Source organism: Scaptodrosophila lebanonensis, unplaced genomic scaffold (assembly GCF_003285725.1).
Source record: "Scaptodrosophila lebanonensis strain 11010-0011.00,11010-0021.00 unplaced genomic scaffold, SlebRS2 tig00000110-arrow-arrow-pilon, whole genome shotgun sequence".
Lineage (NCBI taxonomy): Eukaryota > Metazoa > Arthropoda > Insecta > Diptera > Drosophilidae > Scaptodrosophila > Scaptodrosophila lebanonensis.
The window spans coordinates 2583096-2727274 of NW_022060573.1; the positions used below are offsets into that span (position 1 = coordinate 2583096).

The 144179-nt window shown below is 40.2% G+C and overlaps 2 protein-coding genes and 1 long non-coding RNA gene across 8 annotated transcripts; 2 read left to right on the forward strand and 1 right to left on the reverse strand.

Moving 5' to 3' along the window:
* Positions 1–851: 851 nt before the first annotated feature.
* LOC115628188 (pantothenate kinase 3) lies at positions 852–72401 on the forward strand. Of its 5 annotated transcripts, none has more exons than XM_030524176.1 (8): positions 22746–23016; positions 38242–38420; positions 70510–70802; positions 70865–70990; positions 71053–71229; positions 71287–71422; positions 71482–71820; positions 72368–72401. In XM_030524176.1, the coding sequence occupies exons 1-7, from the start codon at positions 22833–22835 to the stop codon at positions 71779–71781; spliced, it is 1395 nt and encodes a 464-aa protein (XP_030380036.1). In that variant the 5' UTR covers positions 22746–22832; the 3' UTR covers positions 71782–71820; positions 72368–72401. The 5 variants fall into 5 exon arrangements, with proteins under 5 accessions (XP_030380040.1, XP_030380036.1, XP_030380035.1 ...); XM_030524175.1 differs by lacking the exon at positions 72368–72401 and adding an exon at positions 71957–72246; XM_030524174.1 differs by lacking the exon at positions 72368–72401 and adding an exon at positions 71977–72246 and having other exon boundaries at positions 22747–23016.
* Positions 72296–73816, reverse strand: LOC115628189 (F-box/WD repeat-containing protein 4). Its single transcript, XM_030524181.1, has 3 exons — positions 73489–73816; positions 72826–73425; positions 72296–72760 (listed from the first exon to the last, which is right to left on the reverse strand). Exons 1-3 carry the CDS (start codon positions 73677–73679, stop codon positions 72313–72315), a joined length of 1239 nt encoding a protein of 412 aa, XP_030380041.1. The 5' UTR covers positions 73680–73816; the 3' UTR covers positions 72296–72312.
* Positions 73817–83692: 9876 nt separating this feature from the next.
* Positions 83693–85115, forward strand: LOC115628157. Of its 2 annotated transcripts, XR_003995767.1 has the most exons (4): positions 83693–83825; positions 84402–84516; positions 84568–84757; positions 84816–85115. It is a non-coding gene; the product is annotated as an uncharacterized LOC115628157 (long non-coding RNA). The 2 variants fall into 2 exon arrangements; XR_003995766.1 differs by lacking the exon at positions 83693–83825 and having other exon boundaries at positions 84131–84516.
* Positions 85116–144179: the final 59064 nt, after the last annotated feature.

Consider the following 144179-nt stretch of genomic DNA (forward strand, 5'->3'; position numbering starts at 1 on the left):
GATCTTGCAAACGTGATTGACGTTCATCGGCATTTTTATATGCTCTTTTTTCGCTTATCTTTTTTGATTTTTTTACCAATAGATTTTACAAATTTTATTTATGTATTTACAAATGAAATGTACAAACAAATGAAATGACAAACAGAGTAAGAAGAGACTGTCAAACAAATTAAAATGAGCAGAAAAAGGCTAGAAAACGATGGTTGATAATAATCGCCACGAAACTTCACAGGATTACCCACTGAACTATTTTGAATATTGGTACAAAATGTGATCAAAATCGGTTGAGCGGTTTCGGAGTCTATAGGCAACATTCATACAAACATATGTATGTATGTACTTCCATTTGTATAAAATACATACATATGTACAAAAGTAGCTATATGACACCTGCACTTTTTTGGAACTGCACATATTCACCTTTGTAATGTGCTTACTCAATTGCCTATTGATTTGATATTAGAATCGTAGCCTTGATAATATTACTATGGGTCTGTTGATGCCGTAGTTAGAGATGAGCAATATTTATATATCTATTCACTTGTCACGGTGTCCAGGATCATCCGTTTAAAATAGGGACATATTTTATGTATTAGTTACAGTACAATGTAATTAAATGTCTAATTAGGGAATGAAAAGTCGTTGTCCGTAAAGAAAATGCAATCAGTGATAATAGACGGTGATTTTAAACATTCTTTGTGAAGTTTTGCCATCGCTATGAATTGTGGCATTTGTATACTCGTGACAAATCTTTGCACTAAATATCGCACATCGCTACTCAAAAGGGCACTTAAATATAATAAAATATTATTGTTTATGCCTAAGTGCGCTCCGTTTGTTAGGTGATGCTCTGATTAAATTTTGTACTGTTTGTGACAACTTCAAAACTGAATTTAACTGTGTTACAACTACACCATTACCACAATTTAGCAAGACAATATAATATAACTACAGGTTTAAAACTTACGCTTTGAAACGAAGTCACCTCACAATGCCGGATGATAAACTAATCAGTAACCAGTTAGCAAAAGGTGAGTAATTCAACAAACAAATAAAGCAATTAAATATAAAGAAGTAGAAGAATTACCTGGAAAGGAGTATGTCGAAGTATTGGGTTGCACAATTACAATTATTTTTAAACGTTTTTACATTGACATTGGTCGTCTGAGTTTAAATATATGTATGTACATATGTATGTACATACATAAGCAGGTCTGGACTTTGCAATTTTCTTTCATTTATTTTGTGTATATATGTATGTACATATATGTATTTATTTTTTGCAAGAGCTGAGACAGGAAATCCGCCTTGACATTGTTGTCGATTTACCAGCATTAAAAATTGCAAGCGATATAATAAAAACAGGGTACTTTAATTATTTCAAAATAAAACAAGTTGAGAAGCTAAAGTCGGGTATTCCGACTTTGAAATACTCTGTACATATGTGTAGTATAATTATGCGTATCTATGCGTGTATGTGTGTGCCTGTGCAGAGCAATAACAACAACAACAGCTGCGGTCACTGCTTGGTCATATATACATATATGGGTATAACTTTCTGTTAAATCGGCCTATCATTATAAATCTCGACACATTATCAGTAACGGGAGGTATTTTCCGAATTTCAATAAAAAATTCCAAGAATTAAAGGAGTTATGGATTGCATGGGAGAGGGGGGAGGGAATGAAATTCCAAAATACGCATTTTCTGCGTTACACATAAGGCATCTTGGACTAAAATTTTGTGTCCCTAGGTCTCATAGCCTCCGAGATATAGGGGATTACACGAATTGAAAATCGGGAAAACCCGCATAGGGGGGAAGTGAGGGGCAAATCAAAAAAATAAAACAAACTCGTATAGAGTACACACATAAGGCATCTTTGTGCAAAATGTTGTCTCTCTAGCTCTTATAGTCTCTGAGATCCAGGTGTTCATACGGACGGACAGACAGACAGGGCTAGATTGACTCGTCTTGTCACGCTGATGATGAATATATATACTTTGTGTAATATACTCTTGTACATTTCATATACAGAGTTTTGCTGCCCTTCCTTGCTAGTTTTGTAAAGAATATTAAAAATAATAATAATACAACAACAAAAAAGTCAAAAATCTGAAGTCGAGTGTCCCGACTTTGAAATACTCTGTAAATATGTTTAGAATAATTATAGAAATTTTAAAAATTAAGAAAATTAAAAAAAAAAATAGAACAAACTTGCGCAGCATACACACATAAGGCATCTTTGTGCATAATTTTGGTGTCTGTAGCTTTTATAGTCTCTGAGATCCGGGTGTTTATACGGACAGATAGACAGGGCTAGATCGACTCGTCTTCTCATGGTGATCAAGACTATCAGGGGTGCTACAGAAAACTCCGGTGGTTTCGGCTACAGTTGTTTTTCAAAACTCCCAAAAAATACGTCGGTGCCACAGAACTTCCAAGCCAGCTCTCAGCAATAGCTGACTGTCGACGCTCACATTTGACTGACTAATTCTGTAAAAATCCTGTAACGCACTCAGCTGAAAGCAACAGCTGACTGTCAACGATTACATTTGACTGACTAATTTTGTATAAATTCTGTATCGTACTATCTATATATGTATATAAAACAGTTTGTCCTAACTGACTGACTGACTGATTGGTGATCAACGCACAGCCCAAACGGTAAAAGCTAGGAAGCTGAAATTTGGACTCAAGTATCCTTTCATAGTGTAGGCTGGCGATAAGTAGGGATTTTGAAAAATTCGCTCCATAGGGGGGAAAACGAGCTCCAAAGTTTGTTTGAAAAATCTTCAGTTTTCCACCAATCAACTTTGAATTTGATTTTTATAATCTACTAGCAGGTCTTGCCCGTCTTTGCTGGGCTAAGTAAAATGTGCTTATAATTATAAGTTTATTTACTATATAATATTTTTCTTTCGACGCTCTCTAAAGTATTTTAAAGAGTTTATTTTCCAAATAGCAAATATAGTACAATAGGTACTATGTAATGTTATACGTACCTACATACATATGTATATATCAGCGTTACGCACCGGGCGGACTGCCAGTCCTGACTTAACTGTGTGCTTCCTCAGCACGTTGTATGTACGCACGGTCGAGTTATCCCCGAAAAGTCCGACGCGGGACATTTAACTTTGATTTATAAATCGGGACGTCCCGCCAAAATTGGAGCGTTCGGCAACGCTGATATGTACATACATTTAAATTTTTCATGCAGGCGTTATCCGCCTATATACATACATACTTATATGTATATATATTAAATTTTTTAATTCAACACTAATTTGTGTCTTCAATTCCAAATATGATTGTTGTGAATGTAAAAGGTGTGTTTCTGCTTTTGTAAATCGCATGAATACACTCACAAAATAGGCTTAACGGTAAATGACTCCTAGATTTGATCAGAATACATTTGTAGCGGTGTTAGCTAACACTAAAACGGTAAGTCGCTGTAAATATGCGATCAGCTGAGATGCTAGAGATGGGCATGTGCCGGATGCTCTATGTGCTAGGGCATCAAAACTATCGATAGTTAAATCCGTCGATACAATCAATAATTCCATCGAAGTTTGAATGCAATTAACAGACATAACAGACATAACATCTATAATAATTTATTGAGATCAATTAGAACAAATCATATACAAACATACATATGTACATCTGCCCGCAACGCGGTTTCTGCTTTACTATCGCTTACGCAGTCGATGCCTAGCGACGGTAACTGTAAACTTTTGGCATTTTGCCTTTGAAATTAACAGGCGTAAATGATCAAAACGAAAGAAGAAGCGCGAGCCAATGACTTGCAGTTGTTGTTTTTCGTTTTAAAAATTTGATTTAAAACCATAGAACATTATTTATTACAATGAAACAACAGTGCTCGATTGTCCAATGTACACATACATACGAATGTACATACATGCTATATATGTACGTACACAGGCATACATACATACATATGTATGTACATATGCATGCATGTTTCTCTTTACTTTTTCAACCGTACGTAGAGAGCCGCACACATCGACACGAACTGTTGCTTGCTCTGTGTCTGAGTGTGTGTATATGATGTCCCCAACTATTTGATATTTGCGTTCTTTGTAATTTGTTGTTGCTGCATAAAGTTACTAATGAAAACCCTAATGCCAAATGTACTAAACAAAGAAAAAATTACTTTTAAAAATGTTAAATAATTTTTAATTAATTAACATTTCTTGATCTGTCAGTGCAAGACGAATGAACATACATACATACATAGATTTGTACATATATATGTGTGTACATTCACACATTAGTGTCTCACATTTTGCTTTGGCTATTTCAATCGTTTGCACGCAACTGTGTGTGTGTGTGTGTGTGTGTATGTGATGTATACTTTGTAGTCCCCAACTATTTGATATTTTGTATTGTTTGTTCTGCCTGCATTTGTAAAATGCATATTTTGAAAATCCTTGAACGCAAAGTTGTAGATTTAGTTACGTAGATTACAGTCCCCAAATTTGAAATCGATTTGAAAAAATTTATAACACAAACTTTTGATTTGAAAAGGTGAATAAATATTAAAACCCCAATAATTCAAGCTCCACCACAAATTTTGATAATCCGAGTATACAGTTTTGTTTGTATTCTTTTATCTATATATATAAAACAGTTTGTCCTGACTGACTGACTGACTGATTGGTGATCAACGCACAGCCCAAACGGTAAAAGCTAGGAAGCTGAAATTTGGGCTCAAGTATCCTGTCATAGTGTAGGTGTGCACTAAGAAGGGATTTTGGAAAATTCGAGCTCCAAAGGGGGGAAAACTAACAACTAACTAAACAAAGTTTGTTTGCTTATTCTGCATTTTTTTCCCGATCACCTTTAATTGTGTGTTGTTTTTATAACCTATAAAAGAATACAAGAAAAACTGCATACTCTGTTTTTTGAAATTAGCTTTGGAGCTTTATTTACAAATATATCTACAAATTGGCATTCAACGATTTTTGAAATATATAAATATGTTTTTAACTTACCATATAACAACAATAAATAACAAAGAACGCAAAATATCAAACAGTTACGGACATAAACACACTTACACAGTGACACACTCAAAGACACAAACAGAGATGGGCAAAGTCAGTGCTTTTTATTGTTCGTGGGACATCGCTGCACTGCATGGACACGAGTGTCGTGTTTCATATTCCAATTTCGTGGGTGTTCGTGTTGACACAATAAAGCACGAAAAGACACGAACGTGAAAGTGCGATAGAAACAAAAACAACACGACCAAAATATAATTTAAAATTAGGATATACTCTAATTATTATTCCAGCTTCTTGCACAAAGTCTATCTTAAAACGTTGTGTTATGTATGTACATACATATGTATATGTATTTTATTGTTCAAAAAATCATGGGATTTGGGTGGAAAGCGCATATCTACAAAATAAAAATGTTAATGTTAGCCACATTTGCATAAAATAAATTAATATTTTCCTTAAAAGTAAAATATGTATTATGTACATATATATATCGGCACTTAAAATTGGACTACCATATACACATGTATCATAATTTAAATATCGACTTTCTCCTAATTATTCGATTTCGTTTTTTTTTAATGTCAATTAAGTGCTCGTGCTGTGACTGGTTGAAAAAAGTCGACACATGCCCATCTCTAGCATCTCAGCTATTCGCATATTCACAAGAGTGTTTATGCGCACACGTGCGGTAGTGCGAATCGGCAGGACGATTGTGGTCCCGACGAGTTAAGCTAAAGGACGCTTATTGTCCTTCTGTTGATCAAGGCGGGATCCTAGTAGTCCGGCTTGATGTTTGGGTGGACACTCGAGGCCCGTTTAATTAAAGGCACTTGTGGCCCTGCTGCTTCAAGGGACCCTCGTGGTCCAGTAGGTGCGCATAACACTGGTTGTCCTGGTTGCGCTTGAGTGAAACGACGCACAGTGGGGCCTTTGGACTTTTTTCGTTGCAAAAATCATATCTTCTGAACGGCTGAAGCAATTTTCGTCATTCAAATTTTGTTTGAAAGAAAAATTCTTAAGCTTTGAAAGCGCAAGTCATAGCGCATTGTGCTGTGATTTCTAGGAGCTGCGCAATGTGTGCTCAAAGTTGGATTTTGTTGCCAGTGCAATATTTGCCTAATCAAACTAATAAAAAACATTTAATGATACAATTATTTTCAGTTATGTTATATTTTTAGTTTTTAACAAATTAAAAATTGAACAAAAAATTGTTTAAATATTACAAATTTTTTTTTAATATAAAAATATTGAAAATTTTTTTTACATAAAAAAAAAGAAAATAAAATATTTTGTTAATATTTTATGATTACATTAATTTTTATTATAAAATACTGACAGCTGCAATTATTTACATATTTATTTATATAGTCCTTGTTCCTCGACTCTTGGGCTTCCTCTGACATTTCTCCAATTGGTCATGAAGTGTTACTTGCACTGACTGTTCCGTCACTATTGTGGGCTGAGGTACTGCCTCTTTCTTAGCCGATCCTATTTGTTTGTACCCAGGAAGAACATCAACATTATGCCGAATTAGGGAATGTCGCAATATTAAATATTTTTCCTTTGACAATCCCAAATCCATAAACAATGCCAAAGCCTCATCGGCACTGAACTGCTTTGGCAGTAAGTTTGGCGGAGTAGGAATGCTTTCCTTGATCCTTTTAAGTCGCACTGGGCTTGCGTCAGCAACCGCTTTTGTGATTTGCGATTTTATTTTTTCCTGATCCTTGGTGTATTTCATGGACAGCGCCTCCGACAAGTGATCCGTAGCTATGGCTTCTGTGACATCAACAAGCTTTCTTTTTCTTGTAAAATCCGAGCATTCTTCAATGAATTTCGTTGGTCTTCCTCTGGCTCGTCCAGTTGATGTAGAGGGTACATCGTCCATTGATGTATCCAAGTACGTAGTCGTTGATAGCCAGATTTCATATTTTAAATCAAATTTCTGCTTGCTATATCCTACGCTTATCCATTTCTGTTTGATTTTAGAATAAATTAATTTAAGCTTATTTCTCAACATTTTTTGCTGATCTGCACTTTCCAGAGCATCATACAGCTCTTTCAGAACAGCTTCTTCAAATTCCTTCTCATCATTGGAATTCCTAAATAGATGAAATAATGTTGCATTTTGCACAGCCATGTTAAAGAAAAATCACTTTTAAGGTATTTAAACGTAAATTATATTGAAAAATACTATTCACTGCTAGTTAGACACAACTGATTGCTTTTTAAGTCAAAATTCGACTATTACGCTGCACCAAAAATATTGGCAATATATACCATTTCTAAACGCATACCTAAGATAATAAACTAAAACCTCTTTTTGCCTGTTCAAATGCTTTAAAGCAAAGAAATTACAATTCATGAAAGGGTCAAAAAGATTGCAAGACCTTCACCTGATATTGTAAATTACACTACCTATAATAAATGTTATGCATAATTTTGGTTGCACAATATTAAATGTGGATCAAATAGAACCGCTTAGGTATATTTTTGTATCCATAATGCTAAATACAATGTTCCTAATAGCCGTTACAGCGAATCTACCTGCAATGCATTCTTCTTCTTATACCCGCGGCAGCGCCTTTTTCGCTGATTTTTTTCCGAAGTTGCGGCACTCTTTTTGCTCTGGTGCACACCGGCGGATCCGGGCGGATGAAAGTTTTATTGCGTTAGGTAAAAGAATATTTAAGGAACATATTTTGAAAATATGGGCGAGGTACTTTTGGGTACTTTTTTTATTTTCCATCAAAGTTGAAAAACACCCTAAAAAGAGGTAGTTTAAAAAATAACGTTTTCTAGATAACTACAAATACGAAAGACATAGTTTTTATTAAATAATGCATAAAATTAATTCATCTAGCAATACAAATCAAAACATCAATGATTCGTTTCATAACTTAGCTAATATTATACCTGAAAGATGAAGTATTTGCATCAAATTGAATTAATTGTTGCGAGCTTAAAAAAGGGTCGACTTTGAGTGCACATATGTCCTAATCTATAATTCCGATTTTTTTGAGAGTAAGATTTTCGTAATCTTTGCAAAAAAAACTATTAGACACGTTTATTCATTACTCCCAAAGCGTTCATGAAAATTTTGATTTTCGCAAGCTGTTTCGGCCTAAGGCACCACTGTGCGACGCAGGACGTTTGTAGTGACCAAGGATACCGGATGGCAATCCTTGGGAGCATGTAGTCAACGTGGTAGTCGGCGTGATAAAGATCAGCGGTTCCTGACCCAAAGTAACAGGCCGTTCGTTGATAATTTGCATACTGATTTTATTCTTACAAATCAGGGCTTACTTAGCCATGCTTAAAACTAGCTTATAACTATTTACATTTACTATTTCTATGTGTTGGCGGTTTTACAATAATGATGCCCAAGCATATATTTTGAGCTTAAGTATGCTGGTGTCAGCCCAATTTGGCTCATAAACTATGACCTGATTGTTGGTCTTATGCTGAGGTAGCAGAATAATATGTGTCTTATTCTTGCTTATTATTGCGCTTATGTTGGCTGGCCAGTGTCAATGCACCTGTAATTCGTGTGCGCTTGCAGACTATGGTGCCAATATTATCTATGCTAAAACAATATGGATGTACAGGTTTATGTGTACTTATACGGGTGCGCCATCTTTTATGTCGGTATGCAAACATTGAATATCCTTGAAAATAAACAACCGATTTTCAAGTATGAGATATTTTTATTTAATTTGGTTCTGTACAATTTCTTGAACTGAGGTTTTCAACACTGGTCTACTCAAGTCAATCGGTTCACTAATGACAAAGTTTTTCAATATCTACATACCGACATAAAAGATGGCGCACCCTGTATGTATGATATGTGTTGCCAAGCTGTTTTATTGATTGTCTGTTTGCGTCGCGTTAATGAGATATCATATACTCATTCAGGTCGCAGCAATGAGATTTACCGTTTTAGTGTTAAACTGTTTCGTCCGCTACCAACGCTACAAATGTATTCTGAAAAGTTCAGGAGTCCTTTAGGGTTAAGCTTATTCTGTGAATGTATTCTTGCGATTAACGAAAGCAGAAACACGCGTTTAACACTCACGTACATGTACACTTACGTGTTTGTGTGTGTCTCTGTATGTATTGCCTTTGCAATACAGTTGCAAATAAAAGACGACTTAACTAAAAAGGAGTTGGTACGGACGACACGTCGCGCTTTTATTGTTTCCAGATTTAGACTAAAGAATACAATTTTAAATTATAATAAGTTAAGCTTGCAGCGTCGCCGTCGCTGCCGCTGCTGCAGAGTCGCCGACGCCGCTCCCAAAACGCTGGGTCAGCAATTGCCAATAGTCAGTGGTTAACTACACGCCCTCTCGAAGACCGACCGCCCTCGTTCGTGTTTAAATTTTCCAACATCTTCGAGATCTTCAGGGAGTTTCGACGTTTGCTTATCAGCATATGGAGCCCGTAGATTCCAGCTCCCGTAGCGCAAGCCAACAGCAGTATGCCGAGGAAAATCGCCAATGTATTTCCGACTGGAACACTGTCGCGGCGTAGTCGTCGAGGTGATTACCGCGCTACGATCGTTTATGATTCAAGGTGACTCGGCTGTGTTTGGCAATGGGCCGGACCTCCTGCATGGAGGCCTTGTGCGCAGCTACTGCCCTTGGACCGCTTGCAGAATGCGGCAGTCGCTATGTGGGAGCAGTTCGCCACGGCCTGCATCTGTCCATCGCAATCAGCCACCAGATTGTAGTGGCGTTGAAGTACAGAACCATTATGGGCGACTGGGAAAATGGTTATCTTCTGCATTGCTTGTTTATTATAGGGAACTCGATTATAAAACTTATCACATTATTCTTACGTTCTGTTATAGGGGTCCCTGTGATTTGGTCAGTGAGAATATTTATGAGATCAGAGTGATATATTATTGTTGTGTTTATTACATTTATCTTTTCCAAGGTCAAAGTAAACATAAGGTTTCCTATGTATTTCAAATAGGTAGCCGGTATCGGCCTGCTTATCCTTAGAGAAATTAAGAATTCTGTTCACAGTGTCGGTCAGTTGGTTAATCTTTCCTTGCATGTTAGAATTTATAGAAATTTGTCTATTACTTGCAGTTACCAGCTGCATCTGCGTTCGTTCTGTTTTCCTAAAGTTGTCCGTGTCCGGCGTGCCCGGTACCTCCTTAAGAGCTGTTTCCAAGAAGTCAAGGCTTCTTACACTGCGATGGTGTACATCGAGAGCAGACAACATGTCCAGTGTCAATCTCCAGCAATCTCCTCACGTAAGACTGCGGAAACATTCTCGTCAGCTTCATTGTCTCTTCAGTCATTGTCCTATAGTCCGTGAGGTTGGTTGTGTGACGTAAGTATCCGTAACTGTCCCAAAGTATGATGTCCCCGTCCATTATCGGTATATAGTCCGCGTGCAAGTAGTCCGTCACCCGTGCCGTTGTCATAATAATAAACGTAATCCTAAAATGTAAAAATTACTATTACTAAAAGAGTAATGCAAAAAATCAGAAGTAATGAAACAAATTCAACGGAGGTTGTCCTTGTGGACCACCCTCCCCTCAATGAGTACCGTTGTCCTCAAGTCCGCTTCAACCCTTTTTTCAACACACAAAGACGATAACTTGTTGCTTAGTCTGTCTGTTGTCTCGCTCCCGATTAGCTCTGGCGTTCTGCTGGATTTGAGCCCTTTCTATCCTACCCTTAACCTCACTGGTGCATTCGGGCGGAGAGTTAAGTAAGATGTCTTTAGGCTTTCTCTCAACCACTGAGTGAATGGATCTGTTACATTCAATAGTAGCCTGCAGGACGAGGTCGACGGTGTCAACTATACTATACCCCTTTGGAGCTTTAAGCACCTGGCAATTTCCAGAAGAGTGCTGTGAAAGCGCTCTACCTGACCATTAGACGTAATGTGTAAGGGAGGCGCATTCACTACGCTTACGCCGTAATTTTTCAATAGTAGAGACCTAATGGTCTCTGACTTGAATGCGAGCTCATTGTCGCAATACACCTGTTTAGCCGAAGGGAAAACATTCATTAAGACCAGCAGAGGTGGTCTCGTGTCTTCTATCGTTCGAGACGCGATATGCTGGACCACCGCAAACTTCGAGAATTTGTCAACGCAAGTAAGAAAATAACTTTTGGCCATGGAGAAGATGTCAATGTGTAACATCTCCAGTTCGTGAGGGAAGTGGCGTCTGGCCAAGTTCCTGTTTTTTCGGGTATCTCTCGTACTTAGCTTTTGTGCAAATTCTACAAGTGAGTACTACCACATTGGCCAATTTCGTCATTTTAGGAAAATAGTATTCCGTCATGACCTGCTTCACGATTCGTGTTCCTTAAAAATGATTACTCTTCTTCTATTGAACACGTCGGCCACGAAATTTTTGCAGAACCAAAACTTCGTAGTTGGAAAGGCCCTTACCAGCTCATGCTGAAAACTAGCCAAGACTAAGAGAGTACAGTGAAACGCATTAGCCACGTTTAGGTTAATTATGGCCTTTATTGTTTCAATGAGGGCGACCCTATCGGTAAAGTTTATCAAATGGCGAGTTTTTTCGCGAAAAGTATAAAATTCCTCTTTAGAGGAAAGTGTGTGTGTGTTGACTCTATGGTATTAGTCAAGGACAATTCACTGTGAATCGTAGCCGCGTCTTCTGGTTCTGGCTCCTCACAAACTCCCTGCAGGGTGTTCACGTTTTGACCGACGGCGCGTCAGCCACATGATTCTCCTTGCCCCTATCTCGTTAATGCGCGCTTTCCAGCGCTTTATTTTCGCATTCGGATTACTCTCGGATACCGAGAATGTGAGAGACTGGTGGTCAGTATAAATATTGATATCCCTAACCCCGTAAAGGAAGTGCCGCAATTTACCCAACGCGCATACGATGGCAAGCAACTCCCGCTCGTTGGTAGCGTACTTCGCTTCCCTATCTTTAAAGGACCGGGAAATCATAGTTATAGGACGGCCATTTTGCGACAAGACAGCACCTATGCCGTAGGCTGCAGCGTCTGTGGTCAAGTCAAATGGTTTTTTATAGTCCTATGGAACGCGTTGTGCTGAGCATCGTTAAACTTCACCGGCACCTTTCTAGATCTATACTTGCTAATAGATCCGTTTTTCCCCTTAAGGATGTCAGAGATTGGTTTCACTATCGCTGCGAAATCCTCGATAAAGCAGCGGTAATAGCTTTCCAATCCCAAAAAAGGACTTACTTTAAATACGCATGTTCGCGCTCAAAAGGCTTTTTAACACTCAGTCAACATGTCTGACATGATCCGACTCATTTTCCGAAAATGCTCGCTACATTCTCCAAGCCAAAGGGAGGCCGACAAAACTCGTACTTTCCACCATTAATCGAAAAGGCCGTCTTATCACGATCATGCTCTGCCAGAGTAATCTGGTGATAACCTGATTTCAGCTCCAGCGTCGTGAAGTATTTGGCTTTACCCAGATTGGCCAGTATCATTGCGATACTTGGCATTGGGTACTTGTCAGCAACAGTTTTGAGGTTGAGCTTCTTAAAGTCTATTACTAGACGCTTATTCCTATTGCCCAACTCATCTGTTCCCTTTATTGTTCCCCGGATTGTTGTACAGAGATTTCGACTTTCTGATTATGCCATTTTTAAGTAGTTGATTGACTTCAGAAAAGACAAAATCCTCAACACCCCCAGGATAGGGGTATAGCTTTGAGTAGACCACATTTTAATCGATCGTAGTGCCGTCGGCAGATCCGCACGGTACGCCGCAAACAGCACGTCGGTCAGGCTGCTTTTCAATACCTGCTGCCAGATTATCGTCATAGGACATATGACCCTTCTTCGTGAGGAACGTGACCTTTTTTTCAACTTCATCATAGTACTGCAAAATGGACATGCCACCCTGCCTAAACGTACCCATTTCCTGTTAAATCACATGGATAGGCCGCTTGTCGTTGTTGCCAGTCGAACAACTACAATAGAATGATTTTAAATCAATATGGAATTTTTGCTTGCCTGTATGTGCAGTACAATGTTGAGCCATGCAGAAACAACAATTACAGATACGGGCAGAGCATAGGCAGAGATCACACTTATGGCTATCACTTCTTTTACAATTGTAGTTCAATTATAACTTAACATTCAGCACTAACCAGATGTATTCATTAAATTTAAGTAAAAAATTTAAAGGGAGTAATGAATAATAGTGGGTAAAAAAAAAGTGCTCGTCCTTTCACTGACATGGGAGAATCTGGTTACCAGGTTTTGTTATTCTAGCTCTTCTACTTTCTGTCATCCTTGCGTTCATAAGGACAGATGGACATAGTTATATCGACCTTCTGGATCCTACCCTCCTTCTGTATGTTACATAAATTTGTATTAAGCAAAATTTTCTTTAATAAATTATTCCTTCTTTGGGATTCGAGCTAACGTAAAGAGTGTTCTTCGGCACCTGAGCCAATCTTATATTTACAAAATCCTTCGTCAGCTAACTGCTTCCATCAACACCATTTGCAATGCAAAACCTTCACTTAAGATTACTCAATTACCTCTATTTCTCTCCCTCTATTTTTATTTTTAGAAACGAGGTTCTTAGAAATCACGAATCGAGTTTTAGCGCAACTTTGATGCCACAGTTCCGATGCTTTGGATTGATGGATTTCGACTCCTATATGCTGCTCCCAATTGTGCAAAAACGCATCGAAAATTTTGGCAGGTCATACTTTCAAATCAATACTTTTGTTGTCAGCCGCTGTAATATTTTAGAAAGTGTCTATCGATAGACTTATTAGAAATGTTATATTACAGTCTATACGTCGTAAAGAATAGTTTAAAATGTAAGAGATGGAAGGCAGAACATCCTATTAGAAATGTAAAAGTATAACGCAACGTAAAAACTGACTGCAACACTTCAACCAGTGTTCTTAGTGGGTTGGCCCACTTCATTTATTTGTTTAATATAGAAATTAAATTTGTTTTAAATCGTATTTTAATTTTTTTGGAATATAAGAGTTGGGCCCGCTTGACTATAGCAATCCATTCCTGTTTTAGCTTTGTTTATGGAGTTGGTTTTTGATGTATACCATTTGAACTCAAAAACTATCCTCTACTGTACCGAAAGTTAACACTCGGTTGAATTATGTCAATTGTAGATGAACAGAAACCCATTGATCAGTATCACACACAATAAGATTTTTGCTAAACAATACGAGCAATGACTGTTCTCTTTTATTAACGTCCATCATTACACTTCTTCTTTGACGGGCAATGAGAGATCTGATACTGTTAAATGTACATGAAATGTACATGAGTATATTAGGTTTGCGGGTGGCAAAATGTGTGTCTGTGTGTCTGTCCATATGAACTACTGGATCTCAAAGACTAAAAGAGATAGAAAAACATAATTTTGCACAAAAATGCCTTATGTGTGTACGCAAATTTGTTTATTTTTTATAGACCCCCTATTGGGGAAGCGCTGTTCGTATAATCATTTATGTATGTCTCTGAGACTAGAGGAGCTAGAGACACAAAATTAGTCCAAGATGTATTGCGGAATTTCCCTCCCAGACCCTCTCCACCGCTGAAAGTGATTTTCCAAACCTCGTAATTTTTGGAATTTTTGACTCAAATTTGGCGAATACCTCCAGTTAGTGATTTGCATCCGTATGCTATGATTCATCATGATTAGTCAATTTGAAAAGAAGTTATAGCTATGTATGTGTGTAATATCTTCCTTTGTTGGTATACTTGGCACAAACAATCCATATACAATTATCTACTTTTGTTTCAAATTTCTTCCAAATCGATTTATTCTAATAAAAGTTATTAGCGAAACAATTTCACTACAGCACTAAGCCCACAAACTGCAGCACAGTGGTTCCGCCCATTGGCCAAAATTCAAAAAGTGCATGCGAAAAAAATTGACAAACAGTAAAAAAAACTGTGTAAAATGTCCAAATTTTTCCAGTGTAAACCGGTTTTTTCTAGAATCCTAACGGGACTTTCTAAAAATAGCATTGAAGATGTGAACACGTGTTCATATTTAAAGCGCAGGTGCATGCTGGGAGAGTTTTTCATAACAAGAGCGAACTTTAAAGTGCCCAGTTTATTAATTACGTTTCCGAATTTAAGTTAGTTTTAATGGATTTCAAAGTTAAAGATATTTATTTTAAATTCGTAATTTAAGAAAAATGTCTTGTGTTTAAATTTCATGATTTAGTAGACCCTACACAACGCACAAACCTTGAAAAAAAAGACGGCGTTAGTATATTGTTGTGATTATGCACACCTCTGCAAGTTTATGCAGCTAACCTAAACGGTTTTATTATCTGGACACAAATACACAGAATAAGATTGAAATGGGGGAATCGGGGGGGAACATAACTAAAAGTTTAAGGAAATATAATAAAGACGTTGTGCGTCTTTTCAAGGTTTGTGCGTTGTGTGTGTTTACGTTTTTCGTGTTTTTGTGTACTTATTAAGTTAAAATTATAGTTTCTAATGCTTTTTTTACAATTTGGTTTTAAGAGGCGACTCTTATCAGTGTGTCTTTACACGATTACACATTTTCTCTCGTTGATGCACAAAAATGGGTACCAATGTAGAAAAATTACAGAAGGCGATCGACCATGTGCAAAGCAATATTGAAGATATCGGCTATGTACCCGAGATGAGCGAGCTGACGAAGTGTATCGGATACATATGTAAAAAAAATGGCAGCATTTTGGATTCAGTATAAACGTAAGAAAGCAAGCATACTTCAAAAAAACTCTAATTGGCTAAATGCAAAGGAAAATATTACAATAAAACGCATGGAGAGTATACCTCAAAGAATGGGTAAAAGTGCAAAGCGTGGACGTACCTCAGTAAAATTGATATATGTGCAACTGGTTTTTTTAAGTTTCTTAGGAACTCCTTTTTACTTTTATTTTTTTTATATAGGTAATAGATATTGATATATATATATATACTTATAGTTTTAGTTTTTTTAGTACTCTTTTTTTTAGTTGTTATACGGCCTATTGCAACCGCCAGGACATGGATTAGCCAACTTTTGAAGGACGATTATGTCAATTTTTGGCCATTCCTAGACAATGGCCCCTCTTACATTTTTTAAAGGGTAAATTGTATTCCACACCTAAGAACTTTGCCTTATAGGAGGCCCTAAAGGTCCTCAATTGGATTTAAAACTGGAATTTTTGCAGGACAATACATTAAGGGGATATTTTTTGTCTAGAAAAACATCATGCTATACCGTGCAACATATATTGGGGCGTTATTCTGCTGAAATTTCAAATCCTCTCTGTGGTTTATGAACCTTGGCGTCATATTGGAGACCCATTTCCTTTCTCCAATTTTTTTGCAAATGTAGCCCAGTTATATGCATTGTTAATACTGCCCTAATTTGGGCGCAGCTCATTACTTTGGTGGTTGCCAAAGCTCGAATACGCCGGTAATTGCGGTCACAAACTTTGGGAACTGCCCTTTTCCGGTGGTTTTGAGGATATTTTCGAGGATATTTTAAAACGTTTGAGACGGTATTCTGATGCTTGTTTATTGCTTTAGCAATAACACAGACTTTTATTCCATAATCAGCCATAGTTTTAGTAATTTATTATTTTAAATTTTAAATAATTATTAATTTGAAGTTTGCCAAAACACAACGATACGGCTTTTAATAAACCTCCAATAAACGTTCTTAACAATTCAATTTTTTTTCTGGAGATATTAAGTGTGGTTCAGACTTAAAATGCAAAAGGATAAAATGCACATTTATGAATTTGCTATGAAATGCATGACCTGGGATTCTTTTAAATGCTAACGGTACTTGAGATTAAGAGCTGATAAGAAACGAATGTATGAGAAAGCAACACAAAGTAAAGGAGAAAAAAATTGTATACACAAAACATTAAAACATCTATTAAAATAACGGTAATATCAAAAACAAATTTTGCACATATATTAATTTTACTGATGTACGAAAGGTGATTTTAGTGAGTCTTCCAATAGAACAAAGCGACGAAGAACTGCAGAGCTGTCAAAAAGCGACGAATCTGCTGCTTCTGTTTTACGGTTGTTAAAAGTTGCTAAAAGCGAATGCATCCAGCTACCCCGATAAAATCAGTGTGAGTGAATCACAAGCTGAAGTCGAGCTGCAGAGCTCGGCTCCGCGGATTATAAAACTTCAGCTTGATGTTCTTGACAACATTGCAGGTGATTTCGGTGAAAACCTAGTTCTAATTGGAAATGGGGATTTGACGGAAGCTCCGGACATTCAGAATATAAGCAGAAAGTCGTCAATAATGATAAAAATGATTCCATTCTTTTTGTGCCAGTGCAACTTTTAACAATAGCAGATGATCCTAAGCACCGAATTTCGAAGAATCCGCGACCTTCACCGACCTCTAAAATTTCAATTTAAAAAAGTGCTCAGTTAGCTGTAAATGAAGAGAAATATTGTTTGCAGTTAACTATGGGGGAATGTCAAAATCTGTAGTTCTCTTTATAAAACATCATCTTCTTAGTGCAACATATGTGAAGCAAAGCCAACAGAGATTAACAATTTTGAAAAATGCTTGACAAAGAGTTTGGATTATCGCCACTACATTCATATATTCGATTTTTTGAATATTTTTTGCATGTCTCATACAGACTAGATCTAAAAAGTTGGCGAATTAATACCGCAGAAGGCAAAGAAGCCCTGTTGCACAGGAAAGCCAAAATACAAAAAGATTTTCGTATAAAAATTGGTTTTTTGGTGGACAAACCCAGAAGTGGCACTTCAAATGATGGCAATACGGCCGGAGTATTTTTCAATAACCCGAAAAAGACAGCTGAAATAACAGGAATTGATGAAAATGTTATAACTCGGTGTGCAACATTGCTACAATGTATGGCATCTGGTTACAAGATAAATGTAGACAAATTTGGCGTTTTTGCACTTGACACTGCTAATGAACTTATACATTTATATCCCTGGTACTATCTACCACCCTCACTACACAATGTTTTGGTTCATACTCCGGATATTATAAATTATGCACTTTTGCCAATCGGGGAGTTATCTGAAGAAGCTGCAGAGTCAAAAAATAAGGACATTATACTGTTCAGAAGCCAGCACACTCGAAAGATCTTACGCATTGCAACAAATACGGATTTGATAAATTGATTGCTTCTAAGCTCAGATCCATTTCTTTCTGGCCAAAGAAAATATACAAAAAAAACATTATTATTAAAATCAGCATATGATATATTAGATGAAATAAATATATAATAACATGTCATTATATTTTTTTAAGTTTTTGTGTTTTTTTTTTTTATATACAAGTATATTAATATATTCATCAAATTATTAACTTTATGGGCGTACTGAGAAGAAACCACGCCCCTTTTCCTCAAAATATTAATTCTAATGTTATTAAAATAAAATAAAAAAGTTTAACAACGAAAATTACAATGTTCTTTAAATTTGGCCAAAACGTTCCGGTAGGAGCTATAGGATATAGATGCCCGATATGGCCAATTTTTCATTTTAAGTTCAAAATATTTTTCCAGAATTTTGGTAAAAGTTTCATAACGAAGTATTTATGACCGCCTTCCTATGTAAGCGGAACCACTGTGTACAGCATCAAGTTCGCTCTTCCTCCTTTTGCTTCTGCTAGGAACGCATACAACCCAGTGTCGGAAGTTTGTCTGGGTACAGGATATTCCGTAAATTGGCCAAAGTGTAGAGATTTAAACGAACCGATAGAGTTTCGGTTTTAATTTAATTGGAACAGATTTATGTGAGACCTCTAATATATATTTTTCATTTTTTTTCACACAGCCAAACGCATGGATATAAATGGGCAAAATTTGCGCAATCCCGATTGATAATATAAACAGTTTTAGCATAGCTTAATTAATTAATGACATTTTTTTAAACAAGTGGTGAAGCTAAAGTCGGATCTCCCGACTTTGAAATACTCTGCAACGAGTACTACCCTTCCGGTCATACTCGAATATTTACCCATAGCCGGTATGATTGGGCTTCTCTACTTGTTTTTTTATTGACTTTTTCTAGTCCTTCCACACCTTTAAATTAATATGCGTTAATTACAGAAATATGAATTGCTGTATGTGGATGATTTTCTTACTCGTCGCCATTTTTCTTACACGGAGAGCCATTTGCATTTAAATTAGCTATAAGCGCCTCCCAAGATGCGGCGACAGCCACCCTATCCCCGCGCGTATATCCTTTCGTAATATCGGGGTGTGCTTCCATAAACTGCACTAAGATTGAGTCTTGTTCAGGCGATCTGTATTTCCCCTGCAAAAAAATAGCATTTGTAATTGAATTCAGAAATTACAAAAATGTACTTACATGTTTCGGTGCTCCGTATTGTATATTTTAAATGACAGTCTTATTACCAATCACAATTTAGTTAGCAAACAAACATGCCCACTCGACGGCGTACACTTTTCTAATATTTTGTTTAATTAAAAGACATTTATATGGTACTTATTCGAAACAAGAATTGAGAATCGCGTCAAATATATATTTTATATTTGAGTTTCGGTTGACCCACAAAATAAGACTTAATTCAGCAAAATGTGATGTTCGAAAAATGTAATTTTATATTATGGCCAAGTTGGCATCTCTATAGTTCGATTGTTTTGAAAGCTGTGTGTCACTGCTAGTGTTTCAAGTATACATTTAGTAATTTGCTAATTTAATAATATTTACATAGCATATGCAAAATATTTTTAGAAAAACTATAAGGTTTATATTCCAATGATTATTTTTATTTGGAAAAATGTCTTTGTTAGTGTTTATAATCAAAATTCCTGGCAAAACAGACGAGATTTGAAAACTCTGTGGCACCGAGATTTGGTTTTCGGGCGAAATTGGGGAGAAAGAGATTTTTGTGGCACCCCTAATAGGGTATAAGATAAAGGTGATTATATGAACGGTGTTTCCGAAAATTTCCTATTAGGGGGGAAGTAGGGGGTGTATCAAAAAAATAACATAAACAAAAGTTGCCGGTTTCACTGTGTATATACGTCCATATGTGGACATTTCCAAAGAAATGTCAACCGCAGCCAAAAAACTTAAAGTCTATAAAAGTATGATATCTTAACGTATATTTTATCTATCAAATTTAATTAATGTATTCCAATTTTTCATTATTCATAACACATTTAGAAAAATTCAAATGCAAAGTCGAACAACTGCAAAGGTTCTGTTTTGAACATTTATGTTGCACGATTTGTTTTACTTACAAACACAGTTTTTTACTTGTATTGCAAATAATATTTAAAAAATGTTGTCGAAAAATAATCAGCGCTTCGCTCTTGGTACATTTTTATTTGGTACATTTTTATTTGGTACATTTTTATTTGGTACATTTTATTTTTATAAAAAAAAAAAAATTGCGAAATCTTTTTTTACTGACATTATTAAACAAATTCGATGTATAGGGAGCCATTGAGCATTGAGTATAAAAACAATTAGCGAAATCGGTTCAGCTGCTCTAGAGATTTGCGCTTAGTAACACATTCAGTGATTCATTATACTCTGTACATGAAATGTACATAAGTATATTAGGTTTGCGGGTGCTGAAAAATGTAACAGGCAGAAGGAGGCGTGGCAAACCCCACAAAGTATATATATATTCTTGATCAGCATGACGAGACGAGTCGATCTAGCCCTGTCTGTCTGTCTGTCCGTCCGTATGAACACCTGGATCTCAGAGACTATAAGAGATAGAGACACCAAATTTTGCACAAAGATGCATTATGTGTGTATTCTATACGAGTTTGTTTTATTTTTTTTTTTAATTCCCCCCCCCCCCCCCCCACTTCCCCCCCTATGGGGATTTTCCCGATTTTCCATTCGTATAATCGCCTATATCTCGGAGACTATAAGACCTAGAAACATCAATACGCAATTCGTTTAAGTTTAATTCCCGTAATGCTTGGAATTTCGAACTTAAACTTGGCAAATACCTTCAGTTAGTTATTATGTATCCGTACGCCAAGTTTTACCATGATAGACCGATTTAACAAGAAGTTATAGCAATGAATATATTTGCTGCTGCAGCGCTGCTCAAGCGCTGCCCGCGGCTGTTGTTGATGTTGCTGTTTGGTTGACTGTGCAATTATACATCATTTACGTGAGTTCGAATACCGAGAAAGGTAAAATCGATCAAAAATTTGTTGTTTGTCATTTTCTTAATTTTTTTTATTTTCTCTAATTATTGTAAACATTTGTACAGAGTTTTTCAAAGTCGGGACACCCGACTTTAGCTTTTTTTACTTGTTTTTATATTATAGAAGATAGATAAAAACAAAATTTAATGTTGCACTATGGTTCAAATAACAATAACAAATATATATCTTTGTTTTAAATTTCATCTAAACAATTTCACTCCAGTACTACAACAAAAAACTGCAGCATCAAGTTCGCCCTTCTTTTTTTCAGCTACGGGCGCATTTAACTCAGTGCAGGAAGTTTGGCTGGGTACAGGCTCAATTATAGCGTTTTCAATCAAGACCCAAAATGACCATCAATTTCAACTATTATATTAGAATCAAACAAATTCGAGTGTTTTTTAATCTTTTTAGAGTTCGATTACAACTTGGCATGTGCTTTTTAATATAATTGGCGGCGGCTTTTGTTTTTTCCGATATCAACATATTATTATATTCATCTAAGATTCTTATATTCATTTTCTGCATTGTATACTGCTTAAGTACGTCTTCTGCTTATTTGTTGTTGCTCCAAATGTCAAAAATTTCTGCGTGCCCAAACACTAGTTTTGCTTCAATGAACGCAATTTTTTCTTGAAAAGGTGCAAAATCGTGCAAAAAGTGTTATTATCACTATAAAATATAATCTTCAGCGACAAATTTGGAGGTTTCAGTTTTCCTCAGCAATTGTCAGCTTGGTAGTTCTACTCCATAAAACACATAAAAATGCATAAGAAAAACTCGAAAAAAGACTCACACAACAACAAAGAAACTCAACAACAAACGCTATTGTACGCTATTGTTGATAACAATAAAATGATATCAATTATTTTTCTTCCAACCCTCGTACTCATTTACCAACAAAAATATATACATAATATTTGTGGAATTTATTTAGATTTAAATAGTCTAAGGGGACTTTATTCCATACTCAAAGGATTTTTTTTTATAAAATATATAAATTTAAAATAATCTGGATTATACGACTATTGCACAGAAAAGTTGAACTTTGTGATTCCGCAAGCGTCACTATTTCAATACATTTGTTTTCTATTTCGTATTTTGTACCTTTGTATTAAGGTTCATCTGGCTTAGCAACGTCTACTCATTAATATAAAAAAAAAAAAACAAATATGTAAGTATATTTGTATGCATGAACGTCAAAACAGCTCTGATATTTATGATGTTGTTGGCTCCGTAAATTTTAGCGAAGTGTCGTTGAAATTTGATTCAAACGCGTCTCACGCCTGTTTTCGAACGGTCACTAGTCCCAATTGACAGCTGCTGACCACTTGTTGCTTTCATTTTTAAACACAGCTCGAATGTTTTATAATATGATGACGAAGCTTTTACATAATCGATGTACTTTAAAATTATGAAAATTAGCCTATAACTAAATGTAAGCTAAGTCGCCCAATTTCAATGTAGATCTTTCAAACTTGTGCTAATCGATAATGTTTAAATAATGGATATACAGAATTAAATTGAATGTGTCAACTCGTGATACTAAGTGTTGGTTTAGCTTTTAATCACTTAATCTACATAGGAATAAGAGCTTGCAGGCCTGCTTGGCTTCTACAATTACCAAAAATTTTTTATGACAAACAAAAAGTCATTTGTCGGTGGTCCAAAAGCCGCGACTATTATTAAGAGCACAGAAACTTTCATATACGGCTCGAGCCATAAATCAACGGTTATGAAGTCTTCAAATGATAAACCAAATATCTCTAAATACGACGAATCACCTCTAAGACCAACTATTCAGACTGACGCATTAATGAGTAAGTGCCGAAAATTTATTTTATACATGATTTTATGATTTTGTGGTTTTCTTTGAAATAAAAAGAAGATATATGTATCGTCTACATGTAAAACAAAAACATATAAACTGATATTTGCTATTATAAGCATAGTGTTCCTCTTGTCGTGTTTATATACATATGTGTATACATACATATATGCATATATGTGTATGAAAATGTTTACATCAGCATTGTTTCCAATTTAAGGGGTCGACCTTATAAGATAATTTCCAGTTCTGATAACCTATCCGTTTGAAGTGTAGATAAGAGGTTTGTAAATAGAAACTATGATGCAGACGTTAGTAGGAAATATAATTTTCATTCTTATTATAAAGACTAACCGAAACCCTCAAATACAAGAACAAACAAGTAAAAAGCAAAAGTCGGGTGTCCCGACTTTGAAATACTCTGTACATATGCTTAAAATAATTATAGAAATTAAAAAAATTAAGAAATTAAAATACACAATTTCTGCGTATTCACATAATTCATTCCTAGGTCTTCTAGTCTCCGAGATATAGGCGATTATACGAATGGAAAATCGGGAAGTGGGGGGGGGGGGGGGGGGGGAATAAAAAAAATAAAACAAACTCGTATAGCGTACACACATAAGGCACCTTTGTGCAAAATTTGGTGTCTCTATCTCTTCTAGTCTCTGAGATCCAGGTGTTCCTACGGACTGACAGACAGACAGACAGGGCTAGATCGACTCGTCTTGTCATGCTGATCAAGAATATATATACTTTGTGGGGTCTGACACGCCTCCTTCTGCCTGTTACATTTTTCAGCTCCCGCAAACCTAATATACTTCTGTACATTCATGTACAGAGTATAAAAAGTGGAAAAGCTAAGGCCTAGTGTAGATGTAAATGTATGCTGTTAAAACTGTAAATAAACACGTCTTCTATGTATGTATTAAATAAATTTATATACCCTATACCCGTAAGGTAAAAAGGGTATATTAGGTTTCTGCAAAGTATGTAACATGCAGAAGGAAGCATCTCCGACCCCATAAAGTATATATATTCTTGATCAGCATGACGACAGATTTGATTTTCCCTCCCCTCTTCTCGCTAGAGAATTTTTCTTTTTTCTTCTTATTTTTGTTTCAGCTAACGGCGCATATAACTCAGTGACGGAAGTTTGCCTGGATACAGGGTACTCCACTCTCGGGCTTGCTCGACTGGAGCGTTCTCTCTTGTTTTTAATTGAATTAATTATTTCAATTTTTTTAAATAATTTAATTTTTTTAATTTTCCTTTTTGTGGAGAAAGGAAGCTAGAGTCGTGCGAACTCAACTCTTAATTACCCTGTGCCCACTCCCTTAAAAAAATAAAATTAACACTAAAATTTAGGTGGAGTAGCTAAATCGGGTGTCCCGACTTTACATATGTTTAGAATAATTATAGAAATACGAACGCCGTTACGAAAAACCCCCATTATCGGGGGAGTGGGTGGGTAAATCAAAAAATAAAACATATTCATATAGCGTACATACATAAGATATCTTTGTGCAAAATTTGGTGCCTCTATCTCGGACGGACAGACAGACAGATGCCTCCTTTAGCCTGTTATATTTTTCACTTCCCGAAAACCTAACTTATTCATTTAGGGTATTTAAGAGTCTCGAGAAATATATAGAAATACTTTTTACGCACATTCTGCAACAACAATAAACACCAATACACCATACTACAAAATAAAAAACAAGAAAAGAATGCTAAAGTCGACAAGGCTCAACTCTTCAATACCCTGACCAGCCAAAAAAAAAAAAAAAAATTAAATGAAAAAATTTTTAAAAAATTAAAAAAAAATTTAATTAATTTAATTAAATATAAAATATTCAATACATGCATACTTACTTTTACACATACATCAGAATCGGGTCTATGCGTGTTTGTGTACTTGTACATACATATGTATGTGTGCATTACATAATTATGTCAAAACAGCAACAACAACAGCTGCGGGCAGAGCTTGGGTAGAGAATATATTTATGGCTATAACTTCCTTCATAATTGCATCGGAAAAAATTTACAAACTTTATCTGCCTAGGGCTTAGGGGAACCAGGATACCAAGTTTGGTAATTCTAGCTCTTGTACCTTCTGAAATCCTTTCATTCGTACAGACGGACAGATGGATATGGCTATATTGACTCGTCTTGTCACACTGATATATACACATCCATATACATATACAACAATATACATATATACCTTTTAGGAAGTTTTTCTACCTATTCCAGGGACTGTTCCAAGAATTTTTTAGCTTTGTTGCAATTCAGGATTTTCATTAGACTTCTTTCAAAACCACCCTAAATCAAAAAAGGAGTAGAATAGGGGTTAAAAGTAGAGATGAAATATGAAACAGTTAAAGATTTAGATAATGAAAAATTCCGCAGGATGAAAGGGCTAAAAGGAGCAATGTTCAATAAGATAGTGGAAATTCTAAGGAAAGCGAACAAAAAGAAGAAAGCTAGAGGAGGATGGAAAAATAAGCTAAGTGAGGATAATATGCACCTAATGGTATTGGAATATCTCCGTGAATATCGGACTTATTTTCATATTGGGCAAAGTTATGGAGGGGGTCTGCCACGCCTCCTTCTGTGTGTTACTTGCATTCACACTAAACTACTATACTCTTTTACCATTTGGGTACAGGGTATAAAAAACTCCTATATGTAATTCGAGCAGGTCTTGCCCGTCTTTGCTGGCTCCGTATTTGTGTTACAATTATACGCTAATCATTACTATATGATATTTCTCTTCCGACTCTCTCTAAAGTTTCTAAAGAGTTCATTTCCCAAATAGCAGAAAGTACAACAAGTACTATGTATATGTATATTTATGTATATAGTATGATAGGGATAAATCAAGGCAATTAATCTCTAGAAATAAAAGCTGTACAATTTGGCAAAGTTATTTGGTCAACTTATGCAACTGCACAACATTTAAATGAGCATATACACATATGTATATACATACATACATATATCATAATTATTTCTTCAACTCTTTAATGTAAAGTTGCAAAAATACAGCGAAGAAAAAATACATAAACCAAGTTTAAAGTTAATCGGATTTCCAATTTTCTAAAACCACTTCTTGGTGCTCACCCACACTTTGACAGCTTTTTAATGCTTACCATTTGGGCTGTGCGTTTATTGCACATACTTACACATCCATATACATCTATATACAGGGTGCGCCATCTTTTATGACGGTATGTAAACATTGAATATCTTTGAAAAGTAACAACCGATTTTTTATTTATTTGGTTCTGTACAATTTCTTCAGACTAATTTTTGAAAACAACATCAATCAAGTGGCCGCCTTTATTGGACACAGCAAAATGTGCCCATTTTGCTGCGTTTTCCATCACTTTTTCTAGCATCTCAGGTGGTATAGCGAAGATTTCTGCACGAATATTTGCCTTGAGCTCGTCAATGGTTTGAGACTTGCTGGCGTAAACTATGCTTTTCAAATATCCCCACAAAAAGAAGTCCGGAGGCGTCAAATCTGGAGATCTGGGTGGTCAATCAATACCGCCTTTTTTTGATACCAGCCGTCCAAGGAATTTTCGTTGTAAAAACTTAATTGTTTTATTTGCAGTATGGCATGGCGCACCGTCTTGTTGAAACCAGTAACCGTTCAGACCTTTTTCACGCATTTGCGGGCAGACATAATGAGCCAACATCCACCGATATCGATTCACATCAACTGTTTCGCCTTCTTTGAAGAAAAATGGCCCAATGATGGTTTTGGCGCAGACCCCGGCCCAAACAGTCACTTTTTGATCATGCAATGGTGTTTCATGAATCTCGTGTGGATTTTCCGTTCCCCAAATGCGGCAATTTTGCTTGTTAACGCCGCTAGACAGTGTGAAATGGGCCTCGTCAGTAATCAAAATTTGCTTCCAAATATCATGTTCAGTGTAAACCATTCGAGCAACTGTTTGGCCGTATTCCAAGCGACGTGGACAGTCTGTCGGCAAAATTCTTTGAGTTAATTGCACTTTATACGGAAAGAAATGCAAATCGTCCTTTAAAATGCGCCGCAAAGTGGTTCCACTGACGTTAAAATGCTGAGCACGGTGGCGATACGACACATTTGGGTCCTGGGCAACACTCTCTCTTACTATTTCAATCAGTTCATTGTAACGTCTTGGTCGTTGATGAACAACATGTTCAACATGTTCACACGATCTCCCACTGTCCCGTGCTCAACAAAATTTGAAAACAAACGACGAATAGTGTTGTCAGATGGTGCCTGTTTGTCGCGATATTTTCGACGATATGCACGTTGAGTTAACACAACTGAACGACTATTTTCAATGTAAAGCGTCACTATTTCAGCGCGTTCTTTCGGAGTTAAGCGATTCATGATTAAAATTGTGCTGAACTGAGGTATTTAACACTGGTCTACTCAAGTCAATCGGTTCACTAATGACAAAGTTATTCAATATTTACATACCGACATAAAAGATGGCGCACCCTGCATATAAAACAGTTTGTCCTAAATGACTGACTGATTGGTGATCAACACACAGCCCAAACGGTAAAAGCTAGAAAGCTGAAATTTGGACTCAAGTATCCTTTCATAGTATAATCTGGCGATAAGAAGGGATTTTGGAAAATTTGAGCTTCAAAGGGGGGAAATCGAGCTCCAAAGTTTGTATGAAAAATCTACAATTTACATCTGATTAACTTCAAACTTAGTTTGTAAAAAATTCCAAGAAAAATTGCATACTTGGTTTTTGAAATTTTTCTTGGGGCCTGAAATATGGGAGTTTTCCTGTAAAAAAAATGTTGGGGCACAAAAGGAAACCGCGTCAACAGCCCACAGCCCAAACGGTAAAAGCTAGGAAGCTAAAATTTGGGCTCAAGTATCATATCATAGTGTAGGTGCGCACTAAGAAGGGATTTTGGAAAATTCGAGCTCCAATGGGGGAAAACTAGCTTCATATTAGTCATAAGCAACATCCTAGTCATAAGCAACACCCTAATAAGCAACATGTGTATATCATAATGCAAGACGTGACATAGAATGAACTAGACATAAGCAAAAGCGTAAAATAAAGATCAGTCGATTTGTGAAACGCAAAAGGTGCGCATGTGTCTCGCTGGCTACAAACTTTCAGAAGTGGGATAGAGACCGAGCCTACAACTCTAACGGAAAATTTTTTTGCCAAAATTTAAATCGACAAAACAATGGAGCAAATCTATGCCAATAAATACTCAGCAGTGCAACTAGTAGAATGGCTCAACCAATTGGGACTATGCGCTAGTGGGACCAAGGCCAGTTTAGCAGCTCGACTTAGTGAAGTCCCAATTGAAGTGCGGGGAACTGGGCCTACGGTAGACATTATTCAAAAGCAAGCAGCTACAGAAACCGAAGAAAACTCAAATAGCCAAAACTTGCAAGGAAAAAACCACAGTGCCAATGACGACAGCGACGAATTGCACAACGACGTCGACAGTGGCGCCAACGACGAAACCGGTAGCGACGCCAATAACGGAACAGTGACAGTCGATCGCGCAGTTGAAAATTTTTTGCAAATGACGAACAATGAAGGATTGACGATTTTAGGCGAAGCAGAAGCTGAAAGCAAAAAATTGAAAGACCTACAACAACAACTACAGCTGCTGATGTTAGAAAACGATGCGTTGAGAAAAACGGAGATAGAAAGACGAAATGTTGCATCGGCCAGCGTGAATGTCGTTGCCGCAGTTGAAAATTCTTTGCGAACGACGAACAATGAAGGATCGACGATTTCTCGCGAAGCAGAAGCTGAAACCAATAAATTGAAAGACAAACAACAACAACTACAGCTACTGTTAGAAAACGATGCGTTGAGAAAAACGGAGACAGATAGACGGAATGTTGCATCGGCCAGCCTGAATGTATCTGCCGACAGCAATGTATCAAGCAACATCCCCATAAATTTGTTGCCAACATTTGAAGCAAATCAGCTGCGAACACATGGGTGACTCAGGTGAAGTCGATCTCGAGCATTTATCAATTAAATTACGATATGCTCCGCATGCTGCTACTCGGGGACTCGGGGAGCCCAATAAGTTTCTTTCTTTAATGAAAAGTTTAGCCTATAGTGAAACAATGTATGAAACAATGAAAAATGTAATTTTGATTTGAAAAAACTAATTAGATGTAACTATGAATTGAATAACAATGAATGTTATGTTGGTTTATATTACACCAAACTTCAAATTTAAAAAAAATTAAAATGTTCTGTATTAGTTAATAACAATATTGAGTTTGAAATATGTTTAGTACCAAATGAGTCGATGGGCTTTGAGGCTGTGTTGGGTAGGAATTTTCTGAATACATTTCAATTTAAGCTTATTTCTGAATTAATGCAAATTTATGTTTCAGCCATGGCATAGTCGAAGAAAACGGCAACACAAGAAGACAAATAGACAATAACGATCATAAGAGTTTAGAAAATGATAGAAAAATGAGTGTTCGTTTAAAAAATGAGTGCGAAATAACTGATATAAAAAAGAATGACTGTAAACTAGAAAAGAGAGCAACAAATAGGGCGGTAGATAGAACTAGCAGAACAAAAGGGTGTGCAAAGGGACAGGCAAAAATTGAACATGAAAAACCGAAAGAGTTGGAAAACGAGTGTTTAGTAGAGGAAGAAATACGAAAATGCTTTAGTGTATTGCCAATAGAATATCCAAAAGAGGATGAGTGGAGTAACTTGAAAATAGGAGAAGGCTGTGGTCAACACCTTGAAACGCTATTAAAGAAAATGTTCGGAAAATATTATACTAATGCGAAAAGACCAAAAGTACCTCAAATCTTTTTAGCAAGTTGGACCTAAAGAATGGATTTTTCCATGTTTTTATGGGTGAGGAATCGAGAAAATATACTTCGTTTACGACACCTATGGGACAGTTCGAATGGCTTAGGATGCCATTCGGCCTTAAAAATGCACCAGCAGTATTTCAAAGGTTTGTGAACAAAATTTTTTCGGATATGATTCGGACGGATAAATTATTGATTTATATGGACGATATATTAATAGCAACAGAGGACAGCGAAACTCATATGGAAGTTTTAAAGGAAGTACTCAAGCGATTAGTAGTAAATAAGTTAGAGCTAAGATTGGACAAGTGCGAATTTTTACAAAGGGAAGTAAAGTACTTAGTGACAGGAAATGAAATTAGGCCAGATGATAAGGGAATGCAAGCAGTAGAAGAATTTCCAATTCCCCAGAAGATAAAGGATGTTCAATGTTTTTTGGGGCTGTTCTCTTATTGTAGGCGGTTCGTATAAAATTTTTCAACAAAGGCCAAACCACTTAGCGATTAAGTTAAAAAAGATAAGGAATTCAAGTTTGGATTAGCGGAGTTAGAATGTTTTGAGTCGTTAAAAAATAGCTTGTTAGAATCACCAGTACTAGCATTGTATAGCCCGAAGGACGAGACAGAGCTTCATTGCGATGCCAGCGCTTTAGGGTTTGGGGCAATTCTAATGCAAAGGAAAGCGGATAAGAAGTTACATCCGATTTTTTATTTTTCAAAAAGGACAAGGGAAGTAGAATCAAGATATGAAAGCTTCAAGCTAGAAATGCTGGCGATAATGTACGCGGTACAACGGTTACGAATTTATTTGCAAGGGATGCATTTTAAGTTGGTAACCGATTGCAATTCACTTAATCTTGCATTTAGCAAAAAAGCCTTAAGCCCTGCAATAGATAGGTGGGGATACTGGAATTGCAAACTTACGATTTTACACCGGAACACAGACCGGGAATCCGAATGCAACATGTCGACGCTCTTAGCAGAAATACACAATAGATATTGACGTTAGATACAAATACATTAGAAGAAAACTTAATTATTTGTCAGAATAGAGATACCAAGCTAAAGAAGTTCAAAGAAGAGTTAGAAGAAAATGAGCACACACGATATGAAATGAGAAATGGAGTCATATATAGGAAAAAAGATAATGGGGTTCTCTTGTTTATGGTTCCAGGGGAAATTGAAAATCATGTAGATAGATAGATAACTGTTTGAAATGTATTGCATATTCTGGGAAAAATGGAAAGCAGGAAGGGATGCTACATAATATTCCAAAAGAGACTGCCCCTTTTGAAGTAATACATGTAGATCAGTATGGGCCCGTTGACAAAGGTAGAGCGAATAAACACATATTTGTTGTAATAGATGCGTTTACGAAGTTTGTCAGGCTGTTTCCAACAAAAACTACAAAAACAACAGATGTCATAAAGTCCCTCAAAGAATATTTTCGATCGTATAGCAGACGAAAATGTATAGTATCAGACAGAGGCAGTTGTTTCACTTCTAATGATTTTAAATGTTTTTTAAAAGAAAATGAAGGCACATAAAAATAGCAACAGGTTCACCCCAAGCCGGTGGGCAAGTATAACGAATAAACAGAATATTAGGACCAATGATAGCTTAACTAGTAGATTCAGAGGAAGGCGTGTATTGGGATACAGTATTGGAGACAGTTGAATATACGATAAATAATACGAATCAAAGATCGGTAAATCAATATCCAAGTAAATTACTGTTTGGAGTTTCACAAAGAGGAAAACAGATAGACGTACTAAGCGAAAAATTGAGAAAAATTAATGATAGGGTTGAATATACAGATATAGAAGCAATACGGGATAACGCAATAATTAATCAAAAGAAAGCACAGGACTACAACAAGAAAAGGGTAGACGCATAAAGACAAGATGCTTATAAATACGAAGAGGGAGATTTAGTGATGATTAAGAATTTTGACACCCATATAAGAACATGTAAAAAACTAATACCCAGATTCAAAGGACCATACAAGATCACGAGAGCATTAAGAAATGATAGATATGTGCTAGAAGATGTTGATGGTTTCCAACAAACAAGAATCCCTTATAAAGGAGTATATGGCTAGGTAACAGCAAAACGAAAGAAAACGAAAAGGCTGGAGAAGTTCAGGAGCACTCCAGTCAGGATAGGTCGAATTGTAGTAAGCAGAGTAGAGTATAAGCAACATGTACATATTAGTCTTAAGCAACATCCTAGTCATAAGCGCCACCCTAATTATAAGCAACATGTATATATCATAATGCAAGACATGACATAGAATGAACTAGACAAAAAAGCGTAAAATAAAGATCAGTCGATTTGTGAAACGCAAAAGGTGCGCATGTGTCTCGCTGGCTACAAAAGTTTATTTGAAAAATCCTCATTTTTCAACCGATTTTTCAAAATTTGATTTTTATAATCTATAAAAGAATACAAACAAAACTGCATACTCGGATTTTCAAAATTTGTGGTAAAGCTGGAATTATTGTGGGTTTTAATATTTATTCACCTTTTCAAATGAAAAGTTTGTGTTATAAATTTTTTTCGATCGATTTCAAATTTGGGGACTGTAATCTACGTAACTAAATCTACAACCTTGCGTTCAAGGATTTTCAAAACATGCATTTTACAAATGCATATATATAAATAAACTTATAAATTTAAGCACATTTTACTTAGCCCACCAAAGACGGGCAAGACCTGCTAGTATGTTCATAAATACATACAATTTTTTTCGTGCACCAATAAAGCCCCAATGTATATATGTACATATGTACGTACATATGCAAGTATGTACCTTCATTATCATAATTATTTCTTCTACTCTTTAATGAAAAGTTAAAAAAATACAACCAACATTAAAATTAAGTGATTTCTAATTTTCCAAAACCACTTCTGTCCAAATTTCAGCTTCTTAACGCATACCATTTGGGCTATGCGTTGATTGCACATACTTACATACACACATACTATATATACATGAACATAAACATACAAACAATTTTTTTTCGTGATCCAATAAAGCCCCAATGAAAAAAATGGGTTGAAAAGGCAGATATATCATACAAACTATTTGATATATGTACATACATATATGTATGTACATACATACATATATAAAAATGTATCTACATAAAAATACATACATACTTGTATATACATATGCATAAATATAAATATTCTGGCATTGAGAGCTAGTAGTTTCTAGAATTAAACACTGTAAAATATATACAAGTATATGGTAGTCCAATTTTAAGGACCGATGTTTGTACATAATATTACTTTTTCGTAAAATATTAATTTATTTTATGCAATTGTTGCTAACATTAACATTGTTATTTTTGAATATACTATTTCCATCCAAATGCTTTTTTCAACAATAAAATACGTATAAATATATACATAACACAATGTTTTAAGATAGACTTTGTGCAAAAAATTGGAATAAATATTAGAGTATTTCTTAGCTTGCAACGATGCTCTGCCGCGGGTATGCTCGCCGGCCAAAGTGTGCTGTAATTTCTATTGGGCACCCCAAAGGAAAGAGTCTGTCAGGCTGTTCCAACAGCGGATTAGTCCTCTGTATTTATTAGATGCTTTCCGTGACGCAATACAAGTGCCACTTCTCGTTGGCTGCCAAAACTTAACTAAAACTCCATTTTCTAAGAACACTTAACTATAATTACAAATACATCTACATACTACACTAAACCTATTGCCATCCTGCTCCTTTGTGGCGACACCCTGTGTATACCTGGGCGTCGTTACAAACTTTAAATTATATTTTGGTCGTGTTGTTTTTGTTTCTATCGCACTTTCACGTTCGTGTCTTTTGGGAATTGGAACATGAAACACGGCAATCGCGTCCACGCAGTGCAGCGATGTGCCCCGAACAATAAAAAGCACCGACTTTGCCCATCTCTGTTTGTGTCTGTGAGTGTGTCACTGTGTAAGTGTGTCCGTAACGGTTTGATATTTTGCGTTCTTTGTTATTTATTGTTGTTGTTATATGGCAAGTGAGTAAAAAACATATTTCTATATTTCAAAATCGTTTAACGCCAATTTGTAGATTTAGTTTTGTTGATTACGAATACCAAATTTGAAAACGATCGGACAACATTTTTAACACAAGCCGAGTATGCAATTTTATTTGTATTCTCTTAAAGATCACAAAAATAAAAGTTGAAGATCATCGGTGAAAAACTGAAGATTTTTCAAACAAACTTTGGAGTTCGTTTTCCGCCCTTTGGAGCTCGAATTTTCCAAAATCTCTTCTTATCGCCAGCCTACACTATGAAAGGATACTTGAGTCCAAATTTCAGTTTTCTAGCTTTTACCGTTTGGGCTGTGGGCTGTTGACGCGGTTTCTTTTTATACCCTAAGAAAGCCCCAGAAATTCAGTCTCCAAGGAAAAATTTACAAAAACGTGTATGCACGAATTTTCCAAATCCTGGGCTGTGCGTTGATCACCAATCAATCAGTCAGTCTGTCAGGACCAGTGCTATCATTTTAGCTTTTTTCCCGCTAGATCTGGCTTTTTATACTCTGTACATGAAATGTACAGAAGTATATTAGGTTTGCGGGAGCTGAAAAATGTAACAGGCAGAAGGAGGCGTGGCAGACCCCACAAAGTATATATATTCTTGATCAGCGTGACAAGACGAGTCGTTCTAGCCCTGTCTGTCTGTCTGTCAGTCCGTATGAACACCTGGATCTCAGAGACTATAAGAGATAGAGACACCAAATTTTGCACAAAGATGCCTTTGTGTGTATTCTATACGAGTTTGTTTTATTTTTTTTTGATTTTCTCCCTCACTTCCCCCCTATAGGGGTTTTCCCGATTTTCCATTCGTATAATCACCTATATCTCGGAAACTATAAGACCTAGGAACACCAAATTTTAGTCCCAGATGCCTTATGTGAATACGCAAAAAGTGTATATTTGGGAATTTCCCTCCCTCCCCCCTCTCCCTCGCAAATCGTAACTCCCGTAATTCTTGGAATTTCGAACTAATTTTGCAAATACTCCCAGTTAGTTATTTTGTGTCCGTGTGCCAAGTTTCACTATGATAGACCGATTTAACAAGAAGTTATAGCCATAAATATATAAGCGCTGCCCGCTGTTGTTGATGCTGGTGCTTTGGTTGACTGCACACATGTTTACACAGACACGAATAGATGCGCATAGGCATACATACACTCACACAGACGCAATTGCTATGTAAATGTGCAATTATACACCATTTACGTGAGTTCGAATACCGAGAAAGGTAAAATCGATCAAATTTTTTTTTATAATTTTCTTAATTTTTTTATTTTCTATAATTATTGTAAACATATGTACAGAGTATTTCAAAGTCAGGAGACCCGACTTTAGCGTTTTTACTTGTTTTTTAATGTTAGAGCAGGAAAAATTCGAAAATAGCGGGTTGCGGGAATTCTAGCTTGAAAAAAATTAATTTAGCCTTTTTCTAGCTTTACTTTATATTTCACCATACATTTTTTCCTTATCTTTGTCAACACTTAAAATCATGAATGTTTTTAAGGCCGGCGTGTTTTGTAGCTTATTTTGCATTGGATTTAGCTTTTTTAGGCTTTATTTTTTTGCCAATCTAGCTGTTTTTGCTCAAAAAATTATGACAGCACTGGTCAGGACCAACTGTTTCACATATATAGAGATGTGACTTTTTTGCACATACTATATATTGTGGAAGGAGAATGCAAACACAAGGTACAATTACAGAGAGACGTCTGATTTATTCACGGATTCGAAAAAGACGGACTCGAGCAAATTGCTTAAGCCACAAAGCTACAGATTAACTTTTCTCTCTTAATCGGATTTAAATCAACCTTGTTCAACTAAGGAGTTATCGTAATGAAACTTTGGAGGGATTTATTAAATTTGCAAAATTCGAAAGAAAACGCGGGAAAAACACGAATTACGGGGAAGTTGAGGGATGTATCAGAAAAAATAAACAAGTTTGATCTGCTTAGGGCTCAGGGGAACCTGAATACCATTTGGTTATTCTAGCTGTTATACTTACTGAGATCCTTAACAGGTAGACGGAAGGACAGACGGACATGGCTATATCTACTTGTCTCATACTGCTCAAAAATATATATATTTTATGGGGTCTGCCACTGTGTGTTACATACATTCATACTAGTATATCCTTTGGCTACAGGGTATACAAATTAGGAAATTCAAAAAAGTGAAATAATTTAAATGGTGCAAAACTGCAGATTGACGTAGGAATTGTGCCTATGTGATTCTATGTATAATCACGCATAGGCGTGTCTATAAGTGTCTGTGTATGCCAAATTGGAGTCAAAAATTCCAAGTTATGGTTCACTAAATGCCTTGTAGAGGGGAGGGAGGGAAATTCCAAAATGCACATGTCTTGTCATGCTGATGAAGAATATACATATATATTTTTTGTAGGGTCTGCCACTCCTCCTTCTGCTTGTTACATTTTTCACCTCGCGCAAACCTAATATAGTCTTGTACATTTTATGTACAGAGTATAGCAATTAAAATGAGCAAAAAATTAACAAAAAAATGTCTATATATCCTCTTAACCGGACACTCCCCTTGGCCGGACAAAAGATGGTCGACAGTGAGTATCCGGCCAAGAGAGGTTTCACTGTAATTCTTTTTCCTTGAACTAAAATGGTTTGTCTTTTTTCAAAAGATCATATAGTGGCTAGACTTAAACTGAGAAATCTTTAATAAATCGCCTGAAGTACGAGCACAACCCCAGAAAGTTCTGGACTGTTTGCACCTTATCTGGAATTGGAAAATTTTGAATCTTGTCTAGCCCTTTGCCTTCTGCTTTTATGCCTTCACTTGATATGCGAAAGCCTTAATTTTTTATACTCGATTGCATTATAATTAAATGTTCCTTCATATTTGTGCTTGCTACCATGATATCGTCCATATAGGCAATAACCTTACTTTCTCTAATTAAAGCATCAACAAGAAAGGAAGGAAAGTCAAATAAATACCCTGTACCCACACCAATACAAAAAAAATAATAATGTACGAGTATACAAGTATAAATAAGATTTGCACTTAGCATACTTTTTTTATATCCATAAAATTTCAGCTATACTTGGCGTGTATTAAAAAAGGTTTACCGTGCATGCGCATTCGTGTTTTTAAAACCCAATTTCGTAATCGTGTTGCGTTTGGCCGAGAAAAGCCGACCTATGCTCACCTCTGGCATCAGCGTGTGCAGTTGCGTGCGTACGGTGACTTAACGTTTTATTGATAACCGATGATATTTGCTAACGACGGTACTCATAAATTCAGAAGAACTGTGAGAGTCATTTAGGGTCATGTGCTAGAAACACCGCTATAAATATGTACATAGTTGTAAAACCAGCTAAAAAAAAAAAAATAGAAACCGACAGTTGACGATACAGCTTTCAATTACATCAGAAACCGCAGTTCTACTTCCATTAAAAATCCTGGAGTCCCCCAAAACCACAAGAAACGGGCGACTCTTAAAAATCAAGACCTACCTATCATGTAGGGATTGCCAATTGCGTGTGTTTTCTACAATCAGGATCATGCAGCCATGTGCCCAATATGCCAATAGTAGAACACCAATGTACCTTTTGGTTCATGCACACCTGTTACCGTGCATAGTTCTATTTGGCATCAAAAATATTTCTTTAAAAATCATAACCATCTAGGTAGCCATAAATAAGCAGTAGGCAAATCAACTGCTGACGATTGCGTGTATATTTTTAATGCAGCGGTGGGCACGAAGTTTGCGAAGTCACATCTATCCCAACATCTTCGCTTTTTACTGCATACGTGCTCATACACAGACACGCATAGAATCAGATAGACACAATTCCTATGTTAATGGGCAGTTATACGCATACATATGTATGTACAGAGAATTTTTATGTCGGAAAACCCGAGTTAGCTTCTCCACTGATTTTGTTTAAAATTTATCACTTTGCTTTATTTGTCACTGAGTAAATCTAAAAAATTACTATGTAAAATTTACTAAAATTCGTATTTCGAAGCTTCCAAAATTCTATATCAATCCTATGCTTCCCAGAGAATCATACATTAATGCCTTGTATAAACCTGCTAAAGCTAATTTAAATTATTTAAATGTTTACCTTAGATCATTAAAAAAATTGCATCGATTTTAAGTATGTATGTCCTTAACAAGTGGACCGACATATTAAATAATAAAGGACCATTATCTCGTCGTCGAATCTTAATAGGTAAAATATTCCTTTTTAGGCTCCATTTTAAATAAGATTCATCATATTGTGGACGAAATACTATAAAACGCCCTGACTTTGCAATTACCGGTTTTTTACTTTTTTATTTCAGCAATGCCATGGTTTGGCATGGATATCGGGGGTACGCTTACAAAATTGGTATATTTTGAGCCGAAAGATATAACCCCTGATGAACAAGACCGTGAGGCTGGAATCTTACGAAATATTCGTCGGTATTTAACAAAAAATTCGGCGTATGGAAAAACTGGGCATCGTGACACACATTTGCAGGCAAGTTTGTATAATATAATAAAAAGGCATTGATGAGGTGAAAACATATTGGTAAATGTAAAAAAGCAGCTCACAAAATTTCTGATATATATGATGTGTCGAAGAAAAAGAAAGCGTGTAAAGATCACATAGCTTTACATATCAATTTTATCGAACGAATTAATTCAATTTACCAGTTTATTGGATAAGAAAATGGTAACCACTGTCAGAACAATGCAAAATGAATGAATGAATGAGTGAGCACGCACTATACATGACTGAAGAAGAAATATATACATGACAAGTGAAGAAAAATATTCTAGCAGGCAACGTATAAGCAAGTGAGAAAAAGGCAGCAGGTACCAACATAAAAATGTGTCGCCATATTTAATATTTGTATGAATACTATACTGGTATACGAGGTACGAGGGCAGTGCGAAATGTTTCTATGCTGACAAATATACACCTGCTAACGGATCTCTCCGCACTATTTTTACATGACGTGTTCCACACTGAAGTATGTATATTGCGCACTGGGTTTGGTGCAATGCGCCGAAGTGTATCTAAACACTTCTTCAGATCCATCGGATTGTACAGTGCAACTCCACGCCAGTCAAAAGTCGAAACTAATGCCCTAATACCCTACCAACCTCAATTTAGTATTCTGAATACTAAAACCCGTAGTAGCGAAACTTAAACCCATACCGCCTAAGTAAACCCAAACAATATAAGCAGGACTCGGTGAGCCCTCACCATTTTGCCTGATAGCACTATCCGTGCTAACCAGGTGTCTACTTTAGTCACGTCATACGACAATCGTTGACGTACTGTGATGATATTCTAAACCCCGCCAACACACAGGGGGCTGATAAGGATACAGTTGTTAATTGACAGCTTAAAAAAATAATGTCCTAAGTCAACACTTCTCCCAGAGATGCCAATGTATGGGATGGCGCATTATCCTGTTGAAACACGATTTCGATCGAGAGTGAGCAAACGCGGCACCCAACGAGGCGAGAGATTAGTCATATCAAGTTAGTTGTTCAAAACATAGCAAACGCGGTCTGTAGACATCTTAGTGATCTCAGCTGTCTCTCTTATTATGATTTGTCGGTCGTCCACATCCATTTGTATGATTTTTACACTTTTTAGCGCCCCGAATGTTTCTAATCTTTTGAGCTAGTGCGTCCACGTTTAAATTAGCTGCACATAGAGAGCTTTCTCTTGTGTTCTATAAGACGCGTTTTTTTCTCCTCCGCATTTTTATTTATTTTTGGTTGTTCTTTTTGAACTTAAATTTATAATTGTTGCATACAAATCTTGTTTTTTGTGCTTGGCGTGATAACTTATGCAGAGTTAAGTATCAAATCTATAATTTTATATTTTTGTCATCTGTTGCTGTGTTTGTTGTTAGTGCATCTTTATTTTGCTTTTCTGCCTGCTGTCCTGTTTCAATAGATTTGTGTGCGTGTGTTTCAGTGCATTTTTTCTTTTGCATCCTGCTATCACAAGTTTGTGTTAGAGCTTTGTCGTAGCGTCGCTCAGCAGTACGGTTCTTTTTATTTCTACCGTTTTGTTGTTTGTGCATTGCGCTCGCGCACTCTAATTTTTCGTTTACTTATTTCTAACCCTAGAAAACTTGTTGTGGCTAATACAAGGTGTGTTCCAAAGTAAACAGGACTTTAAAAAAAAAAAAAACAACAAAATCAATTTATTTTATTCAAAATAGTCTCCTTCTGCTTCAAAACAGCTTTTTGCACGATCCAAAAGCATGTCGAACGAGTGGTCCTCAAGACCACTTTGAAAACGTTGAAACCACTCGTGCACTCTGCTACGGGATAGGCAATCATCGCCATAAACTTGTTCCATCAATTGAAACGTTTTGGTAAAAGTTTTACCAATTTTAAAATTTAATGTTTTGGCTCTTTGTTCGAAGCTCATTTTCGCACCGATAACACAAACATACTGACACTTAAAACGCAATAACTTCACTTCCAATCGATGAAATGTTATGAAATTCTCACTGGATAATCGATAAAGATAGCAGATTCTAACGCACTAGTCCACATATAGACAGCGCCACCAGGGGCCGCTAGATTCAAAAAGTCCTGTTTACTTTGGAACGCACCTTGTATGTCATGCTACAAGAAGTCTTGCGCATATATAGATACTCTGGATTGTGACCAATTGCAGTTCATAAGCTGCTGGTTGTGTGACAATATGATGCACGTGTGCTGGTCTCAGTGGGAGGGACCATGATAAGATCATCGCCAAGCCCAAATAAGGCTGTGGCGGTGTAAAATGGTCTTGTCCTAAGTGCATTGATATTCAATTTGAATTCTCGCGGATGTACAATAACGGGAGAAATCATTTTGCAAAGCTGTACAAGTTAATTAAGCAGTTGGCGAGTGATTTTTACTCATGAGCTAAGTTGCTTGCTTTGACTCTCCACCTAAAAGGAGGTTTTGAGAATCAATTTTTAAATGTCCCTTCCGTTGCGCCCTCTTTGTAGCCTCAATAGCTTGCTCCTCTCCCATCAAAACATTGATTGCTCTCCAATGCTGTCTCTGTGACCCTCTCCAGCTATTTTATTTGATACTTCCCCTTTACCCTCGCCGATTACCGTTTTAGCGACCCCTATTTTTGTGCCACCGGCACGCAGCGAAGCAGCAGCGGCGACTCATAAACCATCTGAGCCTGTTTCTCGCGTTCAAAGGAATCAATGCGAAATGCCCTCTGATGTAATGGTCAATACTGCTTTAACCTTCCCTTGCAGTCGTAGCGACTCGGAAGCAAGTATTTATTTTAAGGCTGTCTGCTGATACTAGCTATGAGTCTATCGCAGCTTACATCACTAGAAAATCTTCTGCTAGCTTTTCCATTTCGAAATTTAATTGTACCCCGAGATATTGCTTCTTTCAAGATAAGTGTTCCGTTTGAAGCTTTTCAAACTATTTGTGACCCAAAATGTTGGCCACCGCATATGATAGTTCATGAGTTCAAAAAGAATAAACGCACTTTACAATTTCGGTGTCCCTACCAATTAGTTCTTCAATACCGCCTACTAACAATTGTCCAAAAAACTAGAATTTTTCCTAAATCTCTTTGTTTAAACTTACTGCTTTATGTAGGAATCGCTTTTCGTTTGAATTTGACATAATTGCATTGTCTGAGACGTGATTAAATCCTACCAAATCCGACATTGAAATTTGTCGAATAGCTTTATAAAATATAGATGTGATAGACCTGTTCGCCGTGGGGGTGGTGTACTGATTGCAGTTAAAACCATCCAGTCGGAAATTGTCCACGTTAATATACCGGAAAGACCTAGAATTTATTTTCAACAGCTTCTCGAGCGCTATATATCACTTGCTCCTATATTCCTCCTTCTTCTGATATTCATTTCTTATTACTTGTATCAGAGAAGTATGTTCCCGCCTGCATGATAATGACTTGATTGTTATGATGGGTGATTTTAATTTACCAAGCATTTCTTGGTCATTCTTTAATAGTTGCCCTCACCTTATTCCTTCGTCACAGCATGACTTTTTAGATTGGCTTCTTGAACTCTCTTAAGTTCAAATTAATCCACCTTCATAGATATCTCGATTTGGTGTTTGTTAATGATGTCACTAATGTTGTTGTTTCTAGATATTCTTCTTTAACACTTGAAGATATATATCATCCTACTCTAGAAATTTGTCTTCCCTTTTCTAGATCTAGTGCATGGTCTTCTGAGTGTAACATGCCTCGCAAATGCTTTCGAAAATGTGATTTTATTATGCTTAATGCCTAATTTTCTTCTTTTAAAATCCAGTGTTACACAAATTATCTTGAGTGTTGCAAGCTTCATTCTCTCATGGGCCTGACAAAATTCCTAGTTGTGTGCTCAAAGAGTGTAGTACTTCCCTTTGCAAACCGTTGCTTAAGCTTTTTAATCTGTCCCTTGAGAACGGAATCTTTCCTGCTTCTTGAAAAGAATCGTTTAAAAAGGGCTGTAAGTCTGTAAGTGCTGTAAGTCAGACATTTCCAACTGTAGAGGCATTGCTAAACTGTCTGCCATTCCTAATTTATTTGAAAAAATAATTATTTCTTCTTTACAGCATTATTGCAAGTCTGTAATCTTCCCTGCTCAGCATGGATTTTTTTAAAATCGGAGTGACAATATACCATTGCAACGTATATCTACAGTTGAAAATCTGGGAGTTCTTTTAGCTCCCAAATCCACTATCGTTAACAAAAGTTAAGGGTGTTCTTGGTTGAATTAAACGATGGTCCAGAGAATTTAACGACCCCTACACCATCAAGCTACTTTACAGTTCTCTAGTACGGCCAGTGCTAGAATACTGCACATGTGTTTGGTGTCCTCAGTATAAATTGCATCAGGATCGCATTGAGTCGGCCCAAAAACAATTTCTACTTTTTGTTCTTCGTGGTCTTAACTGGGATTCTAACCTTCGATTACCTTCCTACTCCAGTAGACTTTTTATTAAACCTGGATTTTCTGATGGTCAGAAAATATAATGCACAGCTCGGCAATTCAATGATCATTTTAGAGGAAGATTCAAAATGGTTCGTTAGTGGCACAAAGCTATTTGTTGCTGCATGTGGTTTGAATTCTTTTTCTAAATGGGCGGCAAATACATTTGCCTTCTTTTCGTTGCTATGAGCCCACTTTCCTCTTTGTTTACGTAATGGTGATTCACTCCCGATTGGTAAACATACGCCTGATTTAGCTTTCCACAGTGGGAAGCGCTTGCTGTTTGGGGAGAGTTGTTCCATGACACTACAGACACTAGTGCTTCGACTGAGGTATCTATGTCATCTTTACAGTTAATGTTTGGGCAGCCATCAATATGGGAACTTACATACTTCCTGTATTTATAATTCATTTTGTTTTTCTAGAATTTAGAAAGTGTGAGCGCTCCAATCAAGTATGGTTGCTTCTTTGGATCTGTGGGCTAATATGTAGGCCAGCCCGAGATATATAGTTGTTTTCCTTTCTGCTTGATGAGTCGGGATCCCCAATGTGTTGGCTTTGTAGTCACCAGCTGTTATAAAGCGGTCACCTAGTAGGTTGAAGAAATTTACAAATTCTTGTTCAAAAACGGAGAAGCGGCGGGCAGAATACTGCGGCTCGGCGTAAGTAGTTGCGGACTGTAGATAAGTTGTAGCGATGATGGCAATGGATAGTGCCTGATGCGACGCTTTATCAGGATGCCAGTACCTCCATGAGCCATACCATCGGGATGATTGGTCGTATAGAATTTGTAGCCATTGAGGTGAAAATAATTTTTGTTTGTTAGGTGAGTCTCTGATATAAGCATGGCGTCAATGTCATGTTGATTGAGGAACTGCAAGAGCTCGCATTTCTGCAGTGAAATGCCATTCGTATTCCAGAATCATATTTTTGTGTAACCATTAAAGTATATTTCAGTTCGATTAGTAATTCCAGAAGGGATTTTGATTACGCATAATTTTCTGCATAGCTTGTTGTATTGGTACCATTGTATTTGTTAGAGTTGCCTGAATTGATTCAATTGCATTAGGCAATTGGGATGGATTTGCAGTGGTATGTTGGGCAGTAATTTCCGGCCCCTGTTGTGATGCGTGGCGATACATTATTCCTGCAGTGGTTTGTTTAGAGGCTGAGGCGTACGACTCGTTGGTGTAACTTAACGCCTTATCAAAAGATACTGCTGGGGTGGTAGTTGATGGTAGGTTTTTGTGTGTCCATATTGCTGGCAGTTTGTGCATTGGACAGGTCCATTTCGTTTGTGCGGTTTCTCAACGGTAATTATACGGTGCAGTAGATATTGCAGCTTGTAATTTGGGTGAACTTCGTTTTTACTTATAGGCATACAGTCAGGTGTCAGTTCTATTTTTAACATTGGTTAGGGGGAATTTTATTTCTGTTTATTATGTTCATGGCCATTTTGACCTCAAAACCCTTATCTTTATTTAAGTCCATCTTTTATCTCGCTCACTGGAACTGTTGGCTCGATTCCACTTGTAATCCCTTGCTACTTTTAAGTTGGTAGGTGTAGTAGTTCATCTTTTCACCGTCGAGGTATTTGGCCACTGATCGATAGTTATATTCGTCATTGACTTGTATTTTATTTTTATTTATTCTACCCCTTTTTATAGACGTAACATAGAATTTGTTCAATTTTATTAGTGAGTTTTTAAACTAATTCTGTACAATTTGCCTGACGCACATAAATAGGAGCCGGATTTAGTTGCTTGGCCTTAGCTGTTTCGGCGTTATCTTCTTCAGGTAAACTGAGAATCGCGAATCTATTGTTTTTCAGCACCTCAGTCGGCACAGTGTTTTTAGCTGTTTTTGTTATTTTGGATGCGTTGTTTTTCTTAGTCGCGTGTGGGCTTAGTTTTCGTTTAATTTGCACATAGTGATCAAGCCCAGTTTGAATTAACGCTCCGTTAGCGCTTTGTGTATTTTTCGGCTGGGAGATGGGGAGGTCGCAGTGAGTTGACAATACCGAGCGCTGAGAGGCTGCTGTTGTTGTCGTTGTCGAAGTCAAATTCACAGTTGTAAGCGGGGGCATTGTACTGGTCGTTGTTGTTATCAGTAATTCGTTGGTAAGACAGTAGGGGTCTAGAGAAGGGCACTGAGCACTCCATGACCCACTTTGCGATGTGCTGGGCATATTATCGCTGTGATGTGAGCATATTATCGCAGGGGAGAGAGAGCGTTCGCTTTCCGCATTAGCTTGTAGTAATGCCGTTGTTGTTGGTAGCGTTACATCGGGTGCGCATATAGAAAAGTACGCGTTGTTACGAAGTGACGAAAGTCGACGTTCGTCTTGTTATTGTTGCTGCCGAGCACGATTTTGGCTCATTTTTTCTTTGTTGTTTGCAGAGCTTGTGCTCTTACTCGTTGGTAACTATTTTGTCACTAGATGAAATTAGTTTTTCTTAAATTTAATCATAATATATGATCAATTTACATGGGGCACGCGAGAATAGGTGCCTGGAGCGTCTTTCCGCGAATTAATTTGGTTAATTTGGCGTTAGTTGCACTATATTTTAAACACACGGCGGATTGATATAAAAATACGTCCGTCATCTACGGCGTTCGAAATTGAATACCATCATTTGGCAATAAAATTTCTTAGGAATGACAAAGTGGTTTTTAAATTCAGTATTCTCGTCCGCACATTTTTTTACCCTGTACATTAAATGAACAAGGGTATATGAGGTTTGTTCGAAGTAAAAAATATAACGGGCAGAAGGAGCCGAGGCGGACAAAGTAAATCTTAAGTCTTGTGTGTGAGTATTTGTGCAATACAAAGCTAAGCTAAAATAGTAAGTGCGGTGCTTGTGGGTGGCCAGACATTGGAACAGCGGGACGTGGGCGAGCGGCAGAAACATGTAAACATGGGACGCCAGACCGCCAAACATTCTACACTGGTGACGACAGCTCTGGTGGGGGCTCCAATAGCAGCCCACTTGACGGAGGAGCAGGCAGAAAGAGTTATGTTTCTCAAGGCGGAGTTGGTCTGTTTTGAGAGCGTCGCAGGTGTCTCGTAGGCAGCGATGCATGCGGTGAAGGAAGAGCGGTCCATTAAGCAGCGATATTACCCGCCGAACCCCGCAATGGAGGCGTTAATCAACCAGGAAGTCGATGACCTGTTAGCAAAGTGCTACATCGAGCGGTCCGAGAGCGCTTACACCCCACCTATCGTTCGAGTACGCAAAAATAAGGGCGTCTGGCAGATGTGCATCGACTATCGGCTTTCTGTCACGAGACGGCCGCCGCCGTAAGCACAAACATAATAGCGGCAATTGCAACTGCTGCTGTAAAAATGGTGCTACTCCATCTACACCGCCTACTCCCACAGTCCACCAAAGTTAGGAGAGCGAGGGGGAATAAAACGCCAATCTATGCCATCAGCGACACAAAACTGATGAACTGCTTCCATATGAAAATCTCTTAGTACGAGATGCTTCAATTCCACTAATTCATTTTTTGCGCCGACAAAATTGGTAGTTTTTTCAGACCAAATTTGGTTCGGCTTGCCACGAGTCGATGTGAAACGCTTCAGAGTGCTGAGAAATGTAGCTGTCGACAAATCTTTCACCAGCTCTAAATGCACCGCTTTACTTGTGCACGGCTATATAGCACTTGATAGGAGGCCCGGTGCGTACATCTGATTTGTAGAAGAAAGATCCACAATAATCGACTCTAGTGACTGTGCCGAACGGCCTCGAGACGCTCTCTCGAAAGATCTGCCATAATATTCTCAACAAGCCTTGGCCGGGCCCTGAAGCATTTCACACACTTGCCAACTGCCTTTTATACCGTTCGTAGACCGCCGATTGGCCAATACTGAAGGCGAATTTTGGCAAGAAGAGAACGAGGACCGGCATGCAAGTTCATTTCATGTGAATGAGCGCGAATGCGGGGTGATTGGATGACGGCGAGGCAGAATGATAGGATGCCGAGCATCATATCCAAGCGACGAATTTCCAAGCCATCCACCAATACGAAGCACTCCACTGCTGTCAACAAACGGACCGAGAGAAACGATAGAGCTGGATTTTTTGACCATGGCGTTCGACTGCAACTCCTTAACGTCGTCATATAGATCAGCCAACTGCACAATACGAAGCACGATCTGGGTGCCATGATGCACGTCCGATACAGTAAGGCCAGGGTGTCTTACGCGATTTATAAATTTGTAAATGTAGTCAAAAGTTCGCTGCATTGAACCAAAAGAGTTTGTGTGCTTGTGTACTTTTCCGCAATTCAAGTGCCTGCCTTTCGTGGAGGCAGGAAACTGGCCAGTCGGCGTGATCAGCCAACAAATATGAAGGGCCATGCAACCAGAGCTCAGATTGGGCTAGGGCTTCAGGAATCGCGCCTCTCGACAGAATATCCGCTGGATTAAGTGCTGTAGGAACATAATGCCACTCCATATTGACAGTCAACTCCTGTATGGCTGCTACGCGATTTGCCACGAATACGTTGAACCGGTAAGGTTCATCTCTGATCCAGGAAAGAGCCACGGAGGAATCGCACCGACAATAAAACTTGCCAACGAAAATGCCTGTGTGCAGGATCTCATGCATGAGCTGAGCTAGCAGCTTAGCACCACTCAATTCGAGCTTTGGCACAGACAGCGTCTTTAACGGCGCAACTCGAGATTTTGAGCATAGAAGATTACTTGCAGAAGCTTGCCCTCTGGAGACAGCGTACACGCTGGCATTGAGAGCAAATCTGGGAAACGAGAGTCGACGAAAGTTTTGAAAGCAGTTGCTTAGCTCAATCCTAGTTGTGTTGCGTTCAAAAGGCAAGCTCTCATTCCAAGACAGTTGGTCCTTGCAGAGCTGTTGAAGAAATATCTTGCATTTAGTAATGAATGGCCCAAGAAGTCCAAGCGGATCATAGAAACGGGCTATAGTAGACAACACGGAGCGTCTGCAAGGCTTCAGAATTGCTTCTGAAGGTGCTAAAGAAAACATCAATTGATCGGATGCAGCAATTTATTGCTGCCGTCATCAAATGTGAGATATTTTTCCTTGTTTTCTTCATCTACTTCCTTGAGGACTTCTGGATGGCTAGAGCAGCATTTTCGCAGCTTAAAGTTGCCAAAAAGCAGAATACCGGCTCCAGAAATAAAATCGTCCACATAAAACTCTTGTTGCAAATCAGCTGAGGTAACAGGGAATGAGTCCTGATCATCGAGAGCAAGCTGGTGCATTGCACGAATGGATAAGAAAGATGCCGCCATATGTGACGGTATCTAATTTGAAAATTTCCCCGTCCTTCTGAGGGGAATCTCTCCACAATATACATTGAAAATACCTGTCTGGAATGTCTACTCGAACAAAAATGTCTCCTGTGAGAGCCACCATGACCGAAATCTAAGCAAAATATGAAATAGCTTTGGCTGTATAGTTGGTCCTGCCATCATCACATCATTTAGGGAATATCCAGTAGACGTTTCAGCTAAGCCATTGAAAAGTTTTGTTGTTGTGTCCTTCTTAACGACGCGGTGATGCGGAAGAAAGTACTTGCACAAGGCAGCGGGACCGACCCAAGACATATGCTTCAAATTAGCATACTCGCTGATGAACGCGGAATATTGTTTTTTAAGATGCGGATGTCGCATAAACTTGTGCTCGAGTCTGAGAAATCGACGATAAGCACGGCTATACGATTCTCCCAGTTGATCAGCATTGTGCTTTAAAGGCAACCGAAGAACAGAGTATTCACTAGAAGGTAACCGAGGAAAGTTTTTAACAAAGTGCTCCTCGCACACTATATCTTCTTTGCGGCTTCTTCACAGCTTTCAGTTTCCCAAAATCGGCGAACTACTTCATCCAGCCGTACATCAATGTAAACGTCGTCCTCCTCCAATTGCTGCGCAAAGCGTGAAGTGACGAGATGCAGTTGAGAACCTGAATCCAATAAAGTTCGACAAGGAACGAGTGAGCTTCAGCAATTCTTAACAAGAACGATAACTGTAGCCAGGAGCACAACATTCGATTGGAGAACCTGGGCAGCAAGAGAGGTAGACGTTTGATGCTGAATTGTAGAATTGGCATCATAAGCCGGCGAAGCGAGACAGTGGCCACCGCTGGAAGACCGAGTTTGATGCCCCTTTTTTAGGCAGTTGTGGCAAAGAGCGAGCTTTTTTACTTCCTTGTGGCACAGAGGAGACAAATTTCCAAATCTACTGCATGAGTAAATTCCATGCCCAATTGCATCGCAAAACAGACAGCTATCTTGGTTAGTTCGGGCAGCAACGAAAGCCTTTCTACAGTGGTTAGTAGTTGGTTAGGTTTTCCCACCTGACTGCTCTACGTATTGGTCTTCTATTGCCATGGCGTGCTGTAAGTTTTCCAATCTTCTTCATCGCTTTTCCAAATAGTCATAAAACTCCGAGGCAGACGGTATCTGGTCCACTGATGTTGCCTCTTCCTAACTGGTCACCTTACCCGAAAATTCACGAAGTTTTGCAGCGTACGACGAATCTACCCTCTTGAGCCCAAGAATCCCCTTTATGTGTGTCTGGAAAACAAGACGTTTGTTACTAAAGCGCTTATATAAAATATCCAGGGCCACACGATAATTGGCACTATAGAATTCGAGCGATCTCAATGCTTCTAGAGCTGGGCCTAGCAGGCATGACCGTAATTGCTGAATTGGACATTGCAATGAAGTCCATATATCCACCAGAAAATGCAGGAAGCTTTATTTCTGGCAGACGGGACCTATTGCCATGCTTACGGTTTGGCTTACAGATTCTTCCAGACGGCCAAGCGTAGAATGTTCTCACGCACGCGAAAACGCAGATACTTTGCGCTTCAAAAAGGGCATCCCACACACCCCAACTTGCGCTTCATCCACCATTTTGACAAGCGCTAAAACAGCGCTAAACCGTTATGTCTTTGCGCGGGCACTAACGACAACGAACGGTAAACCAAAAGCAATTGTTTTTGCTCGGCCGTTAACGAACGAAACACGAAATTCGATCTCGCCGGGGCCTCCAAATGTTGAGCGACCAATATTTTTTGGTAGCTGTATTGACTCTATAATCAAGACTTGCTTTCCAACAAATAAAACAAGTTGACTTTCAACAACAACGTTATAGTGTTTATTGTAAATACTGGCCTAAGCACTGGCAACTACTATTATGGCTGTGGCTCAGACCAATTGTCTTGCTTCGCCAAAACAACAACGAAATCCGAGATCGAATTAATCGTGTACAAAGAGACAATTACAATTACAATTACAGACTGGACTTTGACGAACGCACGCGCTACCATTTCAGGCTGCCTTTCCAGATCAGTCGCTGCAATGAGAGCGAGAGCGTTGCAAATTTCAATGTTAATTGGAGTAAGAGAGTGCTGCACAAGCAGCCGAATTACATGATATTATGTTACAGTTGTTTTATGCAAACAATAATGTGTTATGAGTTTACGTTACATGTTAGCAAATGTTAATTCTATTTAGATGACTGTGCTGCCGCTGCGCCGAACAGCATCGAATAGCCAAAAACGGTGCCGAAGCTGTACCATATGGTACGGTGTTTAGAAGGTATATTTTAAGTGGCTCTGCGGAATCTTTTCTCCAAATAATCAATTGGAAGTCACGTTGTGCTTCCATGACTTCGACCTGCCGATACCTTTTGGTAATGTCAGCGGACAAAGCAATCGGTCGAATTCGGAACCGTAACAAAGTTGAATATAAGTATGGTTGGATAGTTGGTCCAACTGTGAGTATGTCCTTTAACGACACTTGGGACGACGTTTTGCTCGACGTGTCGAAGACAACTCGCAACTTTGTTGAGGTGCTTTGCCGTCTTAGCACGTACTGATACGGAATAAAATAGTGCGGCTCTCTCGGATCCGTGTTTTTGATTGCGTTCATATGTCCCATAGATATATATTCAGTCATGAAACTTATGTACACGGCTTGTACGTCTGGCTGCTTGGACAATCTCTTATCTAAGGCTAAAAAGCGCCTTTTAGCTGTTTCGTAGGAGCTCCCAAGTGACTGCGGACTGGACTTAAACGGTAACGCAACACTAAGACGGCCCGAGGGCAAGTGAGTGATCGCAAATGACTTCTCGCAACGTATTTGTTCTGGAGTTTATAGGTGTGAATCAGTCAATGTTGGGACTTCTTCCAACTCCCAGAACTTGCGAACTAATGCATCTAAGGAACTTTGTTCATTATCGAGCGGAAAACTCTGATTCAAACTAATTAGTGAAGCAGAACAAAGTGCAGATGAGTCAGCAGACCGACAACGCCCAGCTTCCAGTCATCAAGTCAAAATTGCTACTACGAGACGCAATTGACGTCGGCACAATGTTTTTTTTTTTCTCTTTTTTAAGTTGCAAAGTTTTGGGTAGCTCCTCTGTCATAAAATTAATTTGGGACCTTGAGTCGAGAAAAGCCCTAGCAAATTGGTAGGGGCCCGATTACACGATCATTACACGGACCACTGCCGTAGCCAATATGACTTGGTCAGAAACGCTCGTGGCGTCATTAACAGCCGAAGTTTGAGCTGGCGTTTCAGCTTGCGCCACAAATTATTGGCTTGGGATTGGATTGAGACGGTAGTTGGCTATAGTCGAGGCTCTCTTCCCACTTTGAACGAGTATTGGGATCAACTTTACTCATGACCAAATGTATGAGCATGATGTTAGAAATTTGTTTGTCATTGCCTAAGGATAGCAGTGATTCGTAGCTAGCGCGAACGTTATCAATCAACGAACGCAAAGAACTAGCAGACGTGCTTTGCATTTTCGGAAGGTCAAATGCTATCAAATACGATAAGACAGCTGCCGTAAACGCGCTTCAAAGCTGCCAGTGCCTTTGGATAGTTTTCCTCGGTAACTTGATAAGCCTTGACCGTTCCTAGTGCTTATTTCTCTAAGCATGTCAGCAAATTATTAAACTTTTCAATATTTGAAAGTGATGCGTCATTGTCCACTAGATTTTCAAACAACCCAATGAAGTTCTTATAGTCCAAATAGCTACGACCAAACCGTGGCAACTTCATTGAGGGCAACTGTTTGCTATGCGAGGATGCAAATATTGTTGAATTCACTACGCTGTCCCTATGAGGCCTTTGCTCATCAAAAGCGCTTTATTTGAGACGCAGAGAATCTCCAAGTCTGCCCTTGACACTAAGGCCGGATCAATTCTGTCTAATTCTTCCTGCAGGTCAAAGGCTTTATCAATGTACCGAGACAAAATTTCCAATCGGCACTCAACTTAAAAAGGCTCAATGCAGCCAGAAGTTATCTGGATAGAACTTTTTATTCGTTCGATATCGCGAACGACATTGGCATGTGGTTGAAACAAGCAGTCAAATTTATTTGAGACAGAGTCGTCTAATGCCCTGCTTCGGTTTTGCTTGCTTTTTTGCCAGGCATATTTACAAAATAAAGGTATGCAAAAGGCTGTAATAAAGTATTTCAATTGTACAGTGGTACTAAATTGCTAGCCTTTACTGTTCTGCTAAACGAAAGTGTGTTTATATTGTTGTTTACGTGTACACTGCAGCTGGCGCGCACAAACAAATAGCGTACCAAACGCTAAAGTTACCAAACAGCGAACTGTCCAGCTGATTTCTACCAACGCCGGCTGCGCAATCGACGACGAATGCAAGCTACACGATAGCAGCGGCCAATAGTGCACCAACGATATGGGCACCGAAGCAAAGAGAGAGCGGGAGAGAATCAACGATATGCGGACGAGCCGATGCTGTTGCAGTGTGACAGCAGCACAACAACAATATCGAGACGAACAAATTAGCAGAACGACAAGGCAAACCAAAACTGCCAAAATCAGTGCACGCAAACGCAGTCTCGCTTGTTGCTTGTATACAACTGTAATTTTCCTACTGCACTTGTACCGAAGTATATACCTGTGTACAGCGGCCGCTAGCAACGGCTTGCCCAGTGCAGCAAGAAAACAAGTACAGATGAAATTAAGCAACGGCAGCTTAGCGCAGTGCAGTGACCTTTTACATACACTGATTTGGCGCGACAAATTTCCAACCAACGACCAACGTTTGGTTATGTGATTATGTATCTGATATGTACGAGTATGTACATATATATGCATAAGAAAGAAAGAAATAAATGCAATTGTCTGCGCGAATAAGTATGTATGTTTGTGTTTACTTTATTTATTTTATAAAGCTCCAATAGCTGTGCGTTAGTAATTTTGTATTTATTTAATTGAGATGCCGAATGCCAAATAAATCACGGCAAATAAAGTGGCTATTTGCTAAATTGACAAATGAGTATGTATTTATTTTTCGCACTCGTTACCTGATGTAAACTTCTCTGAAAATTGTGGCAATTCATCGATTGGACATGTAACCCAAACGTCCAATTGTCCAGGAGGATACCGTCAAACAGATCGAAGATCGGAGGCTCAAGTTGTTAAAGTTGTTAGTCGCAAAGTCGAACGTAGGAGTAGGACAAGATTTTTTTATTCTCAACAAAGTGTTGTTCACAAAGCTGTTGCTCAGGTGAGAGAAGTTTCGAACTATTGGGCAAGTCCGCAATGGAACAAAACTTTTGTAATGTTGAGTCGATTCAAAGCTGGCTGGTAAATCTTTTGTAGACTGAAAAGTGTCGATATGTTATCGAAAAATATTAGGCAGTCATTATCGTACACCCGCTTTAGAATGGCTTTGCTGTAATTGTCCGTAATTTGGAAGGCGCGAACTGTGCCTAAAGCGTCACCAGCCAAACATGATATTAATAATTGAACTTTTCAATATTATGCAGTGTGTCATCATTGTAAAAAAAAGTTTCGAAAAGACTCATGAAATTTTTAAATTCAGAATGCTTGCCGCTAAAAGTTGGAAGAGCGACCGCTGGAAATCGACACCTTGGCTTTTTTGAAGTAGACGGTGCAGCCGTACTTGAGCGGTCGATGCTTTGCCTTCTAATTTTTTCTTCAATAACATAAGCAGGCATACAAAAAATGCAGCAGCTTAAGCGCGAACAGCAGCAATATATTAGCTGTATGTTATGTATGTGAATATGTCTATATATTTAAGAAGGGAAACTAGGAATTTGATGGGAAACAATAAGAGCAAGTAACAAACGGATCTGCCGACGGTTGACTGAGATTGACGTGAGGGAGTGCCGTATGTAAAAGTGGATAAGTATTGAATATTTATGTATATAACAAAAATGATTAACAATAAATTAGGCACTTTTAAAAATTGCCCTTAGCAGCGCTTTCAAGCTTTAGCACTGTACCTGGTCGGAATTGCCAACATTTTGCATTAAAATAAAAAATTTTGTTTTGAATTTTGGAAAAAAAGTTTGAATAGCGTAATAGAGCATAAAAATATGTATCCAAGTCGCATAGTGAATAATTTTCCTTCTAGCCCTGGAAGTTTGCAACAGCCCTCAAAGTCAGCTGTTTTTAAGTCAAAGCATTCCTGTTTTGTTGTCATACTAAGTGCTATTTTGATGCCCAATAAATACTGTTGAAACAGTTTAGTTATTAGATCCTTGTCATGGAAAAAATAGCCAAAGGTATGTTGAATATTAAATATTAACCAAATTTTATGTTTTCATATACATACAAGGTGTGTTCCAAAGTAAACAGGACTTTTTGAACCTAGTGCCCCCTGGTGGCGCTATCTATATGTCGACTGGTGCGTTAGAATCTGCTGTCTTTATCGATTGTCCAGTGAGAATTTCATGACATTTCATCGATTGGAAGTGAAGTTATTGCGTTTTAAGTGTCAGTATGTTTGTGTTATCGGTGCGAAAATGAGCTTCGAACAAAGAGCCAAAACATTAAATTTTAAAATTGGTAAAACTTTTAACAAAACGTTTCAATTGATGGAACAAGTTTATGGCGATGATTGCCTATCCCGTAGCAGAGTGCACGAGTGGTTTCAACGTTTTCAAAGTGGTCTTGAGGACATAAATGACGATCAACATGTGGACCAATCAATATTCGTGATCACCGAAAATTCCATCGAAACTGTGCGTGAATTCATCAAAAATCAGCCGAAATCATCATTGAAATTTATGGAAATGGAATTGAACATCTCCAAAACATCGATTTATCGCATTTTGACCGAACATTTGGGCTTACGAAAGGTGTGTGCACGGTTTGTTCCGCACAAATTGACTGACGACCAAAAATTGCTCAGAATCGATCGACGCTTGTGACCTATTATTTGACCAAAAATCACATTTTAACCATTAACCACTCGCCGTATTCACCTGATATGGCACCGTGCGATTTCTACCTTTTCGGAAAAATACATTTGCCCATGAAAGAAAAGCGTTATGCAGACGTAGAGGCCATTCAAAAGGCTTGCATCGGCATACTGGCGGCCATACCGGCCAACGAGCTAAAACACTCGTTGGACATGCTTTTGGATCGTGGAAAAAGCTGTATTAAAGCAGAGAGAGACTATTTTGAATAAAATAAATTGATTTTGCCGAAAAAACCATTTGTTCTGTTTTTTTTTTTAAAAGTCCTGTTTACTTTGGAAAACACATATGGCTATAACTTTCTTTCTGCGCACTATGAGACGTGTGAGCTTCAGTTTTTGTCACCAAAAATGAATGCAAATGTGTACAAAACTGTAATCCAAAAGGCACTTCCACATTTTTCAAATATTTTTGGACCGATTTCATCCATTCCATGTATCAATAAGACAACGCTCCCATTCATACCGCAAGGACCAAAATGTTTAGTTGCCCGAGTGGCCGCCATATTCACCTGACTTAATCATAATCGAAAACGTTTGGAGATTGTTGTCTCGAAAAGTATACGAAGGCGGGAGACAATTTAACAACACTGAGAGCCTAATTGACGCCATAAAAAAATCCTGGGCTACTATATCGATTACAGTCCTAGAAGTTATTGCAACCAAAGGTGGAAGTACTAAATACTAATATACTCGTAATTAGTTTATTTTTATGATTTAATTTACCAAAGCCATGAAAATGCGTTTATTATTTGTTTTTTAAATTTTTAAGTTACTGAACCTATTCAATTGAGCCAAAAAAAATAGGCATTTAATATTATGTTTTTGAAAAAGTTAAATAAAAAAAAGAAAACAATTTCCTTTTAGCCCAAACTTTGCTGTTTTATTAATAATAAACTATTCTTTCTACAAAGTTTTATTTGATCAAAATCGATTCGGTTGAAAAGATATAACTATTTGAACTTTTGAGAATCGTTGAACCTATTCAGTTGAGCGGCAGTGTATATTTATGATTATTTGTGCTTTAACTTACAAATAATACAACAAATTGAATGAAAACCAATCATTGCAAAACTCATGCCAAACTTTAAATATTGTCAATTTGAATGAATTCTTTTGTGCTCGCTCCACAGATAGGTCACAATTGATATGATTTTGTGTTTGGTAAAACGAAAGAGATCATGCGTAAGAAGCACTACGATTTAACCACATAACATTTCCAAAACCATCTAGGAGTTGTAGGGGTATTATAGGAATTCCGAATAAGGATTTCCTTGCACTTTCAACATTAGCTACAAAATAAAAGTGGCCGAAAGGTCGCAAAAGTAAATATTCAACTTTATTTTGGCATTATTACTTTTTCTCGCACAAAGTTGCAGAAAGTATGTTTTCACTCCACAATAGACGGGCACTTTATTAACAAATACGAACAAATTTTGTTTCTATATAAACTTCCTATATATCCAGGCCTTCCATTTCCATTATCAACATTTACATATTATTATAGCCAAAGGGTGAAAAGCTATACTAGTTTTGTGCGCATGTATGTAACACACAGAAGGAGGCGTGGCAGACCCCACAAAGTATATATATTATTGATCAGGATGACAAGACAAGTCGATATAGCCATGTCCATCTGTCCGTCTGTCTGTATGAGCGCAACGATCTCAGGAAGTACAAGAGCTAGAATAACCAATCTTGGTATCGAGGTTCCCCTAAGCCCTAGGCAGGTCAAGTTTATTTTTTTATTCTGATACACCACCCCACTCCCCCGAAATTAGTGTTTTTGTTTATGAATTCCGTAATTCTTGGAATTTTGAAATCAATTTTGGTAGGTACATCCAGTTAGTACTAATGTGTCCGTGTGCCAAATTTCATCATGATAGGTCAATTCTGAAGAAAGTTATAGCCATAAGTAAAATCGCTGCTCATGCGCTGCCTGCAGCTCTGTCGGCAGCGCTGCCCGCAGCTGTTGTTGTTGCTGATTTGGTTCAACTTTGTGCTGCATATATACACGCATATAAACACGCATAGGTACGTGATGTAAATGTATGCTGTTAAAACTGAACATAAACATGTATTCTAATTTAATTTAATTAATTCATTCATTCATTCTTTTTTTAATAATTTAATTTTTTTTAATTTTTTTTTTTTTTTAATTTTTCTTTTTTGTGGAGAGTACAGGCTATTTTACTGTCGGGCTTGCCCGACTGTAGCGTTCTATCTTGTTTATTCTAAACATATGTATAGAGTATTTCAAAGTCAGGACTTTAGTGTCTATACATGTTTATAATTATACTTGGAACTTCAATTATTGGGGTTTTAATATTTCTTCACTATTTTCCGATAGATTTGAAATTTGGGGTCCAACAACATAACAGATCTACAACTTTTCAAAATATACAAGACTAGCAGGTCTTGCCCGTCTTTGCTGGGCTAAGTAAAATGTGCTTATAAAAAAGTTTTTTAAAAAGTTCATTTCCAAATAGCAAATATAGTACAATAAGTACTATGTATGGTTACATACATACATATGTACATATTTTCGTAACTCACCGGGCGGACTGCCAGTCCTGACTTAACTGTGTGCTTCCTCAGCGAGTTAACCCCGAAAAGTCCGACGCGGGACATTTAATTTTGATTTATAAATCGGGACGTCTCGCCAAAATTGGAGCGTTCGGCAACGCTGATATATACATACATTTAAATTTTTCATGCAGCCATATACATACATACATATATAAGTATGTAAAAGGTGTGTTTCTGCTTTTGTAAATCTCATGATTACACTCACAAAATAGGCTTAACGGTAAATGACTCTTAGATTTGTTCAGAATACATTTGTAGCGTTGTTAGCTAACACTAAATCGGCAAGTCGCTGTAAATATGCGATCAGCTGAGATGCTAGAGATGGGCATGTGTCCGATGCTCTATGTGCTAGAGCATCAAAACTATCGATAGTTGAATCCGTCGATACAATCAATAATTCCATCGAAGTTTGAATGCAATTACCAGAAAATTTAAATAATAACATCTTATAATTTATTGAGATCTATTAGAACAAATCATATACAAACATACCCGCAACGCGAAGCAGAATATGCGTAGGTCCGCTTTCGGTTTCTGCTTTACTATCGCTTACGCAGTCGTTGCCTAGTGACGGTAACTGTAAACTTTTGGCATTTTGCCTTTGAAATTAACAGGCGTAAATGATTGTTTGTTGTTGTTTTTCGTTTTAAAAATTTGATTTGAAACCATAGAGCATTATATATTACAATCACCAACAGTGCTCGATTATCCAAAGTATACATACATACATATATACAAACATACATACATATATACATAGTAGTGTACATGTACATAGATGTGTACATATGTCTCACATTTTGCTTTGGCTATTTCACTCGTTTGCACGCAACTACACGAACAGCTGCTTGTATGTGTGTGTGTGTGTATGTATACTTAGTTGTCCCCAACTGTTTGATATTTTGTATTGTTTGTTCTGCCTGCATTTGTAAAATGCATATTTTGAAAATCCTTGAACGCAAAGTTGTAGATTTAGTTACGTAGATTACAGTTCCCAATCGATCGGAAAAAATTCATAACACAAACCTTTCATTTGAAAAGGTGAATAAATATTAAAACCCCAATAATTCAAGCTCCAGTACAAATTTTTCATACAAACGTTGGAGCCTGTTTTCCCCCTTTGGAGCTCGAATTTTTCATAATCCCTTCTTAGTGGGCATCTACACTATGAAAAGATACTTCAGTCCAAATTTGAGCTTCCTAGCTGTTACCGTTTGGGCTGTACGTTGATCACCAATCAGTCAATCAGGACAAATTGTTTTATATACAGTGACGAACAAAATTATTGGCACAGTTGGCATGTCTGACTTTCGCACAGTGTTTCTCCATGAAATATGGTGATATTTAAATAAAACAAATTTTATTCATATACATTGATCAATTTCCTTTGTATATAGAGATAAGTTTTTCGCTTTGCAAATCCAGCAACAACAAATAACATATCGATGTCACCATCGATACTACCTATAACTTCTTATACTCTGTACATGAAATGTACAGAAGTATATTAAGTTTGCGTGAGCTGAAAAATTTAACAGGCAGAAGGAGGTGTGACAGACCCCACAAAGTATATATATTCTTGATCAGCATGACGAGACGAGTCGATCTAGCCCTGTCTGTCTGTCTGTCCGTCCGTATGAACACCTGGATCTCAGAGACTTTAAGAGATAGAGACACCAAATTTTGCACAAAGATGCGTTATGTGTGTATTCTATACGAGTTTGTTTTATTTTTTTGATTTTCCCCCCACTTCCCCCCTATGGGGATTTTCCCGATTTTCCTTTCGTATAATCGCCTATATCTCGGAGACTGTAAGACCTAGGAACACCAAATTTTAGTCCAAGATGCCTTATGTGAATACGCAGAAAATGTATATTTTGGAATTTGCCTCCCTCCCCCCTCTCCCATGCAAACCGCGATTTTCTCTAACTCCCGTAATCCTTGGAATTTCGAACTAAAATTTTGGAAATACTCCCAGTTGGTTATTATGTGTCCGTGTGCCCGCGGCTGTTGTTGATGCTGGTGCTTTGGTTGACAGCTATCATGTTTACACAGACACGAATAGATGGGCATAGGCATACATACACTCACACAGACGCAATTGCTATGTAAATGTGCAATTATACACCCTTTACGTGAGTTCGAATACCGAGAAAGGTAAAATCGATCAACAAATTTTTTTTTTAATTTTTTAAATTTTTTTATTTTCTATAATTATTGTAAACATATGTACAGAGTATTTCAAAGTCGGGACACCCGATTTTAGCTTTTTTATTTGTTACATTTGACTCAAGCATTCAATTAATTGTTGATTGCTGGTGTTTTTCTTAAGCTAGGTACACACGATGCAAACAATTTGCAGCAAGTTGATTGCTGCAATCAAATTTGCACGTATAAACACGAGTGCAACCATTTTGCTGCAAACAAAGAACTTGCACAAATTGTTTGTAGCAATATTTTTTGCTTGTCGTCTGTATACATTATTTTACCGTTATCTTGGTTGCGTCAGTTGCTTGCTTGTTTGCATGTGCTGTTTGCTTTCAGTCGCAATATTGCAGCAAGCAAAGCAACATGTGGGATCGCGAAAACGATAAAATTAATTGAATTGTACGAGAATTATTCTGTTTTATGGGATGTCTCGTCAGCAGACTATAAAAATATAACATGATTATCGCGAAATTGCTGATGAATTAGACAAAAGTGATGATGAAATAAAAACAAAAATTCATCATTTGCGCACTCAATTTTTCATTTTTATCATCATATTTTATATATGTTTATATTGCCATGACACTTCACCATCAGGCGAAACAAAAAAATTTGTAAACTCTTCACGTATCTAACGGTACTTTTTGTTGTAGATGTTGTTGTAAGGCTCCCGATTTAACATTTCGTGCCCACCGCTGATATAAACACGTCGTTATTCCTTGACTTTCACAAAACAACAGAACTTGCAAATGAGTGTCACTTGCAAGCACTGCAAACAAAAAATGAAAACACGTGTAGACATTAACGCAATATATTGCACGAAATAGCCATGCAAAAGTTTGCGTGCAAAACAAAAATTGATTGAGGCAAGAAAATTCTTGCAATATTTGCATAGGTGTAAACATTTGTGCAAACTTTTGCTGCAAATTATTTTTAACTTGCTGCAAATTGTTTGCATCGTGTGTACCTACCTTTAAGCCAAAAAATTGCATTCAAACTTCGATCGAGTTATCGATAGTATCGATGGTTTCAGTTATCGATAGTTTTGATTTTCTTGCACAGAGATGGACACTGCCGCGATTCATATTCCAATTTCGTTCGTGTTGACTCAATAAAGCACGAATATACACGAGCGTAAATCTATATATATGAAACAGTTTGTCCTGACTGACCGACTGACTGACTGATTGGCAATCAACGCACAGCCCAAACGGTAAGATCTAGGAAGCTGAAATTTGAACACAAGATTTCTCTCACAGTAAATGTGAGCACTAAGAAGGGATTTCGGAAAATTCGAGCTCCAAGTGGTGGAAAACGGGCTCCAAAGTTTGTATCAAACTGAGTTGGTACACTCTCATAAAAAATAGAAGAAAAACTGTATACTTGGTTTTTCGCTATTTTTCCTGGGTCCCGAATTATAGGGATTTTTCCGAGGAAAAATCAGGACACGAAAAGCTATAGACATAAGATGTCTTTTATGGTGTAGGTGAGCAGTAAGATTGTATGAACAAGACAGAACGCTACAGTCAAGCAAAAATTAAAAAAAAATATTTAAAAAAATTAAATTATTTTAAAAAAATTTAATTAATTTATTAAATTAATTAAGAAAATTTATTTAATACATACATAGAAGACATCTTTGTGTACAGTTTTACATTTACATCACGTGTCTATGCTTGTTTATATACGTGTATGTATGTACTATAGCACAAAGTTGAACCAAAGCAGCAACAACAATAACAGCTGCGGGTAGCGCTGCAAGCAGAGCATGAGCAGCTATGTTATTTATGGCTATAACTTTATTCAGAATTGACCTATCATGATGAAACTTGGCACACGGACACATAGGCACTAACTGGATGTAACTACCATTGATTTGAAAATTCCAAGAATTACGGAATTCATAAACAAAAACACGAATTGCAGGGAGTGGGGGTGTATCAGAAAAAAAACACAAACCCGATCTGCCTGGGGCTTAGGGGGAACCTGAATGCCAAGTTTGGTTATCCTAGCTATATTACTTGCTGAGATCGTTGCGCTCATACAGACAGACGGACATGGCTAAATCGACTCGGCTTGTCACCCTGATCAAGAATATATATACTTTGTGGGGTCTGCCACGCCTCCTTCTGTGTGTTACATACATTCGCACAAAACTAGTGTAGCCTTTCACCCTTTGGGTACAGGCTATAAAAAGAAAAAATAAAATTTTAATTAATTTATAAAAAATATATTTATTAAATAATTTAATTAAATTAAGTACATATTCATGTACAGTTTAAACAGCATACATTTACATCTGTATCGTGACTCTGCGTATTTATATGCGTGTATGTATGCAGCACAAAGATGGACCAAAGCAGCAACAACAACAACAGCTGCGGGCATAGCTATAAACAGAGCACAGCTTTTATATTTATGGCTATAACTTTCTTCATAATTGACCTATCATGGTGAAACTTGGCATACAGACACATAATCAATGGATGTAGTTACCAAATTTTAGTTCAAAATTCCGAGAACTACGGGAGTTATGAAAAAAAAAACACGAATTGCGGGGAATTGGGGGGTGTATCAGAATAAAAAAATAAACGACCTGCCTAGGGCTTATGGGAATCTGGATACTAAGTTTGGTCATTCTAGCTCTTGTACCTTCTGAGATCCTTGCGCTCAAATATATATAACTCCTGGGCGGAGGTATTGTAATAAAACACATTTAGTTCGGTTTCTGGTTCCGCTGAAAAACACAACAAAGGAGTTTAATTACAACAATCGACCGAATTTGATCCGGCTTGAGAAATGCCTTACCGGCGAAGCAAAAGAAACAGTAGCAGCCGTGCTAATATATCCAGACGAATTCCAGACGGGAATTCCCAAAAATCTCCTTTAATAAATTAGATCAAGTAATAAACTTGTCTACGAAGGTACGTGGTGTCGTTGCATTTTTACCGTCTGCCAATTGTACTAAGCACTTGGAAAATCCAATACTACTGGACGAGGTGATCAACAAGCTGCCAATTGATGCTCAAATAGATTGGATACGACACGCGGATTCGTTGTCTGTGAATCCTTCAGTTGCGGAGTTTTCAACATGGTTAAGCAGCTTTGCTAGAATTATAAGCCGATTGCCCATATCAGAGAATGCCATTAAACCGAAAGCTGTGAAGACTATATTTCACACCACTTATACTGAAAAGAAATGTTTGTTATGCAACGAAAATCACACATTAAGTGATTGTAAATCATGTTATGATGACACTGATATCACTGCCCGGTGGGACATAGCCAAAGCAAACCGATTGTGTTTTTCATGTCTGTCAAAAGGACACAGTATGACAAACTGTGATTCAAAGGATAAATGCGATATTGGAGGGTGTACACGCGTACATCACAAGACACTACATAATGCCTTGTCCAAAAACCAAGACGTCAAGTCAAGGCACGGAGAAAACAACACCAATGTTCACCCGCAGTACTGTTTCGGGATCGCTCAGCCAATATTTCAAAATTATTCCTGTAGTACTTTATGGCCCAAATGGCAGATACGAAAACTTTGATATGTTTGATGAAGGTAGCGCTATTACATTATTGGAAGAAAATATGGCAAAAACATTAGGCTTGACTAGTCAACGTTAAGCTTTAAACTTGCAGTGGTATGATCAAAATGTAATCACTGAAATGTCTGTAAAAACTAGTTTGGAGATTGCTGATATTAAAGATAAAGTAATATACACAATAAAGGGATCATAGACAATTCAAAAGACATCAATAGAAACACTTGAGAAATTTGCCAATAGTTGATTACAAAGATGCTAAGCCAAACCTGCTTATTGGGCTAGATAACGCATATTTGGGATTGTCACGAACATGTATTGTTAATGGTGCGACACAGTCAATAGAACTTTACACAAAACTTGGGTGGGTGGCTTATATGCCGACCAATCATAAGACAAACACGTCATTTGTTATGCACATTAAAACAGCCTTCACGAATTAGTTGGCCAGTATTTTTGAACCAAACATTTTGGAACTAACGATTTGCAATTGCTAGAATCTAAAGTTGATATTCGCGCTCGAGAAATTTTGTGCGAAAATGTAACGCGATGAAATTTATGCTGAAAAATATAGAAATGAAATGAACAAATATTTGGAGAAAGGAAAGAAAGAAAAGAAGAAAATTAATGCCAGAAGAAATAGAGAACGAGTTAAAAAGAGTATGGTACTTGCCGCAGTTCTCAGTATAAACCGTGCACAAGCCAGAAAAGTTGCCGATAGTTTTCGACGCCGCTGCAACAGTGGTATCGTTAAATATATCGGTTAATCATTGCTAAAAGGTTCAGAAGTAACTAATCCACTCAGTGCTATTCTGTTACAGTTCAGGAATGATGCAATTGGAGTGGCAGCCGACATTAAAGAGATGTTCTCACAAATTCGAATCCAACCTGAAGATCAACAAGCACAGCGGTTCCTTTGGCGTGACGGAATTGCATCGCAGCCAATACAACATTACGCCATGACATTAATATTTGGAGCAGTCTGCTCTCCCTACTGTCCTGAATACATAAAAAACAAGAACGCTGCAATCTACCAAACACAGGTGCCAGAATAAGTTTTGACTAAGAGGAATCAGCCATAAGAATCTGCCAAGCTTAAAACTGCGTATACACTGCTACAAGCGGTTATAAATAAAATACCGATTGAGACAAGTGTGTTTAACGTTGAAGCGAAAAATACTTAGAATGTACTGGAACATGACAACTGACGGTTTTGAGTTTAAAACTAAGTTTCATCGAATCGCCGCTGAGGGTATTTAATGGCAGTCTATGATCCGTTTGGCATAATAGCGGATTTCTGCATATTCACCAAAATCCTCACACAAAAAACTGGGAGTCAACACATTCAATGGGATGAAGTATTACAGGGTGAATTGCAGGATGAATGGAGTCGTTGGTGGACAGCACTGCAGAACATGCAAGACTTTCAGAAACCATGCTATTATTCACCGAATTTGAGCCGTAGTAACTGCACAGAGTTACACATATTTGTACGTATTGTCTATGGGAGCCAAACTGATGTTGCTTTCGTCATTGGGAAAACTCGCCTTGCACCAACGAAACTTCTGTCAAATCCTCGTTTGGAATTACAAGCCGCAGTCTTGGGAGTACGCCAAAATAAGTTCATTGCCAAGTACAAGCAATTCAAATTGCATAAAGCAGTTTTCTAAGTGATTCAAAAACGTTTTTGCAATGGCTTCATTCAAAGGATCGAAAATTTAAGCCATATCACAATCATAATAGTATGTGGCTAACTGTACCTGAATTCTTGAAGAAGTCTTCAAACCATTGGCCAAAGACAATTACTGAGCCACCTCCAAGAAGAAGAGTGAGAGGACCCCGCCATTATCATCAACAGAGTTGGTAGATGCTGAAAATATGTTATGCAAAATCGTATAACAGGAAGTGTATTCTGATGAAGTTTCCACTTTGCGCCAGAACCAACTGCTGCCAAAGACAAGCAGTATATACAGATAGTCACCATACTTGGAAGTGAACGGCCTGTTACGCCTGTGTGGACGAAGCCTTTTACATACCATTTCGGGCACGACGACCCATAATACTGCCAAGAAATCATTTGTTTTCATCTTTAATTATGCAACACTTTCACAACAAGTACAGGGTGCGCCATCTTTTATGTCGGTATGTAAATATTGAATAACTTTGTCATTAGTGAAGCGATTGACTTGAGTAGTCCAATGTTGAAAACCTCAGTTCAAGAATATGTACAGAACCAAATTAAATAAAAATATCTCATACTTGAAAATCGGTTGTTTATTTTCAAAGATATTCAAAGATTACATACCGACATAAAAGATGGCGCACCCTGTACAATCATCTGAACATTGCTGTCATAATAAATGAATGCCGCCAAAAATATTGGATACCGGTTGCTCGAGTTCAGAAGACATGCAATAGATGCATTATTGATCGAAGTCAACCACGTCAACCGCGAATGGGTCAACACCCAATTGACCGATTAACGCCTTATGTACGCCCATTTTCATTCTGTGGTGTAGACCTGTTTTGGCCCATAAATGTCACAATTGGACGTCGATGTGAAAAAAAGCAATTAGCTACAACTACAGACAAACTGAAATTTTCAAAACTCTTCTTAGTACTTGCGTCCAAATTTGAGCACGAAGCTTTCACCTTTAATGCTGTACTTTGACTGGGTGGTAATTGCAGTATCCAATTTATGTACATATCAGAGAACTGCAATGAGTACTACATTTTCGGTCATACTCGAGTATTTACCCATACTCGGTATGATTATTTCATTTGGGTATAGTGACAAGCAATGACTGGTTGCGAATGAGCCCTCTACGAACACTAAGTTCGAATAAAAACTGCAAAAACTCAGAAGTGAGCGGTTGTGACCGAAACTTCTTGCATGAATGCAAGCAATGATTGGTTCACCAACCAGTCAGTTCGACTCACAACTGCAAAAACTCAGAAGTGAGCGGTTGTGACCGAAACTTCTTGCATGAATGCAGGCAATGACCGGTTGTGAACGAACGCTCACCAACCAGTCAGTTCGACTCACAACTGCAAAGACTCAGAATTAGCGGCGGTGACTTTTTGACACCGAAATGATCAATGATATCGGCGCGTGCACGTGCACTTGCATTTTCTATTGTTTTTTCGGCTATTAGTTCAATAATAACTTTATACAAGGTGTGTTCCAAAGCAAACAGGACTTTAAAAAACAGAACAAATGGATTTTTTCGGCAAAATCAATTTATTTTATTCAAAATATTCTCCTTCTGCTTTAATACAGTGTTTTAGCTCGTTGGTCGGTATGGCCGCCAGTATGCCGGTGCAAGCCTTTTGAATGGCCTCTGCGTCTGCATAACGCTTTCCTTTCATGGGCAAAGGCATTTTTCCGAAAAGGTAGAAGTCGCACGGTGCCATATCAGGTGAATACGGCGAGTGGTTAATGGTTAAAATGTGATTTTTGGTCAAATAATCGGTCACAAGCGTCGATCGATTCTGAGCAATTTTTGGTCGTCAGTCAATTTGTGCGGAACAAACCGTGCCAACACCTTTCGTAAGCCCCAAATGTTCGGTCAAAATGCGATAAGAGATGTTCAATTCCATTTCCATAAATTTCAATGATGATTTCGGCTGATTTTTGATGAATTCACGCACAGTTTCGATGGAATTTTCGGTGATCACGAATATTGATTGGTCCACATGTTGATCGTCATTTATGTAGGCAATCATCGCCATAAACTTGTTCCATCAATTGAAACGTTTCGGTAAAAGTTTTACCAATTTTAAAACAAAATTATATGTTGGCTCTTTGTTCGAAGCTCATTTTCGCACCGATAACACAAACATACTGACACTTAAAACGCAATAATTTCACTTCCAATCGATGAAATGTCATGAAATTCTCACTGGACAATCGATAAAGACAGCAGATTCTAACGCACCAGACATATAGATAGCGCCACCAGGGGGCACTAGGTTCAAAAAGTCTTGTTTATTTTGGAACACCCCTTGTATACAAGTATATGCATAAAAATTAAAGAATCCAACAAAAGTATTAGCGAAAAGAAATAGCTTCCTTTAAATTTAAAAAAGTTATGCTATTTTAATTTATATCAATTTGTTTATTTTAAGATATTTGAGTTCTTTTTTTTAGAAATAAAATCATGCTAAATATCATAATATAAAAATAAATATATGTGTGTATACATACATATGTTTTGTTCTCTTTATTTAAAATACGTACATACATTGCAAACAACACATGCACGCACAAATACATAAACATGAACATACATGCATTTTTTATAGTCATCTTAAACGAAGTGACCGAGCCTGAACTGTTGGAAAGCAAACCAATCAACACTGGTATCCGTTCGCAACTAATAGAATACTCGAAGTGACCGAGCCTGAACTGTTTGAAAGCAAACCAATCAAGACCGGTGCTTGTTCGTAAAAATAGAAAGATTGCTCATTCAAGTTCGATCATAAGAAAAATGCTGAGAGTACTCAACTCGTTCGAGCTCGTTTGCAGCCAAGCAAAGATCTGATTTGATTGCATTTTCAGCAAGGGTGGTCGAACTTACCCGAACATACTCGTTGCAGTTCTCTGGTACATATGTATGTATATATAGATTCGTTAAACATGAGCTTACAATTATTAAATGTACTAAAATCAGATTAAATATTAACAAGTAAAAAAGCTAAAGTCGGGTGTCCCGACTTTGAAATACTCTGTACATATGTTTAGAATAATTATAGAAATTAAAAAAAGTAAGAGAATTAAAAAACAAGATAGAACGCTACAGTCGAGCAAGCCCGACAGTAAAATAGCCTGTACTCTCCTCAAAAAAAAAAAACAAAAACAAAAAAAAATTATTATAAAAAAGAATGAATTAATTATTTAATTAAATTAAATTAGAATACATGTTTATGTTCAGTTTTAACAGCATACATTTACATCATGTACCTATGCGTGTTTATATGCGTGTATGTATGCAGCACAAAGTTGAACCAAAGCAGCAACATCAACAACAGCTGCCGGCAGCGCATGAGCAGCGATTTTACTTATGGCTATAACTTTCTTCAGAATTGACCTATCATGATGAAACTTGGCACACTGACACATAAGCCTTAACTGGATGTAACTACCAAAATTAATTTCAAAACTCCAAGAATTACGGAATTCATAAACAAAAACACGAATTGCGCGGGAGTGGGGTGCGTGGGGTGGTGTATCAAAATTAAAAAACAAACGACCTGCCTAGGGCTTAGGGGAACCTGGATGCAAATTTTGGTAATTCTACCTCTTGTACTTACTGAGATCCTTGCGCTCATACAGACAGACGGACAGACGGACGGACGGACGGACATGGGTATTCGACTCGGCTTGTCACCCTGATCAAGAATATATATACTTTGTGGGGTCTGTCATGCCTCCTTCTGTGTGTTACATATATGCGCATAAAACTAGTATAGCCTTTCACCCTTTGGGTACAGGCTATAAAAACAAGATAGAACGCTACAGTTGAGCAGGCCCGACAGTAAAATAGCCTGTACTCTCCACAAAAAAGAAAAATTAAGAAAAAAAAAAATTTAAAAATTAAATTTAAAAAAAATTGAAATAATTTATTAATTTAATTAAGAAAATTTATTTAATACATACATAGAAGACATATTTATGTACAGTTTTACATTTACATCACGTATCTATGCTTGTTTATATACGTGTATGTATGTAGCACAAAGTTGAACCAAAGAAGCAACAACAATAACAGCTGCGGGCAGCGCTGCAAGCAGAGCATGAGCAGCGATTTTATTTATGGCTATAACTTTATTCAGAATTGACTTATCATGATGAAACTTGGCACACGGACACATAAGCACTAACGGGATGTAACTACCAAAATTAATTTCAAAACTCCAAGAATTACGGAATTCATAAACAAAAACACGAATTGCGTGGGAGTGGGGTGCGTGGGGTGGTGTATCAGAATAAAAAAAAACTTGACCTGCCTAAGGCTTAGGGGAACATCGATACCAAGTTTGGTTATTCAAGCTCTTGTACTTCCTGAGATCATTGCGCTCATACAGACAGACGGACGGACATGGCTATATCGACTTGTCTTGTCATCCTGATCAATAATATATATACTTTGTGTGGTCTGCCACGCCTCCTTCTGTGTGTTACATACAGCGCACAAAACTAGTATAGCCTTTCACCCTTTGGGTACAGGCTATAAAAATTTCGATCAATTTTACCTCTTTTGGTATTCGAACTCCCGTAAAGGGTGTATAATTGCACATATACAAAGCAATTGCGTCTATGAGAGTGTATGTATGTAAATGCTCGTATATTCGTGTCTGTGTAAGCATGTTCGCAGTCAACCAAAGCACCAGCATCAACAACAGCCGCGGGCTATAACTTCTTTTTAAATCGGTCTATCATGATGAAACTTGGCACACGGACACATAATTACTAACTGGGGGTATTTGCAAAGTGAGGGTATTTGAGTTCGAAATTCCAAGAATTACGGGAGTTAGAGAAAATTGCGATTTGCATTAGAGAGGGGGAGAGAGGGAAATTCCAAAATACCCATTTTCTGCGTATTCACATAAGGCATCTTGGACTAAAATTTGGTGTTCCTAGGTCTTATAGTCTCCGAGATATAGGATAATGGAAAATCGGGTAAACACCCATAGGGGGGAAAATCAAAAAAATAATAAAAACTTGCACAGGGTACATAACGCATCTTTGTGCAAAGTTTGGTGTCTCTACCTCTTATAGTCTCTGAGATCCAGGTGTTCATACGGACTGACGGACAGACAGACAGGGCTAGATCGACTTGTCTCGTCATGCTGATCAAGAATATATATACTTTGTGGGGTCTGCCACGCCTCCTTCTGGCTGTTACATTTTCAGCTTCCGCAAACTTAATATACTCTTGTACATTTTATGTACAGAGTATAAAAATGAATCTTACTAACCAATTTTTTCTTTATTTTATTCTCTATTTTCATATATAAGATGGATAATGTCGAGATACGAAAAAGAAAAGGGTCGCTTCATTTTATACGCTTTCAAACAACAGACATGGGAAACTTTCTTTCTTTAGCAAAACAAAAGGGTATGGCCGAGTTAGTAACGACAGTTTGCGCAACAGGTGGAGGCGCTTTCAAATTTGAAAAAGATTTTCGTGATCAAGTAAATATGAAATTAGCAAAGTTTGACGAACTTGATACGCTAATCAAAGGAATATTGTTTGCTGACTTGCAAAATCGAACCGAATGTTACTTCTATGAAAACGCAAGTAATATTGTGTAAGTACAATGCTTAAAATAAGGCCGAGACGTAAAACTAATAATTTCAAATCATTGATTAGTAAGAGTGTAAAACGGGCATTTAACTTCTCGGAACCATTTCCATTCATTTTGGTAAATGTCGGCTCAGGAGTATCTATTTTGGCTGTATATGGCCCCGATAATTACAAACGTATATCGGGCACAAGGTAAGTAAGTTTTACATTTTGATCGATTTAGCCCTGTCAACTCCAATACTTTTCTTGAAAAGTTTGGGGGGTGGAACATTTTTAGGATTGTGTTGTCTACTCACCGGCTGCACAACATTTGAAGAGGCAATTCAGTTGGCTACAAAAGGAGACAACAGAAAGGTGGACAAATTAGTGAAGGACATTTATGGTGGGGACTACAACCGTTTCGGTTTGCCCGGCGACTTGGTTGCATCCAGGTAAATTTTTATCTAAATGTTCTTCATGACTTATTTATACAAAAGATAATTTCGCAGTTTTGGACAGATGCACATTACCGAGAAACGACTCACTGTATCACGAGAGGATTTAGCTAATGCCACGTTGGTTACGATAACAAATAACATTGGATCTATAGCACGTATGTGTGCGCTCAATGAAAGAATTGATAAGGTAGATAAGACCAATTCTTATTATTGAATTCAATTAATATAACATATCGACTTTTTAAGGTTGTATTTGTGGGAAATTTCCTACGCGTAAATCCTATTTCCATGAAATTGCTAGCATACGCAATGGAATTCTGGTCAAATGGCACAATGAAAGGTTTATTCTTGGAGCATGAAGGTTACTTTGGTGCTCTCGGGTGTCTGTTGCAGTTTAACGGCGAATTAGCTGCGGCTCTAAATGATGGTCTTGACCATGTACAAAGCGAAAACCACAATCTGATTGAATCTATGAGCGATTCAGCATCGAAAAAGCCATCGGGCGACCTGTCACATTCTCCTGAAACTGAAAGCTCAACTAGCTAGTCTAGGGTGCAAAATAAATTATAAACGCTATAGGCAAGTGTAAGTATGAAAAAATTTGTCAGTATAATCAGTCTTATCATGTATCAATTCTTTGATCTTCTTTGAAATCTTCGTCTTGGCAGTTTTATAAATGTGAATGATATAACTTAATAACATTTCTAAAAATTTCCTTCAGTACAATATTGGTCGTTTCAGGTCGGTGCGGACTAGTGTACGTACTTCTACAATTTCAATCATTTTTATTTTGATTTACATAGTATATATGTATCTTACGTGATATCATAGTTGAGAATTCTGTTGAAAATTATTTAATCAGTAATGAATATTTTTTATTTTTGTTGTAAATCTGCAATAGTTATGCAAGAATTGTAAACCCCATGTCAATTTTTATTTTACTTTGCTTAAAGTTTAAGACATTGCGTACTGTTTAATTTTAGGCTAATAAATATGCAACTATTTTGAAAAGTGTTTGTGGGCTCCAAGGCAATTTAATAAAAATAAATATACTACAAAATGTTAAATCGTTAAATTTTATTTGTATGTAGTTGAAGTGTATATGTTGCTGTAATCTCTTTGAATCCCACAGGCAACTTTAAAATCAAAGACACGCAAATTGTGATCCGTCGCCACAAACAAATACCTGTTATCACAGGTAAGGCTATAGACTGGTGAGCTACTGTTGTGAAGTCGAGTGCGACTGGGAAAGTACAACTGCACATATTTTCCAGGCACACGAATGTCATACAAATTAACGCGGCTATGATGTTTTGCGCCGCATAATACCCCGTACAATCCATCATATTCAAGGCAATAAAGTGATGAGTCAAAAGGATCCTCCCATATACCTACATCTCGATCAAGGCGTAGGTCGTACATGCGGAATGTGGTGTCGAAATTTGCTGTAAAAATTACGTTCTCATCCTTTACTTTAAGATCGTACACAGAAATTGTATTTGAGTTAAGAATATAATCTTTTCCGCTGCAATAATAAATAACTGTATTAAATTATCTAGTACTAGAAGTATCTTTCCTTCTTAAACTTACCTTACAACATTTATGGCACGCACCGCTCTGCGATTGATGTCTGTATAAAGGCCGCCATAAAGCCAATGGCCATCGTTACTTAATTTAAGAGACTTAAATCCATGTTGAAATTTCATAATTAATTCGAAATTAGACATTTCTAGTTCCACAGTACGATGCCAGAGCTTACAACATTTGTCGCTGCCCGTCACAAACAAATCATCCTTTTCTGCAAAGTCCACGCAATATAAATATTCGAGAGCTTGGTGCATTTTGTGTTCTTCTCCTTTGTCAATGCAACCATTGATATCTGAACATATGAAACAAGACCCACATACGCGTCCTGCGAAGATAGTGTTATGTTTCTTTACAAAGTCGGTAATGTCGCTTGCTGTTTTAGTGGTTATTTCATTATCATAGCGATGATGCAATGCTTCAGTGCCCGACCGTCGATATTTTCGTAAGTGGTTGGCGTAGGTGATATATAAAAATTTGCTTTCCAGATAGAGCTTAGCAGGAAACATTTGTTTATGGTGGAAATAATGACATTCAATGTAGGTGCCGTTCATCCAGTTACGTGCCACTCGTAACCGCTCCCAGTATCTCAAGCCAATGTGATTTCTGAAATGTAAATATGAGTACGTATGTAAATATTTACATGTATATTTATATACATTAAATTACCTTTGTACGGCGGCGGAATTAAAATTTCGGTGACCACACAGCAACAAATCTTTAGTCAAATTAGAAAAAATATGGAAATCGATTACATCACGAAGGAAATTATTAGCCTGACACAGATTTATAAGGTCTTCTTCAGCACAGTAGCTGAAAATGGCCAGCAGGCAATCCATGTTAACATCGACCAGCTTCATGCTTCAGGTATTATCACTCTAGAAAGGAACATATGTTTGCATCCAGGGTTATCTGCTTCCCTTTGAAGTACATATCAGCGTATCCCACATTTTATTTACAATAGGTAAATAAAGAATAGCCTACAATTTGTAATCGAGAACACCTAATAGCGATGTGGAGTAGAATTGCAAAAAGAATCGATTTAATCGATGCTTGCCATTTTTGTTAAAAAACCATTTGTTTTGGGAGTAGCGATTAATTGTATAAAGAAAAATGCATACATCACTTAAAAGAAGGGCTGCCAATTTCGCTTTTTTACCCGTCAAATCTGGCCGTTTTGTAAGGCCTGTTGCGGAAAAAATTGGGAATTGCGAGAATTCTGGATATTTTAGAAATGTGCGACTTTTTTCACGCTTTTTTTAAGTTTTGTCACATAAACACTGTAAAGAACTAACGGTTGTTTTTTATCGATATTTGCAAATACCCCCACTAGCTTAAAGCAAATTATAATCTCAATACCAATAGTGCGCGCCAATAGTTAAATGTACAAGAGTATATTAAGTTTGCGCGAGCTGACAAATGTAACAGGCAGAAAGGAGGCGTGGCAGACCCCACAAAGTATGTGTAAATTAAGCAAGTTCGCTGTTAAGCGAATTGGTGGGGTGCGCGGTGTAACACTATTTCGGAAGTTTTACACTGATTCGCTGTTGAGCGAATTTATAAGATGCGCGGTGTCGCACAAATGAGTAGACTTTTTAATTAATGCTTTCACGTGGCGATGACCGACGCGGTTTATTTCCAAAAATCAACTAACTCTACGTACAGAAAAGTTCTTAAAATGAAAGCTAGCCCTGTGACCCATATTTGCTGGTATTGTACTTTCTTCAAGTGCAAGTGAGGGTGAGTGCCCTGTAGTCGCTGACACGCGACTATGCTACTGTGCGTGTGCACGAGCCGTACGCTTAGATTGATGACCATGCCCAAAATCGTTCTTATTCTGCATGATCGAGCGGTCACTGACTTATGATCGGCCGGATGTGTTAACTCCTCCCTCGCTAAGTTGAAGGCCGTCCTCGGTTTTCCTCAGACTCTCGATAACAATCTGCAGGGAAGATTGGCGGCTAGCCCTTCTCCGTTTCTGGTACAGCTTCAAAAGAAGGACTCCAATAGCTATGATGAAAAGAATGGATGCGCTGAACATCGCCGGTCTTGTTGTCAGCTTATCCTCTATGTCACCAATGTACCGCAGATTTTCAATGTTTAACCCTTGCAGATATGGCAGGCTCAAAATTTCTTGGTGACCAGTGATATTCAGGAATGCCGATGCTGCTGAGGCCGGGTGTCTTCGGACGATATTCTTCCTGTTTCTGAACAAAGACCCGTTAATCCAGACTTCTTCATCGAATGTCAGCAGGAACGTACCATGGGTACGTTTCTCTGTACTATTGTCAAGTAGCTTCCATTAAATCTGTTATTGTAATAATAGTAGAGTGCTCATTTAACATTTTCTCTAAATCTTTAGAATCAAGAATAGCGGGGTTAATAATTTGGATCTTAGCAAGTGTAACAGGCAGCATTAATGTCTCAAGTTCCGAAATTAAAATTCTATCCCTTGCGAGTAATGTTTCGTAGAGGTGGCCAGTTTCGATTTGTTTTTTCTTCGTATCCCTGACAATCAGATTTACAGTTTTAGTTAATTTATGTATTTTTTATTGTACTCGAGTGTTAATACCTACCTGTCTGTTTATCGATTCAACTAAACTTTGTTGATTGTACTTTATTTTCTTGAAATCGTCGAAATCGTGGGTCCCAGCAACTATCTTCCGAGCTGTTCCCAGAATATTTATACTTCTTGTGTCTATGATGAATGTTAACAGTTTCTAAAAGTGTTTTTATATGACTTGTTATGTCCGCCTTTGCCAGTGCATCCCCTGTCGTTACGCCGGCTAGCCATCGGCTCAGGGTCAGATTCGACCGCGACAGGGGTGCGGCAGACCAACAATGAATTTATATTTTTTTTCAAACACACCTACTCATATTGTCGGCTGGGGGACGCCTGTGGAATTTGGGTGGAGTTGTGGCTACTTTGGTGTTATGTAGCCGCGTGGCCCTCCCTACCTTGAGCCGGTTTTGGCATTTTGTTGCCGGCTCCCTTTAACATGCTTGCTGTTGGCGTGGGGCGTTGGGGGTGAAAGTCCAAAAACCGCAAGGGAAGTAAAATGGCGTCTGCTTTCCTTTTCACTGTGACGTGACTCGCACGTATATATATATTCTTCACTTGTATGACAATTTGAAACTAAACTTAACCTAATTGCAGTGGCGCTTAGCTGCCCATATGAAAGAGGGAGAGGCCGCCGACGCTAGCAGCGCTCTGCCAGCAGATGTTGCTGGCAAGCGTTGCCATGTCAACACTGGCAGAGTGCTGCCACATCAACATTCTCCCCCCCCTGCAGGATGCGGGAAGACTTCAGTGGCACGCGCCAGAAATGACCCAGCCCAGCTGGGTCTGTTGAGCCGCCGGGAAGCCGTCGCTGGCAGGTACTATCCCTGGCATGAGAAGCTCCTGATACAAACTAGCGCCCAGTACGATGAAAATGGAGGCTGGCGTGCACCAGTCGTCGTCGGCCAGCCGCACGTTCCCGTAGCGCTCAGGCGACGGTCTGTCGACGGTCCGAACGGGGAGCCTATAGCGAAGCTCCGGGGCCACCTCGAGCGTTACCTCGCGGCGCCAGCTAGTCGTCCTGGATGCCACGGTCACCAGGCACACCTCGACTCCCTCGGTGATCTGACTGCGGATACCCAGGGCCCTAGCCCAGGACCTGTCAATAGCGCTCGTCGGTGCGCAGACGTTGAGCACGGCCTTCACGGTCCAACGCTTGCTGCCGCCGGACAGGTATATGGACGCTGTGGGCGCGATCGCAGTGCCCCACATGCTCTCCCTGTTGAGAGCCAGTGACTCGGGGCCTGCTGAATTGGAGAGGGGCGAGCGGGAGTTGCTCGGTGTACGGGAGCGGCGTGGCGTGCGGGATTGGCTCCGCGCGCGCCCGTGGCTAAGGGAATGGAAGCGGCGTGGCGAGCGGATGCGGCTCGGTGAGCGGGAGCGGCTTGGCGTGAGGCTGCGGCCAGGTGAGCGGGAGCGGCTCAGCGTGAGGCTGCGGCCAGGCGAACGGATGGGGCGTGGCGAGTTGGCGCGTGGCGAGTTGGCGCGCCGGCGTGGTCGGTTCCGACGGTGCGGACGGGAGCGCCGCCCTGAACGCGTGTGATGCGCCGCAGAGTGCAGCATTGTGTGATGCGGCTGCCCGCACTCTTGGCAGCGGGCCCCACTTCGGCAAGTACCGCCCGAATGTTCATGTGCCAGGCAGTTCAAGCAGTACTGGTTGATGAGCACCGCCCGTGCTCGCTTAATCGCGGGCAGCGCCAGGAACCGCGGGCACTGGCGGAGTGGGTGCACACCGCGGCACAGCCGGCATCGGTAGGAGCTCAACCCTGGTGGCGTCGTTGCGGTGGGAGCCTTCACTGGACGGCGAGACGGCATAGCGACGGGCCTAGAAAAGAGATGGTAGGGGGAGTTAGCGGTTGCGGTAGTTGGAGAGAGGTGAGGCACGTGGTTAGTAGCGCTAATTGGAAAGAGTGGGCAGGAGAACCAGCTTAGCGACTGGCCGTCGGACGACGCCACGAGCAGTGCGGATGTCAACCACTCGCACCTTGGCGTCGTGGCCGGGATAAGCGGTCTGGACCCTTCCGAGGCGCCATTCGTTGGTCGGAACATTTTCCTCCATGATGATGACCATGGCGCCTGGCTGCAGGTCCTCCTGTGGCTGCTGCCATTTATTGCGCTTGTGCAGCTCCTTTAGATATTCCTCCTTCCATCGGAGGCAGAACTGCTGGCTGAGCGCTTTGAGCCGCCGCCACCGGTTCATGATCGAACCTGCCTCCTGCTCTATCTCCGGTTCGGCCAAAGAGAGGAGGGGGCCACCGGTCAGGAAGTGGCCTGGAGTTAGCGCCAGCAAATCCGTGGCGTCCTCGGACATAGGGGAGATCGGGCGCGAGTTGAGGACCGCCTCAATCCTACACAGAAGAGTGGACAGCTCCTCAAAGGTGTACTTATAGGTGGATGCCGCCTTGTAAAAGAGCGCCTTAAAACTCTTAACACCTGCCTCCCAAAGGCCACCCATATGAGGTGCGCCGGGCGGGATGAAAGACCAGGAAAGGATCTGGGTCCCATAGGAGGCAGTGACCTGGGCTCTGGTAGCCTCTAGGAAGTCGCGCTCAAGTGCCCTAGACGCCCCGACGAACGTCTTGCCGTTGTCGGAGTGGATCCGTTTAGGGCATCGGCGTCGCGCTACGAAACGCGCGAAAGCGGCCAGGAACTTCTCCGTAGTGAGATCGGATGTGGCCTCCAAATGGATTGCTTTCGTGCAGAAGCAGACGAATACGCACACGTAGCCCTTGGTAATTAGGCACGCCCGTCCGGTATAATTCTTCACCTCGAACGGCCCCGCAAAGTCGATGCCGGTGTGGGTGAAGGGCGGAGAAAAGGTGCTTCGTGGCGCAGGAAGGCTTCCCATCAGCTGGTTCTGCAGCCGCTTTTTAAAGATGACGCAGACCCTGCAGGAGTTTACGGTGGCCTTGACTAGATTCCGGAGCTTGGGAATCCAGTACTTGGACCGCACGAGGCTTACCGTTAGCTGGTTCCCGCTATGGAGCGATATTCGATGCGTAAAACTCACGAGGAGCCGCGAGAACTTGCAGCTGTACGGCAGGATGATGGGGTGGCGCTCGTCGTACTTTAACGAGGCCGAGGCGGAAAGCCGACCGCAGGAACGGATGATTCCCTGCTGGTCCATGAATGGGTTTAGGTTGATGATCGTGCTGCCGGATGCCACCTTCTGGCCGCCGGACAGGGCACGGTACTCTTGGTAGTACTCGGTCCGCTGGGTGCAGACCACCAGTCTACGATGGGCCGCCATCAGCTCCGGATGGGTGACCTCCTTGGACAGCGGAGCGGGAAGCTTCTGGCAGCGCAGCACAAAACGTTGGACATACGCCATCACCCTGAGCGCTCTCCCAAAGTCGGAGAAACGCTCGAGGAAATCGGGAGCTTTGGGCAATGTCGCGAGATGGGTCCGGATAGGACGCTGCTCGAGGGTGGCCTCCTGGGGCACCGGCTCCGGCACGGGCCAACTTCCTCGAGGCGCCTGGAGCCAAGCCGGTCCGTGCCACCACAGGCTGCTATCCGCCAAATCCTGCGGCGCAACGCCTCGGCTCGCAAGGTCAGCCGGGTTGTGCTCGGAGCGCACGTGCAGCCAATCCTTTACATCCGTGGCTTGAGCGATCCTGGATACGCGATTCGCCACAAAGGTCGTCCAATTGCACGCTGGCTTGCGAAGCCAGGCCAACACAATAGTGGAGTCGGTCCAGCACGCCGTTGGATAGCTGCTGAGTGGAAGGTGGGGCAGGATAGCTGCACACATGTCCGCTAGGAGGACGGCACCGCACAGTTCCAAGCGCGGCAGTGACACCGTCTTGACTGGCGCCACCCTGGTCTTGGATACCAGGAGATGGACCTGCACTTGCCTGTGCGTCTCGACGCGCAAGTAGATGGCCGCCCCGTATGCCTGCTGCGATGCGTCACAAAAACCGTGGTATTGAAACGTACCTTGTGGGCGAAAATGAATCCACCGTGGGATCCGGATCCGGTCTAGCGTGGGATAACTCCGCAGGAACTCGTTCCACCTCTGCTGCAGCTCGGAGGGGAGCGGATCATCCCATCCGATTCCGCTGAGCCAGATTTCTTGCATAAAAATCTTGGAACGGACAATAATTGGCGCCAGCCATCCGGCGGGATCGAACAGCCTGGAAATCTGGGCCAGGACCTCCCGTTTGGTGAATGAGGACCCTTCCTCCAAAGCGGATGCGATGAACAGGAACTCATCGTCGGTGGCCTTCCAGCGGATGCCCAGCGTCTTAGTCATGCTGGCATCCTCAATGTCTAAGAAGTCGGCGCGCAGCAGATGCTCTGGTGGGATGCCGCGAAGAATGTCCTTGTTGTTGGCGACCCACTTGCGCAGTGGGAAACCTGCTGCGCTGAAAGCCGCTCGTATCTCTCGTATGGATGAGAGTGCTTCCTGCTTCGTATGTGCTCCGGCCAGGACGTCATCCACATACATGAAGTCCGTGAGGACCCGGCTGGCGAGCGGATACTGCGCCTTGGAGTCTTCGGCAAGCTGCAGGAGCACGCGGATGGCCAGGAAAGGCGCACAGTTCACCCCGAAAGTGACTGTTTGGAGCTCGAAATCCCGCAAGTCACCGGCCGGATCGCGGAACAGGATTCTCTGGAACCGGGTATGTGCGGGGTCGACCAGAATCTGCCGATACATCTTAGTGATGTCGGCACTGAAAACGTGCTGGAAAAAACGCCACTTCAACACCTGTAAAGTCAGGTCGGCCTGTAGGACGGGCCCCGTGTGAAGTACGTCGTTTAAGCTGTTCCCGTTGGACGACGGGCAGGATGCGTTGAAGACCACGCGGACCTTGGTCGTGGTGCTGTCCGGCTTCAGCACCGCGTGATGGGGCAGGTAAAAATTGGCGTTGTCCGTTGGAGGAGGGACAGGGCGCATGTGCCCTAAGTCGAGATACTCGTTGATGACTGCGTCATACTGCTCCTTCAACGAAACGTTCCTAAGCAGCCGAGCCTCGTTCTTGAGGAACTGGGCCATCGCGATGGATCTAGAATGGCCCAGTTGAATGTCCTGGGGGTCCTTGAAAGGCAGCGAGACCGTGTATCTGCCATCCGGCCGCCGGCTGGTGGTCTGGACGAAAAGCTGTTCGCACACTGCGCCCGCTTCCTTCTCGCAACTCACCGGGATGTCCTCCACCTCCCAGAACTTGGTGAGCAGCTGATCCAAGGATGGCTGTGTGCTTGCTGAAATGCGCGTGGTGAAGGAACGGATGGCCGTCTTCCTTGCCGCCGCTACTGGTCCGGTCAGAATCCATCCGAAAATGGTCTCCTGTGCCAGCAGCGAGCCGCAGACGTTTGGCCGGGTGCCGCCAAGCAGCACGGCAGGTAGTATGTCAGCGCCGATGAGCAAATCGATGGTGGCGCTTCGGAAAAAACACGGGTCTGCCAACGGCAGGTCAGGAAGATCTCTCAAGGTTTCGCTGGATATGGGAAACGATGGCAGGGCGCCTGCCAGTTGCGGCAGCACGTATGCCGCCGTCTCGACTTCGCGCCTCGGTTGTGAGGAAGATGCCAGCTTGACACTGCACACCTTGGTCGCGAGCCCAGATGTGGTCGCGTTCAGCCCCGATACCTGGGCCTGCACCTTCTGGAACGGCAGCCGAAGAGATCTGCGTAGGCGTTCTGAAACGAAAGTTCCCTCGGAGCCAGAGTCGATGAGCGCACGCGCGGCGTAGACGCTACCCAAATGGAGCACGTTCACTATAGCCGTGCCGAGGAGGACGCCCTGAACGCTGCTGCTGAAATAGCTCTGAACATTCGACGAAGTGGACTGTAATGGATTGCAATGTGGAGGGGGAACTGATGCTGAGGGCGCCGATGGAAGGGAGGGGCCACGGTGTAGGAGAGTGTGGTGGCGCCCCTTGCACGTAGCGCAGTTGTACTGGCTTGTGCAAGCGTTTAGTTGGTGCCCTCGGGCGAAACAATTCATGCAAAGCTTCTGATTCTTGATCACCTTGCATCGGTCCTTGACCGACATCTGCAGAAAACGCGGACACAGGCGCACGGGGTGGTTCTCCTTCGAGCAAAGATTACAGGTCTGCGGACTGTTGCGGACCTTCGTCTCGAAAGAGTTGACTCTCCTCGCAGCCGGCTCCTTTTGAGCTGGCTTTGGAACGCGGGTGCGGAGGCCCAGGGTCGCATCATTTATCGCTTCCAATGTGCGATAGCTATCCGAGAGGAACTGATTCATGTCGCTCCAGGGCGGAATTTCGGACTTGTCCTTTACCGACTGCTCCCATAAGGAAAGGGTAGCTGGAGGAAGCTTGGTGGCGCAGAAAAACACCAAAAGGCAATCCCAGTCCTGGGTGCCAATCTTGGCATTCTGGACAGCCGTTAAGCACCCTTGGATTGTGCTCTGGAGCTCCTTGATGGCGATGCCACACTCCGAAAGAATAGGCTGGAGGTTGGCGAGGACCTTGAGCTGACTGTTGACCAACAATCGCTTGTTTTCGAAACGCTCAGTTAGGTTTTTCCAAGCTGAGGCGAAACCGTCGTTGGTCAGTGGGGAATTACGCACGATGTCCTTCGCTTCGCCGCGAGTTTTGGAGAGGAGGTGGTAAAGTTTTTCCACCTCTGTCAACCGCTGGTTGCGAATGTACAACGCGGTGAAGAGGTCCCTGAACGTGGGCCACTTCAGGTAGTCGCCAGTGAAAACCTCGGTGTCCACTGGCGGAAGGATACAGCCCCTGACTGGGGGCTCGGGACTTGGAGCGGGAGCGCTGCTCCGCGCGGACGCGTCTTGTATCCGCGTGGTGAGCTGAGTGGCGCACCGCTCATAGACGCGGTAGCAGTGATCATACTTCATCTGTAAGGCCTGCTTGTCGGAATCGCTGGACTCTGATTGGCTCAGAGCCCGGAAACAGCGCCGACGCTCTTGCTGAACCTGTTCCCACAGGGCTTTGACTTGGTCCAGTTGGATCTGCTGCGTGACAAGTGTCACGGCTGGGTCGGACGAAGAAACTAGTGCCTCAAAATGGCACAGGTCATCGCTGACCGAAATGAATTCGTCCAACACCATTTCGATCGTTTTGGAAGCGATCCGAACAGCTGCTCGAGTAGACGGAACGGGTTTCGCAATTCTGGGCACCCTCACAGAGAGCTGTGGCGAACAGCTGGTCTTCCTTGGAGAAGGAGACGAAAAAGCGTTCACGGACAAATGTGATTTGGGGCTGCCCTTCTTGGCGGTGGAAGGCGAAGGTTTTTTCAACAACAAGCGTGAACCCGGACTGCTCCTCTTGGAGGTAGAGGGCGAAACCTTCTTCAACGACGACGGTGGTTTCGGAATAACCCCTTTTGACGTCGACGGCGAAACTGTTTTTACAAGGGACGGTGTCGGAACCGAACTGGATTGCGCGTCAGAAGAAGGAACGGCCAAACGCTGAGAAGTGGATGGGGCGACCGAGGTAGACGGATGGACTAAATGCTTCTTCGTGTCCTCCTCGCCTTCACTGGGCATACTAGGCTCTCACACGAGCCTGCTAGAGTGGGCCCACTTGAGGCAGGTCGGGTATGAGTCCGCCGGAAAACGGCGTTGCTGACCGCTTATGGCGCGCAAAATTCTGCGACAAGTTTTATTAACTGGCTTATGCTAGCTGGAGGTGCTGAAACCTTGTCGGACACAAGGTCACAAGAATATGTGTAGCCACCGAAATAAAAGAGAAAATGGATTTCGTTTTTTTCTCTATGTTCGTTTTATTAAAATTAATTAAACACCGCGGCAGCAATAAATATATGTGCAATTAAGTTGCTGGACAGCTGCAGGCGGTGATATGCGACGAAGAATCCAAAAAAACCAACAAAAAAAACCCAAAAAATAAATATAAATTAAAGCTGGATAAAATAACTGCCAGCTAGAGGTGCTGGAAAGGTTCGGGAAAAAGTCCACAAGGATATGTGTATTCACCGAAAAAATTTGGATTTATTTTTATTTGATTTTATTAAAGTTGCTGAAAAATCGCAGCAAAAACTACACGCAATTACGTTGATGGAGAAAGACCAGCTGGAGGCGCTGGTATGCGACAAGGAATCCCAAAGAAACATAAAAAAAACAATAATAAATTTTATTTAATTTATTAAGTTACTTTTTGGGATAAAGTAACTGTATTTAATTTTATTAAGTGATTTCCGGGATAGCGGACCGCCAGTAGCAATTGGTCACAGTGATTATCGAAATTAATAATTCAGCTGTGACTCGTTACCGTGACCAAGTTTCTGGTCACACTCCAACTTCGATGATTGTAGCTTCCGATAACTGATTTTACACAAGTGTCATCACTTGTTTACCTTTAATGGGTAAGTAAAAATTTTAAGTGCAAAAACGCAATATGTTTTAATTTTCGCACAAGCGCCGACGCTGGATATCGCGCGGGCTATAAGGAATACCAACTGGAGTGTTGGCACGTAGCGGGGAGTCGTGGACCGACCGGTGAGTGTATAGGATTGTGTTAGTAATTAAATATATGAGTGTAAATATGTTTGTGTGTAAATATTATGGTTCGTATATTTAGTGCATGCAGATGTGTTTATAGCGGACTCAAATGTATATAGATATATATATGTATATATATATATATATATCAGCGTATGCGGACGTACGTTTGTTTCCGCTGCCGATATATGAAAACGTGTATAGATTTATACGCAGCGGCTGTATATATGTGTATGTGCATATGTTAAAATATGTCTCTTGTATAATGTGCATGTATGTATATAAAGTGCATGTATATAAGCATATGTGGAAATATGTTTATTGTGTAATGTGCATGTATATAAAGTGCATGTATATAAGCATATGTGGAAATATGTCTATTGTGTGACGGACCATGCAAAAACTATGTGGTGTGAATTGTGCATTAGGAACGTGCAGGTAAAACAGGTGTGTTTCCCACTGGACACTTGTTGCATATGGGAAAGAATATGCGCAAGTATGCCAAGATGCAAACGCAAACGGACGGAGTTCGGGTTGAACCTGCTAATTGTTGCACTTCACTTTTCGTTTAAGCGGACCAGCGCGGTACCGGCGTTAGACGAGATGAGGCCCTTGGATAAGGGACGGACAGCGGGATGCTGTTCCGTTGTGGGGGTCGGCGGACAGACCGACAGTGAACAAATATGGCGTAAGTATCGCGCCACAAGTAAATAGTTTACTTAGCTGCTTCTCCTCGCAGGTATCCAACGCCAGGAACAAGCTGGGGCGAACGGTCGTAGGCTGCACAGGACTTGGAAGGAACAGGAGGTGCACCTGAAGATCCGGCTCGAAGGACAATGTTGGCGTGGGGCGTTGGGGGTGAAAGTCCAAAAACCGCAAGGGAAGTAAAATGGCGTCTGCTTTCCTTTTCACTGTGACGTGACTCGCACGTATATATATATTCTTCACTTGTATGACAATTTGAAACTAAACTTAACCTAATTGCAGTGGCGCTTAGCTGCCCATATGAAAGAGGGAGAGGCCGCCGACGCTAGCAGCGCTCTGCCAGCAGATGTTGCTGGCAAGCGTTGCCATGTCAACACTGGCAGAGTGCTGCCACATCAACACTTGCTTTGGTTTTTCTCCTGCTCCGGGACTTTTATCACCCCATCTCACCCCATAAATGGACTCTACTCCAGATTCATATTCAAATTTTAAATTTTATTACAATAAAACAAGTAAAAAAGCTAAAGTCGGGTGTCCCGACTTTGAAATACTCTGTACATATGTTTACAATAATTATAGAAAATAAAAAAAATTAAGAAAATAAAAAAAAATTCTATTATCGATTTTACCTTTCTCGGTATTCGAACTCACGTAAAGGGTGTATAATTGCACATTTACATAGCAAATACGTCTGTGTGAGTGTATGTATGCCTATGCGCATCTATTCGTGTCTGTGTAAGCATTTTCGCAGTCAACCAAACAGCAACATCAACAACAGCCGCGGGCAGCGCTGCAGCACCAAATATATTTATGGCTATAACTTCTTGGTAAATCGGGGTATCATAGTGAAACTTGGCATACGGACACATAATTACTAACTTGGGGTATTTGCAAAATTTTAGTTCGAAATTCCAAGAATTACGGGAGTTAGAGAAAATCGCATTTGCGGGGGAGAGGGGGGAGGAAGGGAAATTCCAAAATATACATTTTCTGCGTATTCACACAAGGCACCTTGGACTAAAATTTGGTGTTCCTAGGTCTTATGGTCTCCGAGATATAGGCGATTATACGAATGGAAAATCGGGAAAACCCCCATAGGGGGGAAGTGGGGGGGAAAATCAAAAAAAAAAAACAAACTCGTATAGAATACACACATAACGCATCTTTGTGGAAAATTTGGTGTCTCTATCTCTTATAGTCTCTGAGATCCAGGTGTTCATACGGACGGACAGACAGACAGACAGGGCTAGATCGACTCGTCTTGTCACGCTGATCAAGAATATATATACTTTGTGGGGTCTGCCACGCCTCCTTCTGCCTGTTACATTTTTCAGCTCCCGCAAACCTAATATACTCTTGTACATTTCATGTACAGAGTATAAATAGACTTTTACACTTAAGCCATTGAGTTTTGGGACGCTGCAGTTCGTTGGCTCTTTGTGCCTATTTTACTTATTTGAATTCCTAACCTCTTTCTACCTATACTCGAGTATGTGGTTACGAGGGATATTATTAACAGGAGATAAACAAAAATAAAAAGTGCGCCGCTCCAATACACATTACAACCTCCTTTACTTATATTAGATTTTATACATTTTTCTTTTACTTTTTTTTTGTTTTTTTTTCTTAAGTATACATTTGAATTTTTGTTTACAATATGGTTACTTGTTTGGTGTTGTGTTTCTGTTTAATGTTTTATATTATGTTGTGATCGTTTGGGCTATGTGTGTAACAGAAAATTGTTAATTGTTTTGTGTGTTGTATTGTTATGTGACTTGTATATGAATGGGTGTGTATTTTGAATTTTGTCTATGGCATACATGTGTATTTTCTTTTGGTGTTGTATATTGGAGTTTGCTGTATATAAATGGACTATGTAGGGGTGGGCTTTATATAATTATGGGCTTTATATTAAATGGATTATGTGCGTATGGTTGTATATAATTATGGTATTTGCTTGAATGGTACATATGCGTGGGTTTATGGATCGAATATGTATGAGTATGTGGTGTATATAATTTTAAATTGTCTCAGTGGGAGTATTCATATAAACTTAGATTCTAAAGGGGGTACTTAGCCCAGAATCAGTCTCTCGCTTCCAGCACGCAGTTCCTCCGGTACACCCTGTCCGCTTTGGCGGCTTGTCTCGTAGAACGTTGGCGACTTGCCTCTTCGTACGTTGGCGACTTGCCCCCACTCTCTTTCCCTTAGCCTGGTGGACTGAATAAAGCACCATTAGTACTTGCGCCTGGTTCATTTTCTGTGCCCCTTACCTCGTCTGTCTTTGCGCTCTGCTCCTTTTCCTCTGCGTGTACAACCTGGGTCTAAACTCTCCTTTTCCCCTTTCCTGGATCTCCAATTTGCACCACTTATGTATATATTTTCGGTCACTTTCAACACTTTTCTGCGCCTGAAAATTTTCTGCATGTCACTTCCTTCACTTTCGCTTTCCTTCTGCCCTTGACAAAGGGCACGGCCTGCCACTCTTCATGGAACCGATAATTTCCCTTCTCCCCGATGCTACTTTCCCCACTTTGCAACCCTCCTAATTGGTAGCACTGGTATCGGCCCGCGCCAGCTGTCAATCGCGCGAGTTGCCATCCCCTTTGTCCGACGCCATTTGTGGTTTGCCAATACTGTCGCGTCGCACGTAACACCACACTCCGGTTTTATTTTGGTGTCAAAGGAAAGAAACGGGTGTGGAAAGCGCCGCGGTTCCTTTTCTGCCCAACGTAGGCCAACGCCCACACCCTGAGATGGGTCTCTCGGTCTACCGACGAACAAAGCCGGGCCTTTGCTATTGTTTCAAATCTTTGGCGTGGAAGACTCCAATTCGTACAGGCTGTTGCCCACGCTGCTCCGGACACGGCATTTCACATACTTGAGGCACAGCTTCGTGTTCACGTTGTCCTTAAAACGACTGAGGACAAAGTTTCGCCTGTAAATCTCTTGGCCAGGTACGTACGCAATCATCCTCGCACGCTTATCGTATTGCCGTTTCGCCTTTTCATACGCCAGGTGGACACTCTGCTGTACCTTATCCCGCACTGCCTTCTGCTGATCCGATCTGGGCAACATGCGCAATTCTGTATCCTCCAGTGCTCCCAACTTGCGTGCCAGCTTGTAGTCCTTCCCGCTGGTGAACATGTGCTGTCCAAACAAAACGAAGTATGGGGACGTGCCAATGCTGCTATGGATGGCACTACGTGCTGCACACTGCACATCCGAGAGCTTCTCGTCCCACTTCGTGTGGTCGCCCTGTACATACGTCCTGATGGCCGCTAGCACCGTCTGGTTCACGCGTTCCGCCGCATTCGCCTGTGGGTCACAGTTCGCCGTGCGTACGTGGGTGATGCTCAGCCCCTGTAAGAACCCCGTAAACTGGCTGGACACAAATTGCTTCCCGTTGTCGGTATGGACGGTTTCCGGGACTCCAAATGCAGAAAACACCTCCTCCTCCTGCAGAAACCGGACCACTGCCGCCGCTGTTGCTTTTGCATCGCTCGCAACCACACGAATTTGGACATATGGTCTAGAATTACCAGGATGGTGGTATTCCCTCTCCTGGACCTCGGATACGGCCCCAGAAAATCTAGATATAGCCTCTGCATAGGTCGAAGCGATACGGTTTCGGCACCCATCACCGGCCTCGCTAATTGCGTGCTGTGTTTTGTCGCTTTGCACGTCTCGCAACCGGCCACGTACCTCTTCACCTGTGCCATCACCCCGGGCCAGAAGAAGAACTGCCGGAGCCGTTCTATGGTCCTCTTTATGCCTCCATGCATGGCCGCGTCGCTCTCATGGGCCTGCTGTATAAGGGCTGCGGACACAGAACGCGGTACCCAGAGCTTCCAGGAAAATTCCTCTCGCTCGGGCCGCGTGAACTGCGCCCGCTTATACAACAGCCCATCCTCCACGCGCAAATCCGGAAATAGTTCCGCGCTTTCCTGCACCTGTTTCGGTGTACTCCGCACTTTCGAGCTCGGTGGTCTCGAAATCAAAAAAATCAATTTCCTCGAGTTCGAAAGGCCGCGAGAGCGTATCGGCTACAATGTTATCCTGGCCTTTCCGATGCTCAATAGTAAAGTCAAAACTTTGCAGGGCCAGCGACCACCGCGCTAATCGGCCGTCCAACTCCTTCAACGACATCAGCCACAGCAGGCTGGCGTGATCAGTCCCCACCTTGAACGGCATCAACTCAACGTACGGCCGGAATCTTTCGACCGCTTTTACCGCAGCCAGGCATTCCTTCTCGGTGACACTATAGTTCAGCTGAGCGCCCCGAAGCTTCGCTGAAAAGAAAGCTATTGGCCTTTCCGCCCCGTCTGGAACAAAACCGCTCCTATGCCCGCTTGGCTCGCGTCACATTGGATCACGAACGGCTTCCGAAAGTCTGGATGCACCAACACTGGCGCGCAGGCGCCCCTTTCAACTCCTGGAATGCCGCAATCGCTTCGCCTGATAACTGGAACCCTCCCTTCCCTTTCAGGCAGTCCGTTAACGGCGCGGAAATCGTGGAAAAATTCCGTATGAAACGCCTATACCAGCCCGCGGTCCCCAAGAATCGGCGAAGCTGCTTCGCGCTGGTCGCCCGAATCGCCTCGACTTTCTCCGGGTCAGTCCGCAACGCACCATCGCCAACCACAAACCCCAAATACTTCAAGTACCTGTAGCAGAACTTGGATTTTTTTAAGGAAATCGTCAAGTTGGCTACTCTGAAGGCACTCGCTACGTCCAACAGCCCCTTGCAATGATCCTCAAATGTTCTGGATATTATGAGAAGGTCGTCAAGGTAGACGAATACATGGCTTCTCAAACGCTGGGGAATCACCTTATCCATCACACGGCAAAGGCGCTGCGCCGCATTGCATAGCCCAAACGGCATGGCCTTAAATTGGTACAGTGGCCTTCCTGGTACCGTAAACGCGGTGTACTGCCGGCTTTCCCGATCCAGCTCGATCTGCCGAAAAGCATGCTTTAAATCCAGGCTGCTGATGTAAACGGTATCCTCCACTCGGCTCAAAATCGACTCAATGCTCTGAAGTGGGTAAGCGTCCTTCACCGTGAGCTGATTTAGCTTTCTCGCGTCTAAGCACAACCGGTTCTTTCCAGGCTTCCTCACCAAAGTCACTCGGTTGCTCCATGGACTCTCACTTGGCTCGATCACCCCTAGCCGAAGAATCTCGTCGACTTCTGCAAACAATAGCGTCTGCCCCGCCGGCGACACGGGATAAAAACGCTCTTTCACTGGCAGTGCCCCCTCCGTCAACTGAATGTGGTGCTGTCACCTTAATAAGGTCATAATCCGAAAATGGACACACCAACCGAGAACGCAACACCAACATCGCCTGAATATACTCCTCAATGGTCTCGCCATGCCGCTGCTTCCGCTCCCTCAGCTCCTGCTCTCGTTCAAACTCCGATCTTCGAGTCTGGAATTGCTGCTGCAGCCCATACCGGAGATTCGGCCAGTCCGGCACGCCCGAGGTACGTATGTACATCCAATACCAATCTTTCGCTCTTCCGTTCACCAGGCAGTGGAAGTCTCGCAACACGTCGGCCCAGGGCACCTGATACAAGGACTGCTAATGCTCGAATCTGAATATAAACTCCGCCACCGGTATTCCTTTGGTTTCGCCATCAAACACAAGGCCCCACTTCCTGATGTGGACGACGTCTGGCCGGGAATCGCCCATCGTGGTTCGCCTTAATGGCCTGTGCACGTCAGGACCCAAATCGCGCATGCACGGATCGGCTGAGGACTGCCGCTGCTCAACATGTGCCCGCTGTTCTGCCTCTAAGATACGGTTGTCGACGAACAGGTGAGTCGGTGCTGCAGCTGCTGGTCTACTGCTTACAAACTCTCTTTCCTTCTCTGACTGCTCGTACCCGCCTATGGGTGACCGCTGAGGTCGCTCTGTCCTGCCCACCGGCGCATGTGCTACAGACGGAGGCGCGCTATGTGTCTTTTCCTGCCTCAGCGCTGCCACTGCCTCATTAATCTCTCGCATGAACGACAGCATGCTGGCCTGCATCGTGTCTCGAATGGCCGCTACTTCTGACGACAACGACAGCGCGATACGTCTCATGGGCCTGTGCTAATGCCACGTTGATCGCTGACCGAATTTCGCTTGGCAGCGCAGACTCGGCTCTGCCGCCCTGCTCTCCACCGCCGTGGTCATGCGCGCGCTGTCGGCGGCCGCTCCGGAATTGTTCGGCAACTCATCCCCAAACCCTCGGAATGCTGCCCCGCTTACACTCGGCGGCGATGCGTCATCATCGAGTGCTTCCGCTGGCTTGTCCGCCTCACTCAATCTTACGTGAGTAGGAGAGTCCAACCAATGGCCTGTTCCTACTAAACTCATGGCTCCGCCTGACCTTTCGGGTAACATTCGGGTCTAGATTCATTTCTATGTACCTTTTTTAACCCACAACCAAAAAAAAAACACTGCTAGTACTAAGGCTTTATGCTAAAAATTCTTCTAAACCCAACAATAAACGAATAAATAAACCGACCTGTGTATGCGTATGTGTCTCCAAATGGGCAGCGGGGATAATATACTCCCACCGCTATATACACACTATCTAACCGCAACACCAGCTTACCTACATAAAATAATTAAATATCCCAGTATATGCAAATACAAAAAGGAAAACCACAAATAACCAAGAAAATGGTAATAAGTAAATGCAAAATCGTAAATATACTCCACACGCAAAAACGTCCAATAAATAAATAAACCGTGGATATACTATACGCCTCCGGCAAAACCAAAAAAAAACTTAGACTAAATAAATAAATAAATATATAAGTGCCACACGCAAAAATATGGGGATAAATAAGTAGAATAAATAAATAAGAATAAATATATACACACCAAAAAAAAACTGAACAAAAAAAAAATAATACTAAGCGAAAATATTACTCCCAAACAAAACAAACTAACGATAAGTTGAACTTCAAATTCCCGCCCTATGCACAGACCCGCTAATTTGTGCCAAAAACCCTATCGATACTTATTAATATCGATGGACTCAATAACCAGACATGTAAGGGTGAGATGGGGATCCTCAGTATGACGGCACGCTGTCACTGCAGAAGGTAAACAACCAAAACAAACATATATCGCACGCTTTATACCACCCAATTTCTTCCAGGCGCCGACTAAAACTCAAATCCTGCTCGGGCTATAGCGAATTGCTGCTCCCATACTCTGCTACGTAGGGCAACGATGCTCCTTCCGCTTGGGACAGGACATGGACCTACTACGCAACCATACATAAGAAATACCAAACAACCACAAAAAAAAAAACAAGATAGAACGCTACAGTCGAGCAAGCCCGACAGTAAAATAGCCTGTACTCTCCACAAAAAAGGAAAAATTAAAAAAAAAAATTAAAAAAATTAAATTATTAAAAAAATGAATGAATTAATTAAAATAATTAATTAAATTAAATTAGAATACATGTTTATGTTCAGTTTAAACAGCATACATTTACATCACGTACCTATGCGTGTTTATATGCGTGTATGTATGCAGCACAAAGTTGAACAAAAGCAGCAACAACAACAACAGCTGCGGGCAGCGCTGCCGACAGAGCTGCAGGCAGCGCATGAGCAGCGATTTTACTTATGGCTATAACTTTCTTCAGAATTGACCTATCATGATGAAATTTGGAACACGGACACATTAGTACTAACTGGATATACCTACCAAAATTGCGATAATTACGGAAGTTATAAGAAAAAATACGAATTGCGGGGGAGTGGGGGGGGTGTATCAGAAAAAATAAACAAACTCGATATGCCTAGGGCTTATAGGAACCTTGATACCAATTTTGGTTATCCTAGCTCTTGTACTTACTGAGATCCTTGCGCTCATACAGACAGACGGACAGACAGACAGACGGACATGGCTATATCGACTCGTCTTCTCATCCTGATCAAGAATATATATACTTTGTGGGGTCTGCCACTCCTCCTTCTGTGTGTTACATACATGCGCACAAAACTAGTATAGCCTTTCACCCTTTGGGTACAGGCTATAAAAAAGGTAACTAACACAAAAAAAAAAACAAGACAACTAGACTATTCTTTACTTAACACCTAACAGACATTACTCTCGATCTTTTCAGCCTCGGAACACCCTGTAGGGCAACAAAGAGTGGGCACCAAGACCCCTCACGGACCTGCTACATCTGCCCCTTCGCTGCACCTACTCTGCTGGTTACCAACCTAAACCGTGCTGTAAGAAGGATGCACCTGCGGCAACGATGGGCTGAGCCCTAGTGAAGCTCACCCACGGACCTGGCAGTTGCACCGTTTCCTGCCGGCTCAGGGGCCGCCAGCAGCTATTGCTGTTGAAAGTTACATTAAAACACTAAATAAAGAAAACAAATCAACAAAAAAAACAAACAACAAGACTCTGTATTTTACCTCGCTTCGGACTGGGGCAACATTTGCTAAAATGTAGACCCAGGTGTATTTATATTGGGCGCCATCTTGTTATGTCCGCCTTTGCCAGTGCATCCCCTGTCGTTACGCCGGCTAGCCATCGGCTCAGGGTCAGATTCGACCGCGACAGGGGTGCGGCAGACCAACAATGAATTTGTATTTTTTTTCAAACACACCTACTCATATTGTCGGCTGAGGGACGCCTGTGGAATTTGGGTGGAGTTGTGGCTACTTTGGTGTCATGTAGCCGCGTGGCCCTCCCTACCTTGAGTCGGTTTTGGCATTTTGTTGCCGGCTCCCTTTAACATGCTTGCTTTGGTTTTTCTCCTGCTCCGGGACTTTTATCACCCCATCTCACCCCATAAATGGACTCTACTTCAGATTCATGTTCAAATTTTAAATTTTATAACAATAAAAATAGACTTTTATACTTAAGCCATTGAGTTTTGGGACGCTGCAGTTCGTTGGCTCTTTGTGCCTATTTTACTTATTTGAATTCCTAACCTCTTTCTACCTATACTCGAGTATGTGGTTACGAGGGATATTATTAACAGGAGATAAACAAAAATAAAAAGTGCGCCGCTCCAATACACATTACAACCTCCTTTACTTATATTAGATTTTATACATTTTTCTTTTACTTTTTTTTTGTTTTTTTTTTCTTAAGTATACATTTGAATTTTTGTTTACAATATGGTTACTTGTTTGGTGTTGTGTTTCTGTTTAATGTTTTATATTATGTTGTGATCGTTTGGGCTATGTGTGTAACAGAAAATTGTTAATTGTTTTGTGTGTTGTATTGTTATGTGACTTGTATATGAATGGGTGTGTATTTTGAATTTTGTCTATGGCATACATGTGTATTTTCTTTTGGTGTTGTATATTGGAGTTTGCTGTATATAAATGGACTATGTAGGGGTGGGCTTTATATAATTATGGGCTTTATATTAAATGGATTATGTGCGTATGGTTGTATATAATTATGGTATTTGCTTGAATGGTACATATGCGTGGGTTTATGGATCGAATATGTATGAGTATGTGGTGTATATAATTTTAAATTGTCTCAGTGGGAGTATTCATATAAACTTAGATTCTAAAGGGGGTACTTAGCCCAGAATCAGTCTCTCGCTTCCAGCACGCAGTTCCTCCGGTACACCCTGTCCGCTTTGGCGGCTTGTCTCGTAGAACGTTGGCGACTTGCCTCTTCGTACGTTGGCGACTTGCCCCCACTCTCTTTCCCTTAGCCTGGTGGACTGAATAAAGCACCATTAGTACTTGCGCCTGGTTCATTTTCTGTGCCCCTTACCTCGTCTGTCTTTGCGCTCTGCTCCTTTTCCTCTGCGTGTACAACCTGGGTCTAAACTCTCCTTTTCCCCTTTCCTGGATCTCCAATTTGCACCACTTATGTATATATTTTCGGTCACTTTCAACACTTTTCTGCGCCTGAAAATTTTCTGCATGTCACTTCCTTCACTTTCGCTTTCCTTCTGCCCTTGACAAAGGGCACGGCCTGCCACTCTTCATGGAACCGATAATTTCCCTTCTCCCCGATGCTACTTTCTCCACTTTGCAACCCTCCTAATTGGTAGCACTGGTCCTCGCACCTCACGCACGAGTACACGGTATCGGCCCGCGCCAGCTGTCAATCGCGCGAGTTGCCATCCCCTTTGTCCGACGCCATTTGTGGTTTGCCAATACTGTCGCGTCGCACATAACAGACTTATGTCAGATTCTAGTATTTTTTCATGTGGGACTGGGGAAAATGTTTCATGAGAAGTTGTGTTTCCTCGGCTATTTCCGAGTACATAGTCATGTTGGATGAATGTCTGAGATACTTAAAATTCTTCCAGATGATTGCGTCTCCGTCTGGTAGTGGGATATAATCCGAATTCGAGTAGTCGGTTAGCTTGGCAATTGTTATTGTAACAAAAAGCAGCATAGGCAGAAACGTAAATATAATAAATGAAAAATAATAATAAATGAAACGAAAGCTCATCGTATATTGTCCTTATGGACCTCCCTTCCACTTATCAGAACCGTTGTTCCCAAGTCAGCTTCTACTGTAACTTCCTCGTACAGGGGTGTTAGTTTGTTTCCTAGCCTTTTATTTATTTTCATAAGTACTTTGTCACCTACTTGAAAAGATCTGTTTCGTCTTGTCTCGTTGTGTCTTTGAAGCTGCGTTTCTTGGGCTTTATTAATTTTGCCTCTTATTTCTGCTTCAAATTCCGGTGTGGAAGAGTGTATTACGTCGATTGGTCTCTTGTTTATGGTGGAGTGTACTGTCTTATTGTATTCTATTGTTGACTGAAGTATCAACTCGACTGTCGTTCATGTGTTTTTCTAATTTCAGGCACCTAGCAATTTCTGCAAGAGTACTATGAAATCTCTCTACCTGTCCATTTGAAGTACTATGAAGTGGTGGGGAATTTATGATCTGAACATCGAATTTGTTTTCTAAAAGTGATTTGATAGTTCCTGAATTTAAAGAGGGCTCATTGTCGCAATATATGATTGTGGTATGAGGATAAAAATTCATAAGCTGTAAAATTTGTGGCTCTATGTCTATTATAGTTCTAGAAGCTATAGGTTGAACAATTGCGAATTTTGAAAATTTATCCACACAAGTTAAGAAGTATTTTTTATCCGTGGAAAAAATGTCAATATAAAGAATCTCACCTACTTGAGAAGGTATGGGTGTTTCACCAATAACATGTTTTTGTGGGTGTCGGTCGTATTTGGCTCTATTACAGACTTTACAGTTTGCTACTATTTCGTTTATAAGACGGGTCATTTTCGGAAAAAATAGTCGCGAAGTATTTGTTTGCTATTTTCCTGCGCTGCTCTATGGGCGTGAAAATTCTGCCGCGATAAGGCGTCAGCAACAATGTTTTCTTTCCCTGGTTTATAAAAGATTTGAGCATTGTGCTCATCAATAACAGCTTTCCATCTTTTAATTTTCGCGTTTGGGTTCCTATCTGAGACTGCGAATGTAAGTGGCTGATGGTCGGTGTAAATATTCAGATTTTTAACGCCATATAGATAATTTCTAAGGGTTTTTAATGCCCACACTATAGCAAGTAACTCGCACTCATTTATTGCGAAGTGTTGTTCGTTATCTCTTAATGTTCTGGAAATCATAGTAATTGGTTTCCCATCTTGAGACAGAACTGCCCCCAGGCCAACGGATGAAGCATCCGTCGTTAAGTCAAATGGCTTCTGATAGTCGGGGTAAAGTAGCATAACGTCCTCAGACACGAGAATATTTTTCAATTTCTCAAAATTTAGACGTTGTTTCTCGTTAAGGCTTACAGGAATTGTTTTTTATTGTCCTGCACTGACTTTGACGTTGTCACCCTACAGTATTTCTGTCAATGGCTTAGCAATAGATGCAAAGTCTTTTATAAAGCATCTATAATAGCTTGCTAGACCCAAAAATGATCTAACATGGAACAATGTGGTTGGCTTCTCAAATCTGCTGTTTGCCTCTACTTTACTGGGGTTCGTTGTGATACCGCCTCTAGAGACCACGAATCCAAGATACTCTTTTTCTTTAAAAAGGTATGACTTTTCTCGCGGAACCCTCATATTTGCATAATAGAGTTTATCCAATACCTTGCTTTTCGAAAAAATGATAACATCATCCACATAAACATAGCATGACTTCCCAATTTGTTCCCGAAGGACATCATCAATGGCTCTCTGAAAAATACTGGGGGCGTTTTTCAAGCCAAAAGGAAGTCTGCAGAATGCATACTTCCCGTTCCCTACAGAGAAGGCAGTTTTTTCCCTATCCTTTTCCGCAAGTAGTATTTGGTGAAATCCCGATTTTAGGTCAAGTGTCGTAAAATACCTAGCTTCCCCTAGATTTGAGAGGATTGCTACAATATTGGGTATAGGGTATCTATCATCTGTAGTTTTTGAATTAAGTTTTCTAAAATCTATAACAAGACGCTTTTTCCTGTTTCCCTGTTCGTCTGTCCCCTTTTTATCAACTACCCACACCGGATTATTATAGGGTGATCTAGATGGCCTTATTATTTTGTCTTTCAACAAGCTGTTGATGCCGACGATGTTAATATTATACGGGAGGGCTTCGTTAGGGTCGGCAAAGACACCCGTTCTTTTTAATACAATTTCTTTGAATTCTTCTTGAATGTACTGAGGAACTTCTATGCCCTCTATTTCTGTAAAATTGACGTCTGTGCCTTTCAGAAATTAAATTATTTCAAATGCGGATTCGGTTTTCGAAATTTTATTTTTAAAATCCAACGTGGCATTTACTCTATTTAATAGGTTAAGTCCTATTATTCCATCAAATGTTGTCAGATTGGGGAGTAAAAAAAATGTAGCTGTGGTGTTGAAAAAGTGCATGAAACACTTTTCCTGAACAGAGTTAAAGGCATGAAGTGACTTAACGAAGAAAGGTTTATCTACTGCAATTACGTTTTTATACTCTGTATATGAAATGTACAAGAGTATATTAGGTTCGCGCGAGCTGAAAAATGTAACAGGCAGAAGGAGGCGTGGCAGACCCCACAAAGTATATATATTCTTGATCAGCATGACAAGATGAGTCGATTTAGCCCTGTCTGTCCGTCCGTCTGTCCGTCCATATGATCACCTAGATCTCAGAGACTATAAGAGCTAAAGACACCAAATTTTGCACAAAGATGCCTTATGTGTGTACGCTATACGAGTTTGTTTTATTTTTTTGATTTTTCTTCCCACTTCCCCTATGGGGGTTTTTCCGTAACGCCGTTCGTATAATCGCCTATATCTCAGAGACTATAAGAGCTAGGGACCCCAAATGTTAGTCCCAGATGCCTTATGTGAATACGAAGAAAATGTGTTTTTTGGAATTTCCTCCCTCCTCCCTCTCCAATGAAAATCGCGATTTTCTCTAACTCCCGTAATTCTTGGAATTTCGAACTAAAATTTTGCAAATACCCCCAGTTATTATGTGTCCGTACGCCAAGTTTCACTATGATAGACCGATTTAACAAGAAGTTATAGCCATAAATATATCTGGTGCTTTGGTTGACTGCTAACATGCTTACACAGACGCGAATAGATGCGCATAGGCATACATACACTCACACAGACGCAATTGCTATGTAAATGTGCAATTATACACCCTTTACGTGAGTTCGAATACCGAAAAAGGTAAAATCGATCAAAAATTTGTTTTTTAATTTTCTTAATTTTTTTTATTTTCTATAATAAAAATGTACAGAGTATTTCAAAGTCGGGACACCCGACTTTAGCTTTTTTACTTGTTTAGTTCTGTAAGTGGTTTTATATAGTTCTTTGAGGCACCCGTGTCAATAAGTAATTTAATGGTTTTACCTGCTATCGTTCGTTCTACGAACGGTAGCAGGGAGCTATGTCTAAAAAATTAACCTGTTCATATTCAATACTTTCATCGTTAATGTTGGCCTCTTCCGATTCTGCTATATATGATTGGTACCCCTGTTCTTCCTGAACAGGTTCACCTTCTTCATCCCAAAGGTGATTAACCATTTGTAGCTTCGGACCTGTATACCTAGCAGTCCCACTATTTGGTATTTTTGCTTATTACAATATGGACTTTTACCCTGTGGCGGGCTGTTATTATCCATAACTAGACTTTTTAGCTGTCGTTCGCTTCTGTGAGCTTTCTCCTCCAGGCTTTTTGCATAGTTATTTGCAAATTGGAAACGCTCATGATTTGACTCAACTTCCTGGGCTAAGGCCAGGGCTGATGGCAGGTCTTTGGGACGTGCCGAAAAAAGGATGTCTCTTAAGGATTTTTGGTGCCTGAAATAAATACTCTCAAGGCATCTGTTCTATATTTTTCGTTAAGGCAGGCAGCCAAGGTCCCATCGTACGACAGTATTGTCTTATTTATGAGGAGCGTAAGCTTTCACTCGATCTCCTCATAGTATTGTGTTATTGTCAAGTTTCCCTGACGCAGAGTCGACAACTCCTGCTCAATTAAGTAAATACGGCGTTTATCTGCATACGTAAAGTCAAGTCTGTTTATGATTGTGTAATGAAGTCTTTGAAAAAACAGACGTTTCCCGTTTATATTCTTTATTCATACTGAACTGTTACATTTTTACTTTTAGTCAGCTTAGCTAGGGCCGCGTAGCTGCGCTGTCAGATACGCCGGCAGCGGAGCGGCCGCATTATATATTAGGCTTTATACTCAGCGCTGTTGGCAGCGAGAGCGCGAGAGAGAATAACATGCACACATGAAGTGATTATGATAAAGACGCCGACGCTGCACTTATGCCGCTTAGGGCGCATAAGTGCGATCATGTTACGTCGCGTATGAATTATGCTTGGTTTTCATAAATACACTGCGTACAATGTGTACTCAGTATGTGTGTATACTACATCTCCCTCCTTTTGAAAAATAACGTAATACAATGAAGTTATTTTATTATATAGAACGACGTGTTTTTGTGTCTTATTTTATAAGTGTATTAAAATGTGTTATCTCTATTTATTAAAATATTTGTGTTCATTGATAAATTTTTTATTTGTTTTAATATATTTGAAGTTTTTACTGTAACTTCACTCAACTTTAAACTGTCATTCGACTTTTTAGAAGAATTTAAATTTTCTTTATTTTATTCCCATTTGTTTTGCATTACTTATTTAAAAAAAATTAATTTTTTTTTATTATTATTAGGTTGATCAGACCTGTTAGTTTTTTTTTCATGAAACGTTTCATTGAATATATATTTGTAACCTATCCTTATGTACTTTTTGTTTCTTATTCTTTCTATCTTTAATGAAAATGTTATCATTATCTTCTATTTTCTCTACTATGGTCCTAAATATACTGGGTCTAATTTGTGCCCTGTTTCGTTTTTTATAAGTACTTTATCTCCTACCTTTAAATCAAAATTCTTAGTATTTTTGTCATATACTAATTTCCTATAAGCCTTGGCTTTTTCTAACATAATTCTAGCTCTTTTGTATGCTATTTCTAATCTAAACTTTATTTCCTTAGAATAGTCATCTAAATTGTAAATAGGATCTACGTAATTAGTTGTGTTTAAATCTATGAACTGTTTTGGTAGTCTGCCAAATACTAGTTCGTATGGACAATACTCATGCGTTGCTGATGGTGTCGTGTTGAAGCAATAAGTGAAATATTGAATCCAGACATCCCAATCAGTTTTGTCTGCAGAGATATATGAACGAATGTATTCATTAAATATTCGATGACTTCGTTCTATTGTCCCTAATGTTTGATGATGATATGCAATAGAGGTGAGATTCTTGATCTTCAAATACTTGCATAAATCAGTTAAAATCTGGTTCTTATACTCTGTTCCCATGTCCGAAATGAACGTCTTCATTGGACCAAACTTGAGTATGAAATTTTCGAATATAGCTTTTGCGACATTATTTGCGCTTTTGTTTTTTATTGGAATGGCTACTAAATATTTTGTAGTGTCTTCTTATTTTCGCTAGCGTTCTTGTTATGCCACTATGACCTCCTTGAATTGGGTCGTCATGGTATGTAGACAGTATTTGTTGTATCTCTTTTTCATTTTTTATTTGGGTCACCGGCTGGAGTAGCGCTACTTTTAAAGATTTTAATATTGTATTGCCCATATTTTTAAAAGAATCTATTGAAACTGATTCAAAGATCTTTTCGCTAGGTGCCGCTTAAGTTGGCAGATTTTTAATATACCGGCGTCTGTTTCAAGCCTTTGGAAGAACTGACCTAAGTCGAGGATTCCATTAGTATATAAATCTCTAACTTCAATTCCTGCGATAACTTTATTTCCATGCTTAAGTAAACATTTGGATTGTGTCATTCGCAAGGTCACTACTTTTCGTACTTCATCACTTGTAATGACTTCATGTACGTTGGGCTTAGATACATTTTTATAACTTTGCCTTGGCAGAAGTTCATAATTTTCTACTGTACAGTTTTTATACCCTGTACCCAAAGGGTACAAGGGTATATTAGTTTTGGAACACACAGAAGGAGGCTTGGTAGACCCCACAAAGTATATATATTCTTGATCAGCATGACAAGCCGAGTCGATATAGCCATGTCCGTCTGTCTGTCCGTCTGTCTGTCTGTCTGTCTGTCCGCCTGTCTATCCGTCTGTCTGTCTGTATGAACGCAAGGATCTCCGAAAGTATAAGAGCTAGAATAACCAAACTTGGTATACAGATTCTCCTGAGCCCGAGAAAAGACGAGTTTGTTCATTTTTTCTGATCCACCCCCCACTCGCCCCCTATTAACGATTTTCTATAACTCCCGTAATTCTTAGAATTTTGTACTAAAATTTGGTAGTCACATTAGGTTAGTGATTATATATCCGAGTATACCAAATTTCATTATGATAGAATGATCGGAAAGAAAGTTTTAGCCATATAACCAGGCCCAATGCACACATTCTGATGTAAATGTATGTATGCATGTATGGAGTATTTTATATTTAATTTAGTTAATTAAATTTAATTAATTTAATTTCTTTTTTGTGGGGTGGTACAGGGTATTTAAGAGTTGAGCTCGCTCGACTTTAGCATTCCTTTCTTGTTATTCTGTCTACTTTGTCGCCTGGTAGTGACTTTCAGGACTTTATGTTGCATATCTTTGAGTTCTGCGCCTGCTACAAAATTATTTTTCCCCTTTAGCTTTTCTACTGTGAAGTCGTATTCTTCAAGCACCAGCCGCATGCGAGTTAATTTCGAACTGGGATTAGTCATAGAAAAAAGATATGTCAATGGTCTGTGATCCGTTTTAATAGTAAAGTGTTTGCCATAAATATATGGTCTAAAGTGGATAATTGCCCAATGAACTGCCGCTAACTCCTGTTCTGTTCTACTCTTATTGCTTTCCCCTTTTGTAAATGAACGAGATGCATAAGCTATTGGGAGTTGAATTCCGTTATGGTTCTGAGTTAGAACCGCTCCGCAAGCTTGTTTACTAGCATCTGTTATTATGCAAAATTCTTTGCGAAAATCAGGATATTGTAATAATGTGGGTTGCATAAGCTTTTCTTTAAGGTATTGGAATGCATTTTGGCATTCACTTGACCATTCAAAAGGTACATTCTTTTTACATAATCTAGTTATATGCCGTGAATAATCGGCGAAGTTTTTTATAAATCGACGATAATAATTGCAGAATTCTACAAATCGTCTCGCGCTGGCCGCATCAATAGGGACAGGATAGTTTTTGATGACGTCAAATTTCTTGTCATCTGGCAATACTCCTTTGTCAGTGCATTTATGACCTAAGAATATCACTTCATGCATAAAAAATGAACATTTTTCTGGATGCAACTTTAGGTTATATTTCCTACACACATTAAAAACATCAGTTAAGTTCTTCATCATGTGTTTTTCGGAACATCGTATCACCATTAAGTCATCCATATAAAGAAATGCCTGAGAGGGTTCTAAACCCGAGAATGCTATAGTCATCATTCTCTGAAATGAATTTGGTGCTATTTTAAGACCAAATGTAATCGCGTGAAGCGATATGAGCCATTGCTCGTTAAAAAAGATGTTATATTTCTTGAACTTTCTTCAAGTTCAATTTGGTGGAAACCTGACATTAAGTCAAGGCATGAAAAGTATTTAGCTCTACCCAGTTGGTCTAGGATATCATCAATTCTGGGGAGCAGGAATTTGTCAGAAAGTAGTTTTTTATTTATTTGGCGATAGTCAATTACTAATCGAAATTTCTTTTCTTCCGAATTTGGTAATGATTTTTTCGGAAATAACAAGAGTGGGCTGTTATACTCGGATACAGACGGTTCTACGATTTTGTCATTTATTAATTTCCCTACTTGTTTTTGAATTTCCTCAACGTGGCTATGCGGGCTTCTGTAGTTTTTAATATAAATGGGTTCATCATCTTTAAGTCTTAATGTTTGTTTATAAAAATTATTTGTCGCTATTGGTTCGGTTTCCAGTCCGAACACATCACTATACTTGGTGCATAATTCTGTTAGTTGACTTTTGAATTGTTCTGGAAAATTTTTCTTTAATTTTGAAAGTACTTGTTCGCTTCTAATTTCTGGATTGGTGTTATGAATGTCGTAATCTGTTAAATTTTCATATTGGATTTTGTTTACTTTGACCAATTGGTCGGATGCTGTTATTGTATTTGCAACATAAATTCCATTATGTATTTCTTGATTAGGAGCAAATATATAATCATTAACTGTTTTAATGTCTATTTTTCGAATTACTTGGGATCTGGCTGGCAGAAGGACTGTATTGTTGCCAGCACTATATGTTATCGGAACATAAATAGGATAATTTTAATTTTGAGGTCTAATTATAAACCAGTCTTTACTTGGTTCGAAATCTAATTTACAATTGAATTTTTTAATAAAATCAATGACTATTATTCCATCACACAGTATTGAAAAATCTGAATCTACTAAATGAAATTCGTGTGGAATAATATATTTTGTTGATTGAAGTTCTATTGAAGTTGTTCCTTGAGATTTTATTACACCTTGGCCTATGCCTTGGATGTTTATAATTTTTTCTTCTTGAATTTTGAAATTATCTGAATTTATTTTTAAAAGTGAGATATCTGCCCCAGTATCTATCAGGAATGTGAGTTTATTCTCAGTTGAATGATTATAAAAAGTTACAAATATATTAAGACTGTGATTGATGGAATGAACCTTTGCATTTTCTAGTTGTTTCCTAAAGGGTTCTGAGAGTTTTCCGACGCATTTTGCGCCACCCTCACATTTCTATTATTATTACCTTGATTGTAGTTACCTCGGTCTCTTCCGCGGCCTTGTCTTCCTCCACGGTTATTGTAATTATTGTTGCTGTTGTTGTTACCGCCTCTGTTGTAATTATTGTAGTTGTAATTTCTGCCACGATTACAACCTCGGCATCCTCTATTATTGTTGTTTGCACTTCGTCGATAATACAGGACAGTGTTACTTTCACCTGTTATCTCCGTGCAACTATTGATAAATTTGGAAACGGCATCATTCATATTTGTGAATGTGCCTGCCTGCATGATAAGTTTTACCTTATCAATTGAACAATTTTGGGTCATAGCTTTTACAGCTGTTATAGTGCTGTATTTGCTTGCAAGTGATTGGCTTAGGCCTTCGCTGATATAGGCGCCTTCAACGGCCTTTGCCAGTTTTTCCACCTCTTGGGTGTATTGATTAGCCGTTTTACTTTTCTGTTGCAGATTGAGAAGCTTAGCAGATACAACTTCTACCGATTATCCTTTTACTGAATTTGAAAGTTTGTAGATTTTCCGGCCTACCGTCAAACTCTGGTATGTGGCTAGCTTGATAAATTCTACAACTGTTTGTGCCATTTCTGAGATTGTTATTATTTCCGGTTTGTTTTCGATTGGATCGCTTTCTTCTAGCGTTTCGATGTCACTATCAGATTCAGCGTCGCTTGTTTGAATTGATTCGTTTAATTCTTTTAAATGGTCGGGATCAAACTCCGCCAATTGATTTAGACTTTCTGGCACGTTTATCCGAACACGTCGCCTATTGGTGACAGTAATTAATCTTGTGTTTAGGGATTTTATTAGCCTTAAACATTTACTATTGTGCTCAGATGTGAATTTATTTTCATAACTATTCACTAAGGTAACTATATTATTGTATTCCCTTACTAATATTTCTATATGGTTTTTAGTGTTTCCATCTTTATTGATGCATTTGTAAGATTTATCAAATTTGTAACGAAATGCGTCTATATTTTTCGCAATTTCGTTCCATTCCATTCTTTTACTGGAATTTTCTTACTTTTGCAAGCGTACTAACCATGTAGTTGCTATACCTAAATATGGGTCTTCTTTTCCTGTTATTTTACCCAAATGCGAAATTGGAAAGCTTTCGCAAGCGTGACCTATTTTCTCCTTATTCATTTTTATATCTTATCTAAGTCATTTGCCCTACTCATGTATCTTTTCTTAATAATTTTATTATGCTTAACATAGATTGTAAGCAGAAATTGTAAAACTGAGACTATCGTGATAATTAATAATAGGATCCACAACGATTTTATATCGTCTGTGTGATCAATTATCTTCACGTTGTTTACAACGTTGGCAGTATTGCCTTTTGCCTCACTAGAATCACTAAACCATCCCATTATGTTTTCTAATTTTTCTAAAAAACGTTCATGAAAGAAAAATTAATTTTATTTTCATTAATTAATTATTTTCATAATATTGGTTAATTTTATATGGGATTTTATAAAGAAAATATAAAGAAAATATATTTCCTTTTAGGAAATCGAAAACAAAATTTGAGTTCATTGAAAGGTTTATCAAATTGCACAAAAATTCTCAACGCAGCTGAGTATAAATACTCAGCGCCAGAGACGTGGAAAAAGTTAGTTATTTACTTTATGTGGTAGGCTCACAATTCAATGTAACAAATCATAAAAAAAATAAAAAAAAAATTCTCCTACCACATATGTTAGTAATAAAAGCCTAACAGGTTTTAGTGTTTGCGAATTGCACTGACATGCATCAATTCGCATGTAGGACTTAAATCTATGGCAAGTTAAGGCTTACGCATATTTGCGGCCCCCTTGCGTGGCCTTCAATTCATTGATGCGCTCTATGTAGCGCTGTCGGTCTTCTTGTGTCGTAGCTGCCGCAAGCAAATCCTGTTGCAAGCGTTTTTGCTGGAGTAGCTTCCTTACTTGTCCTCCACGTTTCGTCTTTGGTTTATCCGTAGATTTTTTTCCTGCCGTGTCCGGTACTCAGCTATTGTGAGTGGGCGTGGTCCAACGTTTGGAAATACCTCCAGGTACTCCTGGATGGAAGGTGCTTCCCTTTGTTCAATAGGAGCAGAATCTATGCAGTCGTCGCTCATGAAGGCTTAACTGGGCGCGTTAAGCGTTGCCGGCGCTGGTCATCGCACAGGCTACTTCTGTGTTTGTGTTGTTTCACTTGTAGTTTTACTTTTTATTTGCAATGTGTTGTTGATTTTTTACACCTTTTTCATCCCTTTTTTTCAGGTGGTAGTAGTAGGTTAGTGCGGTATAATGCCACTCTCATTCTTTTTGCTTATACTCTAAACTGTTTCTGCTTAGATTGTTAGGCGTTAGTCACTTTGGTAGATTTATTTTAAAATGCTTCTTAATGTGCAAAACGAACAAGTTTATCTGCTTCGTGCGCATTTTTTCAGCCTTTTAGGTTGAGACGAGGACGATGGTCCTGTCATGTTCGCCATGTAATGAAGTCTTTGAAAAAACAGACGTCTCCCGTTTATATTCTTTATTCATACTGAACTGTTACATTTTTACTTAGAGTCAGATTAGCTAGGGCCGCGTAGCTGCGCTGTCAGAAACGCCGGCAGCGGAGCGGCTGCATTATATATTAGGCTATATACTCATGAAGTGACGCTGCACTTATGCCACTTAGGGCGCATAAGTGCGATCATGTTACGTCGCGTATGAATTATGCTTGGTTTTCATAAATACACTGCGTACAGTGTGTACTCAGTATGTGTGTATACTACAATTGCTTTAAAGTTTAATGGTGTATCGTAGGAAGACAGCACCATATCGGCAGGGCCCTTTATCTTTTTTCTGATTATACCTAGCGCCTGGTAATGTTTCGAACTACCTTGGTAGTTTTCGAAAATTTTATAAGCCGTATGGGCGGCTTTGCGCCATGAAACGTCTACCTCATGTTTACCCTCAAAGTCGGGTACAGATTTAACAATATCCAATGTCTCACTACATTGGATGCCTGGTATTATCGGCGTCCCTAAATATCTCTACCTCGGGTACGGTTACGGTTACGCTAGAAAATTTAGTTTCAATTTCTTTCAATTTATTCTCAAAAATTTGAGCCTGATTTGCGAGTGCAGTGTTTACTGCCATCTCGATTAGCATTTTTAGATCGGACTCGGTGAAAGACATTTTCGTAGTTATGTTTTGCTCCATTCTCGCCTTTTTTAGTTCTGCTGGGATCTTATCCAAACCGGATACTAGCTCCTCTAGTTCACTATCACTCATAAAGGTATTTGCTAAGGTTTAAATTTGTTGGTTTGCAGAGGCCTATCTTATAAACACCCGCATAAAATTTATTTTATTTTTTTTATGTTCAAAATGTGTTAAATAGGCACTCTACTTACATGTCTTTTACTAATTGTCGTGTAGTGTTTCTTCTTATAAAAAAGTGACCATCTGTCACTGTAGTCTTCCTTCGTTGGATCTTCTTTTTTAGTTTTTGTTGTTTGCCGGCTTGACAATTTTTGTTGGTTTTAATATGGTTTAATTAATTGCGGATCGTGGTTTCCGTTTTGTTGGGCGCCAATTAAGCAAGTTCGCTGTTAAGCGAATTGGTGGGGTGCGCGGTGTAACACTATTTCGGAAGTTTTACACTGATTCGCTGTTGAGCGAATTTATAAGATGCGCGGTGTCGCACAAATGAGTAGACTTTTAAATGAATGCTTTCACGTGGCGATGACCGACGCGGTTTATTTCCAAAAATCAACTAACTCTACGTACAGAAAAGTTCTTAAAATGAAAGCTAGCCCTGTGACCCATATTTGCTGGTATTGTACTTTCTTCAAGTGCAAGTGAGGGTGAGTGCCCTGTAGTCGCTGACACGCGACTATGCTACTGTGCGTGTGCACGAGCCGTACGCTTAGATTGATGACCATGCCCAAAATCGTTCTTATTCTGCATGATCGAGCGGTCACTGACTTATGACCGGCCGGATGTGTTAACTTATATTCTTGATCAGCATGACAAATCGAGTCAATTTAACCCTATCTATGCGTCTGTCTGCCGAATGAATACCTGGATCTCACCTGGATAAAAGCTAGAGACACCAAATTTTGCACAAAGATGCCTTATGTGTGTACGCTGTGCAAGTTTGATTTATTTTTTGATTTTCCTTCCACTTTCCCCCTATAGGGGTTTTCCCGATTTTCCATTCGTATAATCGCCTATATCTCAGACACTGTAAGAAATAGGGACACCAAATTTTAGTCCCAGATGCCTTATGTGACTACGAAAAAAGTATACTTTGGAATTTTTCTCCCTCACCCTTCTCCACGGCAATTAGTTGAAATTCGGAAAATACCTCCAGTTAGGGATTGAGTCTGTATGCTAAGTTTCATAATGATAGGCCGATTTAACAGGAAGTTATAGCCAATTATGTATGTATGACCAAGCAGGTCCCGCAGCTGTTGTTGTTGTTACTGCTTCGCACAGGCAGACGAGACATACACAGACACACACATACACGCATAATTATTCTACACATATATACAGAATATTTCAAAGTCAGGACACTCGACTTTAGCTTCTCTACTTGTTTTGTCTGAGTTGGGTGGGCTAGAAGGACAAACTTAGGTGCTCTCGGTGGCTGGTCACGTTGATTTGTGACGTGGCGGACACCGCAGGTTTTTTCTCAAGACGCCCCGATGGTTGATGCATAGTGTACCGTTCAGAGAAATGCGGTAATCGTAGGCCTTGTCAATCATGGTGGCTGGCTTCAAATGTCCAGGGCGAGAAGCACAATGTGTGACGATTCCAGACACCAGCTGTTGAGTGGAAGTTGGAGCCTGCAGCCTCTAGTAGAAGGTACTGCTTACAGGTGCGAAACATTCTCAAACGGGGAAGATTTGAGCATTGCAGTCGGCTACCGTGTTACTGCCTTCCAAATCTAAAAACTACTTTGTTCTTTGGATAAACGTTAAACATTTGTGAGGTGTTCATTTGCTAATTGTTTAATATCGACACTGTCGAGAATAAAATGCCTTATTAGATTGATTTTTGCTAACGTTATGGATAATATTAGACTTTCAGTGATAATTATTCTGGAATTTTGGGAAATCTCCAACCCGGTGGGGGAAAGTTTTAAGCCAGTTATGCCCCGACTCACAGCAGTATGTGGTCAGAGATTTCCACGGAGATAACTATAAAGAATAACTTTTAAAGAATAAAGAGAGAGTTCTGTTGAAAGTAAATGAGAAAGCTCATTATAATTGGAACAAATGACTCGAAAACGATTGTGCGCAGCGTAATCGGTTGTGCACCTAGACAAGACAAATGGCAAATAATTCCTTGTTGGTCTACAAGGAACGGAAAAATTAAGGCGACCTAAGAGGGAAGAGGAGTCAACCTCGCCGATAATCAACTTGTGGAGAAAAACTACTCCAAGAACAGTCCTACGATTAACTAAAGAAGGAAGGTTTATAAGCATCAGCCTGCTAGAGTACGATGGCAAGCGGAGGTTGGGATCCCAACTTAAACCACGTAGAGCAAAAAGAAGGAATTGCTTCTGAACAGACTCAATACGTTCCTGTTGCTTTCTATACTGCGGACACCAAACGCATGAGCAGTATTCAAGCACAGGGTGTACTAGTGCAGTGTAAAGAAGCTTAGTGGTATATGGGTCATTGAATTCCTTGGACCAACGTTTAATGAATCCAAGTAATCCCTTAGCCTTATTGACAATACTAGATATGTGAAGGTTGAAGTTCAATTTGGAATCAAAAAGAACCCCAAGGTCTTCAACAGTTGATATACGTTGCAATGGCACATTGTCAATCGTATACGTGACTAAATGGGGCAAAGTTCGGTGAAATGTCATGAACTTACACTTAGCGCAATTGAGGTACAAGTGGTTAGCTAAGCACCACTATTGCATGCAGTTCAGATCATCCTGCAGGCGATGAAAATGAGTATGAGTATGTTTATAAGTCAGAATAAGTTTCACACCATCAGCATACATAAGAATATGAGAGTGTGACAAGGTAGAGGGGAGGTCATTAATAAATAATGTAAAAAGTAAGGGGCCAAGATGGCTACCTTGAGGCACACCTGATGATGCAAACACGGGCTTAGAAATGTGCGACCTAAGCAAGATCCGTTGGGTCCTATTTTTTAGATAAGACGAAATCCAACTCAAACAAGTAAAAAAGCTAAAGTCGGGTGTCCCGACTTTGAAATACTCTGTACATATGTTTACAATAATTATAGAAAATACAAAAAATTAAGAAAATAAAAAAAAAAATTTGATCGATTTTACCTCTCTCGGTATTCGAACTCACGTAAAGGGTGTATAATTGCACATTTACATAGCAATTGCGTCTGTGTGAGTGTATGTATGCCTATGCGCATCAATTCGTGTCTGTGTAAGCATTTTCGCAGTCAACCAAACAGCAACATCAACAACAGCCGCGGGCAGCGCTTGAGCAGCGCTGCAGCAGCGCTGCATCAGCAAATATATTTATGGCTATAACTTCTTGTTAAATCGGTCTATCATAATGAAATTTGGCATACGGACACATAATAACTAACTGGGGGTATTTCCAAAATTTTAGTTCGAAATTCCAAGAATTACGGGAGTTACGATTTGCGGGGTAGAGGGGGGAGGGAGGGGAATTCCAAAATATACATTTTCTGCGTATTCACATAAGGCATCTGGGACTAAAATTTGGTGTTCCTAGGTCTTATAGTCTCCGAGATATAGGCGATTATACGAATGGAAAATCGGGAAAACCCCCATAGGGGGGAAGTGGGGGGGAAAATCAAAAAAATAAAACAAACTCGTATAGAATACACACATAACGCATCTTCGTGCAAAATTTGGTGTCTCTATCTCTTATAGTCTCTGAGATCCAGGTGTTCATACGGACGGACAGACGGACAGACAGACAGACAGGGCTAGATCGACTCGTCTCGTCATGCTGATCAAGAATATATATACTTTGTGGGGTCTGCCACGCCTCCTTCTGCCTGTTACATTTTTCAGCTCCCGCAAACCTAATATACTCTTGTACATTTCATGTACAGAGTATAAAAAGTGGAGGGAAATCCTATACGACTTAGCTTAAAGAGCAGAAGATCATGGTTCACAGAGTCAAATGCTTTACTGAAGTCAGTGTAAGCGACAACAGTCTGCATTTTTAGAATAAATGCTTCATTTACCAAGGAAGTACATTCCAGCAAATTGGTCGTAGTAGACCGTCTCTTCATGAATCCATGTTGAGCTGGAGATATGACAGATTTACAGAGGTGCTGCAAAGTGCTGCAAACTATTTTTTCAAATAATTTTGGTATGGCAGACAACTTTGCAATTCCTCTGTAGTTTGAAATATCAGAAATATCAGAAAAAGGGTGGTACTTTTTATAATGAGGAATAATAAAAGATTCTCTCCAAATAGTTGGAAAGATTGAGGAACCAAGTGACAGATTAAAAAGTTTAAGTAATGGTTGTAAAAGGGAACTAGAACATTCCTTGAGAACACAACTAGGAATGTTGTCTGCTCCAGGAGAGTATGAAGATTTTAAGGATTTGATAGCAGAGAGTAGACAGCTATCAGAAATTATGGGAGCGTAAATAGTGTGGGAAGATGAAATGCTATAAGGATAAGAGGTATTACTAATAGAGACAGAGGAATATGTTGATTGGAAGAAGTTGGCAAGCAAGTCAGCAGCTTCAGAATCGTTGCTGGCTTTTTTGTCACCAAGGAAAAATGACGAAGGAAGGGAAGCAGATTTACGTTTAGAATTAACGAACTTATAGAATTGTTTAGGGTCCTGAGCAAATTGTATCTTGCATCGGGCAAGGTAATTATTATAACATTGTGAATTAAGGAGAGCAAAATTGGATTTCGCTAAAGAGTATTTATAGAAGTCAATAGATAGGCCCGACTGCTTATACTTTTTAAAGCATCTAGATTTAACATTTTTTAAGTTTGAAAGTCTTGGTGAAAACCAAGGAGGTTTTGATGACGCAGACGAAATGACACTTTTTGGGATGCAGACATCAAAAAGAGCATTAATAGTGTCATAGAAAAACTTTACGGCTATGTTGATGTCAACAGCACTATACAAATAGGACCAATTAGTTGCTGCAATAAGTTCGTTTAGCAAAGAAAAATTTCCTTTGCGAAAGCACAAACTAGTATTTTTGGGAATAAGTGCTGGAGTAGAGGTAGGGTTTGAAATTGAGAGGGAAATTTGCAAAGTAGGGTGGTAAGAATCTTCAGGCAGTATAAGGGGAGAAGACCTACAGATAATTGTACTAGCAGGGTCAGTGACATAGACGAGATCAAGCATTCTGCTTAAGTGATTAGGTATAGAATTAATTTGGAACCATGAAAGGTCAAACAAGCAGTCTAAACAGGCATGCTCTGCCGAGGGTACCAAAAATTTAGACTGATTGAAGAATGACCATTCAATGTTAGGCAAATTAAAATCACCTACCACAACGAACGCGTCACTGTCACGCAGGAGATTAGAGATTCCTTTTATACAGGTTATATGTTCCATATAGACCTGTATATCAGAAGAGGGAGGTATATAAGAACAAGAGATGTATAGTACAAAAGACGGAAAAGATACTCTTACAGAAACAAATTCAACATCATTAGGTACATTTACATCAATTATTTCCGACCGATAGGAGGAATTGACTGCAATCAGTACGCCTCCGCCACGTCGAGCCGTCGAAAGATACAAAAATTATCTGATAAGATTTCGTTATCAGAAATCGTGGGATTTAACCACGTCTCTGAGAACGCAATAATATCAGATTCAAACGAAAAACTACTAAGAAATAAACTACTGAGCTTGGACACAATACCCCTAACATTCTGATATAGAATGTTTAACGAAAGTGGACGAGCTCCTAGTTTTTTGAAGTCGAGCTTGAGGTTGGCTGCAAAGGTTGGCCAGCAGACTGTAAGCTGACCGGCAAAGAGCGAGCTCGTTTTTTCTGCCTAAACTCATGTACAATCATTTGTGGCGGCCAAAATTTTGGGTCACAAATAGTTGTAAATGATTCAGGCGGTACACTTATTTTGAACGAGGCTATTATGTGTTTGTATGCCAAGTTTCATCATGATACACACGATGATGTAAATGTATGTTGTTGAAACTCTAAATAAACATGTCTTCTATGAATGTATTAAATAAATTGTATTTAATTTAATTTTTTTAAATAATTTACTTTTTTTTTAATATATTTTTTTTTCATTTTCCTTTTTTGTGGAGAGCACATGCTATTTTACTGGTGGGCTTGCTCGACTGTAGCGTTTTCTCTTGTTTTTTTTTTAATTTTCTTAATTTTTATACGCTGTACCCAAAGAGTAAAAGGGTATACTAGTTTAGTGCGAATGTATCTAACACAAAGAAGGAAGCGTGCCAGACCCCACAAAGTATATATATTATTGATCAGGATGACAAGACGAGTCGATATAGCCATATCCGTCTGTCTGTCTGACCGTCTGCCTGTATGAGCTTAAGGATCTCAGAAAGTACAAGAGCTAGAATAACCAAACTTGCCCTTTAATCATGATAAGGCAATTCGGAAAAAAGTTATAGCCATAAATAAAATCGCTGCCCATGCTCTGCTTTTAGCTCTGCCCGCAGCTGTTGTTGCTGCTTTGGTTCAACTTTGTGCTGCATACATACACGCATATAAACACGCAGGGACACGATTCTGATGTAAATGTATGCTGTTGAAACTGTACATGAACATGTCTCCACTATAATATAAATGTATTGAATAATTTGTATTTAATCTAATTAATTAACATAATTTTTTAAATTAATTTGCTTATTTAATAATATTTACGTAGGATATGCATAATATTTTTGATGCAAAATGATTATTTTTTTTGTCATTGGGAAAAAAGTCTTTGTTAGTGTTTTTAATCAAAATGTAACGGTTAAGCTACTCGGACTGGACAGATTTTAGGTATGGACGAGAGCGGCATACTATGATCCGACTCTGACTCGTCGGCAATTGGGTGGTGTTCAATATATCCCGCGCCATGCACGCCATCGAAAGATAATATTATTTAGATAAAAAACGTGCATAGGACGAACTAGCAAAAAAACACAGTGTACACACGCATACGGACCAAAGAAAAAGATTGTGTACAGGAACATTTACAGCGAATAGCAACAACAAAGAAACACTAAGGCAAAATAAATTCTACGGGCAGCTCAGCTGTTTTTATGACCACTCTACCGTGGTCATTGTAAAGTGTCTAATCAGTATCACCTGATGCGGGGGAGTGCAATGACCCCTTTTGCTCTCTCAGCTGGGCAGCTGCGGAATTCAGAGCTGGGCGGAAAACAAAAAAAACTGGTTCTTCAGTTATACATTATAAAATTTAATTCTTCGATGAAACAATTAACTCCACTATTATCATTATGTTCAAATTAGAAAAAAAAACTTAAACCTATTACTTTTTTAAATTAAAGTACAACAAAACTTTACAGCTAGAGAGCCTTATTAAATTTCGTTAGGAGAGAGGAAAAAATTAACGACAATCCATCATATTCAAGGCAATAAAGTGATGAGTCAAAAGGATCCTCCCATATACGTACATCTCAATCAAGGCGTACATGCGGAATGTGGTGCCGAAATTTGCTGTAAAAACTACGTTCTCATCCTTTACTTTAAGATCGTACACAGAAATTGTATTTGAGTTAAGAATATAATCTTTTCCGCTGCAATAATAAATAACTGTATTAAAATTTCTAGTACTAGAAGTATCTTTCCTTCTTAAACTTACCTTACAACATTTATGGCACGCACCGCTCTGCGATTGATGTCTGTATAAAGGCCGCCATAAAGCCAATGACCATCGTTACTTAATTTAAGAGACTTAAATCCATGTTGAAATTTCATAATTAATTCGAAATTAGACATTTCTAGTTCCACAGTACGATGCCAGAGCTTACAACATTTGTCGCTGCCCGTCACAAACAAATCATCCTTTTCTGCAAAGTCCACGCAATATAAATATTCGAGAGCTTGGTGCATTTTGTGTTCTTCTCCTTTGTCAATGCAACCATTGATATCTGAACATATGAAACAAGACCCACATACGCGTCCTGCGAAGATAGTGTTATGTTTCTTTACAAAGTCGGTAATGTCGCTTGCTGTTTTAGTGGTTATTTCATTATCATAGCGATGATGCAATGCTTCAGTGCCCGACCGTCGATATTTTCGTAAGTGGTTGGCGTAGGTGATATATAAAAATTTGCTTTCCAGATAGAGCTTAGCAGGAAACATTTGTTTATGGTGGAAATAATGACATTCAATGTAGGTGCCGTTCATCCAGTTACGTGCCACTCGTAACCGCTCCCAGTATCTCAAGCCAATGTGATTTCTGAAATGTAAATATGAGTACGTATGTAAATATTTACATGTATATTTATATACATTAAATTACCTTTGTACGGCGGCGGAATTAAAATTTGTGACCACACAGCAACAAATCTTTAGTCAAATTAGAAAAAATATGGAAATCGATTACATCACGAAGGAAATTATTAGCCTGACACAGATTTATAAGGTCTTCTTCAGAACAGTAGCTGAAAATGGCCAGCAGGCAATCCATGATAACATCGACCAGCTACATGCTTCAGGTATTATCACTCTAGAAAGGAACATAGCGCGTCTCTTCAAACCCAAAACAAACTGTGCGCATGCGAGCGTCACGAATATGCAAAAACAGAAAAAACAAGGCGTGTGATGCCATTGCCACAAAAAAAATTTTTGCTTACGGAGTCTTTTTGTTTCTTTACCTCTTCTCTTATGATTCTACGTAGGACGTTGTAATCAAATAATAAAAATAAAAAAAGAACGCACTCTCCAAAATCCACTTGTCCATCGATGAAAGCGCTTTCCGATGTCGCTGGGACTTGGTTAAAGAACAGGCCCTAGTTTTTAGGCCTTGCAATAAATAATAGTTATAATTTTTTTTTAGCGGAGTATCACTGACTTAGAATTTTCAAACTAAAGGTTTGAGCAAACGCTACGTGGAATTTTTTCCTCTCTCGGCATAACAAAAAAAAACATATAACAAGAAAATCACAAAACAACGTTTTTGTTTTTTGCTCAAATGCTTAATGCATAAGGTTAAATCTCACAAAATACTTAATGCATTTTTCGCAAAGATAATTATCAATTATCAAAACTAAGGATCATGGCACTATCCATGCCTTAGCTAGCAAGCCAAGTTGTGGGGCTGTTTAGGTTGACCCGAATGCTTTCGGCGATCGGCGATACTCGCGTTTGCTTATTGACATTCGGTTATTGACTTGACAACTTTAAATTTCGATCACTGCGCGGTTACTTATTGACATTTGTACAAGAGGATATAAGGTATGCGCGAGCTGAAAAATGTAACAGGCAGAAGGAGGCGAGGCAGAACCCACAAAGTATATATATTCTTGATCAGCATAACAAGACGAGTCGATCTAGCCCTGTCTGTCCGTCTGTCTGCCATATAAATACCTGGATCTCACCTGGATAAGAGCTAGAGACACCTAATTTTGCACAAAGATGCCTTATGTGTGTACGCTGTGCAAGTTTGATTTATTTTTTGATTTCTCCTCCCCCCCCCACACTTTCTCCCTATGTGGGTTTTCCTGATTTTCCATTCGTATAATTGCCTATATCAGATGCCTTATGTGAATACGCATCCCTCCCCCTCTCCACGGCAATTAGTTGAAATTCGGAAAATACCTCCAGTTAGGGATTGAGTCTGTATGCTAAGTTTCATAATGATAGGCCGATTTAACAGGAAGTTATAGCCAATTATGTATGTATGACCAAGCAGGTCCCGCAGCTGTTGTTGTTGTTACTGCTTCGCACAGGCAGACGAGACATACACATACACACACATACACGCATAATTATTCTACACATATATACAGAGTATTTCAAAGTCAGGACACTCGACTTTAGCTTCTCTACTTGTTTTGTCTGAGTTGGGTGGGCTAGAAGGACAAACTTAGGTGCTCTCGGTGGCTGGTCACGTTGATTTGTGACGTGGCGGACACCGCAGGTTTTTTCTCAAGACGCCCCGATGGTTGATGCATAGTGTACCGTTCAGAAAAATGCGGTAATCGTAGGCCTTGTCAATCATGGTGGCTGGCTTCAAATGTCCAGGGCGAGAAGCACAATGTGTGACGATTCCAGACACCAGCTGTTGAGTGGAAGTTGGAGCCTGCAGCCTCTAGTAGAAGGTACTGCTTACAGGTGCGAAACATTCTCAAACGGGGAAGATTTGAGCATTGCAGTCGGCTACCGTGTTACTGCCTTCCAAATCTAAAAACTACTTTGTTCTTTGGATAAACATTAAACATTTGTGAGGTGTTCATTTGCTAATTGTTTAATATCGACACTGTCGAGAATAAAATGCCTTATTAGATTGATTTTTGCTAACGTTATGGATAATATTAGACTTTCAGTGATAATTATTCTGGAATTTTGTACTCAGATTTTTCAAATACCTTCAGTTAGTGATTATGTGTCTGTATGCCAAGTTTCATCATGATACACACGATGATGTAAATGTATGTTGTTGAAACTGTAAATAAACATGTCTTCTATGAATGTATTAAATAAATTGTATTTAATTTAATTTTTTTAAATAATTTACTTTTTTTTAATATTTTTTTTTTCATTTTCCTTTTTTGTGGAGAGCACATGCTATTTTACTGGCGGGCTTGCTCGACTGTAGCGTTTTCTCTTGTTTTTTTTTAATTTTCTTAATTTTTATACGCTGTACCCAAAGAGTAAAAGGGTATACTAGTTTAGTGCGAATGTATCTAACACAAAGAAGGAAGCGTGCCAGACCCCACAAAGTATATATATTATTGATCAGGATGACAAGACGAGTCGATATAGCCATATCCGTCTGTCTGTCTGACCGTCTGTCTGTCCGTCTGCCTGTATGAGCTTAAGGATCTCAGAAAGTACAAGAGCTAGAATAACCAAACTTGCCCTTTAATCATGATAAGGCAATTCGGAAAAAGTTATAGCCATAAATAAAATCGCTGCCCATGCTCTGTGTTGGATCAGGAGTTCCTAATTATAAGTTTAATTATAGATTGAATTGTTAGAATGTAGTTATACTTATTGTAAACGTAATTTGTAAGCCAGTGAATTTTAGTATAATAGTAAACGTAGTGCATAAGCTTAAGTTAACATTGTAGCGTAAGGCGCGCTGTTAGAATGTAAGAAAAGCTCGCATTGTCGTAGGCCTAAGCACATGAAAAAACGAATATAACTGGCACTCGTGAAGCAACATCGAAGTAAGCAGCACGAATTTGTCAAAAATAAATTTCGTCTTTTCGCCAGCAACCCAACTGTCTCATTACCGCGGTCGAACTAAAATTTCGTTTGTATGTACATAAACATTAAAAGTTTATGTATATAAAATTGCAAAACGCTTGCAATTTTACACTGGCGCCCGAGCAGGGACTTCGGTTTTGAGTGTTTCTCGTTGCAATAATTAGTGCATTCGACACTTATTTTGCATATTTCGTTGTTGTTGGGTTTGCTGGTCGCGAGTGGTTGCCGTTTCAACGCCAAGCTTGCTGGAGTGGACGATTATCTGGAATTTCCACTAACCAAGACGATAGATGTCCCGTGTTGAGCCAAAGGCTAAGAGGGAAGTGTCGGAACAATCCATGGACAGTTCACAGGTATTTCGTACTAAAAATTGAATGTTTCCTCGAGCAAAAAAGACAAACAAATACTTAGAAACAAAATAATTCAATTTTTGGTACTGTGAATTTTGCATGGTCATTATCGCACATATATACATATGTATACGTTATATACGTGTATTATAATAAATTGAAAAGAGGTTTAAGCCTGATGTTGGCACACTAAACTGCTAGCCCCTTCGCCCCCCTTTTCCTTTCGCCGTTATATGCACGCATAATTGTCGGACGGCCGCTAAGTACATTGCCCTTACAGCTGTACTTGCCGTCGTTGTCATTTCGTTCTCTTTGCGCGAGTACCGTATGGTTAGCTGTTGGTGCTAAACGTTGGTAGTTGTAGTTGCCTTTATACATTGCGTACAAGAGAGTCGCGATCAAACTACGTACGTACGTTTGAGAGCATAACCGCGCGCATTGCTATAGCTTGCACTTCTGGGCAGTTATCTTTTTGCGTCGTCGTGGGTAGCTTAAGAGATCGATCAAGCGCTCTATTTTCGTTGCACTTGCAAATCTCTTTGGCTGCTAGCGCGCTGCATAAGGTTTAACTTAGAAAGCTGCAAACTAGATACATGCCTAAACAAACATAATTGTATTTATTCTTGCTCTTAAATCAACGCATAGGCGCGTAATTATTCTTCCACTGCTAACTCACTGTTTTCTTCGTTGGTTGCGTCAAAGGTTAATGCCAAACTCACTTTATCAGTGCAAAGGTACGACAGAGTCGTAAATAACATTAAAAATCTAAAAAATGGCTTTGAGCAGAAGACCATTTCATTTGATAAGGTTCAATTGAAGTGTCGTTTGGAAATTCTGACTGATTACATTGATAAAGCAATGGCAATTCAGGCAGAGATAGATACGCTAGATCCCATCAATGATAGTAGGTGTGCACTTGAGGATATTTGCGTGACTACGAAAGCGTTGTTTCTTTCGGCAGTGCAGCACGATGAGTCACGAATCGAACACAATTGTTCGGCGAGCATTTCCCATGGCCACCATTCTCAGTTGCCAAAGATGCGCTTGCCCAAGTTCAGCGGCAAGCACGCTGATTTTAAAAGCTTCGTAAATTTATATGAAAATCTCGTGCACAGCGATCCGACGTTGACAAATGTTGAAAAGTTCAACCATTTAGTTTCATGCCTTTCCGATGAAGCGTTAGGTACAATAAAGGCATTCCCAATAACAGACTGCAATTATGAAAAGGCTCTTGCATGTCTTAAATCAGTTTATGACAATAAATGTATAATTGGGGGCCTCGGTGGCGTAGTGGATAGCGCACGTGCACACCAAACAAGAGGTCGTGGGTTCGAGCCCCACTCATGGCGAGAGCATGACCCCCGAAATTTCTCCTCTCGATAAACTCTCCGGAATACATGCCTTCAACGTCGTGGTCATTTTAATAATAACCACAAAATATATCCATCCACGCTATCTGGATAACATCAACAGTAACCCCCCAAGACGCCTCTCCCCGGCGGCGACAGGTGGCAGCCCCACCACTGGGATAAGTTTCATCTGGCCAATCACCAGTTCGACTGACAATTCAATGATTACCGAAACTAATACAAGAGAAATAAATCCAAACGGCATCACTTCGATGACGACCATAGGCATCTCGAATCGGACAAGAATCGGACAATGGAACGTGAGAACTCTAAAGGAACCATCCAGGCTAGCACAATTTGAAGGAAAAATGGACAAGCTGCAGATAGCAATAGCGGGGTTCAGTGAGATGAGATGGAGTGGCAATGGGACGACAACAACATCAAACGGCAACTTAGTTCTGCATAGTGGCAACAGTGACGGCAGCAAATACGGGGTAGGAATCTTCGTGGCCAGGAGGATGAAGAAGACACTACTCTCCTGGACCCCCGTATCTGATAGACTCATCAAGGCCAGGTTTAGATACAAAGCTAGACACATCACAATCGTGCAATGCTATGCCCCAACAGAAGACGCAAGTGACGACACCAAAGACGACTTCTACGCTGCTCTCACAACTACTCTCGAGGAAATACACCGAGGTGACATCATCATTCTCATGGGTGACCTTAACGCGAAAATTGGTCCCAAGAACAACCGACTACTGAGATCAGTCATGGGCCAACATGTAATCGGGACTCGTAATAACAATGGTGAAAGACTTACAGAACTTTGCCAGACATTCCAACTGGTCATTGGCGGCAGTTTATTCCCTCACAAAGATGTCCACAAATACACCTGGACATCTCCAAATGGGAATACACGCAACCAGATTGACTACATATGCATAAGCAGGAAATGGAGGCACTCGCTACTAGATGTACGGAACAAGCGGGGAGCATCGATAGACAGCGATCACGAACTGGTCGTAGGTGAACTTTCAATTAAGTTGAACCGGAAACGACCACGGATCGCGAACACCACAAGCCGACCGTTCCCCCTCAACCTTCACCTATTCGGCGACAACAACATCACTGCAAGACTGGCATCTACATTACGAGCACACCTGTCACCGCAACAAAATCACCCCTGGGAACAAACATGCAGGACGCTGAGGATGACCGCAGAAGAGATTATTGGCACTAAACAACGCAGAAGAACCAATTGGATATCTGACAGGACATGGGACCTAATTAGCAGGAGAAACAATCTGAAGGCTATAGCAGACCAAAACAGCCACAATCGTGATGAACATCGCAAACTGTGTAAAGCTGTAAAAAAGTCCGCCAGAAACGATAAGAGAGCTCTAATGGATAGATTTGCAAACGATGCAGAACGAGCAGCCGGCGAAAACAACATGCGCTCACTATACCAGTTAGTAGCACGAATCTCTGGAAGCTACCAAAGGCAATCCCAATCAATAAGAGACACACATGGAAACCTGCTGACCAATGATGAAGCCCAAATAGAGAGATGGCGTCAACACTTCATGGAGATCAGCAACACTGCCACACCAAGCAGTAGTGATAACTTCAGAGGTATTGCACCAACAAATGGGATACTGAGAATCTCGTCCGCACCACCATCAACCAGAGAAATCGACAAAGCAATAATGAAGCTGAAGCACAACAGGGCAGCTGGAGAAGACGGCAAACCAGCCGAACTCCTCCAAGTTGACACCCAGCTGATGGCGGAAATACTGCATCCACACTTCGCTGGCATATGGGAGAGCGAACAGATTCCAATTACCTGGAAAAGCGGAATCATTGTAAAACTAGCCAAGAAAGGTGACCTTAGCGACTGTAACAACTGGAGAGGAATCACGCTGTTGAATACGAGCTATAAAGTTCTAGCCACACTACTGAACGAGCGTCTTCAGGAAAAAATTGAGCCATCAATACGTGATAACAGGCAGGATTCAGACCACACAGGAGTTGCGTAGACCAGGCAAACACACTTCGCATAATTACCGAACAAGCTGTGGAATGGCGGGCCCCACTGTACCTCCTGTTCATCGATTTCAAGAAGGCCTTCGATTCAGTGGAAAGAGCGGCAATGTGGGGCGCACTTGCAAGGAGAGGAGTACCGACCAAAATTATCGCCATAATTAAGGCGATGTATGATGATGCCAACCTGGCGGTCTTGCACAATGGAGAAACAAGTGCACCTTTCCAGACAAACACAGGAGTCAAGCAAGGCTGCCCTCTATCGCCACTGCTCTTCAACATCGTGGTAGACGAACTCATGAGGGAAATGTGCAAGTCCAAGCGTGGCATCACGTGGAGCTTCAACAGACATCTTGAAGACTTGGACTATGCGGACGACATCTGTCTGATCTCTCACAGGCTCTGTGATATTCAATCCAAAACTGATGACCTCGTGGAGTTAGCCAGTCGAGTCGGGCTGGAAATAAACACGGCAAAAACAAAAGCGATGCGCTTCAATCACGCCAGCCAAGGAAATGTCAACATATGTGGGAACCCAATCGATATTTTTGATAACTTCCCATAGCTCGGCACCATTATCTCCAAAAATGGTGGCGTAAATGAAGATGTATCGAGCCGTCTTACCAAAGCCCGATCAGCATTCGGAAGACTGTATCGCATATGGAGAAGCGGACAGTTAAGCAGAAAAACCAAACTCCGAATCTTCAATGCCTGCGTGAAATCCACTTTACTGTATGGGAGCGAGACGTGGCTGACCACACAAAGAATGATCCAACAGCTGCAGGCATTTATAAACAAATGCCTCAGAATTATATGCGGGGTATTCTGGCCGAACAGAATATCAAACGCAGACCTGTGGAGCATGACTGGTGAATCTCCAATCCACCTCCAGATAACGAAGAAGAAATGGATGTGGATTGGCCACGCACTGCGAAAGGACCCACACAGCATTGTAAGGATGGCGCTAGACTGGAACCCCCAAGGAAGCAGACGGGTCGGCAGACCTAAGATAACTTGGCGACGGACCACCCTTCAGGAATTATCCCATAACAACATCACATGGGACACAGCTAGACAGACGGCCAGAAATAGAGTTCGATGGAAAGTACTTGTAGAAGCCCTAAGCTCCCAAGTGGAGTAAAACAGGAATAAAAAAAAAAAAAAAAATTCTTCGATACAGTGTCACAACTTTTCGAAATTTCTGCAATGGCCAAACCGTCGGCATCTGGATTAAGACACATTATCGATACAGTTTCAGCTGTATACGCGTCTCTATTGTCAATTGGCGACGATAAAGAAATCCTGAACGCAGTCTTAATCCATTTGGTGATGTCTAAAGTAGACCATACCACCAAATCACGGTTTGAGGAGCAGCTCGATTATAATAAGCTGCCATCTTGGGCTGATTGCGCAGCACAATTAAATAGACGCTATCAGTATTTATCTGCAGAAGAAGCAACTAAGAGCAAAGGCAAGCCAAAGCCAGAATTAGTCAAGGGCCAAGCCAAATCGGCATTTTCTTGTGCAAAAAGTGAAACAAGATCTGCGCACAAGTGCAACTACTGCAACTCAGCAGACCACGACATAGCTGATTGTCAGCCTTTCGCAGCAATTCCTGTTGCAGAGCGATTCACTTTTATCAAAGCGCAAAAGTTGTGTATAAATTGCCTAAAAATCGGTCATGGTGTGTCGAAGTGTAAGGCTTCCAAGTGTCGAGTCTGTTCAAAGGCTCATCATACGCTGCTTCATCGGTATGAATGGCAAGGTGCCAATAATGCGGCAGCATCGCATCCGGCCAGTGAGGCGTATGTTAGCCATGTTCGAAGCAAGGATCAGGTAATCCTTGCTACAGCACTTGTAAAAGTTAAGGATAGAACTGGCCAATTTCAAGTCGCTATGGCATTGTTGGACTCTGGGTCCCAAGTCAACTTCATGTCGGAGTCGCTGGCTCAACGCTTGCGCCTACGCCGAGAAAATGGTGCGCTAAACATTTTAACAGTTGGCCAGTCGAACACTTCAGTTCGGCATAAAGTCAATACTTGTGTTCAGTCACGCACCACGGCATACAGCTTCGTGGCAGATTTTTGGGTACTAAGCTCAATATCTGCTTGTCAGCCAAGCGATGCCGTGCGTCTCGATCAGTGGAAGGTACCACCAAATGTCGAACTGGCTGATCCTGAGTTTTTCAGACCAGCTAAAATAGACCTGCTGCTGGGAGCTGAAACATATTTTGAGCTTTTGTGCGTTGGTCAAATAAAACTCGGTCCCACGCTTCCAATTGTACAAAAGACGCTGTTAGGTTGGATTGTGTCTGGAAAATGCACCCAAAGGTCACCTTCTGCGTCAGCAATATGTAATATTGCCATCAAAAACAATGAATGTTCTCTCGATTCTCTGGTTGAACGTTTTTGGGAGTTAGAGAAAGTCCCAGAGATATCGAAGGCTGGGTTTTACTCAGCTGAACAGTTAGCCTGTGAGCAAAGCTTCGTTCAAACAGTCCGCAGGCTACCTTCTGAACGTTTCGAAGTAAAACTTCCTTTTAAACGAAACCCTGATTTGCTTGGTCATTCCTTTGAGACAGCAAAAAGGCGTTTCTTATCATTAGAGCGTAGGCTGCTTAAAGATGAAAGCTCGCATGACATGTACAACAATTTCATGAAGGAATATTTAGATCTCGGTCACATGTCAGAGCTTGTTGGTACTCCTCCAGAACCACACTGTTATATTCCTCATCAGTGCGTTCTGAGGCCTGAAAGTAGCACCACTAAGCTGCGCGTAGTTTTCGACGCGTCTAGCAAAACTTCGTCACTAGTGTCGCTGAATGACATTCTTATGGTAGGTGCTACAATTCAGAGGGAACTATATGCCACTCTAATTAGTTTTCGGCTGCATAGATATGCAGTAAGTGCTGACATTTCTAAGATGTACCGGCAAGTCGAAGTGGCTGAATCAGATCGCAACTTTCAGCTGGTTCTCTGGCGACAGAATACCTCTAAAGATCTGAAAACGTACCGTCTGAACACGATCACTTATGGAACTGCTTCGGCGCCATTTCAGGCAATTCGATGCCTTTTCGAACTGAGTGATCGGTACAGCAGCTCGCACCCAATTGGAGCGCACGTCATAAAGAACGACTTTTACGTCGATGACATGCTCACAGGAGCTGACACCTTGGCAGATCTAAAAGTCATCTGCAAACAAGTTTCGGAAATTTTGGAATCCGGTGGTTTCCAGCTAGCCAAGTGGGCAACAAGTCACGCTGAGTTGTTTGCCAATGGTGGCGACGAAAAGCCGCTGCCGTTCGATATGTCAGAATCGGTAAAGGCATTAGGTATGAGATGGACGCCCCAACAAGATACTTTTTAATGGGCTTGCATACTTTTTGGGACACGTTCAAGTCAAATCTGCTTAAGCTCGACCAAATCGTTATACCGAGATATGTAGGTCTCGCCGGAAGTCGAACCATCCAAATACATGGCTTCGCAGATGCATCCAGCCACGCTTATGGCAGCTGCATCTACATTCGAACCGACAATGGCAGCAATGTGGTTTCTGTCTTGTTGACGTCAAAGTCTCGCGTTGCTCCTCTAAAAACGGTGACAATTCCACGCCTTGAAGTATGCGCTGCGCACTTGCTTGCTAAGTTGTGGGCTCAAGTGTCGCCTTTATTGTCCCAATTTGATATAGAGAGCGTTAATTTTTGGTCAGACTCACAAGTTACGTTGTACTGGATCAAACGAGATCCGTCTTCACTGTCCACATTTGTCGCCAATAGGGTTGCGGATATACAGGCAACTGCAAGTCAAACGGTTTGGCGTCATGTACCGACCGAATGGAACCCCGCCGATTTAGTGTCTAGAGGCACTAATGTTGACGAGTTAGTATCGTCCATTTGGTTTAATGGTCCCGAATTTTTACTACAACCTGTTGACCATTGGCCAAGCTTACATCGGTTTGAGTTAGCACCAGATTTAAAGTCGCCTGAGGATAAAAAAAAGTGTTTCGGCCTACACTGTCACTGAGACGTGCTTAAGCCCTATTGAGTCCCTAATTGAAAGGTGCTCAAATTTTAGAAAACTGGTTCGTATAGTGGCATACGTGAATCGGTTCTGTTTCAGTTCGAAATGCAATAGCAGAGGCTTGCTTACTGCAAGTGAGCTAAAGTTGGCTTTCCTGAAACTAGTAGAAGCAGTCCAATCAATAGAATTGCGCCAGGAGGTTGAAAATTTAAAGGCGTCCAAATTGCTTCAACCGAAATATCAGCGTTTAAATCCGTTCTTGCATCAGTACAAGCAAAACGGAGTTAACTTGCAACTTGTGCGAGTAGGCGGACGATTGCTCAACGCTTCGCTACCGTACGACACAAAATTTCCTTTGATGATGCCACGAAATTCACGCTTTGTAATTCTTTTCGTTCGCGCCTTGCATTTTGAAAATCATCATGCAGGTGCCAAAGTCATGGTTGCTCTTCTAAGGCAACAAATATGGCTTATTAATGCTCGAGAGGCATGCACAAGGGCAGTAAAAAACTGCGTGCATTGCTTCCGCTACAAACCGAAGTTGCTGAGTCAGATAATGGGCAACTTGCCAGCCGATCGCGTGAATCCTGAGCACGCGTTCGCGGTTTGTGGCGTTGATTATTTTGGTCCTTTCCACGTGAGCCTCAGAATTCGTGGAAGAGCCCCTTTAATGTCTTATGTCGCAGTATTTGTGTGTTTTACGTCAAAGGCAGTCCACCTCGAACCTGTTGAAGACCTGTCAACTGATTGTTTTTTAAATTCTTTTAAAAGGTTCATCGGCAGACGGGATCTTCCACAGTGCGTGTACAGCGACAACGCGACAAATTTCGTGGGAGCAAGCAACGCTCTGAAGGAGCTTCGGGCAGCATTCAGCGACCAGAAGGACAGGATGGTGTCGTACGCCGCACAGCGAGGGATAGACTGGGTGTTCATCCCGCCGCGAGCACCCCACTTCGGAGGACTGTGGGAAGCAGCAGTGAAGGCGCGTGTGGCAGAAGTGCGCACAACAGGAGTGGTGAAACGGCCAATTCACAAGCTGGCCGTACTGCAAATATGTTAAAGCCTATCGCTTTAACAGGGCCGGAATGTTGGATCAGGAGTTCCTAATTATAAGTTTAATTATAGATTGAATTGTTAGAATGTAGTTATACTTATTGTAAACGTAATGTGTAAGCCAATGAATTTTAGTATAATAGTAAACGTAGTGCATAAGCTTAAGTTAACATTGTAGCGTAAGGCGCGCTGTTAGAATGTAAGAAAAGCTCGCATTGTCGTAGGCCTAAGCACATGAAAAAACGAATATAACTGGCACTCGTGAAGCAACATCGAAGTAAGCAGCACGAATTTGTCAAAAATAAATTTCGCCTTTTCGCCAGCAACCCAAATGTCTCATTACCGCGGTCGAACTAAAATTTCGTTTGTATGTACATAAACATTAAAAGTTTATGTATATAAAATTGCAAAAACGCTTGCAATTTTACACTCTGCTTTTAGCTCTGCCCGCAGCTGTTGTTGCTGCTTTGGTTCAACTTTGTGCTGCATACATACACGCATATAAACACGCAGGGACACGATTCTGATGTAAATGTATGCTGTTGAAACTGTACATGAACATGTCTCCACTATAATATAAATGTATTGAATAATTTACATTTAATCTAATTAATTAATATATTTTTATAAATTAATTTGCCTGGATAGGATATACAAATTATTTGTGATGCAGATTTTTTTTATAGTTTTATTTATTTATCGTATCTTTTCTCTCAGAGACTTACGATAAGTATTCAAATCTTAATCTAATATAGTTCTTTAATTAATTACAATTAAATATTTGAATTACGGCCCTAACTGTTATTGCTGGATTGGGAGGTCTCTTCGTCGGAGTCGTGTATGACTAGCCTGTGAAGTTAAATTCAGCGCAAGTTTATTTGGATGGTTTCGAAGCTTAAGCTGATACTTTGCATTCACCTTGGCGATTTCATCTTTAACAGGTCCCACATTTAAATCTTTCCGAATATTTTGACTCCATATGTACCTGGGTGCCCCAGTGATGGCTCTCTGAATTTTCGATTGAGCTCTCTTGATTAACTCTAAGTTACTTATGGAAGCGTTTCCCCATATTTCAGATCCTGCATTGTATAAGAGTACTTTGTACTCCAGTTTTAGTGGTGAATGGACGCTTATCAGCCAATGTAGATTAATATAGCTTGTGTTGTATGTTTATTGGTACAGCGAAATTATCTTTATTAAACGACGACTTATGCGCACATTTATTTTCCGTTCTTCCCAACTCCTTCTTCTTGACCAGTGTGACCAGAAGAGCCATACTCCAAATACTTAACGATAACGATAAATTTCTTAATACTAGTTTTCGCAGCGACATATTCCGGCCCCTAGTGCTGAGTCCCGGCACGATCTTCTTTGTCGCAGCGTTGAACTCGAATTTTGCACAAGCGGCTCACCGGTCGACGATAGGTGTTTCTGGCCGTTTGTAGCTCCACCACACGCACTATTCCGTCTTCGCCAGGGAATACCTTCTGCACATAGCCCAATGGCCATTCTCCTCGAGGCGTGTTGTCCTTTAGTAAAACCAGTTCGCCCACTTTGAGGTTTTCTACTTGTTTATGCCATTTGGAGCGATGAATGAGAGTTGGTAGATACTCCTTAATAAACCGTTTCCAGAATGCGTCTATTAAGAATTGAGATACTCTCCAAATGCGCTTCTCTTTAGACATTTCAAGGAATACACCCGGGCTGCGAATGGCGCAGCTCTGTTGGATGCAGATATCATTTGGACAGAAACCAATACCGTCGTCGGGATTGTCCGATTCAAGTATGTACGGCCGACTGTTGACGAGATGTTCTGCCTCTGCAAATATTGTTTGAAGTGTTTCATCATTTGGGTTTGAGTTAACCGACATCACTGCTTCGATAGCCCTTTTGAAACAGCCCACTAGTCGCTCCCAGCATCCGCCAAAATTAGGCGCATTAGTTCCACACAATTTTATTGCTGGCCAATGTGGACCTTATTTATTGATCATCCATTTCTTCGAAGGCTTCCAGTAATTCTCGTGATGCACCTCTGAAGTTGGTACCATTGTCGGACCAGATCGTTTGTACTTCACCGCGTCGCGCCATCATTCATTATTCATCATTCATTCATTCACCATTATGCATGAGTCTGTACTTAAGGAATGAGCTATTTCCACGTTGATGGCTCGGGTTGTCAGACACGTGAAAATGACGCCATAGCGTTTGTGAAGAGACTTTGAAGCTCTGGTATATTGTGACGTTTTGACATAGAAGGGCCCAAAATAATCCACTCCTATGGCCGTGAAAGGTTTTTCGAATGTAAGAAATCTTTCTTTTGGTAAATTACCCATTTGTGGTTGAATAGGTCGCGCCTTTTTGCGTTTGCACCAAACACAGGCCTGTATTACTGTTCGAATGATGTAGTTCATTTTTGGCATCCAGTACTTCGTCTTGAATTTGTGTACAACGACTTGTATGCCCACGTGTTGTGCATCAACATGCAGTTTATATATTAATATCTTGGTAAATTCGTGCTTACCATCCAGTATTATTGGATTTTTTGTCATTGATGGAATATCCTTTGCACGTTCAATTCGACAAGCCACTCGCATAATTTGTTTCTCATCTAAGTATATGCTGTACTTCGTTAGACGTAGATTAGGTGACGCTCTTCCACATTGAACTTTTACAATGTCATTTGGGAAGGATTGTAGCTGCACAATTTTATGCCAAGTTGAGGTTGCCCCTTCACTATCAGCTACATCCAAGTTTCCCGATTTGCGCTCAGCTTTATCCTTTTTCAAACAATTGTTGATAAACCTGCCGACCCAAGCTGTAGCGCGTACTAATTTTGTATATTTGGAGATTCTGTGTAGGAGTGTGTTTAATGGGTGTTCCTCTTGTTGCACAACCATAACGATTTCTAGCTTTTTATTTTGCTCCTGTGGTAATGTTTTGTTTGACCATTCCGATTCATGCTTTTTGAGAAATTCTGGCCCAATCTGCCATCTCTCTAACTTTTGTTGCTTTATGTCATCACGTGTTATGACATCAGCTATGTTGTTTTCAGTTGATATCCAGTGCCACTCAGATTTTGTCGACTTTTTACAAATCTCTCCCACTCGATGAGCAATAAACACTGGCAAACTGTTTTCGCTGCGTATCCATCCAAGTGCGGTTTGTGAGTCTACCCAAAAGTATCTTTGATCAATATTGATCTGCAGTTCTTGTTGAATTGTTCCCGCCAAGCGGCAACCCATCAATGCAGCCATCATTTCCAGCTTTGGAATTGTTAGTGATTTTAATGGAGAAACTCTTGCCCTGGATGCGACTAGTGCCACATCGTATTTCGGGTCATATTTCATATAGCAATATCTTAGATATGCAGCTGCTGCGTATGCCTTACTGCTGGCATCGCTAAATATGTGCATCTCCATGCGATCGACCTTTAGTAGGTCCATACTATAGCACCTGGGTATTTTCGTGTTTTCTATAGAAGCCAACGCTGCAAGCCATTTTTGCCACTTTGGTTTGAGATCTTCGTTGATCACATCATCCCAGCCAATGCCGGAAGTCCATATGTCTCGCATAAGAATTCTGCCTTTTATTGTTATGTGTGTCATCAGACCCAGTGGATCGTATACTGAGTTCACGGCTGACAATACCTTCCTCTTTGTAGGAAGAATATTGCCCATTAATATGTCCCTGCTCACACGATGCATGGTACTCATTGAGTATGTAAAATAGTCGCCACTTGCGTCCCATAGAACTCCAAGAATCTTTTCTTGAAGATCAGTTTTGTCGCCGAACATTGCGACGGCGCTGCCAGATCGAAGTTCCAATGGAATTTGGTTCATCACCTCCTCGCTATTAGCAAGAAATTGTCGAAGTTCGAAGCCAGCTTTTGCATGAATATACCTTATAGTTATTATTATGCTGTTTGTTTCCTCGATTGATGATTTCGAATCCAAATAATCATCTACATAGTGATTTTCTATAATAGATTTGACTGCGTCTGGGTATTCATTTGCGTATTTTTTGGCGTTGTAATTTTTTACAAATTGTGCCAAAAATGGTGATGATGTTGTGCCAAACAACATGGCTTTCATCTGGTATACCATTGGTTCGGTATTTGTATTTAGGTTTCTCCATAAGAAACACTGAGCTGCTGCATCGTTGTCAGCAATGCGAACCTGGTTGAACATTTCGCGAATATCTGCTACAAATGCAATTTTATGTAGCCGAAATCTCATTAATATGCCAACTATTGATGTTGTCTAGTCTGGACCGGTCAGCAAATTTTTATTTAGCGACGTACCGTTACACTCAGCAGCCGCGTCAAATACGAGCCGTAGTTTCCTTGGTTTGCTTGGGTTGCAAACTGCGAAGTGTGGTAGGAACCATAGCTTTGGGGACTTTAAAACATCCTCGTCTTGCAGCTTACTTGCGTAGCCCTTTTGCAATAATTTCAGGATTTCTGTTTTATATGCCTCCGCTGTTTTCTTGTCTCGCAGTAGTTTGCGTTCTAGGCACCTTAGATGCTGTCTGGCCATTGCCTTCCTATCTGGGAGTTTTACTTTATCGTTTTTCCAAGGTAAGTTGACGATGTATTGGTTTTTGTTGTGAATTATTGATGATTCAGTCATTTTTACTGCCAGTTGATTTTCTGCGGACTGCGATTTATCAATGCTTGTTACGCACACACCGAAGTTTTCCAGACTAAATTGGCGCTTGATCATTTGTTGTAGATTTTGATCTTCCAACTGACAGCAGACGAAATTTGTCTCTCTTGAGCCCACATCAACTGGACGATGTACTACCCCACCTAGTTTGGTTTTGGATAACATCGGTCGTATTTCATCTCCATTGATGACAGCTCTTGTGGTGATCAAGTTGGCGTGGCGTTGTCCTATTAGCAGCAGTGGTGGTTGGTTTTGTAACTTTTTAATGTCGACCAAGTTACGTGGCAATGAATTAGACAGACTTTCGTAGTTGATTTGTTGCGAAGGAAGCTTTAAATCGTTTATTAGCCATACATCATTTAACTCGTGTATTGTGCCTCTGGTATCACTTAGCCTGATATTTGCTCGCTCTGCTGTTGACTCGTATCTATATACTCCTCCTGTCCAGCTAAAGCAAAAGGGCTCATTGATTCCTTTTAAACGAATTTCATGTGCCAGACTCATATCCATGATTGTGGATGTACTTCCTTCATCTAAAAAGGCAATTATCTGTTGGGAATGTTTTTCTCCGTGAACTGTGACTGGTACCATTTTAAGAAGGACACTCTTCTTTGGTTCCGCAATGACTCCGCTGAAATTTTGCGGTGCCACTACCGTCGCCTCGCTTGCCTGTTTGTGTAGCAGTTTGTTGTGAAATTTCTCGCAATTTTCAATTTTGCAAGCCTCTCTTAGATTGCACTGACCTTTATGAAATTTCAAACAGCAATAGCACGCTTTATGGCGGTTTGCGAGATCCCAGCGTTTCTTTACAGTAGAGTTGAGAAAAACGTTGCATTTAATGAGGTCGTGTTTATCCTCGTTGCAAATAGAACAAGTTGCTCTAGCCTTTGGCTTTGGGTGGCCGGCCGTATCAACTATTTTGTTCGGTTTTTGTTGCTCTGCATACAATGTTACCGGGTTATTAATTGCTGACACCTTTTGGAAGAATGAAATATCTTGAATAAGATCAGCCTGTTTCTGTGCCCATTCAGCCAGAGTGTCGAATGTACAGCAGGAAGCGCGCATGCCTTTGTCGTTTAAGAATGCGCCCCATTCTCGTAGGTAGTTTTCAGCCAATTTCCCAATCATCGTAGCAAGAAGTCTTTGAGTGTCGATTAGAGTGCGTAATTGAACTCTTCAAAGTCAGATAGTTGAGTTATTGATTTGACTTGATTTGCTTTTGACGTTAGCTCAAGGGCCACATTTTCCGATCCACCGTATGCCCTGTCCAAAATACTTATAATTTTGGAGGGCTCTGTTGCTGAAATTAGCAATAAGGCTACCTTTTCCTTTGCTGAGCCTTTTAGCGCCTTGGATAATCGATGTACGTCTTCTTCGCCAGAAAATCCACAGTTCCTGCTTGAAGTTTTAAATTGGTGTATAAAATGCTTCCAGGTTAGCGCAGATGATCCGTCGAATTCCAAGCTTTTGCCGTCGAAAGCTTGTCGTGCTAGCATTCTTCCCATTGTTGTTTGCATGGATTCATCGTGTGGTGTTTCCGAATTACGTTGCTGGTGTACCCAATCGGACGTTTGCTCGTTTAACAGCGAGCGTGCGTGTTTTTCGTTGGACCGTGCAGAATTTGAAGAAGAGCATTTTGTCAGTACAGCTTTGGTTATCAGAACATTTCTCTTACTTACCAATGCTTCTTCTTCCGCTTGAAGAAGATCCAACTCACGCGTGCACCTATCGATTCCATTCTTAATTTTCGCTATACCTTGGTCGTCGTTTGCAGTGACGTCACTATGTGCTTCTGCCAATGCGTTTTGCAGTTAAGTGAGTTCCTCCTGCATCTTGTATTTTTGGCGCTTTACGTTTACATTTTCCGCATCTACATTTTCGATTTGTTCGTAGACCTCCAGTTTCTGCTCCAAATCCGATGCATTTGACTCATCGTCGCTTTCGATGCTACCAACTGATATAGCTTCCACAATTTTGGCCGCCATGACAGTTTTTGGCGTGCTTGCATCGACGCCGATGTCAAGAAATTCACAGACGCGCAATAAAGCGTTTTCGCCTAGTTCCTTGATAATTGCCAGCTCGTGATTTTCTTTTGCTGCGTTGTTGTAAATATGTCCACTAAACGAACGAAGTTGTCGTTTGATGAGTGTTTCGGTTGTAAACTTCAGGAATGTTGCAAAATGCACGTCTCTCAAGCTTTGCGATTTCCAAGAATCAATGCGCTTGATTTGAATATCTTTCCACTGCCACATTTTGACTTTTGTAAATGTTTATTATTTATAGCGGACTGTATAACTATAGGAGTGTGTTTAATGGGTGTTCCTCTTGTTGCACAACCATAACGATTTCTAGCTTTTTATTTTGCTCCTGTGGTAATGTTTTGTTTGGCCATTCCGATTCATGCTTTTTGAGAAATTCTGGCCCAATCTGCCATCTCTCTAACTTTTGTTGCTTTATGTCATCACGTGTTATGACATCAGCTATGTTGTTTTCAGTTGATATCCAGTGCCACTCAGATTTTGTCGACTTTTTACAAATCTCTCCCACTCGATGAGCAATAAACACTGGCAAACTGTTTTCGCTGCGTATCCATCCAAGTGCGGTTTGTGAGTCTACCCAAAAGTATCTTTGATCAATATTGATCTGCAGTTCTTGTTGAATTGTTCCCGCCAAGCGGCAACCCATCAATGCAGCCATCATTTCCAGCTTTGGAATTGTTAGTGATTTTAATGGAGAAACTCTTGCCCTGGATGCGACTAGTGCCACATCGTATTTCGGGTCATATTTCATATAGCAATATCTTAGATATGCAGCTGCTGCGTATGCCTTACTGCTGGCATCGCTAAATATGTGCATCTCCATGCGATCGACCTTTAGTAGGTCCATACTATAGCACCTGGGTATTTTCGTGTTTTCTATAGAAGCCAACGCTGCAAGCCATTTTTGCCACTTTGGTTTGAGATCTTCGTTGATCACATCATCCCAGCCAATGCCGGAAGTCCATGTGTCTCGCATAAGAATTCTGCCTTTTATTGTTATGTGTGTCATCAGACCCAGTGGATCGTATACTGAGTTCACGGCTGACAATACCTTCCTCTTTGTAGGAAGAATATTGCCCATTAATATGTCCCTGCTCACACGATGCATGGTACTCATTGAGTATGTAAAATAGTCGCCACTTGCGTCCCATAGAACTCCAAGAATCTTTTCTTGAAGATCAGTTTTGTCGCCGAACATTGCGACGGCGCTGCCAGATCGAAGTTCCAATGGAATTTGGTTCATCACCTCCTCGCTATTAGCAAGAAATTGTCGAAGTTCGAAGCCAGCTTTTGCATGAATATACCTTATAGTTATTATTATGCTGTTTGCTTCCTCGATTGATGATTTCGAATCCAAATAATCATCTACATAGTGATTTTCTATAATAGATTTGACTGCGTCTGGGTATTCATTTGCGTATTTTTTGGCGTTGTAATTTTTTACAAATTGTGCCAAAAATGGTGATGATGTTGTGCCAAACAACATGGCTTTCATCTGGTATACCATTGGTTCGGTATTTGTATTTAGGTTTCTCCATAAGAAACACTGAGCTGCTGCATCGTTGTCAGCAATGCGAACCTGGTTGAACATTTCGCGAATATCTGCTACAAGTGCAATTTTATGTAGCCGAAATCTCATTAATATGCCAACTATTGATGTTGTCTAGTCTGGACCGGTCAGCAAATTTTTATTTAGCGACGTACCGTTACACTCAGCAGCCGCGTCAAATACGAGCCGTAGTTTCCTTGGTTTGCTTGGGTTGCAAACTGCGAAGTGTGGTAGGAACCATAGCTTTGGGGACTTTAAAACATCCTCGCCTTGCAGCTTACTTGCGTAGCCCTTTTGCAATAATTTCAGGATTTCTGTTTTATATGCCTCCGCTGTTTTCTTGTCTCGCAGTAGTTTGCGTTCTAGGCACCTTAGACGCTGTCTGGCCATTGCCTTCCTATCTGGGAGTTTTACTTTATCGTTTTTCCAAGGTAAGTTGACGATGTATTGGTTTTTGTTGTGAATTATTGATGATTCAGTCATTTTTACTGCCAGTTGATTTTCTGCGGACTGCGATTTATCAATGCTTGTTACGCACACACCGAAGTTTTCCAGACTAAATTGGCGCTTGATCATTTGTTGTAGATTTTGATCTTCCAACTGACAGCAGACGAAATTTGTCTCTCTTGAGCCCACATCAACTGGACGATGTACTACCCCACCTAGTTTGGTTTTGGATAACATCGGTCGTATTTCATCTCCATTGATGACAGCTCTTGTGGTGATCAAGTTGGCGTGGCGTTGTCCTATTAGCAGCAGTGGTGGTTGGTTTTGTAACTTTTTAATGTCGACCAAGTTACGTGGCAATGAATTAGACAGACTTTCGTAGTTGATTTGTTGCGAAGGAAGCTTTAAATCGTTTATTAGCCATACATCATTTAACTCGTGTATTGTGCCTCTGGTATCACTTAGCCTGATATTTGCTCGCTCTGCTGTTGACTCGTATCTATATACTCCTCCTGTCCAGCTAAAGCAAAAGGGCTCATTGATTCCTTTTAAACGAATTTCATGTGCCAGACTCATATCCATGATTGTGGATGTACTTCCTTCATCTAAAAAGGCAATTATCTGTTGGGAATGTTTTTCTCCGTGAACTGTGACTGGTACCATTTTAAGAAGGACACTCTTCTTTGGTTCCGCAATGACTCCGCTGAAATTTTGCGGTGCCACTACCGTCGCCTCGCTTGCCTGTTTGTGTAGCAGTTTGTTGTGAAATTTCTCGCAATTTTCAATTTTGCAAGCCTCTCTTAGATTGCACTGACCTTTATGAAATTTCAAACAGCAATAGCACGCTTTATGGCGGTTTGCGAGATCCCAGCGTTTCTTTACAGTAGAGTTGAGAAAAACGTTGCATTTAATGAGGTCGTGTTTATCCTCGTTGCAAATAGAACAAGTTGCTCTAGCCTTTGGCTTTGGGTGGCCGGCCGTATCAACTATTTTGTTCGGTTTTTGTTGCTCTGCATACAATGTTACCGGGTTATTAATTGCTGACACCTTTTGGAAGAATGAAATATCTTGAATAAGATCAGCCTGTTTCTGTTACCATTCAGCCAGAGTGTCGAATGTACAGCAGGAAGCGCGCATGCCTTTGTCGTTTAAGAATGCGCCCCATTCTCGTAGGTAGTTTTCAGCCAATTTCCCAATCATCGTAGCAAGAAGTCTTTGAGTGTCGATTAGAGTTCCCTTTGTATACTTTAGTGCAGCATTTATGTTTTGTACTGCGTAATTGAACTCTTCAAAGTCAGATAGTTGAGTTATTGATTTGACTTGATTTGCTTTTGACGTTAGCTCAAGGGCCACATTTGCCGATCCACCGTATGCCCTGTCCAAAATACTTATAATTTTGGAGGGCTCTGTTGCTGAAATTAGCAATAAGGCTACCTTTTCCTTTGCTGAGCCTTTTAGCGCCTTGGATAATCGATGTACGTCTTCTTCGCCAGAAAATCCACAGTTCCTGCTTGAAGTTTTAAATTGGTGTATAAAATGCTTCCAGGTTAGCGCAGATGATCCGTCGAATTCCAAGCTTTTGCCGTCGAAAGCTTGTCGTGCTAGCATTCTTCCCATTGTTGTTTGAATGGATTCATCGTGTGGTGTTTCCGAATTACGTTGCTGGTGTACCCAATCGGACGTTTGCTCGTTTAACAGCGAGCGTGCGTGTTTTTCGTTGGACCGTGCAGAATTTGAAGAAGAGCATTTTGTCAGTACAGCTTTGGTTATCAGAACATTTCTCTTACTTACCAATGCTTCTTCTTCCGCTTGAAGAAGATCCAACTCACGCGTGCACCTATCGATTCCATTCTTAATTTTCGCTATATCTTGGTCGTCGTTTGCAGTGACGTCACTATGTGCTTCTGCCAATGCGTTTTGCAGTTAAGTGAGTTCCTCCTGCATCTTGTATTTTTGGCGCTTTACGTTTACATTTTCCGCATCTACATTTTCGATTTGTTCGTAGACCTCCAGTTTCTGCTCCAAATCCGATGCATTTGACTCATCGTCGCTTTCGATGCTACCAACTGATATAGCTTCCACAATTTTGGCCGCCATGACAGTTTTTGGCGTGCTTGCATCGACGCCGATGTCAAGAAATTCACAGACGCGCAATAAAGCGTTTTCGCCTAGTTCCTTGATAATTGCCAGCTCGTGATTTTCTTTTGCTGCGTTGTTGTAAATATGTCCACTAAACGAACGAAGTTGTCGTTTGATGAGTGTTTCGGTTGTAAACTTCAGGAATGTTGCAAAATGCACGTCTCTCAAGCTTTGCGATTTCCAAGAATCAATGCGCTTGATTTGAATATCTTTCCACTGCCACATTTTGACTTTTGTAAATGTTTATTATTTATAGCGGACTGTATAACTATAGGAGTGTGTTTAATGGGTGTTCCTCTTGTTGCACAACCATAACGATTTCTAGCTTTTTATTTTGCTCCTGTGGTAATGTTTTGTTTGGCCATTCCGATTCATGCTTTTTGAGAAATTCTGGCCCAATCTGCCATCTCTCTAACTTTTGTTGCTTTATGTCATCACGTGTTATGACATCAGCTATGTTGTTTTCAGTTGATATCCAGTGCCACTCAGATTTTGTCGACTTTTCACAAATCTCTCCCACTCGATGAGCAATAAACACTGGCAAACTGTTTTCGCTGCGTATCCATCCAAGTGCGGTTTGTGAGTCTACCCAAAAGTATCTTTGATCAATATTGATCTGCAGTTCTTGTTGAATTGTTCCCGCCAAGCGGCAACCCATCAATGCAGCCATCATTTCCAGCTTTGGAATTGTTAGTGATTTTAATGGAGAAACTCTTGCCCTGGATGCGACTAGTGCCACATCGTATTTCGGGTCATATTTCATATAGCAATATCTTAGATATGCAGCTGCTGCGTATGCCTTACTGCTGGCATCGCTAAATATGTGCATCTCCATGCGATCGACCTTTAGTAGGTCCATACTATAGCACCTGGGTATTTTCGTGTTTTCTATAGAAGCCAACGCTGCAAGCCATTTTTGCCACTTTGGTTTGAGATCTTCGTTGATCACATCATCCCAGCCAATGCCGGAAGTCCATATGTCTCGCATAAGAATTCTGCCTTTTATTGTTATGTGTGTCATCAGACCCAGTGGATCGTATACTGAGTTCACGGCTGACAATACCTTCCTCTTTGTAGGAAGAATATTGTCCATTAATATGTCCCTGCTCACACGATGCATGGTACTCATTGAGTATGTAAAATAGTCGCCACTTGCGTCCCATAGAACTCCAAGAATCTTTTCTTGAAGATCAGTTTTGTCGCCGAACATTGCGACGGCGCTGCCAGATCGAAGTTCCAATGGAATTTGGTTCATCACCTCCTCGCTATTAGCAAGAAATTGTCGAAGTTCGAAGCCAGCTTTTGCATGAATATACCTTATAGTTATTATTATGCTGTTTGCTTCCTCGATTGATGATTTCGAATCCAAATAATCATCTACATAGTGATTTTCTATAATAGATTTGACTGCGTCTGGGTATTCATTTGCGTATTTTTTGGCGTTGTAATTTTTTACAAATTGTGCCAAAAATGGTGATGATGTTGTGCCAAACAACATGGCTTTCATCTGGTATACCATTGGTTCGGTATTTGTATTTAGGTTTCTCCATAAGAAACACTGAGCTGCTGCATCGTTGTCAGCAATGCGAACCTGGTTGAACATTTCGCGAATATCTGCTACAAGTGCAATTTTATGTAGCCGAAATCTCATTAATATGCCAACTATTGATGTTGTCTAGTCTGGACCGGTCAGCAAATTTTTATTTAGCGACGTACCGTTACACTCAGCAGCCGCGTCAAATACGAGCTGTAGTTTCCTTGGTTTGCTTGGGTTGCAAACTGCGAAGTGTGGTAGGAACCATAGCTTTGGGGACTTTAAAACATCCTCGTCTTGCAGCTTACTTGCGTAGCCCTTTTGCAATAATTTCAGGATTTCTGTTTTATATGCCTCCGCTGTTTTCTTGTCTCGCAGTAGTTTGCGTTCTAGGCATCTTAGACGCTGTCTGGCCATTGCCTTCCTATCTGGGAGTTTTACTTTATCGTTTTTCCAAGGTAAGTTGACGATGTATTGGTTTTTGTTGTGAATTATTGATGATTCAGTCATTTTTACTGCCAGTTGATTTTCTGCGGACTGCGATTTATCAATGCTTGTTACGCACACACCGAAGTTTTCCAGACTAAATTGGCGCTTGATCATTTGTTGTAGATTTTTATCTTCCAACTGACAGCAGACGAAATTTGTCTCTCTTGAGCCCACATCAACTGGACGATGTACTACCCCACCTAGTTTGGTTTTGGATAACATCGGTCGTATTTCATCTCCATTGATGACAGCTCTTGTGGTGATCAAGTTGGCGTGGCATTGTCCTATTAGCAGCAGTGGTGGTTGGTTTTGTAACTTTTTAATGTCGACCAAGTTACGTGGCCATGAATTAGACAGATTTTCGTAGTTGATTTGTTGCGAAGGAAGCTTTAAATCGTTTATTAGCCATACATCATTTAACTCGTGTATTGTGCCTCTGGTATCACTTAGCCTGATATTTGCTCGCTCTGCTGTTGACTCGTATCTATATACTCCTCCTGTCCAGCTAAAGCAAAAGGGCTCATTGATTCCTTTTAAACGAATTTCATGTGCCAGACTCATATCCATGATTGTGGATGTACTTCCTTCATCTAAAAAGGCAATTATCTGTTGGGAATGTTTTTCTCCGTGAACTGTGACTGGTACCATTTTAAGAAGGACACTCTTCTTTGGTTCCGCAATGACTCCGCTGAAATTTTGCGGTGCCACTACCGTCGCCTCGCTTGCCTGTTTGTGTAGCAGTTTGTTGTGAAATTTCTCGCAATTTTCAATTTTGCAAGCCTCTCTTAGATTGCACTGACCTTTATGAAATTTCAAACAGCAATAGCACGCTTTATGGCGGTTTGCGAGATCCCAGCGTTTCTTTACAGTAGAGTTGAGAAAAACGTTGCATTTAATGAGGTCGTGTTTATCCTCGTTGCAAATAGAACAAGTTGCTCTAGCCTTTGGCTTTGGGTGGCCGGCCGTATCAACTATTTTGTTCGGTTTTTGTTGCTCTGCATACAATGTTACCGGGTTATTAATTGCTGACACCTTTTGGAAGAATGAAATATCTTGAATAAGATCAGCCTGTTTCTGTGCCCATTCAGCCAGAGTGTCGAATGTACAGCAGGAAGCGCGCATGCCTTTGTCGTTTAAGAATGCGCCCCATTCTCGTAGGTAGTTTTCAGCCAATTTCCCAATCATCGTAGCAAGAAGTCTTTGAGTGTCGATTAGAGTTCCCTTTGTATACTTTAGTGCAGCATTTATGTTTTGTACTGCGTAATTGAACTCTTCAAAGTCAGATAGTTGAGTTATTGATTTGACTTGATTTGCTTTTGACGTTAGCTCAAGGGCCACATTTGCCGATCCACCGTATGCCCTGTCCAAAATACTTATAATTTTGGAGGGCTCTGTTGCTGAAATTAGCAATAAGGCTACCTTTTCCTTTGCTGAGCCTTTTAGCGCCTTGGATAATCGATGTACGTCTTCTTCGCCAGAAAATCCACAGTTCCTGCTTGAAGTTTTAAATTGGTGTATAAAATGCTTCCAGGTTAGCGCAGATGATCCGTCGAATTCCAAGCTTTTGCCGTCGAAAGCTTGTCGTGCTAGCATTCTTCCCATTGTTGTTTGAATGGATTCATCGTGTGGTGTTTCCGAATTACGTTGCTGGTGTACCCAATCGGACGTTTGCTCGTTTAACAGCGAGCGTGCGTGTTTTTCGTTGGACCGTGCAGAATTTGAAGAAGAGCATTTTGTCAGTACAGCTTTGGTTATCAGAACATTTCTCTTACTTACCAATGCTTCTTCTTCCGCTTGAAGAAGATCCAACTCACGCGTGCACCTATCGATTCCATTCTTAATTTTCGCTATATCTTGGTCGTCGTTTGCAGTGACGTCACTATGTGCTTCTGCCAATGCGTTTTGCAGTTAAGTGAGTTCCTCCTGCATCTTGTATTTTTGGCGCTTTACGTTTACATTTTCCGCATCTACATTTTCGATTTGTTCGTAGACCTCCAGTTTCTGCTCCAAATCCGATGCATTTGACTCATCGTCGCTTTCGATGCTACCAACTGATATAGCTTCCACAATTTTGGCCGCCATGACAGTTTTTGGCGTGCTTGCATCGACGCCGATGTCAAGAAATTCACAGACGCGCAATAAAGCGTTTTCGCCTAGTTCCTTGATAATTGCCAGCTCGTGATTTTCTTTTGCTGCGTTGTTGTAAATATGTCCACTAAACGAACGAAGTTGTCGTTTGATGAGTGTTTCGGTTGTAAACTTCAGGAATGTTGCAAAATGCACGTCTCTCAAGCTTTGCGATTTCCAAGAATCAATGCGCTTGATTTGAATATCTTTCCACTGCCACATTTTGACTTTTGTAAATGTTTATTATTTATAGCGGACTGTATAACTATAGGAGTGTGTTTAATGGGTGTTCCTCTTGTTGCACAACCATAACGATTTCTAGCTTTTTATTTTGCTCCTGTGGTAATGTTTTGTTTGGCCATTCCGATTCATGCTTTTTGAGAAATTCTGGCCCAATCTGCCATCTCTCTAACTTTTGTTGCTTTATGTCATCACGTGTTATGACATCAGCTATGTTGTTTTCAGTTGATATCCAGTGCCACTCAGATTTTGTCGACTTTTCACAAATCTCTCCCACTCGATGAGCAATAAACACTGGCAAACTGTTTTCGCTGCGTATCCATCCAAGTGCGGTTTGTGAGTCTACCCAAAAGTATCTTTGATCAATATTGATCTGCAGTTCTTGTTGAATTGTTCCCGCCAAGCGGCAACCCATCAATGCAGCCATCATTTCCAGCTTTGGAATTGTTAGTGATTTTAATGGAGAAACTCTTGCCCTGGATGCGACTAGTGCCACATCGTATTTCGGGTCATATTTCATATAGCAATATCTTAGATATGCAGCTGCTGCGTATGCCTTACTGCTGGCATCGCTAAATATGTGCATCTCCATGCGATCGACCTTTAGTAGGTCCATACTATAGCACCTGGGTATTTTCGTGTTTTCTATAGAAGCCAACGCTGCAAGCCATTTTTGCCACTTTGGTTTGAGATCTTCGTTGATCACATCATCCCAGCCAATGCCGGAAGTCCATATGTCTCGCATAAGAATTCTGCCTTTTATTGTTATGTGTGTCATCAGACCCAGTGGATCGTATACTGAGTTCACGGCTGACAATACCTTCCTCTTTGTAGGAAGAATATTGTCCATTAATATGTCCCTGCTCACACGATGCATGGTACTCATTGAGTATGTAAAATAGTCGCCACTTGCGTCCCATAGAACTCCAAGAATCTTTTCTTGAAGATCAGTTTTGTCGCCGAACATTGCGACGGCGCTGCCAGATCGAAGTTCCAATGGAATTTGGTTCATCACCTCCTCGCTATTAGCAAGAAATTGTCGAAGTTCGAAGCCAGCTTTTGCATGAATATACCTTATAGTTATTATTATGCTGTTTGCTTCCTCGATTGATGATTTCGAATCCAAATAATCATCTACATAGTGATTTTCTATAATAGATTTGACTGCGTCTGGGTATTCATTTGCGTATTTTTTGGCGTTGTAATTTTTTACAAATTGTGCCAAAAATGGTGATGATGTTGTGCCAAACAACATGGCTTTCATCTGGTATACCATTGGTTCGGTATTTGTATTTAGGTTTCTCCATAAGAAACACTGAGCTGCTGCATCGTTGTCAGCAATGCGAACCTGGTTGAACATTTCGCGAATATCTGCTACAAGTGCAATTTTATGTAGCCGAAATCTCATTAATATGCCAACTATTGATGTTGTCTAGTCTGGACCGGTCAGCAAATTTTTATTTAGCGACGTACCGTTACACTCAGCAGCCGCGTCAAATACGAGCTGTAGTTTCCTTGGTTTGCTTGGGTTGCAAACTGCGAAGTGTGGTAGGAACCATAGCTTTGGGGACTTTAAAACATCCTCGTCTTGCAGCTTACTTGCGTAGCCCTTTTGCAATAATTTCAGGATTTCTGTTTTATATGCCTCCGCTGTTTTCTTGTCTCGCAGTAGTTTGCGTTCTAGGCACCTTAGACGCTGTCTGGCCATTGCCTTCCTATCTGGGAGTTTTACTTTATCGTTTTTCCAAGGTAAGTTGACGATGTATTGGTTTTTGTTGTGAATTATTGATGATTCAGTCATTTTTACTGCCAGTTGATTTTCTGCGGACTGCGATTTATCAATGCTTGTTACGCACACACCGAAGTTTTCCAGACTAAATTGGCGCTTGATCATTTGTTGTAGATTTTGATCTTCCAACTGACAGCAGACGAAATTTGTCTCTCTTGAGCCCACATCAACTGGACGATGTACTACCCCACCTAGTTTGGTTTTGGATAACATCGGTCGTATTTCATCTCCATTGATGACAGCTCTTGTGGT

Coding starts and splice junctions, on each gene's coding strand:
- LOC115628188 (XM_030524176.1), top strand. CDS start 22,833: ATGACAAACAAAAAGTCATTTGTCGGTGGTCCAAAAGCCGCGACTATT. Junction 23,017..38,241: donor TCAGACTGACGCATTAATGA/GTAAGTGCCGAA, acceptor TTTTTATTTCAG/CAATGCCATGGTTTGGCATG. Junction 71,230..71,286: donor GGCGACTTGGTTGCATCCAG/GTAAATTTTTAT, acceptor ATAATTTCGCAG/TTTTGGACAGATGCACATTA.
- LOC115628189 (XM_030524181.1), bottom strand. CDS start 73,679: ATGAAGCTGGTCGATGTTAACATGGATTGCCTGCTGGCCATTTTCAGC. Junction 73,426..73,488: donor AATTCCGCCGCCGTACAAAG/GTAATTTAATGT, acceptor TTTACATTTCAG/AAATCACATTGGCTTGAGAT. Junction 72,761..72,825: donor CGTGCCATAAATGTTGTAAG/GTAAGTTTAAGA, acceptor TTATTATTGCAG/CGGAAAAGATTATATTCTTA.